Raw genomic sequence first — 142,187 nt, forward strand, 5'->3', positions numbered from 1 at the left:
CTCGACGAGCTGAGCACGTTTTCTGAAATGTGCTCCTCCCGTCACTCTGGTTGGGTGCGCATAGTAAAAAGTGCTCTTGGCAGCTAGAGAGTGCCGCGTTGACCACTGCGCATGAAGAAATTACCACCTGCTACGTTTGGTTTAGGTTTTGGGTGCATTTTTAATTTTATTGCTTAAATCGCATTTTCTCGTCGAGCTGAGCACGTTTTCTGAAATGCGCTCCTCCCGTCTCTCTGGTTGGGTGTGCATCGTAAAAAGTGCTCTTGGCAGCTAGAGAGTGCTGCGTTGACCACTGCGCATGAAGAAATAACCACCTGCAACGTTTGGTTTAGGTTTTGGGTGCATTTTTAATTTTATTGCTTAAATCGCATTTTCTCGTCGAGCTGAGCACGTTTTCTGAAATGCGCTCCTCCCGTCACTCTGGTTGGGTGTGCATAGTAAAAAGTGCTCTTGGCAGCTAGAGAGTGCCGCGTTGACCACTGCGCATGAAGAAATAACCACCTGCAACGTTTGGTTTAGGTTTTGGGTGCATTTTTAATTTTATTGCTTAAATCGCATTTTCTCAACGAGCTGAGCACGTTTTCTGAAATGTGCTCCTCCCGTCACTCTGGTTGGGTGCGCATAGTAAAAAGTGCTCTTGGCAGCTAGAGAGTGCCGCGTTGACCACTGCGCATGAAGAAATGACCATCTGCAACGTTTGGTTTAGGTTTTGGGTGCATTTTTAATTTTATTGCTTAAATCGCATTTTCTCGACGAGCTGAGCACGTTTTCTGGAATGTGCTCCTCCCGTCACTCTGGTTGGGTGCGCATAGTAAAAAGTGCTCTTGGCAGCTAGAGAGTGCCGCGTTGACCACTGCGCATAAAGAAATAACCACCTGCAACGTTTGGTTTAGGTTTTGGGTGCATTTTTAATTTTATTGCTTAAATTGCATTTACTCGACGAGCTGAGCACGTTTTCTGAAATGTGCTCCTCCCGTCACTCTGGTTGGGTGCGCATAGTAAAAAGTGCTCTTGGCAGCTAGAGAGTGCCGCGTTGACTGCTGCGCACGGAGAAATAACCACCTGCAACGTTTGGTTTAGGTTTTAGGTGCATTTTTAATTTTATTGCTTAAATCGCATTTTCTCGACGAGCTGAGCACGTTTTCTGAAATGTGCTCCTCCCGTCACTCTGGTTGGGTGCGCATAGTAAAAAGTGCTCTTGGCAGCTAGAGAGTGCCGCGTTGACCACTGCGCATGAAGAAATAACCACCTGCAACGTTTGGTTTAGGTTTTAGGTGCATTTTTAATTTTATTGCTTAAATCGCATTTTCTCGACGAGCTGAGCACGTTTTCTGAAATGTGCTCCTCCCGTCACTCTGGTTGGGTGTGCATAGTAAAAAATGCTCTTGGCAGCTAGAGAGTGCCGCGTTGACCACTGCGCATGAAGAAATAACCACCTGCAACGTTTGGTTTAATGTTTTGGGTGCATTTTTTATTTTATTGCTTAAATCGCATTTTCTCGACGAGCTGAGCACGTTTTCTGAAATGTGCTCCTCCCGTCACTCTGGTTGGGTGTGCATAGTAAAAAGTGCTCTTGGCAGCTAGAGAGTGCCGCGTTGACCACTGCGCATGAAGAAATGACCATCTGCAACGTTTGGTTTCGGTTTTTGGTGCATTTTTAATTTTATTGCTTAAATCGCATTTTCTCGACGAGTTGAGCACGTTTTTCTGAAATGTGCTCCTCACGTCACTCTGGTTGGGTGCACATAGTAAAAAGTGCTCTTGGCAGCTAGAGAGTGCCGCGTTGACTACTGCGCATGAAGAAATGACCATCTGCAACGTTTCGTTTAGGTTTTAGGTGCATTTTTAATTTTATTGCTTAAATCGCATTTTCTGGACGAGCTGAGCACGTTTTCTGAAATGTGCTCCTCCCGTCACTCTGGTTGGGTGCGCATAGTAAAAAGTGCTCTTGGCAGCCAGAGAGTGCCGCGTTGACCACTGCGCATGAAGAAATGACCATCTGCAACGTTTGGTTTAGGTTTTGGGTGCATTTTTAATTTTATTGCTTAAATCGCATTTTCTCGACGAGCTGAGCACGTTTTCTGGAATGTGCTCCTCCCGTCACTCTGGTTGGGTGCGCATAGTAAAAAGTGCTCTTGGCAGCTAGAGAGTGCCGCGTTGACTGCTGCGCACGAAGAAATAACCACCTGCAACGTTTGGTTTAGGTTTTGGGTGCATTTTTAATTTTATTGCTTAAATCGCATTGTCTGGACGAGCTGAGAACGTTTTCTGAAATGTGCTCCTCCCGTCACTCTGGTTGGGTGCGCATAGTAAAAAGTGCTCTTGGCAGCTAGAGAGTGCCGCGTTGACCACTGCGCATAAAGAAATAACCACCTGCAACGTTTGGTTTAGATTTTGGGTGCATTTTTAATTTTATTGCTTAAATTGCATTTACTCGACGAGCTGAGCACGTTTTCTGAAATGTGCTCCTCCCGTCACTCTGGTTGGGTGCGCATAGTAAAAAGTGCTCTTGGCAGCTAGAGAGTGCCGCGTTGACCACTGCGCATGAAGAAATAACCACCTGCAACGTTTGGTTTAGGTTTTGGGTGCATTTTTAATTTTATTGCTTAAATCGCATTTTCTCGACGAGCTGAGCACGTTTCCTGAAATGCGCTCCTCCCGTCACTCTGGTTGGGTGTGCATAGTAAAAAGTGCTCTTGGCAGCTAGAGAGTGCTGCGTTGACCACTGCACATGAAGAAATGACCATCTGCAACGTTTGCTTTAGGTTTTGGGTGCATTTTTAATTTTATTGCTTAAATCGCATTTTCTCGACGAGCTGAGCACGTTTTCTGGAATGTGCTCCTCCCGTCACTCTGGTTGGGTGTGTATAGTAAAAAGTGCTTTTGGCAGCTAGAGAGTGCCGCGTTGACCACTGCGCATGAAGAAATGACCATCTGCAGCGTTTGGTTTAGGTTTTAGGTGCATTTTTAATTTTATTGCTGAAATCGCATTTTCTCGACGAGCTGAGCACGTTTTCTGAAATGTGCTCCTCCCGTCACTCTGGTTGGGTGCGCATAGTAAAAAGTGCTCTTGGCAGCTAGAGAGTGCCGCGTTGACAACTGCGCATGAAGAAATAACCACCTGCAACGTTTGGTTTAGGTTTTGGGTGCATTTTTAATTTTATTGCTTAAATCGCATTTTCTGGACGAGCTGCGCACGTTTTCTGAAATGTGCTCCTCCCGTCACTCTGGTTGGGTGCGCATAGTAAAAAGTGCTCTTGGCAGCTAGAGAGTGCCGCGTTGACCACTGCGCATGAAGAAATAACCACCTGCAACGTTTGGTTTAGGTTTTGGGTGCATTTTTAATTTTATTGCTTAAATCGCATTTTCTCGACGAGCTGAGCACGTTTTCTTAAATGTGCTCCTCCCGTCACTCTGGGTGGGTGCGCATAGTAAAAAGTGCTCTTGGCAGCTAGAGAGTGCCGCGTTGACCACTGCGCATGAAGAAATAACCACCTGCAACGTTTGGTTTAGGTTTTGGGTGCATTTTTAATTTTATTGCTTAAATCGCATTTTCTGGACGAGCTGCGCACGTTTTCTGAAATGTGCTCCTCCCGTCACTCTGGTTGGGTGCGCATAGTAAAAAGTGCTCTTGGCAGCTAGAGAGTGCCGCGCTGACCACTGCGCATGAAGAAATAACCACCTGCAACGTTTGGTTTAGGTTTTGGGTGCATTTTTAATTTTATTGCTTAAATCGCATTTACTCGACGAGCTGAGCACGTTTTCTGAAATGTGCTCCTCCCGTCACTCTGGTTGGGTGCGCATAGTAAAAAGTGCTCTTGGCAGCTAGAGAGTGCCGCGTTGACTGCTGCGCACGAAGAAATAACCACCTGCAACGTTTGGTTTAGGTTTTAGGTGCATTTTTAATTTTATTGCTTAAATCGCATTTTCTCGACGAGCTGAGCACGTTTTCTGAAATGCGCTCCTCCCGTCACTCTGGTTGGGTGCACATAGTAAAAAGTGCTCTTGGAAGCTAGAGAGTGCCGCGTTGACTGCTGCACATGAAGAAATGACCATCTGCAACGTTTGCTTTAGGTTTTAGGTGCATTTTTAATTTTATTGCTTAAATCGCATTTTCTCGATGAGCTGAGCACGTTTTCTGAAATGTGCTCCTCCCGTCACTCTGGTTGGGTGCGCATAGTAAAAAATGCTCTTGGCAGCGAGAGAGTGCCGCGTTGACCACTGCGCATGAAGAAATAACCACCTGCAACGTTTGGTTTAATGTTTTGGGTGCATTTTTAATTTTATTGCTTAAATCGCATTTTCTCGACGAGCTGAGCACGTTTTCTGAAATGTGCTCCTCACGTCACTCTGGTTGGGTGCGCATAGTAAAAAGTGCTCTTGGCAGCTAGAGAGTGCCGCGTTGACCACTGCGCATGAAGAAATATCCACCTGCAACGTTTGGTTTAGGTTTTAGGTGCATTTTTTATTTTATTGCTTAAATCGCATTTTCTCGACGAGCTGAGCACGTTTTCTGAAATGTGCTCCTCCCGTCACTCTGGTTGGGTGCGCATAGTAAAAAGTGCTCTTGGCAGCTAGAGAGTGCCGCGTTGACTGCTGCATATGAAGAAATAACCACCTGCAACGTTTGGTTTAGGTTTTGGGTGCATTTTTAATTTTATTGCTTAAATCGCATTTTCTCGACGAGCTGAGCACGTTTTCTGAAATGTGCTCCTCCCGTCACTCTGGTTGGGTGCGCATAGTAAAAAGTGCTCTTGGCAGCTAGAGAGTGCCGCGTTGACCACTGCGCATGAAGAAATAACCACCTGCAACGTTTGGTTTAGGTTTTGTGTGCATTTTTAATTTTATTGCTTAAATCGCATTTTCTCGACGAGCTGAGCACGTTTTCTGAAATGTGCTCCTCCCGTCACTCTGGTTGGGTGCGCATAGTAAAAAGTGCTCTTGGCAGCTAGAGAGTGCCGCGTTGACTGCTGCGCATGAAGAAATAACCACCTGCAACGTTTGGTTTAGGTTTTAGGTGCATTTTTAATTTTATTGCTTAAATCGCATTTTCTCAACGAGCTGAGCACGTTTTCTGAAATGTGCTCCTCCCGTCACTCTGGTTGGGTGCGCATAGTAAAAAGTGCTCTTGGCAGCTAGAGAGTGCCGCGTTGACCACTGCGCATGAAGAAATAACCACCTGCAACGTTTGGTTTAGGTTTTGGGTGCATTTTTAATTTTATTGCTTAAATCGCATTTTCTCGTCGAGCTGAGCACGTTTTCTAAAATGCGCTCCTCCCGTCACTCTGGTTGGGTGTGCATAGTAAAAAGTGCTCTTGGCAGCTAGAGAGTGCCGCGTTGACCACTGCGCATGAAGAAATGACCATCTGCAACGTTGGTTTAGGTTTTAGGTGCATTTTTAATTTTATTGCTTAAATCGCATTTTCTGGACGAGCTGAGCACGTTTTCTGAAATGTGCTCCTCCCGTCACTCTGGTTGGGTGCGCATAGTAAAAAGTGCTCTTGGCAGCTAGAGAGAGCCGCGTTGACCACTGCGCATGAAGAAATAACCACCTGCAACGTTTGGTTTAGGTTTTGGGTGCATTTTTAATTTTATTGCTTAAATCGCATTTTCTCGACGAGCTGAGCACGTTTTCTGAAATGTGCTCCTCCCGTCACTCTGGTTGGGTGCGCATAGTAAAAAGTGCTCTTGGCAGCTAGAGAGTGCCGCGTTGACCACTGCGCATGAAGAAATTACCACCTGCTACGTTTGGTTTAGGTTTTGGGTGCATTTTTAATTTTATTGCTTAAATCGCATTTTCTCGACGAGCTGAGCACGTTTTCTGGAATGTGCTCCTCCCGTCACTCTGGTTGGGTGCGCATAGTAAAAAGTGCTCTTGGCAGCTAGAGAGTGCCGCGTTGACTGCTGCGCACGAAGAAATAACCACCTGCAACGTTTGGTTTAGGTTTTAGGTGCATTTTTAATTTTATTGCTTAAATCGCATTTTCTCGACGAGCTGAGCACGTTTTCTGAAATGTGCTCCTCCCGTCACTCTGGTTGGGTGCGCATAGTAAAAAGTACTCTTGGCAGCTAGAGAGTGCCGCGTTGACCACTGCGCATGAAGAAATAACCACCTGCAACGTTTGGTTTAGGTTTTAGGTGCATTTTTAATTTTATTGCTTAAATCGCATTTTCTCGACGAGCTGAGCACGTTTTCTGAAATGTGCTCCTCCCGTCACTCTGGTTGGGTGTGCATAGTAAAAAATGCTCTTGGCAGCTAGAGAGTGCCGCGTTGACCACTGCGCATGAAGAAATAACCACCTGCAACGTTTGGTTTAATGTTTTGGGTGAATTTTTAATTTTATTGCTTAAATCGCATTTTCTCGACGAGCTGAGCACGTTTTCTGAAATGTGCTCCTCCCGTCACTCTGGTTGGGTGTGCATAGTAAAAAGTGCTCTTGGCAGCTAGAGAGTGCCGCGTTGACCACTGCGCATGAAGAAATGACCATCTGCAACGTTTGGTTTCGGTTTTTGGTGCATTTTTAATTTTATTGCTTAAATCGCATTTTCTCGACGAGTTGAGCACGTTTTCTGAAATGTGCTCCTCACGTCACTCTGGTTGGGTGCACATAGTAAAAAGTGCTCTTGGCAGCTAGAGAGTGCCGCGTTGACCACTGCGCATGAAGAAATGACCATCTGCAACGTTTGGTTTAGGTTTTAGGTGCATTTTTAATTTTATTGCTTAAATCGCATTTTTTGGACGAGCTGAGCACGTTTTCTGAAATGTGCTCCTCCCGTCACTCTGGTTGGGTGCGCATAGTAAAAAGTGCTCTTGGCAGCCAGAGAGTGCCGCGTTGACCACTGCGCATGAAGAAATGACCACCTGCAACGTTTGGTTTGGGTTTTAGGTGCATTTTTAATTTTATTGCTTAAATCGCATTTTCTCGACGAGCTGAGCACGTTTTCTGAAATGCGCTCCTCCCGTCACTCTGGTTGGGTGCGCATAGTAAAAAGTGCTCTTGGCAGCTAGAGAGTGCCGCGTTGACCACTGCGCATGAAGAAATAACCACCTGCAACGTTTGGTTTAGGTTTTGGGTGCATTTTTAATTTTATTGCTTAAATCGCATTGTCTGGACGAGCTGAGAACGTTTTCTGAAATGTGCTCCTCCCGTCACTCTGGTTGGGTGCGCATAGTAAAAAGTGCTCTTGGCAGCTAGAGAGTGCCGCGTTGACCACTGCGCATGAAGAAATGACCATCTGCAACGTTTGGTTTAGGTTTTAGGTGCATTTTTAATTTTATTGCTTAAATCGCATTTTCTGGACGAGCTGAGCACGTTTTCTGAAATGTGCTCCTCCCGTCGCTCTGGTTGGATGCGCATAGTAAAAAGTGCTCTTGGCAGCTAGAGAGTGCCGCGTTGACCACTGCGCATGAAGAAATAACCACCTGCAACGTTTGGTTTAGGTTTTAGGTGCATTTTTAATTTTATTGCTTAAATCGCATTTTCTCGACGAGCTGAGCACGTTTTCTGAAATGTGCTCCTCCCGTCACTCTGGTTGGGTGCGCATAGTAAAAAGTGCTCTTGGCAGCTAGAGAGTGCCGCGTTGACTGCTGCGCATGAAGAAATAACCACCTGCAACGTTTGGTTTAGGTTTTAGGTGCATTTTTAATTTTATTGCTTAAATCGCATTTTCTCAACGAGCTGAGCACGTTTTCTGAAATGTGCTCCTCCCGTCACTCTGGTTGGGTGCGCATAGTAAAAAGTGCTCTTGGCAGCTAGAGAGTGCCGCGTTGACCACTGCGCATGAAGAAATAACCACCTGCAACGTTTGGTTTAGGTTTTGGGTGCATTTTTAATTTTATTGCTTAAATCGCATTTTCTCGTCGAGCTGAGCACGTTTTCTAAAATGCGCTCCTCCCGTCACTCTGGTTGGGTGTGCATAGTAAAAAGTGCTCTTGGCAGCTAGAGAGTGCCGCGTTGACCACTGCGCATGAAGAAATGACCATCTGCAACGTTTGGTTTAGGTTTTAGGTTCATTTTTAATTTTATTGCTTAAATCGCATTTTCTGGACGAGCTGAGCACGTTTTCTGAAATGTGCTCCTCCCGTCACTCTGGTTGGGTGCGCATAGTAAAAAGTGCTCTTGGCAGCTAGAGAGTGCCGCGTTGACCACTGCGCATGAAGAAATAACCACCTGCAACGTTTGGTTTAGGTTTTGGGTGCATTTTTAATTTTATTGCTTAAATCGCATTTTCTCGACGAGCTGAGCACGTTTTCTGAAATGTGCTCCTCCCGTCACTCTGGTTGGGTGCGCATAGTAAAAAGTGCTCTTGGCAGCTAGAGAGTGCCGCGTTGACCACTGCGCATGAAGAAATTACCACCTGCTACGTTTGGTTTAGGTTTTGGGTGCATTTTTAATTTTATTGCTTAAATCGCATTTTCTCGACGAGCTGAGCACGTTTTCTGGAATGTGCTCCTCCCGTCACTCTGGTTGGGTGCGCATAGTAAAAAGTGCTCTTGGCAGCTAGAGAGTGCCGCGTTGACTGCTGCGCACGAAGAAATAACCACCTGCAACGTTTGGTTTAGGTTTTAGGTGCATTTTTAATTTTATTGCTTAAATCGCATTTTCTCGACGAGCTGAGCACGTTTTCTGAAATGTGCTCCTCCCGTCACTCTGGTTGGGTGCGCATAGTAAAAAGTGCTCTTGGCAGCTAGAGAGTGCCGCGTTGACCACTGCGCATGAAGAAATAACCACCTGCAACGTTTGGTTTAGGTTTTAGGTGCATTTTTAATTTTATTGCTTAAATCGCATTTTCTCGACGAGCTGAGCACGTTTTCTGAAATGTGCTCCTCCCGTCACTCTGGTTGGGTGTGCATAGTAAAAAATGCTCTTGGCAGCTAGAGAGTGCCGCGTTGACCACTGCGCATGAAGAAATAACCACCTGCAACGTTTGGTTTAATGTTTTGGGTGAATTTTTAATTTTATTGCTTAAATCGCATTTTCTCGACGAGCTGAGCACGTTTTCTGAAATGTGCTCCTCCCGTCACTCTGGTTGGGTGTGCATAGTAAAAAGTGCTCTTGGCAGCTAGAGAGTGCCGCGTTGACCACTGCGCATGAAGAAATGACCATCTGCAACGTTTGGTTTCGGTTTTTGGTGCATTTTTAATTTTATTGCTTAAATCGCATTTTCTCGACGAGTTGAGCACGTTTTCTGAAATGTGCTCCTCACGTCACTCTGGTTGGGTGCACATAGTAAAAAGTGCTCTTGGCAGCTAGAGAGTGCCGCGTTGACCACTGCGCATGAAGAAATGACCATCTGCAACGTTTGGTTTAGGTTTTAGGTGCATTTTTAATTTTATTGCTTAAATCGCATTTTTTGGACGAGCTGAGCACGTTTTCTGAAATGTGCTCCTCCCGTCACTCTGGTTGGGTGCGCATAGTAAAAAGTGCTCTTGGCAGCCAGAGAGTGCCGCGTTGACCACTGCGCATGAAGAAATGACCACCTGCAACGTTTGGTTTGGGTTTTAGGTGCATTTTTAATTGTATTGCTTAAATCGCATTTTCTCGACGAGCTGAGCACGTTTTCTGAAATGCGCTCCACCCGTCACTCTGGTTGGATGCGCATAGTAAAAAGTGCTCTTGGCAGCTAGAGAGTGCCGCGTTAACCACTGCGCATGAAGAAATAACCACCTGCAACGTTTGGTTTAGGTTTTAGGTGCATTTTTAATTTTATTGCTTAAATCGCATTTTCTCGACGAGCTGAGCACGTTTTCTGAAATGTGCTCCTCCCGTCACTCTGGTTGGGTGCGCATAGTAAAAAATGCTCTTGGCAGCTAGAGAGTGCCGCGTTGACCACTGCGCATGAAGAAATAACCACCTGCAACGTTTGGTTTAATGTTTTGGGTGCATTTTTAATTGTATTGCTTAAATCGCATTTTCTCGACGAGCTGAGCACGTTTTCTGAAATGTGCTCCTCCCGTCACTCTGGTTGGGTGTGCATAGTAAAAAGTGCTCTTGGCAGCTAGAGAGTGCCGTGTTGACTGCTGCGCATGAAGAAATAACCACCTGCAACGTTTGGTATAGATTTTAGGTGCATTTTTAATTTAATTGCTTAAATCGCATTTTCTCGACGAGCTGAGCACGTTTTCTTAAATGTGCTCCTCCCGTCACTCTGGGTGGGTGCGCATAGTAAAAAGTGCTCTTGGCAGCTAGAGAGTGCCGCGTTGACCACTGCACATGAAGAAATAACCACCTGCAACGTTTGGTTTAGGTTTTAGGTGCATTTTTAATTGTATTGCTTAAATCGCATTTTCTCGGTGAGCTGAGCACGTTTTCTGAAATGTGCTCCTCCCGTCACTCTGGTTGGGTGCGCATAGTAAAAAGTGCTCTTGGCAGCTAGAGAGTGCTGCGTTGACCACTGCACATGAAGAAATGACCATCTGCAACGTTTGCTTTAGGTTTTGGGTGCATTTTTAATTTTATTGCTTAAATCGCATTTTCTCGACGAGCTGAGCACGTTTTCTGGAATGTGCTCCTCCCGTCACTCTGGTTGGGTGTGTATAGTAAAAAGTGCTTTTGGCATCTAGAGAGTGCCGCGTTGACCACTGCGCATGAAGAAATGACCATCTGCAGCGTTTGGTTTAGGTTTTAGGTGCATTTTTAATTTTATTGCTTAAATCGCATTTTCTCGACGAGCTGAGCACGTTTTCTGAAATGCGCTCCTCCCGTCACTCTGGTTGGGTGCGCATAGTAAAAAGTGCTCTTGGCAGCTAGAGAGTTCCGCGTTGACCACTGCACATGAAGAAATAACCACCTGCAACGTTTGGTTTAGGTTTTAGGTGCATTTTTAATTGTATTGCTTAAATCGCATTTTCTCGGTGAGCTGAGCACGTTTTCTGAAATGTGCTCCTCCCGTCACTCTGGTTGGGTGCGCATAGTAAAAAGTGCTCTTGGCAGCTAGAGAGTGCTGCGTTGACCACTGCACATGAAGAAATGACCATCTGCAACGTTTGCTTTAGGTTTTGGGTGCATTTTTAATTTTATTGCTTAAATCGCATTTTCTCGACGAGCTGAGCACGTTTTCTGGAATGTGCTCCTCCCGTCACTCTGGTTGGGTGTGTATAGTAAAAAGTGCTTTTGGCATCTAGAGAGTGCCGCGTTGACCACTGCGCATGAAGAAATGACCATCTGCAGCGTTTGGTTTAGGTTTTAGGTGCATTTTTAATTTTATTGCTTAAATCGCATTTTCTCGACGAGCTGAGCACGTTTTCTGAAATGTGCTCCTCCCGTCACTCTGGTTGGGTGCGCATAGTAAAAAGTGCTCTTGGCAGCTAGAGAGTTCCGCGTTGACCACTGCGCATGAAGAAATAACCACCTGCAATGTTTGGTTTAGGTTTTGGGTGCATTTTTAATTTTATTGCTTAAATCGCATTTTCTGGACGAGCTGCGCACGTTTTCTGAAATGTGCTCCTCCCGTCACTCTGGTTGGGTGCCCATAGTAAAAAGTGCTCTTGGCAGCTAGAGAGTGCCGCGTTGACCACTGCGCATGAAGAAATAACCACCTGCAACGTTTGGTTTAGGTTTTGGGTGCATTTTTAATTTTATTGCTTAAATCGCATTTACTCGACGAGCACGTTTTCTGAAATGTGCTCCTCCCGTCACTCTGGTTGGGTGTGCATAGTAAAAAATGCTCTTGGCAGCTAGAGAGTGCCGCGTTGACCACTGCGCATGAAGAAATAACCACCTGCAACGTTTGGTTTGGGTTTTAGGTGCATTTTTAATTTTATTGCTTAAATCGCATTTTCTGGACGAGCTGAGCACGTTTTCTGAAATGTGCTCCTCCCGTCACTCTGGTTGGGTGCGCATAGTAAAAAGTGCTCTTGGCAGCTAGAGAGTGCCGCGTTGACCACTGCGCATGAAGAAATAACCACCTGTAACGTTTGGTTTAGGTTTTGGGTGCATTTTTAATTTTATTGCTTAAATCGCATTTTCTCGACGAGCTGAGCACGTTTTCTGAAATGCGCTCCTCCCGTCACTCTGGTTGGGTGCGCATAGTAAAAAGTGCTCTTGGCAGCTAGAGAGTGCCGCGTTGACCACTGCGCATGAAGAAATAACCACCTGCAACGTTTGGTTTGGGTTTTAGGTGCATTTTTAATTTTATTGCTTAAATCGCATTTTCTCGACGAGCTGAGCACGTTTCCTGAAATGTGCTCCTCCCGTCACTCTGGTTGGGTGCGCATAGTAAAAAGTGCTCTTGGCAGCTAGAGAGTGCCGCGTTGACTGCTGCGCATGAAGAAATAACCACCTGCAACGTTTGGTTTAGGTTTTAGGTGCATTTTTAATTTTATTGCTTAAATCGCATTTTCTCGACGAGCTGAGCACGTTTTCTGAAATGTGCTCCTCCCGTCACTCTGGTTGGGTGCGCATAGTAAAAAGTGCTCTTGGCAGCTAGAGAGTGCCGCGTTGACCACTGCGCATGAAGAAATAACCACCTGCAACGTTTGGTTTAGGTTTTGGGTGCATTTTTAATTTTATTGCTTAAATCGCATTTTCTCGTCGAGCTGAGCACGTTTTCTAAAATGCGCTCCTCCCGTCACTCTGGTTGGGTGTGCATAGTAAAAAGTGCTCTTGGCAGCTAGAGAGTGCCGCGTTGACCACTGCGCATGAAGAAATGACCATCTGCAACGTTTGGTTTAGGTTTTAGGTGCATTTTTAATTTTATTGCTTAAATCGCATTTTCTGGACGAGCTGAGCACGTTTTCTGAAATGTGCTCCTCCCGTCGCTCTGGTTGGATGCGCATAGTAAAAAGTGCTCTTGGCAGCTCGAGAGTGCCGCGTTGACCACTGCGCATTAAGAAATAACCACCTGCAACGTTTGGTTTAGGTTTTGGGTGCATTTTTAATTTTATTGCTTAAATCGCATTGTCTGGACGAGCTGAGCACGTTTTCTGAAATGTGCTCCTCCCGTCACTCTGGTTGGGTGTGCATAGTAAAAAGTGCTCTTGGCAACTAGAGAGTGCCGCGTTGACCACTGCGCATGAAGAAATGACCATCTGCAACGTTTGGTTTAGGTTTTAGGTGCATTTTTAATTTTATTGCTTAAATCGCATTTTCTGGACGAGCTGAGCACGTTTTCTGAAATGTGCTCCTCCCGTCACTCTGGTTGGGTGCGCATAGTAAAAAGTGCTCTTGGCAGCTAGAGAGTGCCGTGTTGACTGCTGCGCATGAAGAAATAACCACCTGCAACTTTTGGTTTAGGTTTTAGGTGCATTTTTAATTTTATTGCTTAAATCGCATTTTCTCGACGAGCTGAGCACGTTTTCTGAAATGCGCTCCTCCCGTCACTCTGGTTGGGTGCGCATAGTAAAAAGTGCTCTTGGCAGCTAGAGAGTGCCGCGTTGACCACTGCGCATGAAGAAATAACCACCTGCAACGTTTGGTTTAGGTTTTGGGTGCATTTTTAATTTTATTGCTTAAATCGCATTGTCTGGACGAGCTGAGCACGTTTTCTGAAATGTGCTCCTCCCGTCACTCTGGTTGGGTGCGCATAGTAAAAAGTGCTCTTGGCAGCTAGAGAGTGCCGCGTTGACCACTGCGCATGAAGAAATGACCATCTGCAACGTTTGGTTTAGGTTTTAGGTGCATTTTTAATTTTATTGCTTAAATCGCATTTTCTGGACGAGCTGAGCACGTTTTCTGAAATGTGCTCCTCCCGTCACTCTGGTTGGGTGCGCATAGTAAAAAGTGCTCTTGGCAGCTAGAGAGTGCCGCGTTGACCACTGCGCATGAAGAAATAACCACCTGCAACGTTTGTTTTAGGTTTTGGGTGCATTTTTTATTTTATTGCTTAAATCGCATTTTCTCGACGAGCTGAGCACGTTTTCTGAAATGTGGTCCTCCCGTCACTCTGGTTGGGTGCGCATAGTAAAAAGTGCTCTTGGGAGCTAGAGAGTGCCACGTTGACCACTGCGCATGAAGAAACAACCACCTGCAACGTTTGGTTTAGGTTTTAGGTGCATTTTTAATTGTACGGCTTAAATGGCATTTTCTCGACGAGCTGAGCACATTTTCTGAAATGTGCTCCTCCCGTCACTCTGGTTGGGTGCGCATAGTAAAAAGTGCTCTTGGCAGCTAGAGAGTGCCGCGTTGACCACTGCGCATGAAGAAATAACCACCTGCAACGTTTGGTTTGGGTTTTAGGTGCATTTTTAATTTTATTGCTTAAATCGCATTTTCTCGACGAGCTGAGCACGTTTTCTGAAATGTGCTCCTCCCGTCACTCTGGTTGGGTGCGCATAGTAAAAAGTGCTCTTGGCAGCTAGAGAGTGCCGCGTTGACCACTGCGCATGAAGAAATGACCATCTGCAACGTTTGGTTTAGGTTTTGGGTGCATTTTTAATTTTATTGCTTAAATCGCATTTTCTCGACGAGCTGAGCACGTTTTCTGAAATGTGCTCCTCCCGTCACTCTGGTTGGGTGCGCATAGTAAAAAGTGCTCTTGGCAGCTAGAGAGTGCCGCGTTGACTGCTGCGCATGAAGAAATAACCACCTGCAGCGTTTGGTTTAGGTTTTGGGTGCATTTTTAATTTTATTGCTTAAATCGCATTTTCTCGACGAGCTGAGCACGTTTTCTGAAATGTGCTCCTCCCGTCACTCTGGTTGGGTGTGCATAGTAAAAAGTGCTCTTGGCAGCTAGAGAGTGCCGCGTTGACCACTGCGCATGAAGAAATGACCATCTGCAACGTTTGGTTTAGGTTTTGGGTGCAGTTTTAATTTTATTGCTTAAATCGCATTTTCTCGACGAGCTGAGCACGTTTTCTGAAATGTGGTCCTCCCGTCACTCTGGTTTGGTGCGCATAGTAAAAAGTGCTCTTGGCAGCTAGAGAGTGCCGCATTGACCACTGCGCATGAAGAAATGACCATCTGCAACGTTTGGTTTAGGTTTTATGTGCATTTTTTATTTTATTGCTTAAATAGCCTTTTCTGGACGAGCTGAGCACGTTTTCTGAAATGTGCTCCTCCCGTCACTCTGGTTGGGTGCGCATAGTAAAAAGTGCTCTTGGCAGCTAGAGAGTTCCGCGTTGACCACTGCGCATGAAGAAATAACCACCTGCAACGTTTGGTTTAGGTTTTGGGTGCATTTTTAATTTTATTGCTTAAATCGCATTTTCTCGACGAGCTGAGCACGTTTTCTGAAATGTGCTCCTCCCGTCACTCTGGTTGGGTGCGCAAAGTAAAAAGTGCTCTTGGCAGCTAGAGAGTGCCGCGTTGACCAATGCGCATGAAGAAATAACCACCTGCAACGTTTGGTTTAGGTTTTGGGTGCATTTTTAATTTTATTGCTTAAATCGCATTTTCTCGACGAGCTGAGCACGTTTTCTGAATTGTGCTCCTCCCGTCACTCTGGTTGGGTGCGCAAAGGAAAAAGTGCTCTTGGCAGCTAGAGAGTGCCGTGTTGACCAATGCGCATGAAGAAATAACCACCTGCAACGTTTGGTTTAGGTTTTAGGTGCATTTTAAATTTTATTGCTTGAATCGCATTTTCTCGACGAGCTGAGCACGTTTTCTGAAATGTGCTCCTCCCGTCACTCTGGTTGGGTGCGCATAGTAAAAAGTGCTCTTGGCAGCTAGAGAGTGCCACGTTGACCACTGCGCATGAAGAAACAACCACCTGCAACGTTTGGTTTAGGTTTTAGGTGCATTTTTAATTGTACGGCTTAAATGGCATTTTCTCGACGAGCTGAGCACATTTTCTGAAATGTGCTCCTCCAGTCACTCTGGTTGGGTGCGCATAGTAAAAAGTGCTCTTGGCAGCTAGAGAGTGCCGCGTTGACCACTGCGCATGAAGAAATAACCACCTGCAACGTTTGGTTTGGGTTTTAGGTGCATTTTTAATTTTATTGCTTAAATCGCATTTTCTCGACGAGCTGAGCACGTTTTCTGAAATGTGCTCCTCCCGTCACTCTGGTTGGGTGCGCATAGTAAAAAGTGCTCTTGGCAGCTAGAGAGTGCCGCGTTGACCACTGCGCATGAAGAAATGACCATCTGCAACGTTTGGTTTAGGTTTTGGGTGCATTTTTAATTTTATTGCTTAATTCGCATTTTCTCGACGAGCTGAGCACGTTTTCTGAAAAGTGCTCCTCCCGTCACTCTGGTTGGGTGCGCATAGTAAAAAGTGCTCTTGGCAGCTAGAGAGTGCCGCGTTGACCACTGCGCATGAAGAAATAACCACCTGCAACGTTTGGTTTAGGTTTTGGGTGCATTTTTAATTTCTCTGCTTAAATCGCATTTTCTCGACGAGCTGAGCACGTTTTCTGAAATGTGCTCCTCCCGTCACTCTGGTTGGGTGCGCATAGTAAAAAGTGCTCTTGGCAGCTAGAGAGTGCCGCGTTGACTGCTGCGCATGAAGAAATAACCACCTGCAACGTTTGGTTTAGGTTTTGGGTGCATTTTTAATTTTATTGCTTAAATCGCATTTTCTCGACGAGCTGAGCACGTTTTCTGAAATGTGGTCCTCCCGTCACTCTGGTTGGGTGCGCATAGTAAAAAGTGCTCTTGGCAGCTAGAGAGTGCCGCGTTGACCACTGCGCATGAAGAAATGACCATCTGCAACGTTTGGTTTAGGTTTTGGGTGCAGTTTTAATTTTATTGCTTAAATCGCATTTTCTCGACGAGCTGAGCACGTTTTCTGAAATGTGCTCCTCCCGTCACTCTGGTTTGGTGCGCATAGTAAAAGGTGCTCTTGGCAGCTAGAGAGTGCCGCGTTGACCACTGCGCATGAAGAAATAACCACCTGCAACGTTTGGTTTAGGTTTTAGGTGCATTTTTAATTTTATTGCTTAAATCGCATTTTCTCGACGAGCTGAGCACGTTTTCTGAAATGTGCTCCTCCCGTCACTCTGGTTGGGTGCGCATAGTAAAAAGTGCTCTTGGCAGCTAGAGAGTGCCGCGTTGACCACTGCGCATGAAGAAATAACCACCTGCAACGTTTGGTTTAGGTTTTAGGTGCATTTTTTATTTTATTGCTTAAATCGCATTTTCTCGACGAGCTGAGCACTTTTCTGAAATGTGCTCCTCCCGTCACTCTGGTTGGGTGCGCATAGTAAAAAGTGCTCTTGGCAGCTAGAGAGTGCCGCGTTGACCACTGCGCATGAAGAAATAACCACCTGCAACGTTTGGTTTAGGTTTTAGGTGCATTTTTAATTTTATTGCTTAAATCGCATTTTCTCGACGAGGTGAGCACGTTTTCTGAAATGTGCTCCTCCCGTCACTCTGGGTGGGTGCGAGTAGTAAAAAGTGCTCTTGGCAGCTACAGAGTGCCGCGTTGACCACTGCGCATGAAGAAATAACCACCTGCAACGTTTGGTTTAGGTTTTAGGTGCATTTTTAATTTTATTGCTTAAATCGCATTTTCTCGACGAGCTGAGCACGTTTTCTGAAATGTGCTCCTCCCGTCACTCTGGTTGGGTGCGCATAGTAAAAAGTGCTCTTGGCAGCTAGAGAGTGCCACGTTGACCACTGCGCATGAAGAAACAACCACCTGCAACGTTTGGTTTAGGTTTTAGGTGCATTTTTAATTGTACGGCTTAAATGGCATTTTCTCGACGAGCTGAGCACATTTTCTGAAATGTGCTCCTCCCGTCACTCTGGTTGGGTGCGCATAGTAAAAAGTGCTCTTGGCAGCTAGAGAGTGCCGCGTTGACCACTGCGCATGAAGAAATAACCACCTGCAACGTTTGGTTTGGGTTTTAGGTGCATTTTTAATTTTATTGCTTAAATCGCATTTTCTCGACGAGCTGAGCACGTTTTCTGAAATGTGCTCCTCCCGTCACTCTGGTTGGGTGCGCATAGTAAAAAGTGCTCTTGGCAGCTAGAGAGTGCCGCGTTGACCACTGCGCATGAAGAAATGACCATCTGCAACGTTTGGTTTAGGTTTTGGGTGCATTTTTAATTTTATTGCTTAATTCGCATTTTCTCGACGAGCTGAGCACGTTTTCTGAAAAGTGCTCCTCCCGTCACTCTGGTTGGGTGCGCATAGTAAAAAGTGCTCTTGGCAGCTAGAGAGTGCCGCGTTGACCACTGCGCATGAAGAAATAACCACCTGCAACGTTTGGTTTAGGTTTTGGGTGCATTTTTAATTTCATTGCTTAAATCGCATTTTCTCGACGAGCTGAGCACGTTTTCTGAAATGTGCTCCTCCCGTCACTCTGGTTGGGTGCGCATAGTAAAAAGTGCTCTTGGCAGCTAGAGAGTGCCGCGTTGACTGCTGCGCATGAAGAAATAACCACCTGCAACGTTTGGTTTAGGTTTTGGGTGCATTTTTAATTTTATTGCTTAAATCGCATTTTCTCGACGAGCTGAGCACGTTTTCTGAAATGTGGTCCTCCCGTCACTCTGGTTGGGTGCGCATAGTAAAAAGTGCTCTTGGGAGCTAGAGAGTGCCACGTTGACCACTGCGCATGAAGAAACAACCACCTGCAACGTTTGGTTTAGGTTTTAGGTGCATTTTTAATTGTACGGCTTAAATGGCATTTTCTCGACGAGCTGAGCACATTTTCTGAAATGTGCTCCTCCCGTCACTCTGGTTGGGTGCGCATAGTAAAAAGTGCTCTTGGCAGCTAGAGAGTGCCGCGTTGACCACTGCGCATGAAGAAATAACCACCTGCAACGTTTGTTTTAGGTTTTGGGTGCATTTTTTTATTTTATTGCTTAAATCGCATTTTCTCGACGAGCTGAGCACGTTTTCTGAAATGTGGTCCTCCCGTCACTCTGGTTGGGTGCGCATAGTAAAAAGTGCTCTTGGGAGCTAGAGAGTGCCACGTTGACCACTGCGCATGAAGAAACAACCACCTGCAACGTTTGGTTTAGGTTTTAGGTGCATTTTTAATTGTACGGCTTAAATGGCATTTTCTCGACGAGCTGAGCACATTTTCTGAAATGTGCTCCTCCCGTCACTCTGGTTGGGTGCGCATAGTAAAAAGTGCTCTTGGCAGCTAGAGAGTGCCGCGTTGACCACTGCGCATGAAGAAATAACCACCTGCAACGTTTGGTTTGGGTTTTAGGTGCATTTTTAATTTTATTGCTTAAATCGCATTTTCTCGACGAGCTGAGCACGTTTTCTGAAATGTGCTCCTCCCGTCACTCTGGTTGGGTGCGCATAGTAAAAAGTGCTCTTGGCAGCTAGAGAGTGCCGCGTTGACCACTGCGCATGAAGAAATGACCATCTGCAACGTTTGGTTTAGGTTTTGGGTGCATTTTTAATTTTATTGCTTAATTCGCATTTTCTCGACGAGCTGAGCACGTTTTCTGAAAAGTGCTCCTCCCGTCACTCTGGTTGGGTGCGCATAGTAAAAAGTGCTCTTGGCAGCTAGAGAGTGCCGCGTTGACCACTGCGCATGAAGAAATAACCACCTGCAACGTTTGGTTTAGGTTTTGGGTGCATTTTTAATTTTATTGCTTAAATCGCATTTTCTCGTCGAGCTGAGCACGTTTTCTAAAATGCGCTCCTCCCGTCACTCTGGTTGGGTGTGCATAGTAAAAAGTGCTCTTGGCAGCTAGAGAGTGCCGCGTTGACCACTGCGCATGAAGAAATGACCATCTGCAACGTTTGGTTTAGGTTTTAGGTGCATTTTTAATTTTATTGCTTAAATCGCATTTTCTGGACGAGCTGAGCACGTTTTCTGAAATGTGCTCCTCCCGTCGCTCTGGTTGGATGCGCATAGTAAAAAGTGCTCTTGGCAGCTCGAGAGTGCCGCGTTGACCACTGCGCATTAAGAAATAACCACCTGCAACGTTTGGTTTAGGTTTTGGGTGCATTTTTAATTTTATTGCTTAAATCGCATTGTCTGGACGAGCTGAGCACGTTTTCTGAAATGTGCTCCTCCCGTCACTCTGGTTGGGTGTGCATAGTAAAAAGTGCTCTTGGCAACTAGAGAGTGCCGCGTTGACCACTGCGCATGAAGAAATGACCATCTGCAACGTTTGGTTTAGGTTTTAGGTGCATTTTTAATTTTATTGCTTAAATCGCATTTTCTGGACGAGCTGAGCACGTTTTCTGAAATGTGCTCCTCCCGTCACTCTGGTTGGGTGCGCATAGTAAAAAGTGCTCTTGGCAGCTAGAGAGTGCCGTGTTGACTGCTGCGCATGAAGAAATAACCACCTGCAACTTTTGGTTTAGGTTTTAGGTGCATTTTTAATTTTATTGCTTAAATCGCATTTTCTCGACGAGCTGAGCACGTTTTCTGAAATGCGCTCCTCCCGTCACTCTGGTTGGGTGCGCATAGTAAAAAGTGCTCTTGGCAGCTAGAGAGTGCCGCGTTGACCACTGCGCATGAAGAAATAACCACCTGCAACGTTTGGTTTAGGTTTTGGGTGCATTTTTAATTTTATTGCTTAAATCGCATTGTCTGGACGAGCTGAGCACGTTTTCTGAAATGTGCTCCTCCCGTCACTCTGGTTGGGTGCGCATAGTAAAAAGTGCTCTTGGCAGCTAGAGAGTGCCGCGTTGACCACTGCGCATGAAGAAATGACCATCTGCAACGTTTGGTTTAGGTTTTAGGTGCATTTTTAATTTTATTGCTTAAATCGCATTTTCTGGACGAGCTGAGCACGTTTTCTGAAATGTGCTCCTCCCGTCACTCTGGTTGGGTGCGCATAGTAAAAAGTGCTCTTGGCAGCTAGAGAGTGCCGCGTTGACCACTGCGCATGAAGAAATAACCACCTGCAACGTTTGTTTTAGGTTTTGGGTGCATTTTTTATTTTATTGCTTAAATCGCATTTTCTCGACGAGCTGAGCACGTTTTCTGAAATGTGGTCCTCCCGTCACTCTGGTTGGGTGCGCATAGTAAAAAGTGCTCTTGGGAGCTAGAGAGTGCCACGTTGACCACTGCGCATGAAGAAACAACCACCTGCAACGTTTGGTTTAGGTTTTAGGTGCATTTTTAATTGTACGGCTTAAATGGCATTTTCTCGACGAGCTGAGCACATTTTCTGAAATGTGCTCCTCCCGTCACTCTGGTTGGGTGCGCATAGTAAAAAGTGCTCTTGGCAGCTAGAGAGTGCCGCGTTGACCACTGCGCATGAAGAAATAACCACCTGCAACGTTTGGTTTGGGTTTTAGGTGCATTTTTAATTTTATTGCTTAAATCGCATTTTCTCGACGAGCTGAGCACGTTTTCTGAAATGTGCTCCTCCCGTCACTCTGGTTGGGTGCGCATAGTAAAAAGTGCTCTTGGCAGCTAGAGAGTGCCGCGTTGACCACTGCGCATGAAGAAATGACCATCTGCAACGTTTGGTTTAGGTTTTGGGTGCATTTTTAATTTTATTGCTTAATTCGCATTTTCTCGACGAGCTGAGCACGTTTTCTGAAAAGTGCTCCTCCCGTCACTCTGGTTGGGTGCGCATAGTAAAAAGTGCTCTTGGCAGCTAGAGAGTGCCGCGTTGACCACTGCGCATGAAGAAATAGCCACCTGCAACGTTTGGTTTAGGTTTTGGGTGCATTTTTAATTTCATTGCTTAAATCGCATTTTCTCGACGAGCTGAGCACGTTTTCTGAAATGTGCTCCTCCCGTCACTCTGGTTGGGTGCGCATAGTAAAAAGTGCTCTTGGCAGCTAGAGAGTGCCGCGTTGACTGCTGCGCATGAAGAAATAACCACCTGCAACGTTTCGTTTAGGTTTTGGGTGCATTTTTAATTTTATTGCTTAAATCGCATTTTCTCGACGAGCTGAGCACGTTTTCTGAAATGTGGTCCTCCCGTCACTCTGGTTGGGTGCGCATAGTAAAAAGTGCTCTTGGCAGCTAGAGAGTGCCGCGTTGACCACTGCGCATGAAGAAATGACCATCTGCAACGTTTGGTTTAGGTTTTGGGTGCATTTTTAATTTTATTGCTTAAATCGCATTTTCTCGACGAGCTGAGCACGTTTTCTGAAATGTGCTCCTCCCGTCACTCTGGTTGGGTGCGCATAGTAAAAAGTGCTCTTGGCAGCTAGAGAGTGCCGCGTTGACCACTGCGCATGAAGAAATAACCACCTGCAACGTTTGGTTTGGGTTTTAGGTGCATTTTTAATTTTATTGCTTAAATCGCATTTTCTCGACGAGCTGAGCACGTTTTCTGAAATGTGCTCCTCCCGTCACTCTGGTTGGGTGCGCATAGTAAAAAGTGCTCTTGGCAGCTAGAGAGTGCCGCGTTGACCACTGCGCATGAAGAAATGACCATCTGCAACGTTTGGTTTAGGTTTTGGGTGCATTTTTAATTTTATTGCTTAATTCGCATTTTCTCGACGAGCTGAGCACGTTTTCTGAAAAGTGCTCCTCCCGTCACTCTGGTTGGGTGCGCATAGTAAAAAGTGCTCTTGGCAGCTAGAGAGTGCCGCGTTGACCACTGCGCATGAAGAAATAGCCACCTGCAACGTTTGGTTTAGGTTTTGGGTGCATTTTTAATTTCATTGCTTAAATCGCATTTTCTCGACGAGCTGAGCACGTTTTCTGAAATGTGCTCCTCCCGTCACTCTGGTTGGGTGCGCATAGTAAAAAGTGCTCTTGGCAGCTAGAGAGTGCCGCGTTGACTGCTGCGCATGAAGAAATAACCACCTGCAACGTTTCGTTTAGGTTTTGGGTGCATTTTTAATTTTATTGCTTAAATCGCATTTTCTCGACGAGCTGAGCACGTTTTCTGAAATGTGGTCCTCCCGTCACTCTGGTTGGGTGCGCATAGTAAAAAGTGCTCTTGGCAGCTAGAGAGTGCCGCGTTGACCACTGCGCATGAAGAAATGACCATCTGCAACGTTTGGTTTAGGTTTTGGGTGCATTTTTAATTTTATTGCTTAAATCGCATTTTCTCGACGAGCTGAGCACGTTTTCTGAAATGTGCTCCTCCCGTCACTCTGGTTGGGTGCGCATAGTAAAAAGTGCTCTTGGCAGCTAGAGAGTGCCGCGTTGACTGCTGCGCATGAAGAAATAACCACCTGCAACGTTTGGTTTAGGTTTTGGGTGCATTTTTAATTTTATTGCTTAAATCGCATTTTCTCGACGAGCTGAGCACGTTTTCTGAAATGTGCTCCTCCCGTCACTCTGGTTGGGTGTGCATAGTAAAAAGTGCTCTTGGCAGCTAGAGAGTGCCGCGTTGACCACTGCGCATGAAGAAATGACCATCTGCAACGTTTGGTTTAGGTTTTGGGTGCAGTTTTAATTTTATTGCTTAAATCGCATTTTCTCGACGAGCTGAGCACGTTTTCTGAAATGTGGTCCTCCCGTCACTCTGGTTTGGTGCGCATAGTAAAAAGTGCTCTTGGCAGCTAGAGAGTGCCGCATTGACCACTGCGCATGAAGAAATGACCATCTGCAACGTTTGGTTTAGGTTTTATGTGCATTTTTTATTTTATTGCTTAAATAGCCTTTTCTGGACGAGCTGAGCACGTTTTCTGAAATGTGCTCCTCCCGTCACTCTGGTTGGGTGCGCATAGTAAAAAGTGCTCTTGGCAGCTAGAGAGTTCCGCGTTGACCACTGCGCATGAAGAAATAACCACCTGCAACGTTTGGTTTAGGTTTTGGGTGCATTTTTAATTTTATTGCTTAAATCGCATTTTCTCGACGAGCTGAGCACGTTTTCTGAAATGTGCTCCTCCCGTCACTCTGGTTGGGTGCGCAAAGTAAAAAGTGCTCTTGGCAGCTAGAGAGTGCCGCGTTGACCAATGCGCATGAAGAAATAACCACCTGCAACGTTTGGTTTAGGTTTTGGGTGCATTTTTAATTTTATTGCTTAAATCGCATTTTCTCGACGAGCTGAGCACGTTTTCTGAAATGTGCTCCTCCCGTCACTCTGGGTGGGTGCGAGTAGTAAAAAGTGCTCTTGGCAGCTACAGAGTGCCGCGTTGACCACTGCGCATGAAGAAATAACCACCTGCAACGTTTGGTTTAGGTTTTAGGTGCATTTTTAATTTTATTGCTTAAATCGCATTTTCTCGACGAGCTGAGCACGTTTTCTGAAATGTGCTCCTCCCGTCACTCTGGTTGGGTGCGCATAGTAAAAAGTGCTCTTGGCAGCTAGAGAGTGCCACGTTGACCACTGCGCATGAAGAAACAACCACCTGCAACGTTTGGTTTAGGTTTTAGGTGCATTTTTAATTGTACGGCTTAAATGGCATTTTCTCGACGAGCTGAGCACATTTTCTGAAATGTGCTCCTCCCGTCACTCTGGTTGGGTGCGCATAGTAAAAAGTGCTCTTGGCAGCTAGAGAGTGCCGCGTTGACCACTGCGCATGAAGAAATAACCACCTGCAACGTTTGGTTTGGGTTTTAGGTGCATTTTTAATTTTATTGCTTAAATCGCATTTTCTCGACGAGCTGAGCACGTTTTCTGAAATGTGCTCCTCCCGTCACTCTGGTTGGGTGCGCATAGTAAAAAGTGCTCTTGGCAGCTAGAGAGTGCCGCGTTGACCACTGCGCATGAAGAAATGACCATCTGCAACGTTTGGTTTAGGTTTTGGGTGCATTTTTAATTTTATTGCTTAATTCGCATTTTCTCGACGAGCTGAGCACGTTTTCTGAAAAGTGCTCCTCCCGTCACTCTGGTTGGGTGCGCATAGTAAAAAGTGCTCTTGGCAGCTAGAGAGTGCCGCGTTGACCACTGCGCATGAAGAAATAACCACCTGCAACGTTTGGTTTAGGTTTTGGGTGCATTTTTAATTTCATTGCTTAAATCGCATTTTCTCGACGAGCTGAGCACGTTTTCTGAAATGTGCTCCTCCCGTCACTCTGGTTGGGTGCGCATAGTAAAAAGTGCTCTTGGCAGCTAGAGAGTGCCGCGTTGACTGCTGCGCATGAAGAAATAACCACCTGCAACGTTTGGTTTAGGTTTTGGGTGCATTTTTAATTTTATTGCTTAAATCGCATTTTCTCGACGAGCTGAGCACGTTTTCTGAAATGTGGTCCTCCCGTCACTCTGGTTGGGTGCGCATAGTAAAAAGTGCTCTTGGGAGCTAGAGAGTGCCACGTTGACCACTGCGCATGAAGAAACAACCACCTGCAACGTTTGGTTTAGGTTTTAGGTGCATTTTTAATTGTACGGCTTAAATGGCATTTTCTCGACGAGCTGAGCACATTTTCTGAAATGTGCTCCTCCCGTCACTCTGGTTGGGTGCGCATAGTAAAAAGTGCTCTTGGCAGCTAGAGAGTGCCGCGTTGACCACTGCGCATGAAGAAATAACCACCTGCAACGTTTGGTTTGGGTTTTAGGTGCATTTTTAATTTCATTGCTTAAATCGCATTTTCTCGACGAGCTGAGCACGTTTTCTGAAATGTGCTCCTCCCGTCACTCTGGTTGGGTGCGCATAGTAAAAAGTGCTCTTGGCAGCTAGAGAGTGCCGCGTTGACCACTGCGCATGAAGAAATGACCATCTGCAACGTTTGGTTTAGGTTTTGGGTGCATTTTTAATTTTATTGCTTAATTCGCATTTTCTCGACGAGCTGAGCACGTTTTCTGAAAAGTGCTCCTCCCGTCACTCTGGTTGGGTGCGCATAGTAAAAAGTGCTCTTGGCAGCTAGAGAGTGCCGCGTTGACCACTGCGCATGAAGAAATAACCACCTGCAACGTTTGGTTTAGGTTTTGGGTGCATTTTTAATTTTATTGCTTAAATCGCATTTTCTCGTCGAGCTGAGCACGTTTTCTAAAATGCGCTCCTCCCGTCACTCTGGTTGGGTGTGCATAGTAAAAAGTGCTCTTGGCAGCTAGAGAGTGCCGCGTTGACCACTGCGCATGAAGAAATGACCATCTGCAACGTTTGGTTTAGGTTTTAGGTGCATTTTTAATTTTATTGCTTAAATCGCATTTTCTGGACGAGCTGAGCACGTTTTCTGAAATGTGCTCCTCCCGTCGCTCTGGTTGGATGCGCATAGTAAAAAGTGCTCTTGGCAGCTCGAGAGTGCCGCGTTGACCACTGCGCATTAAGAAATAACCACCTGCAACGTTTGGTTTAGGTTTTGGGTGCATTTTTAATTTTATTGCTTAAATCGCATTGTCTGGACGAGCTGAGCACGTTTTCTGAAATGTGCTCCTCCCGTCACTCTGGTTGGGTGTGCATAGTAAAAAGTGCTCTTGGCAACTAGAGAGTGCCGCGTTGACCACTGCGCATGAAGAAATGACCATCTGCAACGTTTGGTTTAGGTTTTAGGTGCATTTTTAATTTTATTGCTTAAATCGCATTTTCTGGACGAGCTGAGCACGTTTTCTGAAATGTGCTCCTCCCGTCACTCTGGTTGGGTGCGCATAGTAAAAAGTGCTCTTGGCAGCTAGAGAGTGCCGTGTTGACTGCTGCGCATGAAGAAATAACCACCTGCAACTTTTGGTTTAGGTTTTAGGTGCATTTTTAATTTTATTGCTTAAATCGCATTTTCTCGACGAGCTGAGCACGTTTTCTGAAATGCGCTCCTCCCGTCACTCTGGTTGGGTGCGCATAGTAAAAAGTGCTCTTGGCAGCTAGAGAGTGCCGCGTTGACCACTGCGCATGAAGAAATAACCACCTGCAACGTTTGGTTTAGGTTTTGGGTGCATTTTTAATTTTATTGCTTAAATCGCATTGTCTGGACGAGCTGAGCACGTTTTCTGAAATGTGCTCCTCCCGTCACTCTGGTTGGGTGCGCATAGTAAAAAGTGCTCTTGGCAGCTAGAGAGTGCCGCGTTGACCACTGCGCATGAAGAAATGACCATCTGCAACGTTTGGTTTAGGTTTTAGGTGCATTTTTAATTTTATTGCTTAAATCGCATTTTCTGGACGAGCTGAGCACGTTTTCTGAAATGTGCTCCTCCCGTCACTCTGGTTGGGTGCGCATAGTAAAAAGTGCTCTTGGCAGCTAGAGAGTGCCGCGTTGACCACTGCGCATGAAGAAATAACCACCTGCAACGTTTGTTTTAGGTTTTGGGTGCATTTTTTATTTTATTGCTTAAATCGCATTTTCTCGACGAGCTGAGCACGTTTTCTGAAATGTGGTCCTCCCGTCACTCTGGTTGGGTGCGCATAGTAAAAAGTGCTCTTGGGAGCTAGAGAGTGCCACGTTGACCACTGCGCATGAAGAAACAACCACCTGCAACGTTTGGTTTAGGTTTTAGGTGCATTTTTAATTGTACGGCTTAAATGGCATTTTCTCGACGAGCTGAGCACATTTTCTGAAATGTGCTCCTCCCGTCACTCTGGTTGGGTGCGCATAGTAAAAAGTGCTCTTGGCAGCTAGAGAGTGCCGCGTTGACCACTGCGCATGAAGAAATAACCACCTGCAACGTTTGGTTTGGGTTTTAGGTGCATTTTTAATTTTATTGCTTAAATCGCATTTTCTCGACGAGCTGAGCACGTTTTCTGAAATGTGCTCCTCCCGTCACTCTGGTTGGGTGCGCATAGTAAAAAGTGCTCTTGGCAGCTAGAGAGTGCCGCGTTGACCACTGCGCATGAAGAAATGACCATCTGCAACGTTTGGTTTAGGTTTTGGGTGCATTTTTAATTTTATTGCTTAATTCGCATTTTCTCGACGAGCTGAGCACGTTTTCTGAAAAGTGCTCCTCCCGTCACTCTGGTTGGGTGCGCATAGTAAAAAGTGCTCTTGGCAGCTAGAGAGTGCCGCGTTGACCACTGCGCATGAAGAAATAGCCACCTGCAACGTTTGGTTTAGGTTTTGGGTGCATTTTTAATTTCATTGCTTAAATCGCATTTTCTCGACGAGCTGAGCACGTTTTCTGAAATGTGCTCCTCCCGTCACTCTGGTTGGGTGCGCATAGTAAAAAGTGCTCTTGGCAGCTAGAGAGTGCCGCGTTGACTGCTGCGCATGAAGAAATAACCACCTGCAACGTTTCGTTTAGGTTTTGGGTGCATTTTTAATTTTATTGCTTAAATCGCATTTTCTCGACGAGCTGAGCACGTTTTCTGAAATGTGGTCCTCCCGTCACTCTGGTTGGGTGCGCATACTAAAAAGTGCTCTTGGCAGCTAGAGAGTGCCGCGTTGACCACTGCGCATGAAGAAATGACCATCTGCAACGTTTGGTTTAGGTTTTGGGTGCATTTTTAATTTTATTGCTTAAATCGCATTTTCTCGACGAGCTGAGCACGTTTTCTGAAATGTGCTCCTCCCGTCACTCTGGTTGGGTGCGCATAGTAAAAAGTGCTCTTGGCAGCTAGAGAGTGCCGCGTTGACTGCTGCGCATGAAGAAATAACCACCTGCAACGTTTGGTTTAGGTTTTGGGTGCATTTTTAATTTTATTGCTTAAATCGCATTTTCTCGACGAGCTGAGCACGTTTTCTGAAATGTGCTCCTCCCGTCACTCTGGTTGGGTGTGCATAGTAAAAAGTGCTCTTGGCAGCTAGAGAGTGCCGCGTTGACCACTGCGCATGAAGAAATGACCATCTGCAACGTTTGGTTTAGGTTTTGGGTGCAGTTTTAATTTTATTGCTTAAATCGCATTTTCTCGACGAGCTGAGCACGTTTTCTGAAATGTGGTCCTCCCGTCACTCTGGTTTGGTGCGCATAGTAAAAAGTGCTCTTGGCAGCTAGAGAGTGCCGCATTGACCACTGCGCATGAAGAAATGACCATCTGCAACGTTTGGTTTAGGTTTTATGTGCATTTTTTATTTTATTGCTTAAATAGCCTTTTCTGGACGAGCTGAGCACGTTTTCTGAAATGTGCTCCTCCCGTCACTCTGGTTGGGTGCGCATAGTAAAAAGTGCTCTTGGCAGCTAGAGAGTTCCGCGTTGACCACTGCGCATGAAGAAATAACCACCTGCAACGTTTGGTTTAGGTTTTGGGTGCATTTTTAATTTTATTGCTTAAATCGCATTTTCTCGACGAGCTGAGCACGTTTTCTGAAATGTGCTCCTCCCGTCACTCTGGTTGGGTGCGCAAAGTAAAAAGTGCTCTTGGCAGCTAGAGAGTGCCGCGTTGACCAATGCGCATGAAGAAATAACCACCTGCAACGTTTGGTTTAGGTTTTGGGTGCATTTTTAATTTTATTGCTTAAATCGCATTTTCTCGACGAGCTGAGCACGTTTTCTGAAATGTGCTCCTCCCGTCACTCTGGGTGGGTGCGAGTAGTAAAAAGTGCTCTTGGCAGCTACAGAGTGCCGCGTTGACCACTGCGCATGAAGAAATAACCACCTGCAACGTTTGGTTTAGGTTTTAGGTGCATTTTTAATTTTATTGCTTAAATCGCATTTTCTCGACGAGCTGAGCACGTTTTCTGAAATGTGCTCCTCCCGTCACTCTGGTTGGGTGCGCATAGTAAAAAGTGCTCTTGGCAGCTAGAGAGTGCCACGTTGACCACTGCGCATGAAGAAACAACCACCTGCAACGTTTGGTTTAGGTTTTAGGTGCATTTTTAATTGTACGGCTTAAATGGCATTTTCTCGACGAGCTGAGCACATTTTCTGAAATGTGCTCCTCCCGTCACTCTGGTTGGGGGCGCATAGTAAAAAGTGCTCTTGGCAGCTAGAGAGTGCCGCGTTGACCACTGCGCATGAAGAAATAACCACCTGCAACGTTTGGTTTGGGTTTTAGGTGCATTTTTAATTTTATTGCTTAAATCGCATTTTCTCGACGAGCTGAGCACGTTTTCTGAAATGTGCTCCTCCCGTCACTCTGGTTGGGTGCGCATAGTAAAAAGTGCTCTTGGCAGCTAGAGAGTGCCGCGTTGACCACTGCGCATGAAGAAATGACCATCTGCAACGTTTGGTTTAGGTTTTGGGTGCATTTTTAATTTTATTGCTTAATTCGCATTTTCTCGACGAGCTGAGCACGTTTTCTGAAAAGTGCTCCTCCCGTCACTCTGGTTGGGTGCGCATAGTAAAAAGTGCTCTTGGCAGCTAGAGAGTGCCGCGTTGACCACTGCGCATGAAGAAATAACCACCTGCAACGTTTGGTTTGGGTTTTAGGTGCATTTTTAATTTTATTGCTTAAATCGCATTTTCTCGACGAGCTGAGCACGTTTTCTGAAATGTGCTCCTCCCGTCACTCTGGTTGGGTGTGCATAGTAAAAAGTGCTCTTGGCAGCTCGAGAGTGCCGCGTTGACCACTGCGCATTAAGAAATAACCACCTGCAACGTTTGGTTTAGGTTTTGGGTGCATTTTTAATTTTATTGCTTAAATCGCATTGTCTGGACGAGCTGAGCACGTTTTCTGAAATGTGCTCCTCCCGTCACTCTGGTTGGGTGTGCATAGTAAAAAGTGCTCTTGGCAGCTAGAGAGTGCCGCGTTGACCACTGCGCATGAAGAAATGACCATCTGCAACGTTTGGTTTAGGTTTTAGGTGCATTTTTAATTTTATTGCTTAAATCGCATTTTCTGGACGAGCTGAGCACGTTTTCTGAAATGTGCTCCTCCCGTCACTCTGGTTGGGTGCGCATAGTAAAAAGTGCTCTTGGCAGCTAGAGAGTGCCGTGTTGACTGCTGCGCATGAAGAAATAACCACCTGCAACTTTTGGTTTAGGTTTTAGGTGCATTTTTAATTTTATTGCTTAAATCGCATTTTCTCGACGAGCTGAGCACGTTTTCTGAAATGTGCTCCTCCCGTCACTCTTGTTGGGTGTGCATATTAAAAAGTGCTCTTGGCAGCTCGAGAGTGCCGTGTTGACTGCTGCGCATGAAGAAATAACCACCTGCAACTTTTGGTTTAGGTTTTGGGTGCATTTTTAATTTTATTGCTTAAATCGCATTTTCTCGACGAGCTGAGCACGTTTTCTGAAATGCGCTCCTCCCGTCACTCTGGTTGGATGCGCATAGTAAAAAGTGCTCTTGGCAGCTAGAGAGTGCCGCGTTGACCACTGCGCATGAAGAAATAACTACCTGCAACGTTTGGTTTAGGTTTTGGGTGCATTTTTAATTTTATTGCTTAAATCGCATTGTCTGGACGAGCTGAGCACGTTTTCTGAAATGTGCTCCTCCCGTCACTCTGGTTGGGTGCGCATAGTAAAAAGTGCTCTTGGCAGCTAGAGAGTGCCGCGTTGACCACTGCGCATGAAGAAATAACCACCTGCAACGTTTGGTTTAGGTTTTGGGTGCATTTTTAATTTTATTGCTTAAATCGCATTTTCTCGACGAGCTGAGCACGTTTTCTGAAATGTGCTACTCCCGTCACTCTGGTTGGGTGCGCATAGTAAAAAGTGCTCTTGGCAGCTAGAGAGTGCCGCGTTGACCACTGCGCATGAAGAAATTACCACCTGCAACGTTTGGTTTAGGTTTTGGGTGCATTTTTAATTTTATTGCTTAAATCGCATTTTCTCGTCGAGCTGAGCACGTTTTCTGAAATGCGCTCCTCCCGTCTCTCTGGTTGGGTGTGCATCGTAAAAAGTGCTCTTGGCAGCTAGAGAGTGCTGCGTTGACCACTGCGCATGAAGAAATAACCACCTGCAACGTTTGGTTTAGGTTTTGGGTGCATTTTTAATTTTATTGCTTAAATCGCATTTTCTCAACGAGCTGAGCACGTTTTCTGAAATGTGCCCCTCCCGTCACTCTGGTTGGGTGCGCATAGTAAAAAGTGCTCTTGGCAGCTAGAGAGTGCCGCGTTGACCACTGCGCATGAAGAAATAACCACCTGCAACGTTTGGTTTGGGTTTTAGGTGCATTTTTAATTTTATTGCTTAAATCGCATTTTCTCGACGAGCTGAGCACGTTTTCTGAAATGTGCTCCTCCCGTCACTCTGGTTGGGTGTGCATAGTAAAAAGTGCTCTTGGCAGCTCGAGAGTGCCGCGTTGACCACTGCGCATTAAGAAATAACCACCTGCAACGTTTGGTTTAGGTTTTGGGTGCATTTTTAATTTTATTGCTTAAATCGCATTGTCTGGACGAGCTGAGCACGTTTTCTGAAATGTGCTCCTCCCGTCACTCTGGTTGGGTGTGCATAGTAAAAAGTGCTCTTGGCAGCTAGAGAGTGCCGCGTTGACCACTGCGCATGAAGAAATGACCATCTGCAACGTTTGGTTTAGGTTTTAGGTGCATTTTTAATTTTATTGCTTAAATCGCATTTTCTGGACGAGCTGAGCACGTTTTCTGAAATGTGCTCCTCCCGTCACTCTGGTTGGGTGCGCATAGTAAAAAGTGCTCTTGGCAGCTAGAGAGTGCCGTGTTGACTGCTGCGCATGAAGAAATAACCACCTGCAACTTTTGGTTTAGGTTTTAGGTGCATTTTTAATTTTATTGCTTAAATCGCATTTTCTCGACGAGCTGAGCACGTTTTCTGAAATGCGCTCCTCCCGTCACTCTGGTTGGGTGCGCATAGTAAAAAGTGCTCTTGGCAGCTAGAGAGTGCCGCGTTGACCACTGCGCATGAAGAAATAACCACCTGCAACGTTTGGTTTAGGTTTTGGGTGCATTTTTAATTTTATTGCTTAAATCGCATTGTCTGGACGAGCTGAGCACGTTTTCTGAAATGTGCTCCTCCCGTCACTCTGGTTGGGTGCGCATAGTAAAAAGTGCTCTTGGCAGCTAGAGAGTGCCGCGTTGACCACTGCGCATGAAGAAATGACCATCTGCAACGTTTGGTTTAGGTTTTAGGTGCATTTTTAATTTTATTGCTTAAATCGCATTTTCTGGACGAGCTGAGCACGTTTTCTGAAATGTGCTCCTCCCGTCACTCTGGTTGGGTGCGCATAGTAAAAAGTGCTCTTGGCAGCTAGAGAGTGCCGCGTTGACCACTGCGCATGAAGAAATAACCACCTGCAACGTTTGTTTTAGGTTTTGGGTGCATTTTTTATTTTATTGCTTAAATCGCATTTTCTCGACGAGCTGAGCACGTTTTCTGAAATGTGGTCCTCCCGTCACTCTGGTTGGGTGCGCATAGTAAAAAGTGCTCTTGGGAGCTAGAGAGTGCCACGTTGACCACTGCGCATGAAGAAACAACCACCTGCAACGTTTGGTTTAGGTTTTAGGTGCATTTTTAATTGTACGGCTTAAATGGCATTTTCTCGACGAGCTGAGCACATTTTCTGAAATGTGCTCCTCCCGTCACTCTGGTTGGGTGCGCATAGTAAAAAGTGCTCTTGGCAGCTAGAGAGTGCCGCGTTGACCACTGCGCATGAAGAAATAACCACCTGCAACGTTTGGTTTGGGTTTTAGGTGCATTTTTAATTTTATTGCTTAAATCGCATTTTCTCGACGAGCTGAGCACGTTTTCTGAAATGTGCTCCTCCCGTCACTCTGGTTGGGTGCGCATAGTAAAAAGTGCTCTTGGCAGCTAGAGAGTGCCGCGTTGACCACTGCGCATGAAGAAATGACCATCTGCAACGTTTGGTTTAGGTTTTGGGTGCATTTTTAATTTTATTGCTTAATTCGCATTTTCTCGACGAGCTGAGCACGTTTTCTGAAAAGTGCTCCTCCCGTCACTCTGGTTGGGTGCGCATAGTAAAAAGTGCTCTTGGCAGCTAGAGAGTGCCGCGTTGACCACTGCGCATGAAGAAATAACCACCTGCAACGTTTGGTTTAGGTTTTGGGTGCATTTTTAATTTCATTGCTTAAATCGCATTTTCTCGACGAGCTGAGCACGTTTTCTGAAATGTGCTCCTCCCGTCACTCTGGTTGGGTGCGCATAGTAAAAAGTGCTCTTGGCAGCTAGAGAGTGCCGCGTTGACTGCTGCGCATGAAGAAATAACCACCTGCAACGTTTGGTTTAGGTTTTGGGTGCATTTTTAATTTTATTGCTTAAATCGCATTTTCTCGACGAGCTGAGCACGTTTTCTGAAATGTGGTCCTCCCGTCACTCTGGTTGGGTGCGCATAGTAAAAAGTGCTCTTGGCAGCTAGAGAGTGCCGTGTTGACTGCTGCGCATGAAGAAATAACCACCTGCAACTTTTGGTTTAGGTTTTAGGTGCATTTTTAATTTTATTGCTTAAATCGCATTTTCTCGACGAGCTGAGCACGTTTTCTGAAATGCGCTCCTCCCGTCACTCTGGTTGGGTGCGCATAGTAAAAAGTGCTCTTGGCAGCTAGAGAGTGCCGCGTTGACCACTGCGCATGAAGAAATAACCACCTGCAACGTTTGGTTTAGGTTTTGGGTGCATTTTTAATTTTATTGCTTAAATCGCATTGTCTGGACGAGCTGAGCACGTTTTCTGAAATGTGCTCCTCCCGTCACTCTGGTTGGGTGCGCATAGTAAAAAGTGCTCTTGGCAGCTAGAGAGTGCCGCGTTGACCACTGCGCATGAAGAAATGACCATCTGCAACGTTTGGTTTAGGTTTTAGGTGCATTTTTAATTTTATTGCTTAAATCGCATTTTCTGGACGAGCTGAGCACGTTTTCTGAAATGTGCTCCTCCCGTCACTCTGGTTGGGTGCGCATAGTAAAAAGTGCTCTTGGCAGCTAGAGAGTGCCGCGTTGACCACTGCGCATGAAGAAATAACCACCTGCAACGTTTGTTTTAGGTTTTGGGTGCATTTTTTATTTTATTGCTTAAATCGCATTTTCTCGACGAGCTGAGCACGTTTTCTGAAATGTGGTCCTCCCGTCACTCTGGTTGGGTGCGCATAGTAAAAAGTGCTCTTGGGAGCTAGAGAGTGCCACGTTGACCACTGCGCATGAAGAAACAACCACCTGCAACGTTTGGTTTAGGTTTTAGGTGCATTTTTAATTGTACGGCTTAAATGGCATTTTCTCGACGAGCTGAGCACATTTTCTGAAATGTGCTCCTCCCGTCACTCTGGTTGGGTGCGCATAGTAAAAAGTGCTCTTGGCAGCTAGAGAGTGCCGCGTTGACCACTGCGCATGAAGAAATAACCACCTGCAACGTTTGGTTTGGGTTTTAGGTGCATTTTTAATTTTATTGCTTAAATCGCATTTTCTCGACGAGCTGAGCACGTTTTCTGAAATGTGCTCCTCCCGTCACTCTGGTTGGGTGCGCATAGTAAAAAGTGCTCTTGGCAGCTAGAGAGTGCCGCGTTGACCACTGCGCATGAAGAAATGACCATCTGCAACGTTTGGTTTAGGTTTTGGGTGCATTTTTAATTTTATTGCTTAATTCGCATTTTCTCGACGAGCTGAGCACGTTTTCTGAAAAGTGCTCCTCCCGTCACTCTGGTTGGGTGCGCATAGTAAAAAGTGCTCTTGGCAGCTAGAGAGTGCCGCGTTGACCACTGCGCATGAAGAAATAACCACCTGCAACGTTTGGTTTAGGTTTTGGGTGCATTTTTAATTTCATTGCTTAAATCGCATTTTCTCGACGAGCTGAGCACGTTTTCTGAAATGTGCTCCTCCCGTCACTCTGGTTGGGTGCGCATAGTAAAAAGTGCTCTTGGCAGCTAGAGAGTGCCGCGTTGACTGCTGCGCATGAAGAAATAACCACCTGCAACGTTTGGTTTAGGTTTTGGGTGCATTTTTAATTTTATTGCTTAAATCGCATTTTCTCGACGAGCTGAGCACGTTTTCTGAAATGTGGTCCTCCCGTCACTCTGGTTGGGTGCGCATAGTAAAAAGTGCTCTTGGCAGCTAGAGAGTGCCGTGTTGACTGCTGCGCATGAAGAAATAACCACCTGCAACTTTTGGTTTAGGTTTTAGGTGCATTTTTAATTTTATTGCTTAAATCGCATTTTCTGGACGAGCTGAGCACGTTTTCTGAAATGTGCTCCTCCCGTCACTCTGGTTGGGTGCGCATAGTAAAAAGTGCTCTTGGCAGCTAGAGAGTGCCGCGTTGACCACTGCGCATGAAGAAATAACCACCTGCAACGTTTGTTTTAGGTTTTGGGTGCATTTTTTATTTTATTGCTTAAATCGCATTTTCTCGACGAGCTGAGCACGTTTTCTGAAATGTGGTCCTCCCGTCACTCTGGTTGGGTGCGCATAGTAAAAAGTGCTCTTGGGAGCTAGAGAGTGCCACGTTGACCACTGCGCATGAAGAAACAACCACCTGCAACGTTTGGTTTAGGTTTTAGGTGCATTTTTAATTGTACGGCTTAAATGGCATTTTCTCGACGAGCTGAGCACATTTTCTGAAATGTGCTCCTCCCGTCACTCTGGTTGGGTGCGCATAGTAAAAAGTGCTCTTTGTCAGGAATGAGTTGAGCCAGGGCGACCAAATGCAGCTTGAACCAGGATTTATTGCAGGGAAAAGGAGTTGGAAGGGAGGCAGGTGGGGAACGAACGACACAGACGGGAGGAAGACTCACGGCCAGCAAAACAGACAGACTGACCGGCATGAAGTCCCCTTGGACAAGATTAAAAATCTGACCGTGAGCCTTCAGACAGACCGAGGGAAAACCAGATGACACGAACAGGAACACTGGGCACGAACAGGAATGGACACAACAGTAGACACCGACAGGGAGAAACACACGGGCAGGGCTTAAATACACAGGGTAACAATAGGAAGCAGGTGACAGACATTATGGTAACGAAAGGGGTGTGGCTGAGCGAAGTGGCACGGGCGTGACAGTACCCCTCCCACAAGGGACGGCTCCCGACGTCCCAAAAAAGAAAAAGTCCAAGACTGGCCAACAAGAGCCGGGAGGAAATGGGGAGGTGGCCGCACGTCACACACCGCCGAAGGCCGACTGGGTGACGGCCGCTGGATCCACGCCGCCGGAACTGGTGGCGGCCGCAGCATCCGCGCCGTCGGGACTGGATCGGGGGGCGGCCGTGCGTCATGCGTCGTTGAAGCCGACTGGGTGACGGCCGCTGGATCCGCGCCGCCGGAACTGGTGGCGGCCGCAGCATCCGCGCCGTCGGGACTGGGTCGGGGGGCGGCCGTGAGTCTTGCGTCGCTTGAACTCATCTTCTTGGCGACCATGCAGCAGTTGCGGGAGCCGGCAAAGGTTGGTCCAAGCGCTGGTCGCTGTGATGGTCGGTGTCTTCTGTCAGGAATGAGTTGAGCCAGGGCGACCAAATGCAGCTTGAACCAGGATTTATTGCAGGGAAAAGGAGTTGGAAGGGAGGCAGGTGGGGAACGAACGACACAGACGGGAGGAAGACTCACGGCCAGCAAAACAGACAGACTGACCGACATGAAGTCCCCTTGGACAAGATTAAAATTCTGACCGTGAGCCTTCAGACAGACCGCGGGAAAACCAGATGACAAGAACAGGAACACTGGGCACGAACAGGAACAGACACAACAGTAGACACCCACAGGGAGAAACACACGGGCAGGGCTTAAATACACAGGGTAACAATAGGAAGCAGGTGACAGACATTATGGTAACGAAAGGGGTGTGGCTGAGCGAAGTGGCACGGGCGTGACACTCTTGGCAGCTAGAGAGTGCCGCGTTGACCACTGCGCATGAAGAAATAACCACCTGCAACGTTTGGTTTGGGTTTTAGGTGCATTTTTAATTTTATTGCTTAAATCGCATTTTCTCGACGAGCTGAGCACGTTTTCTGAAATGTGCTCCTCCCGTCACTCTGGTTGGGTGCGCATAGTAAAAAGTGCTCTTGGCAGCTAGAGAGTGCCGCGTTGACCACTGTGCATGAAGAAATGACCATCTGCAACGTTTGGTTTAGGTTTTGGGTGCATTTTTAATTTTATTGCTTAATTCGCATTTTCTCGACGAGCTGAGCACGTTTTCTGAAAAGTGCTCCTCCCGTCACTCTGGTTGGGTGCGCATAGTAAAAAGTGCTCTTGGCAGCTAGAGAGTGCCGCGTTGACCACTGCGCATGAAGAAATAACCACCTGCAACGTTTGGTTTAGATTTTGGGTGCATTTTTAATTTCATTGCTTAAATCGCATTTTCTCGACGAGCTGAGCACGTTTTCTGAAATGTGCTCCTCCCGTCACTCTGGTTGGGTGCGCATAGTAAAAAGTGCTCTTGGCAGCTAGAGAGTGCCGCGTTGACTGCTGCGCATGAAGAAATAACCACCTGCAACGTTTGGTTTAGGTTTTGGGTGCATTTTTAATTTTATTGCTTAAATCGCATTTTCTCGACGAGCTGAGCACGTTTTCTGAAATGTGGTCCTCCCGTCACTCTGGTTGGGTGCGCATAGTAAAAAGTGCTCTTGGCAGCTAGAGAGTGCCGCGTTGACCAATGCGCATGAAGAAATAACCACCTGCAACGTTTGGTTTAGGTTTTGGGTGCATTTTTAATTTTATTGCTTAAATCGCATTTTCTCGACGAGCTGAGCACGTTTTCTGAATTGTGCTCCTCCCGTCACTCTGGTTGGGTGCGCAAAGGAAAAAGTGCTCTTGGCAGCTAGAGAGTGCCGTGTTGACCAATGCGCATGAAGAAATAACCACCTGCAACGTTTGGTTTAGGTTTTAGGTGCATTTTAAATTTTATTGCTTGAATCGCATTTTCTCGACGAGCTGAGCACGTTTTCTGAAATGTGCTCCTCCCGTCACTCTGGTTGGGTGCGCATAGTAAAAAGTGCTCTTGGCAGCTAGATAGTGCCACGTTGACCACTGCGCATGAAGAAACAACCACCTGCAACGTTTGGTTTAGGTTTTAGGTGCATTTTTAATTGTACGGCTTAAATGGCATTTTCTCGACGAGCTGAGCACATTTTCTGAAATGTGCTCCTCCCGTCACTCTGGTTGGGTGCGCATAGTAAAAAGTGCTCTTGGCAGCTAGAGAGTGCCGCGTTGACCACTGCGCATGAAGAAATGACCATCTGCAACGTTTGGTTTAGGTTTTGGGTGCAGTTTTAATTTTATTGCTTAAATCGCATTTTCTCGACGAGCTGAGCACGTTTTCTGAAATGTGGTCCTCCCGTAGCTCTGGTTTGGTGCGCATAGTAAAAAGTGCTCTTGGCAGCTAGAGAGTGCCGCATTGACCACTGCGCATGAAGAAATGACCATCTGCAACGTTTGGTTTAGGTTTTATGTGCATTTTTTATTTTATTGCTTAAATAGCCTTTTCTGGACGAGCTGAGCACGTTTTCTGAAATGTGCTCCTCCCGTCACTCTGGTTGGGTGCGCATAGTAAAAAGTGCTCTTGGCAGCTAGAGAGTTCCGCGTTGACCACTGCGCATGAAGAAATAACCACCTGCAACGTTTGGTTTAGGTTTTGGGTGCATTTTTAATTTTATTGCTTAAATCGCATTTTCTCGACGAGCTGAGCACGTTTTCTGAAATGTGCTCCTCCCGTCACTCTGGTTGGGTGCGCAAAGTAAAAAGTGCTCTTGGCAGCTAGAGAGTGCCGCGTTGACCAATGCGCATGAAGAAATAACCACCTGCAACGTTTGGTTTAGGTTTTGGGTGCATTTTTAATTTTATTGCTTAAATCGCATTTTCTCGACGAGCTGAGCACGTTTTCTGAAATGTGCTCCTCCCGTCACTCTGGTTGGGTGCGCAAAGGAAAAAGTGCTCTTGGCAGCTAGAGAGTGCCGCGTTGACCAATGCGCATGAAGAAATAACCACCTGCAACGTTTGGTTTAGGTTTTAGGTGCATTTTAAATTTTATTGCTTGAATCGCATTTTCTCGACGAGCTGAGCACGTTTTCTGAAATGTGCTCCTCCCGTCACTCTGGTTGGGTGCGCATAGTAAAAAGTGCTCTTGGCAGCTAGAGAGTGCCACGTTGACCACTGCGCATGAAGAAACAACCACCTGCAACGTTTGGTTTAGGTTTTAGGTGCATTTTTAATTGTACGGCTTAAATGGCATTTTCTCGACGAGCTGAGCACATTTTCTGAAATGTGCTCCTCCAGTCACTCTGGTTGGGTGCGCATAGTAAAAAGTGCTCTTGGCAGCTAGAGAGTGCCGCGTTGACCACTGCGCATGAAGAAATAACCACCTGCAACGTTTGGTTTGGGTTTTAGGTGCATTTTTAATTTTATTGCTTAAATCGCATTTTCTCGACGAGCTGAGCACGTTTTCTGAAATGTGCTCCTCCCGTCACTCTGGTTGGGTGCGCATAGTAAAAAGTGCTCTTGGCAGCTAGAGAGTGCCGCGTTGACCACTGCGCATGAAGAAATGACCATCTGCAACGTTTGGTTTAGGTTTTAGGTGCATTTTTAATTGTACGGCTTAATTCGCATTTTCTCGACGAGCTGAGCACGTTTTCTGAAAAGTGCTCCTCCCGTCACTCTGGTTGGGTGCGCATAGTAAAAAGTGCTCTTGGCAGCTAGAGAGTGCCGCGTTGACCACTGTGCATTAAGAAATAACCACCTGCAACGTTTGGTTTAGGTTTTGGGCGCATTTTTAATTTCTCTGCTTAAATCGCATTTTCTCGACGAGCTGAGCACGTTTTCTGAAATGTGCTCCTCCCGTCACTCTGGTTGGGTGTGCATAGTAAAAAGTGCTCTTGGCAGCTAGAGAGTGCCGCGTTGACTGCTGCGCATGAAGAAATAACCACCTGCAACGTTTGGTTTAGGTTTTGGGTGCATTTTTAATTTTATTGCTTAAATCGCATTTTCTCGACGAGCTGAGCACGTTTTCTGAAATGTGGTCCTCCCGTCACTCTGGTTGGGTGCGCATAGTAAAACGTGCTCTTGGCAGCTAGAGAGTGCCGCGTTGACCACTGCGCATGAAGAAATGACCATCTGCAACGTTTGGTTTAGGTTTTGGGTGCAGTTTTAATTTTATTGCTTAAATCGCATTTTCTCGACGAGCTGAGCACGTTTTCTGAAATGTGCTCCTCCCGTCACTCTGGTTTGGTGCGCATAGTAAAAAGTGCTCTTGGCAGCTAGAGAGTGCCGCGTTGACCACTGCGCATGAAGAAATAACCACCTGCAACGTTTGGTTTAGGTTTTAGGTGCATTTTTAATTTTATTGCTTAAATCGCATTTTCTCGACGAGCTGAGCACGTTTTCTGAAATGTGCTCCTCCCGTCACTCTGGTTGGGTGCGCATAGTAAAAAGTGCTCTTGGCAGCTAGAGAGTGCCGCGTTGACTGCTGGGCATGAAGAAATAACCACCTGCAACGTTTGGTTTAGGTTTTGGGTGCATTTTTAATTTTATTGCTTAAATCGCATTTTCTCGACGAGCTGAGCACGTTTTCTGAAATGTGGTCCTCCCGTCACTCTGGTTGGGTGCGCATAGTAAAAAGTGCTCTTGGCAGCTAGAGAGTGCCGCGTTGACCACTGCGCATGAAGAAATGACCATCTGCAACGTTTGGTTTAGGTTTTGGGTGCAGTTTTAATTTTATTGCTTAAATCGCATTTTCTCGACGAGCTGAGCACGTTTTCTGAAATGTGCTCCTCCCGTCACTCTGGTTTGGTGCGCATAGTAAAAAGTGCTCTTGGCAGCTAGATAGTGCCGCGTTGACCACTGCGCATGAAGAAATAACCACCTGCAACGTTTGGTTTAGGTTTTAGGTGCATTTTTAATTTTATTGCTTAAATCGCATTTTCTCGACGAGCTGAGCACGTTTTCTGAAATGTGCTCCTCCCGTCACTCTGGTTGGGTGCGCATAGTAAAAAGTGTTCTTGGCAGCTAGAGAGTGCCGCGTTGACTGCTGCGCACGAAGAAATAACCACCTGCAACGTTTGGTTTAGGTTTTGGGTGCATTTTTAATTTTATTGCTTAAATCGCATTTTCTCGACGAGCTGTGCACGTTTTCTGAAATGTGCTCCTCCCGTCACTCTGGTTGGGTGCGCATAGTAAAAAGTGCTCTTGGCAGCTAGAGAGTGCCGCGTTGACCACTGCGCATGAAGAAATAACCACCTGCAACGTTTGGTTTAGGTTTTGGGTGCATTTTTAATTTTATTGCTTAAATCGCATTTTCTGGACGAGCTGAGCACGTTTTCTGAAATGTGCTCCTCCCGTCACTCTGGTTGGGTGTGCATAGTAAAAAGTGCTCTTGGCAGCTAGAGAGTGCCGCGTTGACCACTGCGCATGAAGAAATGACCATCTGCAACGTTTGGTTTAGGTTTTAGGTGCATTTTTAATTTTATTGCTTAAATAGCATTTTCTGGACGAGCTGAGCACGTTTTATGAAATGTGCTCCTCCCGTCACTCTGGTTGGGTGCGCATAGTAAAAAGTCCTCTTGGCAGCTAGAGAGTGCCGCGTTTACCACTGCGCATGAAGAAATAACCACCTGCAACGTTTGGTTTAGGTTTTGGGTGCATTTTTAATTTTATTGCTTAAATCGCATTTTCTCGACGAGCTGAGCACGTTTTCTGAAATGTGCTCCTCCCGTCACTCTGGTTGGGTGCGCATAGTAAAAAGTGCTCTTGGCAGCTAGAGAGTGCCGCCTTGACCACTGCGCATGAAGAAATAACCACCTGCAACGTTTGGTTTAGGTTTTGGGTGCATTTTTAATTTTATTGCTTAAATCGCATGTTCTCGTCGAGCTGAGCACGTTTTCTGAAATGCGCTCCTCCCGTCACTCTTGTTGGGTGTGCATATTACAAAGTGCTCTTGGCAGCTAGAGAGTGCCGCGTTGACTGCTGCGCATGAAGAAATAACCACCTGCAACGTTTGGTTTAGGTTTTGGGTGCATTTTTAATTTTGTTGCTTAAATCGCATTTTCTCGACGAACTGAGCACGTTTTCTGAAATGTGCTCCTCCCGTCAGTCTGGTTGGGTGCGCATAGTAAAAAGTGCTCTTGGCAGCTAGAGAGTGCCGCGTTGACCACTGCACATGAAGAAATGACCATCTGCAGCGTTTGGTTTAGGTTTTAGGTGCATTTTTTATTTTATTGCTTAAATCGCATTTTCTCGACGAGCTGAGCACGTTTTCTGAAATGTGCTCCTCCCGTCACTCTGGTTGGGTCCGCATAGTAAAAAGTGCTCTTGGCAGCTAGAGAGTGCCGCGTTGACTGCTGCGCATGAACAAATAACCACCTGCAACGTTTGGTTTAGGTTTTAGGTGCATTTTTAATTTTATTGCTTAAATCGCATTTTCTCGACGAGCTGAGCACGTTTTCTGAAATGCGCTCCTCCCGTCACTCTGGTTGGGTGCGCATAGTAAAAAGTGCTCTTGGCAGCTAGAGAGTGCCGCGTTGACCACTGCGCATTAAGAAATAACCACCTGCAACGTTTGGTTTAGGTTTTGGGTGCATTTTTAATTTTATTGCTTAAATCGCATGTTCTCGTCGAGCTGAGCACGTTTTCTGAAATGCGCTCCTCCCGTCACTCTTGTTGGGTGTGCATAGTAAAAAGTGCTCTTGGCAGCTAGAGAGTGCCGCGTTGACTGCTGCGCATGAAGAAATAACCACCTGCAACGTTTGGTTTAGGTTTTGGGTGCATTTTTAATTTTGTTGCTTAAATCGCATTTTCTCGACGAACTGAGCACGTTTTCTGAAATGTGCTCCTCCCGTCAGTCTGGTTGGGTGCGCATAGTAAAAAGTTCTCTTGGCAGCTAGAGAGTGCCGCGTTGACCACTGCGCATGAAGAAATAACCACCTGCAACGTTTGGTTTAGGTTTTAGGTGCATTTTTAATTTTATTGCTTAAATCGCATTTTCTCGACGGGCTGAGCACGTTTTCTGAAATGTGCTCCTCCCGTCACTCTGGTTGGGTGCGCATAGTAAAAAATGCCTTTGGCAGCTAGAGAGTGCCGCGTTGACCACTGCACATGTAGAAATAACCACCTGCAACGTTTGCTTTAGGTTTAGGGTGCATTTTTAATTGTATTGCTTAAATCGCATTTTCTCGACGAGCTGAGCACGTTTTCTGAAATGTGCTCCTCCCGTCACTCTGGTTGGGTGTGCATAGTAAAAAGTGCTCTTGGCAGCTAGAGAGTGCCGCGTTGACCACTGCGCATGAAGAAATGACCATCTGCAACGTTTGGTTTAGGTTTTGTGTGCATTTTTAATTTTATTGCTTAAATCGCATTTTCTCGACGAGCTGAGCACGTTTTCTGAAATGTGCTCCTCCCGTCACTCTGGTTGGGTGCGCATAGTAAAAAGTGCTCTTGGCAGCTAGAGAGTGCCGCGTTGACCACTGCGCATGAAGAAATAACCACCTGCAACGTTTGGTTTAGGTTTTGGGTGCAGTTTTAATTTTATTGCTTAAATCGCATTTTCTCGACGAGCTGAGCACGTTTTCTGAAATGTGCTCCTCCCGTCACTCTGGTTGGGTGCGCATAGTAAAAAGTGCTCTTGGCAGCTAGAGAGTGCCGCGTTGACCACTGCGCATGAAGAAATAACCACCTGCAACGTTTGGTTTAGGTTTTGGGTGCATTTTTAATTTTATTGCTTAAATCGCATTGTCTGGACGAGCTGAGCACGTTTTCTGAAATGTGCTCCTCCCGTCACTCTGGTTGGGTGTGCATAGTAAAAAGTGCTCTTGGCAGCTAGAGAGTTCCGCGTTGACCACTGCGCATGAAGAAATGACCATCTGCAACGTTTGGTTTAGGTTTTAGGTGCATTTTTAATTTTATTGCTTAAATCGCATTTTCTGGACGAGCTGAGCACGTTTTCTGAAATGTGCTCCTCCCGTCACTCTGGTTGGGTGCGCATAGTAAAAAGTGCTCTTGGCAGCTAGAGAGTGCCGTGTTGACTGCTGCGCATGAAGAAATAACCACCTGCAACTTTTGGTTTAGGTTTTAGGTGCATTTTTAATTTTATTGCTTAAATCGCATTTTCTCGACGAGCTGAGCACGTTTTCTGAAATGCGCTCCTCCCGTCACTCTGGTTGGGTGCGCATAGTAAAAAGTGCTCTTGGCAGCTAGAGAGTGCCGCGTTGACCACTGCGCATGAAGAAATAACCACCTGCAACGTTTGGTTTAGGTTTTGGGTGCATTTTTAATTGTATTGCTTAAATCGCATTGTCTGGACGAGCTGAGCACGTTTTCTGAAATGTGCTCCTCCCGTCACTCTGGTTGGGTGCGCATAGTAAAAAGTGCTCTTGGCAGCTAGAGAGTGCCGCGTTGACCTCTGCGCATGAAGAAATGACCATCTGCAACGTTTGGTTTAGGTTTTAGGTGCATTTTTAATTTTATTGCTTAAATCGCACTTTCTGGACGAGCTGAGCACGTTTTCTGAAATGTGCTCCTCCCGTCACTCTGGTTGGGTGCGCATAGTAAAAAGTGCTCTTGGCAGCTAGAGAGTGCCGCGTTGACCACTGCGCATGAAGAAATAACCACCTGCAACGTTTGGTTTAGGTTTTGGGTGCATTTTTAATTTTATTGCTTAAATTGCATTTACTCGACGAGCTGAGCACGTTTTCTGAAATGTGCTCCTCCCGTCACTCTGGTTGGGTGCGCATAGTAAAAAGTGCTCTTGGCAGCTAGAGAGTGCCGCGTTGACTGCTGCGCACGAAGAAATAACCACCTGCAACGTTTAGTTTAGGTTTTAGGTGCATTTTTAATTTTATTGCTTAAATCGCATTTTCTCGACGAGCTGAGCACGTTTTCTGAAATGTGCTCCTCCCGTCACTCTGGTTGGGTGCGCGTAGTAAAAAGTGCTCATGGGAGCTAGAGAGTGCCACGTTGACCACTGCGCATGAAGAAACAACCACCTGCAACGTTTGGTTTAGGTTTTAGGTGCATTTTTAATTGTACGGCTTAAATGGCATTTTCTCGACGAGCTGAGCACATTTTCTGAAATGTGCTCCTCCCGTCACTCTGGTTGGGTGCGCATAGTAAAAAGTGCTCTTGGCAGCTAGAGAGTGCCGCGTTGACCACTGCGCATGAAGAAATAACCACCTGCAACGTTTGGTTTGGGTTTTAGGTGCATTTTTAATTTTATTGCTTAAATCGCATTTTCTCGACGAGCTGAGCACGTTTTCTGAAATGTGCTCCTCCCGTCACTCTGGTTGGGTGCGCATAGTAAAAAGTGCTCTTGGCAGCTAGAGAGTGCCGCGTTGACCACTGCGCATGAAGAAATGACCATCTGCAACGTTTGGTTTAGGTTTTGGGTGCATTTTTAATTTTATTGCTTAATTCGCATTTTCTCGACGAGCTGAGCACGTTTTCTGAAAAGTGCTCCTCCCGTCACTCTGGTTGGGTGCGCATAGTAAAAAGTGCTCTTGGCAGCTAGAGAGTGCCGCGTTGACCACTGCGCATGAAGAAATAACCACCTGCAACGTTTGGTTTAGGTTTTGGGTGCATTTTTAATTTCTCTGCTTAAATCGCATTTTCTCGACGAGCTGAGCACGTTTTCTGAAATGTGCTCCTCCCGTCACTCTGGTTGGGTGCGCATAGTAAAAAGTGCTCTTGGCAGCTAGAGAGTGCCGCGTTGACTGCTGCGCATGAAGAAATAACCACCTGCAACGTTTGGTTTAGGTTTTGGGTGCATTTTTAATTTTATTGCTTAAATCGCATTTTCTCGACGAGCTGAGCACGTTTTCTGAAATGTGGTCCTCCCGTCACTCTGGTTGGGTGCGCATAGTAAAAAGTGCTCTTGGCAGCTAGAGAGTGCCGCGTTGACCACTGCGCATGAAGAAATGACCATCTGCAACGTTTGGTTTAGGTTTTGGGTGCAGTTTTAATTTTATTGCTTAAATCGCATTTTCTCGACGAGCTGAGCACGTTTTCTGAAATGTGCTCCTCCCGTCACTCTGGTTTGGTGCGCATAGTAAAAGGTGCTCTTGGCAGCTAGAGAGTGCCGCGTTGACCACTGCGCATGAAGAAATAACCACCTGCAACGTTTGGTTTAGGTTTTAGGTGCATTTTTAATTTTATTGCTTAAATCGCATTTTCTCGACGAGCTGAGCACGTTTTCTGAAATGTGCTCCTCCCGTCACTCTGGTTGGGTGCGCATAGTAAAAAGTGCTCTTGGCAGCTAGAGAGTTCCGCGTTGACCACTGCGCATGAAGAAATAACCACCTGCAACGTTTGGTTTAGGTTTTGGGTGCATTTTTAATTTTATTGCTTAAATCGCATTTTCTCGACGAGCTGAGCACGTTTTCTGAAATGTGCTCCTCCCGTCACTCTGGTTGGGTGCGCAAAGTAAAAAGTGCTCTTGGCAGCTAGAGAGTGCCGCGTTGACCAATGCGCATGAAGAAATAACCACCTGCAACGTTTGGTTTAGGTTTTGGGTGCATTTTTAATTTTATTGCTTAAATCGCATTTTCTCGACGAGCTGAGCACGTTTTCTGAAATGTGCTCCTCCCGTCACTCTGGTTGGGTGCGCAAAGGAAAAAGTGCTCTTGGCAGCTAGAGAGTGCCGCGTTGACCAATGCGCATGAAGAAATAACCACCTGCAACGTTTGGTTTAGGTTTTAGGTGCATTTTAAATTTTATTGCTTGAATCGCATTTTCTCGACGAGCTGAGCACGTTTTCTGAAATGTGCTCCTCCCGTCACTCTGGTTGGGTGCGCATAGTAAAAAGTGCTCTTGGCAGCTAGAGAGTGCCACGTTGACCACTGCGCATGAAGAAACAACCACCTGCAACGTTTGGTTTAGGTTTTAGGTGCATTTTTAATTGTACGGCTTAAATGGCATTTTCTCGACGAGCTGAGCACATTTTCTGAAATGTGCTCCTCCAGTCACTCTGGTTGGGTGCGCATAGTAAAAAGTGCTCTTGGCAGCTAGAGAGTGCCGCGTTGACCACTGCGCATGAAGAAATAACCACCTGCAACGTTTGGTTTGGGTTTTAGGTGCATTTTTAATTTTATTGCTTAAATCGCATTTTCTCGACGAGCTGAGCACGTTTTCTGAAATGTGCTCCTCCCGTCACTCTGGTTGGGTGCGCATAGTAAAAAGTGCTCTTGGCAGCTAGAGAGTGCCGCGTTGACCACTGCGCATGAAGAAATGACCATCTGCAACGTTTGGTTTAGGTTTTAGGTGCATTTTTAATTGTACGGCTTAATTCGCATTTTCTCGACGAGCTGAGCACGTTTTCTGAAAAGTGCTCCTCCCGTCACTCTGGTTGGGTGCGCATAGTAAAAAGTGCTCTTGGCAGCTAGAGAGTGCCGCGTTGACCACTGTGCATTAAGAAATAACCACCTGCTACGTTTGGTTTAGGTTTTGGGCGCATTTTTAATTTCTCTGCTTAAATCGCATTTTCTCGACGAGCTGAGCACGTTTTCTGAAATGTGGTCCTCCCGTAGCTCTGGTTTGGTGCGCATAGTAAAAAGTGCTCTTGGCAGCTAGAGAGTGCCGCATTGACCACTGCGCATGAAGAAATGACCATCTGCAACGTTTGGTTTAGGTTTTATGTGCATTTTTTATTTTATTGCTTAAATAGCCTTTTCTGGACGAGCTGAGCACGTTTTCTGAAATGTGCTCCTCCCGTCACTCTGGTTGGGTGCGCATAGTAAAAAGTGCTCTTGGCAGCTAGAGAGTTCCGCGTTGACCACTGCGCATGAAGAAATAACCACCTGCAACGTTTGGTTTAGGTTTTGGGTGCATTTTTAATTTTATTGCTTAAATCGCATTTTCTCGACGAGCTGAGCACGTTTTCTGAAATGTGCTCCTCCCGTCACTCTGGTTGGGTGCACAAAGTAAAAAGTGCTCTTGGCAGCTAGAGAGTGCCGCGTTGACCAATGCGCATGAAGAAATAACCACCTGCAACGTTTGGTTTAGGTTTTGGGTGCATTTTTAATTTTATTGCTTAAATCGCATTTTCTCGACGAGCTGAGCACGTTTTCTGAAATGTGCTCCTCCCGTCACTCTGGTTGGGTGCGCAAAGGAAAACGTGCTCTTGGCAGCTAGAGAGTGCCGCGTTGACCAATGCCCATGAAGAAATAACCACCTGCAACGTTTGGTTTAGGTTTTAGGTGCATTTTAAATTTTATTGCTTGAATCGCATTTTCTCGACGAGCTGAGCACGTTTTCTGAAATGTGCTCCTCCCGTCACTCTGGTTGGGTGCGCATAGTAAAAAGTGCTCTTGGCAGCTAGAGAGTGCCACGTTGACCACTGCGCATGAAGAAACAACCACCTGCAACGTTTGGTTTAGGTTTTAGGTGCATTTTTAATTGTACGGCTTAAATGGCATTTTCTCGACGAGCTGAGCACATTTTCTGAAATGTGCTCCTCCAGTCACTCTGGTTGGGTGCGCATAGTAAAAAGTGCTCTTGGCAGCTAGAGAGTGCCGCGTTGACCACTGCGCATGAAGAAATAACCACCTGCAACGTTTGGTTTGGGTTTTAGGTGCATTTTTAATTTTATTGCTTAAATCGCATTTTCTCGACGAGCTGAGCACGTTTTCTGAAATGTGCTCCTCCCGTCACTCTGGTTGGGTGCGCATAGTAAAAAGTGCTCTTGGCAGCTAGAGAGTGCCGCGTTGACCACTGCGCATGAAGAAATGACCATCTGCAACGTTTGGTTTAGGTTTTAGGTGCATTTTTAATTGTACGGCTTAATTCGCATTTTCTCGACGAGCTGAGCACGTTTTCTGAAAAGTGCTCCTCCCGTCACTCTGGTTGGGTGCGCATAGTAAAAAGTGCTCTTGGCAGCTAGAGAGTGCCGCGTTGACCACTGTGCATTAAGAAATAACCACCTGCTACGTTTGGTTTAGGTTTTGGGCGCATTTTTAATTTCTCTGCTTAAATCGCATTTTCTCGACGAGCTGAGCACGTTTTCTGAAATGTGCTCCTCCCGTCACTCTGATTGGGTGCGCATAGTAAAAAGTGCTCTTGGCAGCTAGAGAGTGCCGCGTTGACTGCTGCGCATGAAGAAATAACCACCTGCAACGTTTGGTTTAGGTTTTGGGTGCATTTTTAATTTTATTGCTTAAATCGCATTTTCTCGACGAGCTGAGCACGTTTTCTGAAATGTGGTCCTCCCGTCACTCTGGTTGGGTGCGCATAGTAAAACGTGCTCTTGGCAGCTAGAGAGTGCCGCGTTGACCACTGCGCATGAAGAAATGACCATCTGCAACGTTTGGTTTAGGTTTTGGGTGCAGTTTTAATTTTATTGCTTAAATCGCATTTTCTCGACGAGCTGAGCACGTTTTCTGAAATGTGCTCCTCCCGTCACTCTGGTTTGGTGCGCATAGTAAAAAGTGCTCTTGGCAGCTAGAGAGTGCCGCGTTGACCACTGCGCATGAAGAAATAACCACCTGCAACGTTTGGTTTAGGTTTTAGGTGCATTTTTAATTTTATTGCTTAAATCGCATTTTCTCGACGAGCTGAGCACGTTTTCTGAAATGTGCTCCTCCCGTCACTCTGGTTGGGTGCGCATAGTAAAAAGTGCTCTTGGCAGCTAGAGAGTGCCGCGTTGACTGCTGGGCATGAAGAAATAACCACCTGCAACGTTTGGTTTAGGTTTTGGGTGCATTTTTAATTTTATTGCTTAAATCGCATTTTCTCGACGAGCTGAGCACGTTTTCTGAAATGTGGTCCTCCCGTCACTCTGGTTGGGTGCGCATAGTAAAAAGTGCTCTTGGCAGCTAGAGAGTGCCGCGTTGACCACTGCGCATGAAGAAATGACCATCTGCAACGTTTGGTTTAGGTTTTGGGTGCAGTTTTAATTTTATTGCTTAAATCGCATTTTCTCGACGAGCTGAGCACGTTTTCTGAAATGTGCTCCTCCCGTCACTCTGGTTTGGTGCGCATAGTAAAAAGTGCTCTTGGCAGCTAGATAGTGCCGCGTTGACCACTGCGCATGAAGAAATAACCACCTGCAACGTTTGGTTTAGGTTTTAGGTGCATTTTTAATTTTATTGCTTAAATCGCATTTTCTCGACGAGCTGAGCACGTTTTCTGAAATGTGCTCCTCCCGTCACTCTGGTTGGGTGCGCATAGTAAAAAGTGTTCTTGGCAGCTAGAGAGTGCCGCGTTGACTGCTGCGCACGAAGAAATAACCACCTGCAACGTTTGGTTTAGGTTTTGGGTGCATTTTTAATTTTATTGCTTAAATCGCATTTTCTCGACGAGCTGTGCACGTTTTCTGAAATGTGCTCCTCCCGTCACTCTGGTCTGGTGCGCATAGTAAAAAGTGCTCTTGGCAGCTAGAGAGTGCCGCGTTGACCACTGCGCATGAAGAAATAACCACCTGCAACGTTTGGTTTAGGTTTTGGGTGCATTTTTAATTTTATTGCTTAAATCGCATTTTCTGGACGAGCTGAGCACGTTTTCTGAAATGTGCTCCTCCCGTCACTCTGGTTGGGTGTGCATAGTAAAAAGTGCTCTTGGCAGCTAGAGAGTGCCGCGTTGACCACTGCGCATGAAGAAATGACCATCTGCAACGTTTGGTTTAGGTTTTAGGTGCATTTTTAATTTTATTGCTTAAATAGCATTTTCTGGACGAGCTGAGCACGTTTTATGAAATGTGCTCCTCCCGTCACTCTGGTTGGGTGCGCATAGTAAAAAGTCCTCTTGGCAGCTAGAGAGTGCCGCGTTTACCACTGCGCATGAAGAAATAACCACCTGCAACGTTTGGTTTAGGTTTTGGGTGCATTTTTAATTTTATTGCTTAAATCGCATTTTCTCGACGAGCTGAGCACGTTTTCTGAAATGTGCTCCTCCCGTCACTCTGGTTGGGTGCGCATAGTAAAAAGTGCTCTTGGCAGCTAGAGAGTGCCGCCTTGACCACTGCGCATGAAGAAATAACCACCTGCAACGTTTGGTTTAGGTTTTGGGTGCATTTTTAATTTTATTGCTTAAATCGCATGTTCTCGTCGAGCTGAGCACGTTTTCTGAAATGCGCTCCTCCCGTCACTCTTGTTGGGTGTGCATATTAAAAAGTGCTCTTGGCAGCTAGAGAGTGCCGCGTTGACTGCTGCGCATGAAGAAATAACCACCTGCAACGTTTGGTTTAGGTTTTGGGTGCATTTTTAATTTTGTTGCTTAAATCGCATTTTCTCGACGAACTGAGCACGTTTTCTGAAATGTGCTCCTCCCGTCAGTCTGGTTGGGTGCGCATAGTAAAAAGTGCTCTTGGCAGCTAGAGAGTGCCGCGTTGACCACTGCACATGAAGAAATGACCATCTGCAGCGTTTGGTTTAGGTTTTAGGTGCATTTTTTATTTTATTGCTTAAATCGCATTTTCTCGACGAGCTGAGCACGTTTTCTGAAATGTGCTCCTCCCGTCACTCTGGTTGGGTCCGCATAGTAAAAAGTGCTCTTGGCAGCTAGAGAGTGCCGCGTTGACTGCTGCGCATGAACAAATAACCACCTGCAACGTTTGGTTTAGGTTTTAGGTGCATTTTTAATTTTATTGCTTAAATCGCATTTTCTCGACGAGCTGAGCACGTTTTCTGAAATGCGCTCCTCCCGTCACTCTGGTTGGGTGCGCATAGTAAAAAGTGCTCTTGGCAGCTAGAGAGTGCCGCGTTGACCACTGCGCATTAAGAAATAACCACCTGCAACGTTTGGTTTAGGTTTTGGGTGCATTTTTAATTTTATTGCTTAAATCGCATGTTCTCGTCGAGCTGAGCACGTTTTCTGAAATGCGCTCCTCCCGTCACTCTTGTTGGGTGTGCATAGTAAAAAGTGTTCTTGGCAGCTAGAGAGTGCCGCGTTGACTGCTGCGCACGAAGAAATAACCACCTGCAACGTTTGGTTTAGGTTTTGGGTGCATTTTTAATTTTATTGCTTAAATCGCATTTTCTCGACGAGCTGTGCACGTTTTCTGAAATGTGCTCCTCCCGTCACTCTTGTTGGGTGTGCATAGTAAAAAGTGTTCTTGGCAGCTAGAGAGTGCCGCGTTGACTGCTGCGCACGAAGAAATAACCACCTGCAACGTTTGGTTTAGGTTTTGGGTGCATTTTTAATTTTATTGCTTAAATCGCATTTTCTCGACGAGCTGTGCACGTTTTCTGAAATGTGCTCCTCCCGTCACTCTGGTTGGGTGCGCATAGTAAAAAGTGCTCTTGGCAGCTAGAGAGTGCCGCGTTGACCACTGCGCATGAAGAAATAACCACCTGCAACGTTTGGTTTAGGTTTTGGGTGCATTTTTAATTTTATTGCTTAATTCGCATTTTCTGGACGAGCTGAGCACGTTTTCTGAAATGTGCTCCTCCCGTGACTCTGGTTGGGTGTGCATAGTAAAAAGTGCTCTTGGCAGCTAGAGAGTGCCGCGTTGACCACTGCGCATGAAGAAATGACCATCTGCAACGTTTGGTTTAGGTTTTAGGTGCATTTTTAATTTTATTGCTTAAATAGCATTTTCTGGACGAGCTGAGCACGTTTTATGAAATGTGCTCCTCCCGTCACTCTGGTTGGGTGCGCATAGTAAAAAGTCCTCTTCGGAGCTAGAGAGTGCCGCGTTTACCACTGCGCATGAAGAAATAACCACCTGCAACGTTTGGTTTAGGTTTTGGGTGCATTTTTAATTTTATTGCTTAAATCGCATTTTCTCGACGAGCTGAGCACGTTTTCTGAAATGTGCTCCTCCCGTCACTCTGGTTGGGTGCGCATAGTAAAAAGTGCTCTTGGCAGCTAGAGAGTGCCGCCTTGACCACTGCGCATGAAGAAATAACCACCTGCAACGTTTGGTTTAGGTATTGGGTGCATTTTTAATTTTATTGCTTAAATCGCATGTTCTCGTCGAGCTGAGCACGTTTTCTGAAATGCGCTCCTCCCGTCACTCTTGTTGGGTGTGCATATTAAAAAGTGCTCTTGGCAGCTAGAGAGTGCCTCGTTGACTGCTGCGCATGAAGAAATAACCACCTGCAACGTTTGGTTTAGGTTTTGGGTGCATTTTTAATTTTGTTCCTTAAATCGCATTTTCTCGACGAACTGAGCACGTTTTCTGAAATGTGCTCCTCCCGTCAGTCTGGTTGGGTGCGCATAGTAAAAAGTGCTCTTGGCAGCTAGAGAGTGCCGCGTTGACCACTGCACATGAAGAAATGACCATCTGCAGCGTTTGGTTTAGGTTTTAGGTGCATTTTTTATTTTATTGCTTAAATCGCATTTTCTCGACGAGCTGAGCACGTTTTCTGAAATGTGCTCCTCCCGTCACTCTGGTTGGGTCCGCATAGTAAAAAGTGCTCTTGGCAGCTAGAGAGTGCCGCGTTGACTGCTGCGCATGAACAAATAACCACCTGCAACGTTTGGTTTAGGTTTTAGGTGCATTTTTAATTTTATTGCTTAAATCGCATTTTCTCGACGAGCTGAGCACGTTTTCTGAAATGCGCTCCTCCCGTCACTCTGGTTGGGTGCGCATAGTAAAAAGTGCTCTTGGCAGCTAGAGAGTGCCGCGTTGACCACTGCGCATTAAGAAATAACCACCTGCAACGTTTGGTTTAGGTTTTGGGTGCATTTTTAATTTTATTGCTTAAATCGCATTGTCTGGACGAGCTGAGCACGTTTTCTGAAATGTGCTCCTCCCGTCACTCTGGTTGGGTGTGCATAGTAAAAAGTGCTCTTGGCAGCTAGAGAGTGCCGCGTTGACCACTGCGCATGAAGAAATGACCATCTGCAACGTTTGGTTTAGGTTTTAGGTGCATTTTTAATTTTATTGCTTAAATCGCATTTTCTGGACGAGCTGAGCACGTTTTCTGAAATGTGCTCCTCCCGTCACTCTGGTTGGGTGCGCATAGTAAAAAGTGCTCTTGGCAGCTAGAGAGTGCCGCGTTGACCACTGCGCATGAAGAAATAACCACCTGCAACGTTTGGTTTAGGTTTTGGGTGCATTTTTAATTTTATTGCTTAAATCACATTTACTCGACGAGCTGAGCACGTTTTCTGAAATGTGCTCCTCCCGTCACTCTGGTTGGGTGCGCATAGTAAAAAGTGCTCTTGGCAGCTAGAGAGTGCCGCGTTGACTGCTGCGCACGAAGAAATAACCACCTGCAACGTTTGGTTTAGGTTTTAATTGCATTTTTAATTTTATTGCTTAAATTGCATTTTCTCGACGAGCTGAGCACGTTTTCTGAAATGTGCTCCTCCCGTCACTCTGGTTGGGTGCGCATAGTAAAAAGTGCTCTTGGCAGCTAGAGAGTGCCGCGTTGACCACTGCGCATGAAGAAATAACCACCTGCAACGTTTGGTTTAGGTTTTAGGTGCATTTTTAATTTTATTGCTTAAATCGCATTTTCTCGATGAGCTGAGCACGTTTTCTGAAATGTGCTCCTCCCGTCACTCTGGTTGGGTGCGCATAGTAAAAAGTGCTCTTGGCAGCGAGAGAGTGCCGCGTTGACCACTGCGCATGAAGAAATAACCACCTGCAACGTTTGGTTTAGGTTTTAGATGCATTTTTAATGTTATTGCTTAAATTGCATTTTCTCGACGAGCTGAGCACGTTTTCTGAAATGTGCTCCTCACGTCACTCTGGTTGGGTGCGCATAGTAAAAAGTGCTCTTGGCAGCTAGAGAGTGCCGCGTTGACCACTGCGCATTAAGAAATATCCACCTGCAACGTTTGGTTTAGGTTTTAGGTGCATTTTTTATTTTATTGCTTAAATCGCATTTTCTCGACGAGCTGAGCACGTTTTCTGAAATGTGCTCCTCCCGTCACTCTGGTTGGGTGCGCATAGTAAAAAGTGCTCTTGGCAGCTAGAGAGTGCCGCGTTGACTGCTGCATATGAAGAAATAACCACCTGCAACGTTTGGTTTAGGTTTTGGGTGCATTTTTAATTTTATTGCTTAAATCGCATTTTCTCGACGAGCTGAGCACGTTTTCTGAAATGTGCTCCTCCCGTCACTCTGGTTGGGTGCGCATAGTAAAAAGTGCTCTTGGCAGCTAGAGAGTGCCGCGTTGACCACTGCGCATGAAGAAATAACCATCTGCAACGTTTGGTTTAGGTTTTGGGTGCATTTTTAATTTTATTGCTTAAATCGCATTTTCTCGACGAGCTGAGCACGTTTTCTGAAATGCGCTCCTCCCGTCACTCTGGTTGGGTGTGCATAGTAAAAAGTGCTCTTGGCAGCTAGAGAGTGCCGCGTTGACCACTGCACATGAAGAAATGACCATCTGCAACGTTTGGTTTAGGTTTTGGGTGCATTTTTAATTTTATTGCTTAAATCGCATTTTCTCGACGAGCTGAGCACGTTTTCTGGAATGTGCTCCTCCCGTCACTCTGGTTGGGTGTGTATAGTAAAAAGAGCTCTTGGCAGCTAGAGAGTGCCGCGTTGACCACTGCGCATGAAGAAATAACCACCTGCAACGTTTGGTTTAGGTTTTGGGTGCATTTTTAATTTTATTGCTTAAATCGCATTTTCTCGACGAGCTGAGCACGTTTTCTGAAATGCGCTCCTCCCGTCACTCTGGATGGGTGTGCATAGTAAAAAGTGCTCTTGGCAGCTAGAGAGTGCCGCGTTGACCACTGCACATGAAGAAATGACCATCTGCAACGTTTGGTTTAGGTTTTGGGTGCATTTTTAATTTTATTGCTTAAATCGCATTTTCTCCACGAGCTGAGCACGTTTTCTGAAATGTGCTCCTCCCGTCACTGTGGTTGGGTGCGCATAGTAAAAAGTGCTCTTGGCAGCTAGAGAGTGCCGTGTTGACTGCTGCGCATGAAGAAATAACCACCTGCAACTTTTGGTTTAGGTTTTAGGTGCATTTTTAATTTTATTGCTTAAATCGCATTTTCTCGACGAGCTGAGCACGTTTTCTGAAATGCGCTCCTCCCGTCACTCTGGTTGGGTGCGCATAGTAAAAAGTGCTCTTGGCAGCTTGAGAGTGCCGCGTTGACCACTGCACATGTAGAAATAACCACCTGCAACGTTTGCTTTAGGTTTAGGGTGCATTTTTAATTGTATTGCTTAAATCGCATTTTCTCGACGAGCTGAGCACGTTTTCTGAAATGTGCTTCTCCCGTCACTCTAGTTGGGTGTGCATAGTAAAAAGTGCTCTTGGCAGCTAGAGAGTGCCGCGTTGACCACTGCGCATGAAGAAATGACCATCTGCAACGTTTGGTTTAGGTTTTGGGTGCATTTTTAATTTTATTGCTTAAATCGCATTTTCTCGACGAGCTGAGCACGTTTTCTGAAATGTGCTCCTCCCGTCACTCTGGTTGGGTGCGCATAGTAAAAAGTGCTCTTGGCAGCTAGAGAGTACCGCGTTGACCACTGCGCATGAAGAAATAACCACCTGCAACGTTTGGTTTAGGTTTTAGGTGCATTTTTTATTTTATTGCTTAAATCGCATTTTCTCGACGAGCTGAGCACGTTTTCTGAAATGTGCTCCTCCCGTCCCTCTGGTTGGGTGCGCATAGTAAAAAGTGCTCTTGGCAGCTAGAGAGTGCCGCGTTGACTGCTGCGCATGAAGAAATAACCACCTGCAACGTTTGGTTTAGGTTTTGGGTGCATTTTTAATTGTATTGCTTAAATCGCATTTTCTCGACGAGCTGAGCACGTTTTCTGGAATGTGCTCCTCCCGTCACTCTAGTTGGGTGTGTATAGTAAAAAGTGCTCTTGGCAGCTAGAGAGTGCCGCGTTGACCACTGCGCATGAAAAAATAACCACCTGCAACGTTTGGTTTAGGTTTTGGGTGCATTTTTAATTTTATTGCTTAAATCGCATTTTCTCGTCGAGCTGAGCACGTTTTCTGAAATGCGCTCCTCCCGTCACTCTGGTTGGGTGTGCATAGTAAAAAGTGCTCTTGGCAGCTAGAGAGTGCCGCGTTGACCACTGCGCATGAAGAAATAACCACCTGCAACGTTTGGTTTGGGTTTTAGGTGCATTTTTAATTTTATTGCTTAAATCGCATTTTCTCGACGAGCTGAGCACGTTTTCTGAAATGTGCTCCTCCCGTCACTCTGGTTGGGTGCGCATAGTAAAAAGTGCTCTTGGCAGCTAGAGAGTGCCGCGTTGACCACTGCGCGTGAAGAAATAACCACCTGCAACGTTTGGTTTAGGTTTTGGGTGCATTTTTAATTTTATTGCTTAAATCGCATTTTCTCGACGAGCTGAGCACGTTTTCTGAAATGTGCTCCTCCCGTCACTCTGGTTGGGTGCGCATAGTAAAAAGTGCTCTTGGCAGCTAGAGAGTGCCGCGTTGACCGCTGCGCATGAAGAAATAACCACCTGCAACGTTTGGTTTAGGTTTTAGGTGCATTTTTAATTTTATTGCTTAAATCGCATTTTCTCGACGAGCTGAGCACGTTTTCTGAAATGTGCTCCTCCCGTCACTCTGGTTGGGTGCGCATAGTAAAAAGTGCTCTTGGCAGCTAGAGAGTGCCGCGTTGACCACTGCGCATGAAGAAATTACCACCTGCTACGTTTGGTTTAGGTTTTGGGTGCATTTTTAATTTTATTGCTTAAATCGCATTTTCTCGTCGAGCTGAGCACGTTTTCTGAAATGCGCTCCTCCCGTCACTCTGGTTGGGTGTGCATAGTAAAAAGTGCTCTTGGCAGCTAGAGAGTGCCGCGTTGACCACTGCGCATGAAGAAATAACCACCTGCAACGTTTGGTTTAGGTTTTGGGTGCATTTTTAATTTTATTGCTTAAATCGCATTTTCTCAACGAGCTGAGCACGTTTTCTGAAATGTGCTCCTCCCGTCACTCTGGTTGGGTGCGCATAGTAAAAAGTGCTCTTGGCAGCTAGAGAGTGCCGCGTTGACCACTGCGCATGAAGAAATGACCATCTGCAACGTTTGGTTTAGGTTTTGGGTGCATTTTTAATTTTATTGCTTAAATCGCATTTTCTCGACGAGCTGAGCACGTTTTCTGGAATGTGCTCCTCCCGTCACTCTGGTTGGGTGCGCATAGTAAAAAGTGCTCTTGGCAGCTAGAGAGTGCCGCGTTGACCACTGCGCATAAAGAAATAACCACCTGCAACGTTTGGTTTAGGTTTTGGGTGCATTTTTAATTTTATTGCTTAAATTGCATTTACTCGACGAGCTGAGCACGTTTTCTGAAATGTGCTCCTCCCGTCACTCTGGTTGGGTGCGCATAGTAAAAAGTGCTCTTGGCAGCTAGAGAGTGCCGCGTTGACTGCTGCGCACGGAGAAATAACCACCTGCAACGTTTGGTTTAGGTTTTAGGTTTATTTTTAATTTTATTGCTTAAATCGCATTTTCTCGACGAGCTGAGCACGTTTTCTGAAATGTGCTCCTCCCGTCACTCTGGTTGGGTGCGCATAGTAAAAAGTGCTCTTGGCAGCTAGAGAGTGCCGCGTTGACCACTGCGCATGAAGAAATAACCACCTGCAACGTTTGGTTTGGGTTTTAGGTGCATTTTTAATTTTATTGCTTAAATCGCATTTTCTCGACGAGCTGAGCACGTTTTCTGAAATGTGCTCCTCCCGTCACTCTGGTTGGGTGTGCATAGTAAAAAGTGCTCTTGGCAGCTCGAGAGTGCCGCGTTGACCACTGCACATGAAGAAATGACCATCTGCAACGTTTGGTTTAGGTTTTGGGTGCATTTTTAATTTTATTGCTTAAATCGCATTTTCTCGACGAGCTGAGCACGTTTTCTGAAATGTGCTCCTCCCGTCACTCTTGTTGGGTGTGCATATTAAAAAGTGCTCTTGGCAGCTCGAGAGTGCCGTGTTGACTGCTGCGCATGAAGAAATAACCACCTGCAACTTTTGGTTTAGGTTTTAGGTGCATTTTTAATTTTATTGCTTAAATCGCATTTTCTCGACGAGCTGAGCACGTTTTCTGAAATGCGCTCCTCCCGTCACTCTGGTTGGGTGCGCATAGTAAAAAGTGCTCTTGGCAGCTAGAGAGTGCCGCGTTGACCACTGCGCATGAAGAAATAACCACCTGCAACGTTTGGTTTAGGTTTTGGGTGCATTTTTAATTTTATTGCTTAAATCGCATTGTCTGGACGAGCTGAGCACGTTTTCTGAAATGTGCTCCTCCCGTCACTCTGGTTGGGTGTGCATAGTAAAAAGTGCTCTTGGCAGCTAGAGAGTGCCGCGTTGACCACTGCGCATGAAGAAATGACCATCTGCAACGTTTGGTTTAGGTTTTAGGTGCATTTTTAATTTTATTGCTTAAATCGCATTTTCTGGACGAGCTGAGCACGTTTTCTGAAATGTGCTCCTCCCGTCACTCTGGTTGGGTGCGCATAGTAAAAAGTGCTCTTGGCAGCTAGAGAGTGCCGTGTTGACTGCTGCGCATGAAGAAATAACCACCTGCAACTTTTGGTTTAGGTTTTAGGTGCATTTTTAATTTTATTGCTTAAATCGCATTTTCTCGACGAGCTGAGCACGTTTTCTGAAATGCGCTCCTCCCGTCACTCTGGTTGGGTGCGCATAGTAAAAAGTGCTCTTGGCAGCTAGAGAGTGCCGCGTTGACCACTGCGCATGAAGAAATAACCACCTGCAACGTTTGGTTTAGGTTTTGGGTGCATTTTTAATTTTATTGCTTAAATCGCATTGTCTGGACGAGCTGAGCACGTTTTCTGAAATGTGCTCCTCCCGTCACTCTGGTTGGGTGCGCATAGTAAAAAGTGCTCTTGGCAGCTAGAGAGTGCCGCGTTGACCTCTGCGCATGAAGAAATGACCATCTGCAACGTTTGGTTTAGGTTTTAGGTGCATTTTTAATTTTATTGCTTAAATCGCACTTTCTGGACGAGCTGAGCACGTTTTCTGAAATGTGCTCCTCCCGTCACTCTGGTTGGGTGCGCATAGTAAAAAGTGCTCTTGGCAGCTAGAGAGTGCCGCGTTGACCACTGCGCATGAAGAAATAACCACCTGCAACGTTTGGTTTAGGTTTTGGGTGCATTTTTAATTTTATTGCTTAAATTGCATTTACTCGACGAGCTGAGCACGTTTTCTGAAATGTGCTCCTCCCGTCACTCTGGTTGGGTGCGCATAGTAAAAAGTGCTCTTGGCAGCTAGAGAGTGCCGCGTTGACTGCTGCGCACGAAGAAATAACCACCTGCAACGTTTAGTTTAGGTTTTAGGTGCATTTTTAATTTTATTGCTTAAATCGCATTTTCTCGACGAGCTGAGCACGTTTTCTGAAATGTGCTCCTCCCGTCACTCTGGTTGGGTGCGCATAGTAAAAAGTGCTCATGGGAGCTAGAGAGTGCCACGTTGACCACTGCGCATGAAGAAACAACCACCTGCAACGTTTGGTTTAGGTTTTAGGTGCATTTTTAATTGTACGGCTTAAATGGCATTTTCTCGACGAGCTGAGCACATTTTCTGAAATGTGCTCCTCCCGTCACTCTGGTTGGGTGCGCATAGTAAAAAGTGCTCTTGGCAGCTAGAGAGTGCCGCGTTGACCACTGCGCATGAAGAAATAACCACCTGCAACGTTTGGTTTGGGTTTTATGTGCATTTTTAATTTTATTGCTTAAATCGCATTTTCTCGACGAGCTGTGCATAGTAAAAAGTGCTCTTGGCAGCTAGAGAGTGCCGCGTTGACCACTGCACATGAAGAAATGACCATCTGCAACGTTTGGTTTAGGTTTTGGGTGCAGTTTTAATTTTATTGCTTAAATCGCATTTTCTCGACGAGCTGAGCACGTTTTCTGAAATGTGCTCCTCCCGTCACTCTGGTTTGGTGCGCATAGTAAAAAGTGCTCTTGGCAGCTAGAGAGTGCCGCGTTGACCACTGCGCATGAAGAAATAACCACCTGCAACGTTTGGTTTAGGTTTTAGGTGCATTTTTAATTTTATTGCTTAAATCGCATTTTCTCGACGAGCTGAGCACGTTTTCTGAAATGTGCTCCTCCCGTCACTCTGGTTGGGTGCGCATAGTAAAAAGTGTTCTTGGCAGCTAGAGAGTGCCGCGTTGACTGCTGCGCACGAAGAAATAACCACCTGCAACGTTTGGTTTAGGTTTTGGGTGCATTTTTAATTTTATTGCTTAAATCGCATTTTCTCGACGAGCTGTGCACGTTTTCTGAAATGTGCTCCTCCCGTCACTCTGGTTGGGTGCGCATAGTAAAAAGTGCTCTTGGCAGCTAGAGAGTGCCGCGTTGACCACTGCGCATGAAGAAATGACCATCTGCAACGTTTGGTTTAGGTTTTAGGTGCATTTTTAATTTTATTGCTTAAATAGCATTTTCTGGACGAGCTGAGTACGTTTTATGAAATGTGCTCCTCCCGTCACTCTGGTTGGGTGCGCATAGTAAAAAGTGCTCTTGGCAGCTAGAGAGTGCCGCGTTTACCACTGCGCATGAAGAAATAACCACCTGCAACGTTTGGTTTAGGTTTTGGGTGCATTTTTAATTTTATTGCTTAAATCGCATTTTCTCGACGAGCTGAGCACGTTTTCTGAAATGTGCTCCTCCCGTCACTCTGGTTGGGTGCGCATAGTAAAAAGTGCCAACGTTTGGTTTAGGTTTTAGGTGCATTTTTAATTTTATTGCTTAAATCGCATTTTCTGGACGAGCTGCGCACGTTTTCTGAAATGTGCTCCTCCCGTCACTCTGGTTGGGTGCGCATAGTAAAAAGTTCTCTTGGCAGCTAGAGAGTGCCGCGTTGACCACTGCGCATGAAGAAATAACCACCTGCAACGTTTGGTTTAGGTTTTGGGTGCATTTTTAATTTTATTGCTTAAATCGCATTTACTCGACGAGCTGAGCACGTTTTCTGAAATGTGCTCCTCCCGTCACTCTGGTTGGGTGCGCATAGTAAAAAGTGCTCTTGGCAGCTAGAGAGTGCCGCGTTGACCACTGCGCATGAAGAAATAACCACCTGCAACGTTTGGTTTAGGTTTTAGGTGCATTTTTAATTTTATTGCTTAAATCGCATTTTCTCGATGAGCTGAGCACGTTTTCTGAAATGTGCTCCTCCCGTCACTCTGGTTGGGTGCGCATAGTAAAAAGTGCTCTTGGCAGCGAGAGAGTGCCGCGTTGACCACTGCGCATGAAGAAATAACCACCTGCAACGTTTGGTTTAGGTTTTAGGTGCATTTTTAATGTTATTGCTTAAATCGTATTTTCTCGACGAGCTGAGCACGTTTTCTGAAATGTGCTCCTCACGTCACTCTGGTTGGGTGCGCATAGTAAAAAGTGCTCTTGGCAGCTAGAGAGTGCCGCGTTGACCACTGCGCATGAAGAAATATCCACCTGCAACGTTTGGTTTAGGTTTTAGGTGCATTTTTTATTTTATTGCTTAAATCGCATTTTCTCGACGAGCTGAGCACGTTTTCTGAAATGTGCTCCTCCCGTCACTCTGGTTTGGTGCGCATAGTAAAAAGTGCTCTTGGCAGCTAGAGAGTGCCGCGTTGACTGCTGCATATGAAGAAATAACCACCTGCAACGTTTGGTTTAGGTTTTGGGTGCATTTTTAATTTTATTGCTTAAATCGCATTTTCTCGACGAGCTGAGCACGTTTTCTGAAATGTGCTCCTCCCGTCACTCTGGTTGGGTGCGCATAGTAAAAAGTGCTCTTGGCAGCTAGAGAGTGCCGCGTTGACCACTGCGCATGAAGAAATAACCACCTGCAGCGTTTGGTTTAGGTTTTGGGTGCATTTTTAATTTTATTGCTTAAATCGCATTTTCTCGACGAGCTGTGCATAGTAAAAAGTGCTCTTGGCAGCTAGAGAGTGCCGCGTTGACCACTGCACATGAAGAAATGACCATCTGCAACGTTTGGTTTAGGTTTTGGGTGCAGTTTTAATTTTATTGCTTAAATCGCATTTTCTCGACGAGCTGAGCACGTTTTCTGAAATGTGCTCCTCCCGTCACTCTGGTTTGGTGCGCATAGTAAAAAGTGCTCTTGGCAGCTAGAGAGTGCCGCGTTGACCACTGCGCATGAAGAAATAACCACCTGCAACGTTTGGTTTAGGTTTTAGGTGCATTTTTAATTTTATTGCTTAAATCGCATTTTCTCGACGAGCTGAGCACGTTTTCTGAAATGTGCTCCTCCCGTCACTCTGGTTGGGTGCGCATAGTAAAAAGTGTTCTTGGCAGCTAGAGATTGCCGCGTTGACTGCTGCGCACGAAGAAATAACCACCTGCAACGTTTGGTTTAGGTTTTGGGTGCATTTTTAATTTTATTGCTTAAATCGCATTTTCTCGACGAGCTGTGCACGTTTTCTGAAATGTGCTCCTCCCGTCACTCTGGTTGGGTGCGCATAGTAAAAAGTGCTCTTGGCAGCTAGAGAGTGCCGCGTTGACCACTGCGCATGAAGAAATAACCACCTGCAACGTTTGGTTTAGGTTTTGGGTGCATTTTTAATTTTATTGCTTAAATCGCATTTTCTGGACGAGCTGAGCACGTTTTCTGAAATGTGCTCCTCCCGTCACTCTGGTTGGGTGTGCATAGTAAAAAGTGCTCTTGGCAGCTAGAGAGTGCCGCGTTGACCACTGCGCATGAAGAAATGACCATCTGGAACGTTTGGTTTAGGTTTTAGGTGCATTTTTAATTTTATTGCTTAAATAGCATTTTCTGGACGAGCTGAGCACGTTTTATGAAATGTGCTCCTCCCGTCACTCTGGTTGGGTGCGCATAGTAAAAAGTGCTCTTGGCAGCTAGAGAGTGCCGCGTTTACCACTGCGCATGAAGAAATAGCCACCTGCAACGTTTGGTTTAGGTTTTGGGTGCATTTTTAATTTTATTGCTTAAATCGCATTTTCTCGACGAGCTGAGCACGTTTTCTGAAATGTGCTCCTCCCGTCACTCTGGTTGGGTGCGCATAGTAAAAAGTGCCAACGTTTGGTTTAGGTTTTAGGTGCATTTTTAATTTTATTGCTTAAATCGCATTTTCTGGACGAGCTGCGCACGTTTTCTGAAATGTGCTCCTCCCGTCACTCTGGTTGGGTGCGCATAGTAAAAAGTTCTCTTGGCAGCTAGAGAGTGCCGCGTTGACCACTGCGCATGAAGAAATAACCACCTGCAACGTTTGGTTTAGGTTTTGGGTGCATTTTTAATTTTATTGCTTAAATCGCATTTACTCGACGAGCTGAGCACGTTTTCTGAAATGTGCTCCTCCCGTCACTCTGGTTGGGTGCGCATAGTAAAAAGTGCTCTTGGCAGCTAGAGAGTGCCGCGTTGACCACTGCGCATGAAGAAATAACCACCTGCAACGTTTGGTTTAGGTTTTAGGTGCATTTTTAATTTTATTGCTTAAATCGCATTTTCTCGATGAGCTGAGCACGTTTTCTGAAATGTGCTCCTCCCGTCACTCTGGTTGGGTGTGCATAGTAAAAAGTGCTCTTGGCAGCGAGAGAGTGCCGCGTTGACCACTGCGCATGAAGAAATAACCACCTGCAACGTTTGGTTTAGGTTTTAGGTGCATTTTTAATGTTATTGCTTAAATCGTATTTTCTCGACGAGCTGAGCACGTTTTCTGAAATGTGCTCCTCACGTCACTCTGGTTGGGTGCGCATAGTAAAAAGTGCTCTTGGCAGCTAGAGAGTGCCGCGTTGACCACTGCGCATGAAGAAATAACCACCTGCAACGTTTGGTTTAGGTTTTGGGTGCATTTTTAATTTTATTGCTTAAATCGCATTTTCTCGTCGAGCTGAGCACGTTTTCTAAAATGTGCTCCTCCCGTCACTCTGGTTGGGTGCGCATAGTAAAAAGTGCTCTTGGCAGCTAGAGAGTGCCGCGTTGACCACTGCGCATGAAGAAATAACCACCTGCAGCGTTTGGTTTAGGTTTTGGGTGCATTTTTAATTTTATTGCTTAAATCGCATTTTCTCGACGAGCTGTGCATAGTAAAAAGTGCTCTTGGCAGCTAGAGAGTGCCGCGTTGACCACTGCACATGAAGAAATGACCATCTGCAACGTTTGGTTTAGGTTTTGGGTGCAGTTTTAATTTTATTGCTTAAATCGCATTTTCTCGAAGAGCTGAGCACGTTTTCTGAAATGTGCTCCTCCCGTCACTCTGGTTTGGTGCGCATAGTAAAAAGTGCTCTTGGCAGCTAGAGAGTGCCGCGTTGACCACTGCGCATGAAGAAATAACCACCTGCAACGTTTGGTTTAGGTTTTAGGTGCATTTTTAATTTTATTGCTTAAATCGCATTTTCTCGACGAGCTGAGCACGTTTTCTGAAATGTGCTCCTCCCGTCACTCTGGTTGGGTGCGCATAGTAAAAAGTGTTCTTGGCAGCTAGAGAGTGCCGCGTTGACTGCTGCGCACGAAGAAATAACCACCTGCAACGTTTGGTTTAGGTTTTGGGTGCATTTTTAATTTTATTGCTTAAATCGCATTTTCTCGACGAGATGTGCACGTTTTCTGAAATGTGCTCCTCCCGTCACTCTGGTTGGGTGCGCATAGTAAAAAGTGCTCTTGGCAGCTAGAGAGTGCCGCGTTGACCACTGCGCATGAAGAAATAACCACCTGCAACGTTTGGTTTAGGTTTTGGGTGCATTTTTAATTTTATTGCTTAAATCGCATTTTCTGGACGAGCTGAGCACGTTTTCTGAAATGTGCTCCTCCCGTCACTCTGGTTGGGTGTGCATAGTAAAAAGTGCTCTTGGCAGCTAGAGAGTGCCGCGTTGACCACTGCGCATGAAGAAATGACCATCTGCAACGTTTGGTTTAGGTTTTAGGTGCATTTTTAATTTTATTGCTTAAATAGCATTTTCTGGACGAGCTGAGCACGTTTTATGAAATGTGCTCCTCCCGTCACTCTGGTTGGGTGCGCATAGTAAAAAGTGCTCTTGGCAGCTAGAGAGTGCCGCCTTGACCACTGCGCATGAAGAAATAACCACCTGCAACGTTTGGTTTAGGTTTTGGGTGCATTTTTAATTTTATTGCTTAAATCGCATGTTCTCGTCGAGCTGAGCACGTTTTCTGAAATGCGCTCCTCCCGTCACTCTTGTTGGGTGTGCATATTAAAAAGTGCTCTTGGCAGCTAGAGAGTGCCGCGTTGACTGCTGCGCATGAAGAAATAACCACCTGCAACGTTTGGTTTAGGTTTTGGGTGCATTTTTAATTTTGTTCCTTAAATTGCATTTTCTCGACGAACTGAGCACGTTTTCTGAAATGTGCTCCTCCCGTCAGTCTGGTTGGGTGCGCATAGTAAAAAGTGCTCTTGGCAGCTAGAGAGTGCCGCGTTGACCACTGCACATGAAGAAATGACCATCTGCAACGTTTGGTTTAGGTTTTGGGTGCAGTTTTAATTTTATTGCTTAAATCGCATTTTCTCGACGAGCTGAGCACGTTTTCTGAAATGTGCTCCTCCCGTCACTCTGGTTGGGTGCGCATAGTAAAAAGTGCTCTTGGCAGCTAGAGAGTGCCGCGTTGACCACTGCGCATGAAGAAATGACCATCTGCAACGTTTGGTTTAGGTTTTGGGTGCAGTTTTAATTTTATTGCTTAAATCGCATTTTCTCGACGAGCTGAGCACGTTTTCTGAAATGTGCTCCTCCCGTCACTCTGGTTTGGTGCGCATAGTAAAAAGTGCTCTTGGCAGCTAGAGAGTGCCGCGTTGACCACTGTGCATGAAGAAATAACCACCTGCAACGTTTGGTTTAGGTTTTAGGTGCATTTTTAATTTTATTGCTTAAATCGCATTTTCTCAAAGAGCTGAGCACGTTTTCTGAAATGTGCTCCTCCCGTCACTCTGGTTGGGTGCGCATAGTAAAAAGTGTTCTTGGCAGCTAGAGAGTGCCGCGTTGACTGCTGCGCACGAAGAAATAACCACCTGCAACGTTTGGTTTAGGTTTTGGGTGCATTTTTAATTTTATTGCTTAAATCGCATTTTCTCGACGAGCTGTGCACGTTTTCTGAAATGTGCTCCTCCCGTCACTCTGGTTGGGTGCGCATAGTAAAAAGTGCTCTTGGCAGCTAGAGAGTGCCGCGTTGACCACTGCGCATGAAGAAATAACCACCTGCAACGTTTGGTTTAGGTTTTGGGTGCATTTTTAATTTTATTGCTTAAATCGCATTTTCTGGACGAGCTGAGCACGTTTTCTGAAATGTGCTCCTCCCGTCACTCTGGTTGGGTGTGCATAGTAAAAAGTGCTCTTGGCAGCTAGAGAGTGCCGCGTTGACCACTTCGCATGAAGAAATGACCATCTGCAACGTTTGGTTTAGGTTTTAGGTGCATTTTTAATTTTATTGCTTAAATAGCATTTTCTGGACGAGCTGAGCACGTTTTATGAAATGTGCTCCTCCCGTCACTCTGGTTGGGTGCGCATAGTAAAAAGTCCTCTTGGCAGCTAGAGAGTGCCGCGTTTACCACTGCGCATGAAGAAATAACCACCTGCAACGTTTGGTTTAGGTTTTGGGTGCATTTTTAATTTTATTGCTTAAATCGCATTTTCTCGACGAGCTGAGCACGTTTTCTGAAATGTGCTCCTCCCGTCACTCTGGTTGGGTGCGCATAGTAAAAAGTGCTCTTGGCAGCTAGAGAGTGCCGCCTTGACCACTGCGCATGAAGAAATAACCACCTGCAACGTTTGGTTTAGGTTTTGGGTGCATTTTTAATTTTATTGCTTAAATCGCATGTTCTCGTCGAGCTGAGCACGTTTTCTGAAATGCGCTCCTCCCGTCACTCTTGTTGGGTGTGCATATTAAAAAGTGCTCTTGGCAGCTAGAGAGTGCCGCGTTGACTGCTGCGCATGAAGAAATAACCACCTGCAACGTTTGGTTTAGGTTTTGGGTGCATTTTTAATTTTGTTGCTTAAATCGCATTTTCTCGACGAACTGAGCACGTTTTCTGAAATGTGCTCCTCCCGTCAGTCTGGTTGGGTGCGCATAGTAAAAAGTGCTCTTGGCAGCTAGAGAGTGCCGCGTTGACCACTGCACATGAAGAAATGACCATCTGCAGCGTTTGGTTTAGGTTTTAGGTGCATTTTTTATTTTATTGCTTAAATCGCATTTTCTCGACGAGCTGAGCACGTTTTCTGAAATGTGCTCCTCCAGTCACTCTGGTTGGGTCCGCATAGTAAAAAGTGCTCTTGGCAGCTAGAGAGTGCCGCGTTGACTGCTGCGCATGAAGAAATAACCACCTGCAACGTTTGGTTTAGGGTTTAGGTGCATTTTTAATTTTATTGCTTAAATCGCATTTTCTCGACGAGCTGAGCACGTTTTCTGAAATGCGCTCCTCCCGTCACTCTGGTTGGGTGCGCATAGTAAAAAGTGCTCTTGGCAGCTAGAGAGTGCCGCGTTGACCACTGCGCATGAAGAAATGACCATCTGCAACGTTTGGTTTAGGTTTTAGGTGCATTTTTAATTTTATTGCTTAAATCGCATTTTCTGGACGAGCTGAGCACGTTTTCTGAAATGTGCTCCTCCCGTCACTCTGGTTGGGTGCGCATAGTAAAAAGTGCTCTTGGCAGCTAGAGAGTGCCGCGTTGACCACTGCGCATGAAGAAATAACCACCTGCAACGTTTGGTTTAGGTTTTGGGTGCATTTTTAATTTTATTGCTTAAATCACATTTACTCGACGAGCTGAGCACGTTTTCTGAAATGTGCTCCTCCCGTCACTCTGGTTGGGTGCGCATAGTAAAAAGTGCTCTTGGCAGCTAGAGAGTGCCGCGTTGACTGCTGCGCACGAAGAAATAACCACCTGCAACGTTTGGTTTAGGTTTTAGGTGCATTTTTAATTTTATTGCTTAAATCGCATTTTCTCGACGAGCTGAGCACGTTTTCTGAAATGTGCTCCTCCCGTCACTCTGGTTGGGTGCGCATAGTAAAAAGTGCTCTTGGCAGCTAGAGAGTGACGCGTTGACCACTGCGCATGAAGAAATAACCACCTGCAACGTTTGGTTTAGGTTTTAGGTGCATTTTTAATTTTATTGCTTAAATCGCATTTTCTCGATGAGCTGAGCACGTTTTCTGAAATGTGCTCCTCCCGTCACTCTGGTTGGGTGCGCATAGTAAAAAGTGCTCTTGGCAGCGAGAGAGTGCCGCGTTGACCACTGCGCATGAAGAAATAACCACCTGCAACGTTTGGTTTAGGTTTTAGGTGCATTTTTAATTTTATTGCTTAAATCGCATTTTCTCGACGAGCTGAGCACGTTTTCTGAAATGTGCTCCTTCCGTCACTCTGGTTGGGTGCGCATAGTAAAAAGTGCTCTTGGCAGCTAGAGAGTGCCGCGTTGACCACTGCGCATGAAGAAATAACCACCTGCAACGTTTGGTTTAGGTTTTAGGTGCATTTTTTATTTTATTGCTTAAATCGCATTTTCTCGACGAGCTGAGCACTTTTCTGAAATGTGCTCCTCCCGTCACTCTGGTTGGGTGCGCATAGTAAAAAGTGCTCTTGGCAGCTAGAGAGTGCCGCGTTGACCACTGCGCATGAAGAAATAACCACCTGCAACGTTTGGTTTAGGTTTTAGGTGCATTTTTAATTTTATTGCTTAAATCGCATTTTCTCGACGAGGTGAGCACGTTTTCTGAAATGTGCTCCTCCCGTCACTCTGGGTGGGTGCGCATAGTAAAAAGTGCTCTTGGCAGCTACAGAGTGCCGCGTTGACCACTGCGCATGAAGAAATAACCACCTGCAACGTTTGGTTTAGGTTTTAGGTGCATTTTTAATTTCATTGCTTAAATCGCATTTTCTCGACGAGCTGAGCACGTTTTCTGAAATGTGCTCCTCCCGTCACTCTGGTTGGGTGCGCATAGTAAAAAGTGCTCTTGGCAGCTAGAGAGTGCCACGTTGACCACTGCGCATGAAGAAACAACCACCTGCAACGTTTGGTTTAGGTTTTAGGTGCATTTTTAATTGTACGGCTTAAATGGCATTTTCTCGACGAGCTGAGCACATTTTCTGAAATGTGCTCCTCCCGTCACTCTGGTTGGGTGCGCATAGTAAAAAGTGCTCTTGGCAGCTAGAGAGTGCCGCGTTGACCACTGCGCATGAAGAAATAACCACCTGCAACGTTTGGTTTGGGTTTTAGGTGCATTTTTAATTTTATTGCTTAAATCGCATTTTCTCGACGAGCTGAGCACGTTTTCTGAAATGTGCTCCTCCCGTCACTCTGGTTGGGTGCGCATAGTAAAAAGTGCTCTTGGCAGCTAGAGAGTGCCGCGTTGACCACTGCGCATGAAGAAATAACCACCTGCAACGTTTGGTTTAGGTTTTGGGTGCATTTTTAATTTTATTGCTTAATTCGCATTTTCTCGACGAGCTGAGCACGTTTTCTGAAAAGTGCTCCTCCCGTCACTCTGGTTGGGTGCGCATAGTAAAAAGTGCTCTTGGCAGCTAGAGAGTGCCGCGTTGACCGCTGCGCATGAAGAAATAACGACCTGCAACGTTTGGTTTAGGTTTTGGGTGCATTTTTAATTTCATTGCTTAAATCGCATTTTCTCGACGAGCTGAGCACGTTTTCTGAAATGTGCTCCTCCCGTCACTCTGGTTGGGTGCGCATAGTAAAAAGTGCTCTTGGCAGCTAGAGAGTGCCGCGTTGACTGCTGCGCATGAAGAAATAACCACCTGCAACGTTTGGTTTAGGTTTTGGGTGCATTTTTTATTTTATTGCTTAAATCGCATTTTCTCGACGAGCTGAGCACGTTTTCTGAAATGTGCTCCTCCCGTCACTCTGGTTGGGTGCGCATAGTAAAAAGTGCTCTTGGCAGCTAGAGAGTGCCGCGTTGACTGCTGCGCATGAAGAAATAACCACCTGCAACGTTTGGTTTAGGTTTTGGGTGCATTTTTAATTTTATTGCTTAAATCGCATTTTCTCGACGAGCTGAGCACGTTTTCTGAAATGTGCTCCTCCCGTCACTCTGGTTGGGTGTGCATAGTAAAAAGTGCTCTTGGCAGCTAGAGAGTGCCGCGTTGACCACTGCGCATGAAGAAATGACCATCTGCAACGTTTGGTTTAGGTTTTGGGTGCAGTTTTAATTTTATTGCTTAAATCGCATTTTCTCGACGAGCTGAGCACGTTTTCTGAAATGTGGTCCTCCCGTCACTCTGGTTTGGTGCGCATAGTAAAAAGTGCTCTTGGCAGCTAGAGAGTGCCGCATTGACCACTGCGCATGAAGAAATGACCATCTGCAACGTTTGGTTTAGGTTTTATGTGCATTTTTTATTTTATTGCTTAAATAGCCTTTTCTGGACGAGCTGAGCACGTTTTCTGAAATGTGCTCCTCCCGTCACTCTGGTTGGGTGCGCATAGTAAAAAATGCTCTTGGCAGCTAGAGAGTTCCGCGTTGACCACTGCGCATGAAGAAATAACAACTTGCAACGTTTGGTTTAGGTTTTGGGTGCATTTTTAATTTTATTGCTTAAATCGCATTTTCTCGACGAGCTGAGCACGTTTTCTGAAATGTGCTCCTCCCGTCACTCTGGTTGGGTGCGCAAAGTAAAAAGTGCTCTTGGCAGCTAGAGAGTGCCGCGTTGACCAATGCGCATGAAGAAATAACCACCTGCAACGTTTGGTTTAGGTTTTGGGTGCATTTTTAATTTTATTGCTTAAATCGCATTTTCTCGACGAGCTGAGCACGTTTTCTGAAATGTGCTCCTCCCGTCACTCTGGTTGGGTGCGCAAAGGAAAAAGTGCTCTTGGCAGCTAGAGAGTGCCGCGTTGACCAATGCGCATGAAGAAATAACCACCTGCAACGTTTGGTTTAGGTTTTAGGTGCATTTTAAATTTTATTGCTTGAATCGCATTTTCTCGACGAGCTGAGCACGTTTTCTGAAATGTGCTCCTCCCGTCACTCTGGTTGGGTGCGCATAGTAAAAAGTGCTCTTGGCAGCTAGAGAGTGCCACGTTGACCACTGCGCATGAAGAAACAACCACCTGCAACGTTTGGTTTAGGTTTTAGGTGCATTTTTAATTGTACGGCTTAAATGGCATTTTCTCGACGAGCTGAGCACATTTTCTGAAATGTGCTCCTCCAGTCACTCTGGTTGGGTGCGCATAGTAAAAAGTGCTCTTGGCAGCTAGAGAGTGCCGCGTTGACCACTGCGCATGAAGAAATAACCACCTGCAACGTTTGGTTTGGGTTTTAGGTGCATTTTTAATTTTATTGCTTAAATCGCATTTTCTCGACGAGCTGAGCACGTTTTCTGAAATGTGCTCCTCCCGTCACTCTGGTTGGGTGCGCATAGTAAAAAGTGCTCTTGGCAGCTAGAGAGTGCCGCGTTGACCACTGCGCATGAAGAAATGACCATCTGCAACGTTTGGTTTAGGTTTTGGGTGCATTTTTAATTTTATTGCTTAATTCGCATTTTCTCGACGAGCTGAGCACGTTTTCTGACAAGTGCTCCTCCCGTCACTCTGGTTGGGTGCGCATAGTAAAAAGAGCTCTTGGCAGCTAGAGAGTGCCGCGTTGACCACTGCGCATGAAGAAATAACCACCTGCAACGTTTGGTTTAGGTTTTAGGTGCATTTTTAATTTTATTGCTTAAATCGCATTTTCTCGACGAGCTGAGCACGTTTTCTGAAATGTGCTCCTCCCGTCACTCTGGTTGGGTGCGCATAGTAAAAAGTGTTCTTGGCAGCTAGAGAGTGCCGCGTTGACTGCTGCGCACGAAGAAATAACCACCTGCAACGTTTGGTTTAGGTTTTGGGTGCATTTTTAATTTTATTGCTTAAATCGCATTTTCTCGACGAGCTGTGCACGTTTTCTGAAATGTGCTCCTCCCGTCACTCTGGTTGGGTGCGCATAGTAAAAAGTGCTCTTGGCAGCTAGAGAGTGCCGCGTTGACCACTGCGCATGAAGAAATAACCACCTGCAACGTTTGGTTTAGGTTTTGGGTGCATTTTTAATTTTATTGCTTAAATCGCATTTTCTGGACGAGCTGAGCACGTTTTCTGAAATGTGCTCCTCCCGTCACTCTGGTTGGGTGTGCATAGTAAAAAGTGCTCTTGGCAGCTAGAGAGTGCCGCGTTGACCACTGCGCATGAAGAAATGACCATCTGCAACGTTTGGTTTAGGTTTTAGGTGCATTTTTAATTTTATTGCTTAAATAGCATTTTCTGGACGAGCTGAGCACGTTTTATGAAATGTGCTCCTCCCGTCACTCTGGTTGGGTGCGCATAGTAAAAAGTCCTCTTGGCAGCTAGAGAGTGCCGCGTTTACCACTGCGCATGAAGAAATAACCACCTGCAACGTTTGGTTTAGGTTTTGGGTGCATTTTTAATTTTATTGCTTAAATCGCATTTTCTCGACGAGCTGAGCACGTTTTCTGAAATGCGCTCCTCCCGTCACTCTGGTTGGGTGCGCATAGTAAAAAGTGCTCTTGGCAGCTAGAGAGTGCCGCGTTGACCACTGCACATGAAGAAATGACCATCTGCAACGTTTGGTTTAGGTTTTGGGTGCATTTTTAATTTTATTGCTTAAATCGCATTTTCTCGACGAGCTGAGCACGTTTTCTGGAATGTGCTCCTCCCGTCACTCTGGTTGGGTGTGTATAGTAAAAAGAGCTCTTGGCAGCTAGAGAGTGCCGCGTTGACCACTGCGCATGAAGAAATAACCACCTGCAACGTTTGGTTTAGGTTTTGGGTGCATTTTTAATTTTATTGCTTAAATCGCATTTTCTCGACGAGCTGAGCACGTTTTCTGAAATGCGCTCCTCCCGTCACTCTGGATGGGTGTGCATAGTAAAAAGTGCTCTTGGCAGCTAGAGAGTGCCGCGTTGACCACTGCACATGAAGAAATGACCATCTGCAACGTTTGGTTTAGGTTTTGGGTGCATTTTTAATTTTATTGCTTAAATCGCATTTTCTCCACGAGCTGAGCACGTTTTCTGAAATGTGCTCCTCCCGTCACTCTGGTTGGGTGCGCATAGTAAAAAGTGCTCTTGGCAGCTAGAGAGTGCCGTGTTGACTGCTGCGCATGAAGAAATAACCAACTGCAACTTTTGGTTTAGGTTTTAGGTGCATTTTTAATTTTATTGCTTAAATCGCATTTTCTCGACGAGCTGAGCACGTTTTCTGAAATGCGCTCCTCCCGTCACTCTGGTTGGGTGCGCATAGTAAAAAGTGCTCTTGGCAGCTAGAGAGTTCCGCGTTGACCACTGCGCATGAAGAAATAACCACCTGCAACGTTTGGTTTAGGTTTTGGGTGCATTTTTAATTTTATTGCTTAAATCGCATTGTCTGGACGAGCTGAGCACGTTTTCTGAAATGTGCTCCTCCCGTCACTCTGGTTGGGTGCGCATAGTAAAAAGTGCTCTTGGCAGCTAGAGAGTGCCGCGTTGACCACTGCGCATGAAGAAATGACCATCTGCAACGTTCGGTTTAGGTTTTAGGTGCATTTTTAATTTTATTGCTTAAATCGCATTTTCTCGACGAGCTGAGCACGTTTTCTGAAATGTGCTCCTCCCGTCACTCTGGTTGGGTGCGCATAGTAAAAAGTGCTCTTGGCAGCTAGAGAGTGCCGCGTTGACCACTGCGCATGAAGAAATAACCACCTGCAACGTTTGGTTTAGGTTTTAGGTTCATTTTTAATTTTATTGCTTAAATCGCATTTTCTCGACGGGCTGAGCACGTTTTCTGAAATGTGCTCCTCCCGTCACTCTGGTTGGGTGCGCATAGTAAAAAATGCCTTTGGCAGCTAGAGAGTGCCGCGTTGACCACTGCACATGTAGAAATAACCACCTGCAACGTTTGCTTTAGGTTTAGGGTGCATTTTTAATTGTATTGCTTAAATCGCATTTTCTCGACGAGCTGAGCACGTTTTCTGAAATGTGCTCCTCCCGTCACTCTGGTTGGGTGTGCATAGTAAAAAGTGCTCTTGGCAGCTAGAGAGTGCCGCGTTGACCACTGCGCATGAAGAAATGACCATCTGCAACGTTTGGTTTAGGTTTTGGGTGCATTTTTAATTTTATTGCTTAAATCGCATTTTCTCGACGAGCTGAGCACGTTTTCTGAAATGTGCTCCTCCCGTCACTCTGGTTGGGTGCGCATAGTAAAAAGTGCTCTTGGCAGCTAGAGAGTGCCGCGTTGACCACTGCGCATGAAGAAATAACCACCTGCAACGTTTGGTTTAGGTTTTAGGTGCATTTTTTATTTTATTGCTTAAATCGCATTTTCTCGACGAGCTGAGCACGTTTTCTGGAATGTGCTCCTCCCGTCACTCTGGTTGGGTGTGCATAGTAAAAAGTGCTCTTGGCAGCTAGAGAGTGCCGCGTTGACCGCTGCGCATGAAGAAATGACCATCTGCAGCGTTTGGTTTAGGTTTTAGGTGCATTTTTAATTTTATTGCTTAAATCGCATTTTCTCGACGAGCTGAGCACGTTTTCTGACATGTGCTCCTCCCGTCACTCTGGTTGGGTGCGCATAGTAAAAAGTGCTCTTGGCAGCTAGAGAGTGCCGCGTTGACCACTGCGCATGAAGAAATAACCACCTGCAACGTTTGGTTTAGGTTTTGGGTGCATTTTTAATTTTATTGCTTAAATCGCATTTTCTCGACGAGCTGAGCACGTTTTCTGAAATGTGCTCCTCCCGTCCCTCTGGTTGGGTGCGCATAGTAAAAAGTGCTCTTGGCAGCTAGAGAGTGCCGCGTTGACTGCTGCGCATGAAGAAATAACCACCTGCAACGTTTGGTTTAGGTTTTGGGTTCATTTTTAATTTTATTGCTAAATCGCATTTTCTCGACGAGCTGAGCACGTTTTCTGGAATGTGCTCCTCCCGTCACTCTAGTTGGGTGTGTATAGTAAAAAGTGCTCTTGGCAGCTAGAGAGTGCCGCGTTCACCACTGCGCATGAAAAAATAACCACCTGCAACGTTTGGTTTAGGTTTTGGGTGCATTTTTAATTTTATTGCTTAAATCGCATTTTGTCGTCGAGCTGAGCACGTTTTCTGAAATGCGCTCCTCCCGTCACTCTGGTTGGGTGTGCATAGTAAAAAGTGCTCTTGGCAGCTAGAGAGTGCCGCGTTGACCACTGCGCATGAAGAAATGACCATCTGCAACGTTTGGTTTAGGTTTTGGGTGCATTTTTAATTTTATTGCTTAAATCGCATTTTCTCGACGAGCTGAGCACGTTTTCTGAAATGTGCTCCTCCCGTCACTCTGGTTGGGTGCGCATAGTAAAAAGTGCTCTTGGCAGCTAGAGAGTGCCGCGTTGACCACTGCGCATGAAGAAATAACCACCTGCAACGTTTGGTTTAGGTTTTGGGTGCATTTTTAATTTTATTCCTTAAATCGCATTGTCTGGACGAGCTGAGCACGTTTTCTGAAATGTGCTCCCCCCGTCACTCTGGTTGGGTGTGCATAGTAAAAAGTGCTCTTGGCAGCTAGAGAGTGCCGCGTTGACCACTGCGCATGAAGAAATGGCCATCTGCAATGTTTGGTTTAGGTTTTAGGTGCATTTTTAATTTTATTAATTAAATCGCATTTACTCGACGAGCTGAGCACGTTTTCTGAAATGTGCTCCTCCCGTCACTCTGGTTGGGTGCGCATAGTAAAAAGTGCTCTTGGCAGCTAGAGAGTGCCGCGTTGACTGCTGCGCACGAAGAAATAACCACCTGCAACGTTTGGTTTAGGTTTTAGTTGCATTTTTAATTTTATTGCTTAAATCGCATTTTCTCGACGAGCTGAGCACGTTTTCTGAAATGTGCTCCTCCCGTCACTCTGGTTGGGTGCGCATAGTAAAAAGTGCTCTTGGCAGCTAGAGAGTGCCGCGTTGACCACTGCGCATGAAGAAATAACCACCTGCAACGTTTGGTTTAGGTTTTAGGTGCATTTTTAATTTTATTGCTTAAATCGCATTTTCTCGACGAGCTGAGCACGTTTTCTGAAATGTGCTCCTCCCGTCACTCTGGTTGGGTGCGCATAGTAAAAAGTGCTCTTGGCAGCTAGAGAGTGCCGCGTTGACCACTGCGCATGAAGAAACGACCATCTGCAACGTTTGGTTTAGGTTTTGGGTGCATTTTTAATTTTATTGCTTAAATCGCATTTACTCGACGAGCTGAGCACGTTTTCTGAAATGTGCTCCTCCCGTCACTCTGGTTGGGTGCGCATAGTAAAAAGTGCTCTTGGCAGCTAGAGAGTGCCGCGTTGACTGCTGCGCACGAAGAATTAACCACCTGCAACGTTTGGTTTAGGTTTTAGGTGCATTTTTAATTTTATTGCTTAAATCGCATTTTCTCGACGAGCTGAGCACGTTTTCTGAAATGTGCTCCTCCCGTCACTCTGGTTGTGTGTGCATAGTAAAAAGTGCTCTTGGCAGCTAGAGAGTGCCGCGTTGAACACTGCGCACGAAGAAATGACCATCTGCAACGTTTGGTTTCGGTTTTGGGTGCATTTTTAATTTTATTGCTTAAATCGCATTGTCTCGACGAGCTGAGCACGTTTTCTGGAATGTGCTCCTCCCGTCACTCTGGTTGGGTGTGCATAGTAAAAAGTGCTCTTGGCAGCTAGAGAGTGCCGCGTTGACCGCTGCGCATGAAGAAATGACCATCTGCAGCGTTTGGTTTAGGTTTTAGGTGCATTTTTAATTTTATTGCTTAAATCGCATTTTCTCGACGAGCTGAGCACGTTTTCTGAAATGTGCTCCTCCCGTCACTCTGGTTGGGTGCGCATAGTAAAAAGTGCTCTTGGCAGCTAGAGAGTGCCGCGTTGACTGCTGCGCACGAAGAATTAACCACCTGCAACGTTTGGTTTAGGTTTTAGGTGCATTTTTAATTTTATTGCTTAAATCGCATTTTCTCGACGAGCTGAGCACGTTTTCTGAAATGTGCTCCTCCCGTCACTCTGGTTGGGTGCGCATAGTAAAAAGTGCTCTTGGCAGCTAGAGAGTGCCGCGTTGACCACTGCGCATGAAGAAATAACCACCTGCAACGTTTGGTTCAGGTTTTAGGTGCATTTTTAATTTTATTGCTTAAATCGCATTTTCTCGACGAGCTGAGCACGTTTTCTGAAATGTGCTCCTCCCGTCACTCTGGTTGGGTGCGCATAGTAAAAAATGCTCTTGGCAGCTAGAGCGTGCCGCGTTGACCACTGCGCGTGAAGAAATAACCACCTGCAACGTTTGGTTTAGGTTTTGGGTGCATTTTTAATTTTATTGCTTAAATCGCATTTTCTCGACGAGCTGAGCACGTTTTCTGAAATGTGCTCCTCCCGTCACTCTGGTTGTGTGTGCATAGTAAAAAGTGCTCTTGGCAGCTAGAGAGTGCCGCGTTGAACACTGCGCATGAAGAAATGACCATCTGCAACGTTTGGTTTCGGTTTTGGGTGCATTTTTAATTTTATTGCTTAAATCGCATTGTCTCGACGAGCTGAGCACGTTTTCTGGAATGTGCTCCTGCCGTCACTCTGGTTGGGTGTGCATAGTAAAAAGTGCTCTTGGCAGCTAGAGAGTGCCGCGTTGACCGCTGCTCATGAAGAAATGACCATCTGCAGCGTTTGGTTTAGGTTTTAGGTGCATTTTTAATTTTATTGCTTAAATCGCATTTTCTCGACGAGCTGAGCACGTTTTCTGACATGTGCTCCTCCCGTCACTCTGGTTGGGTGCGCATAGTAAAAAGTGCTCTTGGCAGCTAGACAGTGCCGCGTTGACCACTGCGCATGAAGAAATAACCACCTGCAACGTTTGGTTTAGGTTTTAGGTGCATTTTTAATTTTATTGCTTAAATCGCATTTTCTCGACGAGCTGAGCACGTTTTCTGGAATGTGCTCCTCCCGTCACTCTAGTTGGGTGTGTATAGTAAAAAGTGCTCTTGGCAGCTAGAGAGTGCCGCGTTGACCACTGCGCATGAAAAAATAACCACCTGCAACGTTTGGTTTAGGTTTTGGGTGCATTTTTAATTTTACTGCTTAAATCGCATTTTCTCGTCGAGCTGAGCACGTTTTCTGAAATGCGCTCCTCCCGTCACTCTGGTTGGGTGTGCATAGTAAAAAGTGCTCTTGGCAGCTAGAGAGTGCCGCGTTGACCACTGCGCATGAAGAAATGACCATCTGCAACGTTTGGTTTAGGTTTTGGGTGCATTTTTAATTTTATTGCTTAAATCGCATTTTCTCGACGAGCTGAGCACGTTTTCTGAAATGTGCTCCTCCCGTCACTCTGGTTGGGTGCGCATAGTAAAAAGTGCTCTTGGCAGCTAGAGAGTGCCGCGTTGACCACTGCGCATGAAGAAATAACCACCTGCAACGTTTGGTTTAGGTTTTGGGTGCATTTTTAATTTTATTGCTTAAATCGCATTTTCTCGACGAGCTGAGCACGTTTTCTGAAATGTGCTCCTCCCGTCACTCTGGTTGGGTGCGCATAGTAAAAAGTGCTCTTGGCAGCTAGAGAGTGCCGCGTTGACCACTGCGCATGAAGAAATAACCACCTGCAACGTTTGGTTTAGGTTTTAGGTGCATTTTTAATTTTATTGCTTAAATCGCATTTTCTCGACGAGCTGAGCACGTTTTCTGAAATGTGCTCCTCCCGTCACTCTGGTTGGGTGCGCATAGTAAAAAGTGTTCTTGGCAGCTAGAGAGTGCCGCGTTGACTGCTGCGCACGAAGAAATAACCACCTGCAACGTTTGGTTTAGGTTTTGGGTGCAATTTTAATTTTATTGCTTAAATCGCATTTTCTCGACGAGCTGAGCACGTTTTCTGAAATGTGCTCCTCCCGTCACTCTGGTTGGGTGCGCATAGTAAAAGGTGCTCTTGGCAGCTAGAGAGTTCCGCGTTGACCACTGCACATGAAGAAATGACCATCTGCAGCGTTTGGTTTAGGTTGTAGGTGCATTTTTTATTTTATTGCTTAAATCGCATTTTCTCGACGAGCTGAGCACGTTTTCTGAAATGTGCTCCTCCCGTCACTCTGGTTGGGTCCGCATAGTAAAAAGTGCTCTTGGCAGCTAGAGAGTGCCGCGTTGACTGCTGCGCATGAAGAAATAACCACCTGCAACGTTTGGTTTAGGTTTTAGGTGCATTTTTAATTTTATTGCTTAAATCGCATTTTCTCGACGAGCTGAGCACGTTTTCTGAAATGCGCTCCTCCCGTCACTGTGGTTGGGTGCGCATAGTAAAAAGTGCTCTTGGCAGCTAGAGAGTGCCGCGTTGACCACTGCGCATTAAGAAATAACCACCTGCAACGTTTGGTTTAGGTTTTGGGTGCATTTTTAATTTTATTGCTTAAATTGCATTTACTCGACGAGCTGAGCACGTTTTCTGAAATGTGCTCCTCCCGTCACTCTGGTTGGGTGCGCATAGTAAAAAGTGCTCTTGGCAGCTAGAGAGTGCCGCGTTGACCACTGCGCATGAAGAAATAACCACCTGCAACGTTTGGTTTAGGTTTTAGGTGCATTTTTAATTTTATTGCTTAAATCGCATTTTCTCGACGAGCTGAGCACGTTTTCTGAAATGTGCTCCTCCCGTCACTCTGGTTGGGTGCGCATAGTAAAAAGTGCTCTTGGCAGCTAGAGAGTGCCGCGTTGACCACTGCGCATTAAGAAATAACCACCTGCAACGTTTGGTTTAGGTTTTGGGTGCATTTTTAATTTTATTGCTTAAATCGCATTTTCTCGACGAGCTGAGCACGTTTTCTGAAATGTGCTCCTCCCGTCACTCTGGTTGGGTGCGCATAGTAAAAAGTGCTCTTGGCAGCTAGAGACTGCCGCGTTGACCACTGCGCATGAAGAAATAACCACCTGCAACGTTTGGTTTAGGTTTTGGGTGCATTTTTAATTTTATTGCTTAAATCGCATTTACTCGACGAGCTGAGCACGTTTTCTGAAATGTGCTCCTCCCGTCACTCTGGTTGGGTGCGCATAGTAAAAAGTGCTCTTGGCAGCTAGAGAGTGCCGCGTTGACTGCTGCGCACGAAGAAATAACCACCTGCAACGTTTGGTTTAGGTTTTAGGTGCATTTTTAATTTTATTGCTTAAATCGCATTTTCTCGACGAGCTGAGCACGTTTTCTGAAATGTGCTCCTCCCGTCACTCTGGTTGGGTGCGCATAGTAAAAAGTGCTCTATGCAGCGAGAGAGTGCCGCGTTGACCACTGCGCATGAAGAAATAACCACCTGCAACGTTTGGTTTAGGTTTTAGGTGCATTTTTAATGTTATTGCTTAAATTGCATTTTCTCGACGAGCTGAGCACGTTTTCTGAAATGTGCTCCTCCCGTCACTCTTGTTGGGTGCGCATAGTAAAAAGTGCTCTTGGCAGCTAGAGAGTGCCGCGTTGACCACTGCGCATGAAGAAATAACCATCTGCAACGTTTGGTTTAGGTTTTAGGTGCATTTTTTATTTTATTGCTTAAATCGCATTTACTCGACGAGCTGAGCACGTTTTCTGAAATGTGCTCCTCCCGTCACTCTGGTTGGGTGCGCATAGTAAAAAGTGCTCTTGGCAGCTAGAGAGTGCCGCGTTGACTGCTGCGCACGAAGAATTAACCACCTGCAACGTTTGGTTTAGGTTTTAGGTGCATTTTTAATTTTATTGCTTAAATCGCATTTTCTCGACGAGCTGAGCACGTTTTCTGAAATGTGCTCCTCCCGTCACTCTGGTTGGGTGCGCATAGTAAAAAGTGCTCTTGGCAGCTAGAGAGTGCCGCGTTGACCACTGCGCATGAAGAAATAACCACCTGCAACGTTTGGTTCAGGTTTTAGGTGCATTTTTAATTTTATTGCTTAAATCGCATTTTCTCGACGAGCTGAGCACGTTTTCTGAAATGTGCTCCTCCCGTCACTCTGGTTGGGTGCGCATAGTAAAAAGTGCTCTTGGCAGCTAGAGAGTGCCGCGTTGACCACTGCGCATGAAGAAATAACCACCTGCAACGTTTGGTTCAGGTTTTAGGTGCATTTTTAATTTTATTGCTTAAATCGCATTTTCTCGACGAGCTGAGCACGTTTTCTGAAATGTGCTCCTCCCGTCACTCTGGTTGGGTGCGCATAGTAAAAAATGCTCTTGGCAGCTAGAGCGTGCCGCGTTGACCACTGCGCGTGAAGAAATAACCACCTGCAACGTTTGGTTTAGGTTTTGGGTGCATTTTTAATTTTATTGCTTAAATCGCATTTTCTCGACGAGCTGAGCACGTTTTCTGAAATGTGCTCCTCCCGTCACTCTGGTTGTGTGTGCATAGTAAAAAGTGCTCTTGGCAGCTAGAGAGTGCCGCGTTGAACACTGCGCATGAAGAAATGACCATCTGCAACGTTTGGTTTCGGTTTTGGGTGCATTTTTAATTTTATTGCTTAAATCGCATTGTCTCGACGAGCTGAGCACGTTTTCTGGAATGTGCTCCTCCCGTCACTCTGGTTGGGTGTGCATAGTAAAAAGTGCTCTTGGCAGCTAGAGAGTGCCGCGTTGACCGCTGCGCATGAAGAAATGACCATCTGCAGCGTTTGGTTTAGGTTTTAGGTGCATTTTTAATTTTATTGCTTAAATCGCATTTTCTCGACGAGCTGAGCACGTTTTCTGACATGTGCTCCTCCCGTCACTCTGGTTGGGTGCGCATAGTAAAAAGTGCTCTTGGCAGCTAGACAGTGCCGCGTTGACCACTGCGCATGAAGAAATAACCACCTGCAACATTTGGTTTAGGTTTTAGGTGCATTTTTAATTTTATTGCTTAAATCGCATTTTCTCGACGAGCTGAGCACGTTTTCTGAAATGTGCTCCTCCCGTCACTCTGGTTGGGTGCGCATAGTAAAAAGTGCTCTTGGCAGCTAGAGAGTGCCGCGTTGACCACTGCGCATGAAGAAATAACCACCTGCAACGTTTGGTTTGGGTTTTAGGTGCATTTTTAATTTTATTGCTTAAATCGCATTTTCTCGACGAGCTGAGCACGTTTTCTGAAATGTGCTCCTCCCGTCCCTCTGGTTGGGTGCGCATAGTAAAAAGTGCTCTTGGCAGCTAGAGAGTGCCGCGTTGACCACTGCGCATGAAGAAATGACCATCTGCAACGTTTGGTTTAGGTTTTGGGTGCATTTTTAATTTTATTGCTTAATTCGCATTTTCTCGACGAGCTGAGCACGTTTTCTGAAAAGTGCTCCTCCCGTCACTCTGGTTGGGTGCGCATAGTAAAAAGTCCTCTTGGCAGCTAGAGAGTGCCGCGTTGACCACTGCGCATGAAGAAACAACCACCTGCAACGTTTGGTTTAGGTTTTGGGTGCATTTTTAATTTTATTGCTTAAATCGCATTTTCTCGACGAGCTGAGCACGTTTTCTGAAATGTGCTCCTCCCGTCCCTCTGGTTGGGTGCGCATAGTAAAAAGTGCTCTTGGCAGCTAGAGAGTGCCGCGTTGACTGCTGCGCATGAAGAAATAACCACCTGCAACGTTTGGTTTAGGTTTTGGGTGCATTTTTAATTTTATTGCTTAAATCGCATTTTCTCGACGAGCTGAGCACGTTTTCTGGAATGTGCTCCTCCCGTCACTCTAGTTGGGTGTGTATAGTAAAAAGTGCTCTTGGCAGCTAGAGAGTGCCGCGTTGACCACTGCGCATGAAAAAATAACCACCTGCAACGTTTGGTTTAGGTTTTGGGTGCATTTTTAATTTTATTGCTTAAATCGCATTTTCTCGTCGAGCTGAGCACGTTTTCTGAAATGCGCTCCTCCCGTCACTCTGGTTGGGTGTGCATAGTAAAAAGTGCTCTTGGCAGCTAGAGAGTGCCGCGTTGACCACTGCGCATGAAGAAATGACCATCTGCAACGTTTGGTTTAGGTTTTGGGTGCATTTTTAATTTTATTGCTTAAATCGCATTTTCTCGACGAGCTGAGCACGTTTTCTGAAATGTGCTCCTCCCGTCACTCTGGTTGGGTGCGCATAGTAAAAAGTGCTCTTGGCAGCTAGAGAGTGCCGCGTTGACCACTGCGCATGAAGAAATAACCACCTGCAACGTTTGGTTTAGGTTTTGGGTGCATTTTTAATTTTATTGCTTAAATCGCATTTTCTCGACGAGCTGAGCACGTTTTCTGAAATGTGCTCCTCCCGTCACTCTGGTTGGGTGCGCATAGTAAAAAGTGCTCTTGGCAGCTAGAGAGTGCCGCGTTGACCACTGCGCATGAAGAAATAACCACCTGCAACGTTTGGTTTAGGTTTTAGGTGCATTTTTAATTTTATTGCTTAAATCGCATTTTCTCGACGAGCTGAGCACGTTTTCTGAAATGTGCTCCTCCCGTCACTCTGGTTGGGTGCGCATAGTAAAAAGTGTTCTTGGCAGCTAGAGAGTGCCGCGTTGACTGCTGCGCACGAAGAAATAACCACCTGCAACGTTTGGTTTAGGTTTTGGGTGCATTTTTAATTTTATTGCTTAAATCGCATGTTCTCGTCGAGCTGAGCACGTTTTCTGAAATGCGCTCCTCCCGTCACTCTTGTTGGGTGTGCATATTAAAAAGTGCTCTTGGCAGCTAGAGAGTGCCGCGTTGACTGCTGCGCACTAAGAAATAACCACCTGCAACGTTTGGTTTAGGTTTTGGCTGCATTCTTAATTTTATTGCTTAAATCGCATTTTCTCGACGAGCTGAGCACGTTTTCTGAAATGTGCTCCTCCCGTCACTCTGGTTGGGTGCGCATAGTAAAAGGTGCTCTTGGCAGCTAGAGAGTTCCGCGTTGACCACTGCACATGAAGAAATGACCATCTGCAGCGTTTGGTTTAGGTTGTAGGTGCATTTTTTATTTTATTGCTTAAATCGCATTTTCTCGACGAGCTGAGCACGTTTTCTGAAATGTGCTCCTCCCGTCACTCTGGTTGGGTCCGCATAGTAAAAAGTGCTCTTGGCAGCTAGAGAGTGCCGCGTTGACTGCTGCGCATGAAGAAATAACCACCTGCAACGTTTGGTTTAGGTTTTAGGTGCATTTTTAATTTTATTGCTTAAATCGCATTTTCTCGACGAGCTGAGCACGTTTTCTGAAATGCGCTCCTCCCGTCACTGTGGTTGGGTGCGCATAGTAAAAAGTGCTCTTGGCAGCTAGAGAGTGCCGCGTTGACCACTGCGCATTAAGAAATAACCACCTGCAACGTTTGGTTTAGGTTTTGGGCGCATTTTTAATTTTATTGCTTCAATCGCATTGTCTGGACGAGCTGAGCACGTTTTCTGAAATGTGCTCCTCCCGTCACTCTGGTTGGGTGTGCATAGTAAAAAGTGCTCTTGGCAGCTAGAGAGTGCCGCGTTGACCACTGCGCATGAAGAAATGACCATCTGCAACGTTTGGTTTAGGTTTTAGGTGCATTTTTAATTTTATTGCTTAAATCGCATTTTCTGGACGAGCTGAGCACGTTTTCTGAAATGTGCTCCTCCCGTCACTCTGGTTGGGTGCGCATAGTAAAAAGTGCTCTTGGCAGCTAGAGACTGCCGCGTTGACCACTGCGCATGAAGAAATAACCACCTGCAACGTTTGGTTTAGGTTTTGGGTGCATTTTTAATTTTATTGCTTAAATCGCATTGTCTCGACGAGCTGAGCACGTTTTCTGGAATGTGCTCCTCCCGTCACTCTGGTTGGGTGCGCATAGTAAAAAGTGCTCTTGGCAGCTAGACAGTGCCGCGTTGACCACTGCGCATGAAGAAATAACCACCTGCAACGTTTGGTTCAGGTTTTAGGTGCATTTTTAATTTTATTGCTTAAATCGCATTTTCTCGACGAGCTGAGCACGTTTTCTGAAATGTGCTCCTCCCGTCACTCTGGTTGGGTGCGCATAGTAAAAAATGCTCTTGGCAGCTAGAGCGTGCCGCGTTGAAGACTGCGCGTGAAGAAATAACCACCTGCAACGTTTGGTTTAGGTTTTGGGTGCATTTTTAATTTTATTGCTTAAATCGCATTTTCTCGACGAGCTGAGCACGTTTTCTGAAATGTGCTCCTCCCGTCACTCTGGTTGTGTGTGCATAGTAAAAAGTGCTCTTGGCAGCTAGAGAGTGCCGCGTTGAACACTGCGCATGAAGAAATGACCATCTGCAACGTTTGGTTTCGGTTTTGGGTGCATTTTTAATTTTATTGCTTAAATCGCATTGTCTCGACGAGCTGAGCACGTTTTCTGGAATGTGCTCCTCCCGTCACTCTGGTTGGGTGTGCATAGTAAAAAGTGCTCTTGGCAGCTAGAGAGTGCCGCGTTGACCGCTGCGCATGAAGAAATGACCATCTGCAGCGTTTGGTTTAGGTTTTAGGTGCATTTTTAATTTTATTGCTTAAATCGCATTTTCTCGACGAGCTGAGCACGTTTTCTGACATGTGCTCCTCCCGTCACTCTGGTTGGGTGCGCATAGTAAAAAGTGCTCTTGGCAGCTAGACAGTGCCGCGTTGACCACTGCGCATGAAGAAATAACCACCTGCAACGTTTGGTTTAGGTTTTAGGTGCATTTTTAATTTTATTGCTTAAATCGCATTTTCTCGACGAGCTGAGCACGTTTTCTGAAATGTGCTCCTCCCGTCACTCTGGTTGGGTGCGCATAGTAAAAAGTGCTCTTGGCAGCTAGAGAGTGCCGCGTTGACCACTGCGCATGAAGAAATAACCACCTGCAACGTTTGGTTTGGGTTTTAGGTGCATTTTTAATTTTATTGCTTAAATCGCATTTTCTCGACGAGCTGAGCACGTTTTCTGAAATGTGCTCCTCCCGTCCCTCTGGTTGGGTGCGCATAGTAAAAAGTGCTCTTGGCAGCTAGAGAGTGCCGCGTTGACCACTGCGCATGAAGAAATGACCATCTGCAACGTTTGGTTTAGGTTTTGGGTGCATTTTTAATTTTATTGCTTAATTCGCATTTTCTCGACGAGCTGAGCACGTTTTCTGAAAAGTGCTCCTCCCGTCACTCTGGTTGGGTGCGCATAGTAAAAAGTCCTCTTGGCAGCTAGAGAGTGCCGCGTTGACCACTGCGCATGAAGAAATAACCACCTGCAACGTTTGGTTTAGGTTTTGGGTGCATTTTTAATTTTATTGCTTAAATCGCATTTTCGCGACGAGCTGAGCACGTTTTCTGAAATGTGCTCCTCCCGTCCCTCTGGTTGGGTGCGCATAGTAAAAAGTGCTCTTGGCAGCTAGAGAGTGCCGCGTTGACTGCTGCGCATGAAGAAATAACCACCTGCAACGTTTGGTTTAGGTTTTGGGTGCATTTTTAATTTTATTGCTTAAATCGCATTTTCTCGACGAGCTGAGCACGTTTTCTGGAATGTGCTCCTCCCGTCACTCTAGTTGGGTGTGTATAGTAAAAAGTGCTCTTGGCAGCTAGAGAGTGCCGCGTTGACCACTGCGCATGAAAAAATAACCACCTGCAACGTTTGGTTTAGGTTTTGGGTGCATTTTTAATTTTATTGCTTAAATCGCATTTTCTCGTCGAGCTGAGCACGTTTTCTGAAATGCGCTCCTCCCGTCACTCTGGTTGGGTGTGCATAGTAAAAAGTGCTCTTGGCAGCTAGAGAGTGCCGCGTTGACCACTGCGCATGAAGAAATGACCATCTGCAACGTTTGGTTTAGGTTTTGGGTGCATTTTTAATTTTATTGCTTAAATCGCATTTTCTCGACGAGCTGAGCACGTTTTCTGAAATGTGCTCCTCCCGTCACTCTGGTTGGGTGCGCATAGTAAAAAGTGCTCTTGGCAGCTAGAGAGTGCCGCGTTGACCACTGCGCATGAAGAAATGACCACCTGCAACGTTTGGTTTAGGTTTTGGGTGCATTTTTAATTTTATTGCTTAAATCGCATTTTCTCGACGAGCTGAGCACGTTTTCTGAAATGTGCTCCTCCCGTCACTCTGGTTGGTTGCGCATAGTAAAAAGTGCTCTTGGCAGCTAGAGAGTGCCGCGTTGACCACTGCGCATGAAGAAATAACCACGTGCAACGTTTGGTTTAGGTTTTAGGTGCATTTTTAATTTTATTGCTTAAATCGCATTTTCTCGACGAGCTGAGCACGTTTTCTGAAATGTGCTCCTCCCGTCACTCTGGTTGGGTGCGCATAGTAAAAAGTGTTCTTGGCAGCTAGAGAGTGCCGCGTTGACTGCTGCGCACGAAGAAATAACCACCTGCAACGTTTGGTTTAGGTTTTGGGTGCATTTTTAATTTTATTGCTTAAATCGCATTTTCTCGACGAGCTGAGCACGTTTTCTGAAATGTGCTCCTCCCGTCACTCTGGTTGGGTGCGCATAGTAAAAAGTGCTCTTGGCAGCTAGAGAGTGCCGCGTTGACCACTGCGCATGAAGAAATAACCACCTGCAACGTTTGGTTTAGGTTTTGGGTGCATTTTTAATTTTATTGCTTAAATCGCATTTTCTGGACGAGCTGAGCACGTTTTCTGAAATGTGCTCCTCCCGTCAGTCTGGTTGGGTGTGCATAGTAAAAAGTGCTCTTGGCAGCTAGAGAGTGCCGCGTTGACCACTGCGCATGAAGAAATGACCATCTGCAACGTTTGGTTTAGGTTTTAGGTGCATTTTTAATTTTATTGCTTAAATAGCATTTTCTGGACGAGCTGAGCACGTTTTATGAAATGTGCTCCTCCCGTCACTCTGGTTGGGTGCGCATAGTAAAAAGTGCTCTTGGCAGCTCGAGAGTGCCGCGTTTACCACTGCGCATGAAGAAATAACCACCTGCAACGTTTGGTTTAGGTTTTGGGTGCATTTTTAATTGTATTGCTTAAATCGCATTTTCTCGACGAGCTGAGCACGTTTTCTGAAATGTGCTCCTCCCGTCACTCTGGTTGGGTGCGCATAGTAAAAAGTGCTCTTGGCAGCTAGAGAGTGCCGCGTTGACCACTGCGCATGAAGAAATAACCACCTGCAACGTTTGGTTTAGGTTTTGGGTGCATTTTTAATTTTATTGCTTAAATCGCATGTTCTCGTCGAGCTGAGCACGTTTTCTGAAATGCGCTCCTCCCGTCACTCTTGTTGGGTGTGCATATTAAAAAGTGCTCTTGGCAGCTAGAGAGTGCCGCGTTGACTGCTGCGCATGAAGAAATAACCACCTGCAACGTTTGGTTTAGGTTTTGGGTGCATTTTTAATTTTATTGCTTAAATCACATTTTCTCGACGAGCTGAGCACGTTTTCTAAAATGTGCTCCTCCCGTCACTCTGGTTGGGTGCGCATAGTAAAAAGTGCTCTTGGCAGCTAGAGAGTGCCGCGTTGACCACTGCACATGAAGAAATGACCATCTGCAGCGTTTGGTTTAGGTTGTAGGTGCATTTTTTATTTTATTGCTTAAATCGCATTTTCTCGACGATCTGAGCACGTTTTCTGAAATGTGCTCCTCCCGTCACTCTGGTTGGGTCCGCATAGTAAAAAGTGCTCTTGGCAGCTAGAGAGTGCCGCGTTGACTGCTGCGCATGAAGAAATAACCACCTGCAACGTTTGGTTTAGGTTTTAGGTGCATTTTTAATTTTATTGCTTAAATCGCATTTTCTCGACGAGCTGAGCACGTTTTCTGAAATGTGCTCCTCCCGTCACTCTGGTTGGGTGCGCATAGTAAAAAGTGCTCTTGGCAGCTAGAGAGTGCCGCGTTGACCACTGCGCATTAAGAAATAACCACCTGCAACGTTTGGTTTAGGTTTTGGGTGCATTTTTAATTTTATTGCTTAAATCGCATTGTCTGGACGAGCTGAGCACGTTTTCTGAAATGTGCTCCTCCCGTCACTCTGGTTGGGTGTGCATAGTAAAAAGTGCTCTTGGCAGCTAGAGAGTGCCGCGTTGACCACTGCGCATGAAGAAATGACCATCTGCAACGTTTGGTTTAGGTTTTAGGTGCATTTTTAATTTTATTGCTTAAATCGCATTTTCTCGACGAGCTAAGCACGTTTTCTGAAATGTGCTCCTCCCGTCACTCTGGTTGGGTGCGCATAGTACGTAAAAAGTGCTCTTGGCAGCGAGAGAGTGCCGCGTTGACCACTGCGCATGAAGAAATAACCACCTGCAACGTTTGGTTTAGGTTTTAGGTGCATTTTTAATTTTATTGCTTAAATCGCATTTTCTCGACGAGCTGAGCACGTTTTCTGGAATGTGCTCCTCCCGTCACTCTGGTTGGGTGCGCATAGTAAAAAGTGCTCTTGGCAGCTAGAGAGTGCCACGTTGACCACTGCGCATGAAGAAACAACCACCTGCAACGTTTGGCTTAGGTTTTAGGTGCATTTTTAATTGTACGGCTTAAATAAAATTTCTCGACTAGCTGAGCACATTTTCTGAAATGTGCTCCTCCCGTCACTCTGGTTGGGTGCGCATAGTAAAAAGTGCTCTTGGCAGCTAGAGAGTGCCGCGTTGACCACTGCGCATGAAGAAATAACCACCTGCAACGTTTGGTTTAGGTTTTAGGTGCATTTTTAATTTTATTGCTTAAATCGCATTTTCTCGACGAGCTGAGCACGTTTTCTGAAATGTGCTCCTCCCGTCACTCTGGTTGGGTGCGCATAGTAAAAAAGTGCTCTTGGCAGCTAGAGAGTGCTCTTGGCAGCTAGAGAGTGCCGCGTTGACCACTGCGCATGAAGAAATAACCACCTGCAACGTTTGGTTTAGGTTTTGGGTGCATTTTTAATTTTATTGCTTAAATCGCATTTTCTCGACGAGCTGAGCACGTTTTCTGAAATGCGCTCCTCCCGTCACTCTGGTTGGGTGTGCATTGTAAAAAGTGCTCTTGGCAGCTAGAGAGTGCCGCGTTGACCACTGCACATGAAGAAATGACCATCTGCAACGTTTGGTTTAGGTTTTGGGTGCATTTTTAATTTTATTGCTTAAATCGCATTTTCTCGTCGAGCTGAGCACGTTTTCTAAAATGCGCTCCTCCCGTCACTCTGGTTGGGTGTGCATAGTAAAAAGTGCTCTTGGCAGCTAGAGAGTGCCGTGTTGACTGCTGCGCATGAAGAAATAACCACCTGCAACTTTTGGTTTAGGTTTTAGGTGCATTTTTAATTTTATTGCTTAAATCGCATTTTCTCGACGAGCTGAGCACGTTTTCTGAAATGCGCTCCTCCCGTCACTCTGGTTGGGTGCGCATAGTAAAAAGTGCTCTTGGCAGCTAGAGAGTGCCGCGTTGACCACTGCGCATGAAGAAATAACCACCTGCAACGTTTGGTTTAGGTTTTGGGTGCATTTTTAATTTTATTGCTTAAATTGCATTTACTCGACGAGCTGAGCACGTTTTCTGAAATGTGCTCCTCCCGTCACTCTGGTTGGGTGCGCATAGTAAAAAGTGCTCTTGGCAGCTAGAGAGTGCCGCGTTGACCACTGCGCATGAAGAAATAACCACCTGAAACGTTTGGTTTAGGTTTTAGGTGCATTTTTAATTTTATTGCTTAAATCGCATTTTCTCGACGAGCTGAGCACGTTTTCTGAAATGTGCTCCTCCCGTCACTCTGGTTGGGTGCGCATAGTAAAAAGTGCTCTTGGCAGCTAGAGAGTGCCGCGTTGACCACTGCGCATGAAGAAATAACCACCTGCAACGTTTGGTTCAGGTTTTGGGTGCATGTTTAATTTTATTGCTTAAATCGCATTTTCTCGACGAGCTGAGCACGTTTTCTGAAATGTGCTCCTCCCGTCACTCTGGTTGGGTGCGCATAGTAAAAAATGCTCTTGGCAGCTAGAGCGTGCCGCGTTGACCACTGCGCGTGAAGAAATAACCACCTGCAACGTTTGGTTTAGGTTTTGGGTGCATTTTTAATTTTATTGCTTAAATCGCATTTTCTCGACGAGCTGAGCACGTTTTCTGAAATGTGCTCCTCCCGTCACTCTGGTTGTGTGTGCATAGTAAAAAGTGCTCTTGGCAGCTAGAGAGTGCCGCGTTGAACACTGCGCATGAAGAAATGACCATCTGCAACGTTTGGTTTCGGTTTTGGGTGCATTTTTAATTTTATTGCTTAAATCGCATTGTCTCGACGAGCTGAGCACGTTTTCTGGAATGTGCTCCTCCCGTCACTCTGGTTGGGTGTGCATAGTAAAAAGTGCTCTTGGCAGCTAGAGAGTGCCGCGTTGACCGCTGCGAATGAAGAAATGACCATCTGCAGCGTTTGGTTTAGGTTTTAGGTGCATTTTTAATTTTATTGCTTAAATCGCATTTTCTCGACGAGCTGAGCACGTTTTCTGACATGTGCTCCTCCCGTCACTCTGGTTGGGTGCGCATAGTAAAAAGTGCTCTTGGCAGCTAGACAGTGCCGCGTTGACCACTGCGCATGAAGAAATAACCACCTGCAACGTTTGGTTTAGGTTTTAGGTGCATTTTTAATTTTATTGCTTAAATCGCATTTTCTCGACGAGCTGAGCACGTTTTCTGAAATGTGCTCCTCCCGTCACTCTGGTTGGGTGCGCATAGTAAAAAGTGCTCTTGGCAGCTAGAGAGTGCCGCGTTGACCACTGCGCATGAAGAAATAACCACCTGCAACGTTTGGTTTGGGTTTTAGGTGCATTTTTAATTTTATTGCTTAAATCGCATTTTCTCGACGAGCTGAGCACGTTTTCTGAAATGTGCTCCTCCCGTCCCTCTGGTTGGGTGCGCATAGTAAAAAGTGCTCTTGGCAGCTAGAGAGTGCCGCGTTGACCACTGCGCATGAAGAAATGACCATCTGCAACGTTTGGTTTAGGTTTTGGGTGCATTTTTAATTTTATTGCTTAATTCGCATTTTCTCGACGAGCTGAGCACGTTTTCTGAAAAGTGCTCCTCCCGTCACTCTGGTTGGGTGCGCATAGTAAAAATTCCTCTTGGCAGCTAGAGAGTGCCGCGTTGACCACTGCGCATGAAGAAACAACCACCTGCAACGTTTGGTTTAGGTTTTGGGTGCATTTTTAATTTTATTGCTTAAATCGCATTTTCTCGACGAGCTGAGCACGTTTTCTGAAATGTGCTCCTCCCGTCCCTCTGGTTGGGTGCGCATAGTAAAAAGTGCTCTTGGCAGCTAGAGAGTGCCGCGTTGACTGCTGCGCATGAAGAAATAACCACCTGCAACGTTTGGTTTAGGTTTTGGGTGCATTTTTAATTTTATTGCTTAAATCGCATTTTCTCGACGAGCTGAGCACGTTTTCTGGAATGTGCTCCTCCCGTCACTCTAGTTGGGTGTGTATAGTAAAAAGTGCTCTTGGCAGCTAGAGAGTGCCGCGTTGACCACTGCGCATGAAAAAATAACCACCTGCAACGTTTGGTTTAGGTTTTGGGTGCATTTTTAATTTTATTGCTTAAATCGCATTTTCTCGTCGAGCTGAGCACGTTTTCTGAAATGCGCTCCTCCCGTCACTCTGGTTGGGTGTGCATAGTAAAAAGTGCTCTTGGCAGCTAGAGAGTGCCGCGTTGACCACTGCGCATGAAGAAATGACCATCTGCAACGTTTGGTTTAGGTTTTGGGTGCATTTTTAATTTTATTGCTTAAATCGCATTTTCTCGACGAGCTGAGCACGTTTTCTGAAATGTGCTCCTCCCGTCACTCTGGTTGGGTGCGCATAGTAAAAAGTGCTCTTGGCAGCTAGAGAGTGCCGCGTTGACCACTGCGCATGAAGAAATAACCACCTGCAGCGTTTGGTTTAGGTTGTAGGTGCATTTTTTATTTTATTGCTTAAATCGCATTTTCTCGACGAGCTGAGCACGTTTTCTGAAATGTGCTCCTCCCGTCACTCTGGTTGGGTGCGCATAGTAAAAAGTGCTCTTGGCAGCTAGAGACTGCCGCGTTGACCACTGCGCATGAAGAAATAACCACCTGCAACGTTTGGTTTAGGTTTTGGGTGCATTTTTAATTTTATTGCTTAAATCGCATTTACTCGACGAGCTGAGCACGTTTTCTGAAATATGCTCCTCCCGTCACTCTGGTTGGGTGCGCATAGTAAAAAGTGCTCTTGGCAGCTAGACAATGCCGCGTTGACCACTGCGCATGAAGAAATAACCACCTGCAACGTTTGGTTCAGGTTTTAGGTGCATTTTTAATTTTATTGCTTAAATCGCATTTTCTCGACGAGCTGAGCACGTTTTCTGAAATGTGCTCCTCCCGTCACTCTGGTTGGGTGCGCATAGTAAAAAATGCTCTTGGCAGCTAGAGCGTGCCGCGTTGACCACTGCGCGTGAAGAAATAACCACCTGCAACGTTTGGTTTAGGTTTTGGGTGCATTTTTAATTTTATTGCTTAAATCGCATTTTCTCGACGAGCTGAGCACGTTTTCTGAAATGTGCTCCTCCCGTCACTCTGGTTGTGTGTGCATAGTAAAAAGTGCTCTTGGCAGCTAGAGAGTGCCGCGTTGAACACTGCACATGAAGAAATGACCATCTGCAACGTTTGGTTTCGGTTTTGGGTGCATTTTTAATTTTATTGCTTAAATCGCATTGTCTCGACGAGCTGAGCACGTTTTCTGGAATGTGCTCCTCCCGTCACTCTGGTTGGGTGTGCATAGTAAAAAGTGCTCTTGGCAGCTAGAGAGTGCCGCGTTGACCGCTGCGCATGAAGAAATGACCATCTGCAGCGTTTGGTTTAGGTTTTAGGTGCATTTTTAATTTTATTGCTTAAATCGCATTTTCTCGACGAGCTGAGCACGTTTTCTGACATGTGCTCCTCCCGTCACTCTGGTTGGGTGCGCATAGTAAAAAGTGCTCTTGGCAGCTAGAGAGTGCCGCGTTGACCACTGCGCATGAAGAAATAACCACCTGCAACGTTTGGTTTGGGTTTTAGGTGCATTTTTAATTTTATTGCTTAAATCGCATTTTCTCGACGAGCTGAGCACGTTTTCTGAAATGTGCTCCTCCCGTCCCTCTGGTTGGGTGCGCATAGTAAAAAGTGCTCTTGGCAGCTAGAGAGTGCCGCGTTGACCACTGCGCATGAAGAAATGACCATCTGCAACGTTTGGTTTAGGTTTTGGGTGCATTTTTAATTTTATTGCTTAATTCGCATTTTCTCGACGAGCTGAGCACGTTTTCTGAAAAGTGCTCCTCCCGTCACTCTGGTTGGGTGCGCATAGTAAAAAGTCGTCTTGGCAGCTAGAGAGTGCCGCGTTGACCACTGCGCATGAAGAAATAACCACCTGCAACGTTTGGTTTAGGTTTTGGGTGCATTTTTAATTTTATTGCTTAAATCGCATTTTCTCGACGAGCTGAGCACGTTTTCTGAAATGTGCTCCTCCCGTCCCTCTGGTTGGGTGCGCATAGTAAAAACTGCTCTTGGCAGCTAGAGAGTGCCGCGTTGACCACTGCGCATGAAAAAATAACCACCTGCAACGTTTGGTTTAGGTTTTGGGTGCATTTTTAATTTTATTGCTTAAATCGCATTTTCTCGTCGAGCTGAGCACGTTTTCTGAAATGCGCTCCTCCCGTCACTCTGGTTGGGTGTGCATAGTAAAAAGTGCTCTTGGCAGCTAGAGAGTGCCGCGTTGACCACTGCGCATGAAGAAATGACCATCTGCAACGTTTGGTTTAGGTTTTGGGTGCATTTTTAATTTTATTGCTTAAATCGCATTTTCTCGACGAGCTGAGCACGTTTTCTGAAATGTGCTCCTCCCGTCACTCTGGTTGGGTGCGCATAGTAAAAAGTGCTCTTGGCAGCTAGAGAGTGCCGCGTTGACCACTGCGCATGAAGAAATAACCACCTGCAACGTTTGGTTTAGGTTTTGGGTGCATTTTTAATTTTATTGCTTAAATCGCATTTTCTCGACGAGCTGAGCACGTTTTCTGAAATGTGCTCCTCCCGTCACTCTGGTTGGGTGCGCATAGTAAAAAGTGTTCTTGGCAGCTAGAGAGTGCCGCGTTGACTGCTGCGCACGAAGAAATAACCACCTGCAACGTTTGGTTTAGGTTTTGGGTGCATTTTTAATTTTATTGCTTAAATCGCATGTTCTCGTCGAGCTGAGCACGTTTTCTGAAATGCGCTCCTCCCGTCACTCTTGTTGGGTGTGCATATTAAAAAGTGCTCTTGGCAGCTAGATAGTGCCGCGTTGACTGCTGCGCACTAAGAAATAACCACCTGCAACGTTTGGTTTAGGTTTTGGGTGCATTTTTAATTTTATTGCTTAAATCGCATTTTCTCGACGAGCTGAGCACGTTTTCTGAAATGTGCTCCTCCCGTCACTCTGGTTGGGTGCGCATAGTAAAAGGTGCTCTTGGCAGCTAGAGAGTTCCGCGTTGACCACTGCACATGAAGAAATGACCATCTGCAGCGTTTGGTTTAGGTTGTAGGTGCATTTTTTATTTTATTGCTTAAATCGCATTTTCTCGACGAGCTGAGCACGTTTTCTGAAATGTGCTCCTCCCGTCACTCTGGTTGGGTCCGCATAGTAAAAAGTGCTCTTGGCAGCTAGAGAGTGCCGCGTTGACTGCTGCGCATGAAGAAATAACCACCTGCAACGTTTGGTTTAGGTTTTAGGTGCATTTTTAATTTTATTGCTTAAATCGCATTTTCTCGACGAGCTGAGCACGTTTTCTGAAATGCGCTCCTCCCGTCACTCTGGTTGGTTGCGCATAGTAAAAAGTGCTCTTGGCAGCTAGAGAGTGCCGCGTTGACCACTGCGCATTAAGAAATAACCACCTGCAACGTTTGGTTTAGGTTTTGGGTGCATTTTTAATTTTATTGCTTCAATCGCATTGTCTGGACGAGCTGAGCACGTTTTCTGAAATGTGCTCCTCCCGTCACTCTGGTTGGGTGTGCATAGTAAAAAGTGCTCTTGGCAGCTAGAGAGTGCCGCGTTGACCACTGCGCATGAAGAAATGACCATCTGCAACGTTTGGTTTAGGTTTTAGGTGCATTTTTAATTTTATTGCTTAAATCGCATTTTCTGGACGAGCTGAGCACGTTTTCTGAAATGTGCTCCTCCCGTCACTCTGGTTGGTTGCGCATAGTAAAAAGTGCTCTTGGCAGCTAGAGACTGCCGCGTTGACCACTGCGCATGAAGAAATAACCACCTGCAACGTTTGGTTTAGGTTTTGGGTGCATTTTTAATTTTATTGCTTAAATCGCATTTACTCGACGAGCTGAGCACGTTTTCTGAAATATGCTCCTCCCGTCACTCTGGTTGGGTGCGCATAGTAAAAAGTGCTCTTGGCAGCTAGACAATGCCGCGTTGACCACTGCGCATGAAGAAATAACCACCTGCAACGTTTGGTTCAGGTTTTAGGTGCATTTTTAATTTTATTGCTTAAATCGCATTTTCTCGACGAGCTGAGCACGTTTTCTGAAATGTGCTCCTCCCGTCACTCTGGTTGGGTGCGCATAGTAAAAAATGCTCTTGGCAGCTAGAGCGTGCCGCGTTGACCACTGCGCGTGAAGAAATAACCACCTGCAACGTTTGGTTTAGGTTTTGGGTGCATTTTTAATTTTATTGCTTAAATCGCATTTTCTCGACGAGCTGAGCACGTTTTCTGAAATGTGCTCCTCCCGTCACTCTGGTTGTGTGTGCATAGTAAAAAGTGCTCTTGGCAGCTAGAGAGTGCCGCGTTGAACACTGCACATGAAGAAATGACCATCTGCAACGTTTGGTTTCGGTTTTGGGTGCATTTTTAATTTTATTGCTTAAATCGCATTGTCTCGACGAGCTGAGCACGTTTTCTGGAATGTGCTCCTCCCGTCACTCTGGTTGGGTGTGCATAGTAAAAAGTGCTCTTGGCAGCTAGAGAGTGCCGCGTTGACCACTGCGCATGAAGAAATAACCACCTGCAACGTTTGGTTTGGGTTTTAGGTGCATTTTTAATTTTATTGCTTAAATCGCATTTTCTCGACGAGCTGAGCACGTTTTCTGAAATGTGCTCCTCCCGTCCCTCTGGTTGGGTGCGCATAGTAAAAAGTGCTCTTGGCAGCTAGAGAGTGCCGCGTTGACCACTGCGCATGAAGAAATGACCATCTGCAACGTTTGGTTTAGGTTTTGGGTGCATTTTTAATTTTATTGCTTAATTCGCATTTTCTCGACGAGCTGAGCACGTTTTCTGAAAAGTGCTCCTCCCGTCACTCTGGTTGGGTGCGCATAGTAAAAAGTCCTCTTGGCAGCTAGAGAGTGCCGCGTTGACCACTGCGCATGAAGAAATAACCACCTGCAACGTTTGGTTTAGGTTTTGGGTGCATTTTTAATTTTATTGCTTAAATCGCATTTTCTCGACGAGCTGAGCACGTTTTCTGAAATGTGCTCCTCCCGTCCCTCTGGTTGGGTGCGCATAGTAAAAAGTGCTCTTGGCAGCTAGAGAGTGCCGCGTTGACCACTGCGCATGAAAAAATAACCACCTGCAACGTTTGGTTTAGGTTTTGGGTGCATTTTTAATTTTATTGCTTAAATCGCATTTTCTCGTCGAGCTGAGCACGTTTTCTGAAATGCGCTCCTCCCGTCACTCTGGTTGGGTGTGCATAGTAAAAAGTGCCGGGCATAGCCCGAAATGGAAACGTGGGTCCCCCTTCCCACGGGCTCACCACCTGTGGGAGGGGCCGAAGGGGTCGGGTGCAATGTGAGCTGGGCGGCAGCCAAAGGCGGGGACCTTGGCGGTCTGATCCCCGGCTGCAGAAGCTGGCTCTTGGGACATGGAATGTCACCTCTCTGGCTGGAAAGGAGCCCGAGCTGGTGTGCGAGGCAGAAAGATTCCGACTAGATATAGTCGGACTAGCCTCCACACACAGTTTGGGTTCCGGTACAAGCCCTCTCGAGAGGGGCTGGACTCTCTTCCACTCTGGAGTTGCCCACGGTGAGAGGCGTCGAGCAGGTGTGGGTATACTTATTGCCCCCCGGCTGGGCGCCTGCACATTGGGGTTCACCCCGGTGAACGAGAGGGTAGCCTCCCTCCGCCTTCGGGTGGGGGGACGGGTCCTGACTGTTGTTTGTGTCTATGCACCAAACAGCAGCTCAGAGTACCCACCCTTCTTGGGGTCCCTGGAGGAAGTGCTGGAGAGCGCTCCTTCTGGGGACTCTATCGTTCTACTGGGTGACTTCAATGCTCACGTGGGCAATGACAGTGAGACCTGGAAGGGCGTGATTGGGAGGAACGGCCCCCCTGATCTGAACCCGAGCGGTGTTCTATTGTTGGACTTCTGTGCTCGACACGGATTTTCAATAATGAACACCATGTTCAAACATAAGGGTGTCCATGTGTGCACTTGGCACCAGGACACCCTAGGCCGCAGTTCGATGATCGACTTTGTAGTCGTGTCATCAAATTTGCGGCCGCATGTTTTGGACACTCGGGTGAAGAGAGGGGCGGAGCTGTCAACTGATCACCACCTGGTGGTGGGTTGGCTCCGATGGTGGGGGAAGATGCCGGTCCGACCTGGCAGACCCAAACGCTCTGTGAGGGTCTGCTGGGAACGTCTGGCAGAATCTCCTGTCAGGAAGAGCTTCAACTCCCACCTCCGGCAGAGCTTTTCCCACGTCCCGGGGGAGGCGGGGGACATTGAGTCTGAGTGGACCATGTTCCGCGCCTCCATTGTTGAGGCGGCCGATCGGAGCTGTGGCCGTAAGGTCGTTGGTGCCTGTCGTGGCGGCAACCCCCGAACCCGCTGGTGGACACCGGCGGTAAGGGATGCCGTCAAGCTGAAGAAGGAGTCCTATCGGGCCGTTTTGGCCTGCGGGACTCCGGAGGCAGCTGACAGGTACCGGATGGCCAAGCGGAACGCGGCTTCGGCGGTTGCTGAGGCAAAAACCCGGGCGTGGGAGGAGTTCGGTGAGGCCATGGAGAATGACTTTCGGACGGCTTCGAGGAAATTCTGGTCCACCATCCGGCGTCTCAGGAGGGGGAAGCAGTGCAACGTCAACACTGTTTACAGTGGGGATGGCGTGCTGCTGACCTCGACTCGGGACGTCGTGAGTCGGTGGGGAGAATACTTCGAAGACCTCCTCAATTCCACCTACACGCCTTCCATTGAGGAAGCAGGGCCTAGAGACTCTGAGGCGGATTCTCCAATCTCTGGGGTCGAAGTCACTGAGGTAGTTAAAAAACTCCTCGGTGGCAAGGCCCCGGGGGTGGATGAGATCCGCCCGGAGTTCTTAAAGGCTCTGGATGTTGTGGGGCTGTCATGGCTGACACGCCTCTACAACGTTGCGTGGACATCGGGGACAGTGCCTCTGGATTGGCAGACTGGGGTGGTGGTTCCCCTCTTTAAGAAGGGGGACCGGAGGGTGTGTTCCAATTACAGGGGAATCACACTCCTCAGCCTCCCTGGTAAGGTCTATTCAGGGGTGCTGGAGAGGAGGGTCCGTCGGGAGGTCGAACCTCGGATTCAGGAGGAGCAGTGTGGCTTTCGTCCTGGCCGTGGAACAGTGGACCAGCTCTACACCCTCGGCAGGATCCTCGAGGGTGCATGGGAGTTTGCCCAACCAGTCCACATGTGTTTTGTGGACTTGGAGAAGGCGTTCGACCGTGTCCCTCGGGAGGTTCTGTGGAGGGTGCTTCGGGAGTACGGGGTGCCGAGCCAACTGATAAGGGCGGTTCGGTCCCTGTATCACCGATGCCAGAGTCTGGTCCGCATTTCCGGCAGTAAGTCGGATTCGTTCCCAGTGAGGGTTGGACTCCGCCAAGGCTGCCCTTTGTCACCGATTCTGTTCATAATTTTTATGGACAGAATTTCTAGGCGCAGCCGAGGCGTTGAGGGGGTCCGGTTTGGGGACCTCAGCATCGCGTCTCTGCTTTTTGCAGATGACGTGGTGCAGTTGGCTTCTTCAGGCCGTGATCTCCAGCTCTCGCTGGAACGGTTCGCAGCCGAGTGTGAAGCGGTCGGGATGAGGGTCAGCACCTCCAAATCCGAGTCCATGGTCCTCGATCGGAAAAGGGTGGAATGCCCTCTCCGGATCGGGGATGAGATCCTGCCCCAAGTGGAGGAGTTCAAGTATCTTGGAGTCTTGTTCACGAGTGAGGGGAGGATGGAGCGTGAGATCGACAGGCGGATCGGTGCAGCGTCGGCAGTAATGCGGACCCTGTACCGGTCCGTTGTGGTGAAGAGAGAGCTGAGCCAAAAGGCAAAGCTCTCAATTTACCGGTCGATTTACGCTCCTACCCTCACCTATGGTCACGAGCTATGGGTCGTGACCGAAAGAACGAGATCTCGGATACAAGCGGCCGAAATGAGTTTTCTCCGCAGGATGTCCGGGCTCTCCCTTAGAGATAGGGTGAGAAGCTCGGTCATCCGGGAGAGACTCGGAGTAGAGTCGCTACTCCTCCACGTTGAGAGGAGCCAGATGAGGTGGCTCGGGCATCTTATCAGGATGCCTCCTGGACGCCTCCCTGGGGAGGTGTTCCGGGCATGTCCCACCGGTAGGAGACCCCGGGGACGACCCAGGACGCGCTGGAGAGACTATGTCTCTCAGCTGGCCTGGGAACGCCTTGGGATCCCCCGGGATGAGCTGGATGAAGTGGCTGGGGAGAGGGAAGTCTGGGAGTCCCTCCTGAAGCTGTTGCCCCCGCGACCCGACCCCGGATAAGCGGAAGAAGATGGATGGATGGATGGATGGATAAATCGCATTTTCTCGTCGAGCTGAGCACGTTTTCTGAAATGCGCTCCTCCCGTCACTCTGGTTGGGTGTGCATAGTAAAAAGTGCTCTTGGCAGCTAGAGAGTGCCGCGTTGACCACTGCGCATGAAGAAATGACCATCTGCAACGTTTGGTTTAGGTTTTGGGTGCATTTTTAATTTTATTGCTTAAATCTAATTTTCTCGACGAGCTGAGCACGTTTTCTGAAATGTGCTCCTCCCGTCACTCTGGTTGGGTGCGCATAGTAAAAAGTGCTCTTGGCAGCTAGAGAGTGCCGCGTTGACCACTGCGCATGAAGAAATAACCACCTGCAACGTTTGGTTTAGGTTTTGGGTGCATTTTTAATTTTATTGCTTAAATCGCATTTTCTCGACGAGCTGAGCACGTTTTCTGAAATGTGCTCCTCCCGTCACTCTGGTTGGTTGCGCATAGTAAAAAGTGCTCTTGGCAGCTAGAGAGTGCCGCGTTGACCACTGCGCATGAAGAAATAACCACGTGCAACGTTTGGTTTAGGTTTTAGGTGCATTTTTAATTTTATTGCTTAAATCGCATTTTCTCGACGAGCTGAGCACGTTTTCTGAAATGTGCTCCTCCCGTCACTCTGGTTGGGTGCGCATAGTAAAAAGTGTTCTTGGCAGCTAGAGAGTGCCGCGTTGACTGCTGCGCACGAAGAAATAACCACCTGCAACGTTTGGTTTAGGTTTTGGGTGCATTTTTAATTTTATTGCTTAAATCGCATTTTCTCGACGAGCTGAGCACGTTTTCTGAAATGTGCTCCTCCCGTCACTCTGGTTGGGTGCGCATAGTAAAAAGTGCTCTTGGCAGCTAGAGAGTGCCGCGTTGACCACTGCGCATGAAGAAATAACCACCTGCAACGTTTGGTTTAGGTTTTGGGTGCATTTTTAATTTTATTGCTTAAATCGCATTTTCTCGACGAGCTGAGCACGTTTTCTGAAATGTGCTCCTCCCGTCAGTCTGGTTGGGTGTGATTAGTAAAAAGTGCTCTTGGCAGCTAGAGAGTGCCGCGTTGACCACTGCGCATGAAGAAATGACCATCTGCAACGTTTGGTTTAGGTTTTAGGTGCATTTTTAATTTTATTGCTTAAATAGCATTTTCTGGACGAGCTGAGCACGTTTTATGAAATGTGCTCCTCCCGTCACTCTGGTTGGGTGCGCATAGTAAAAAGTGCTCTTGGCAGCTCGAGAGTGCCGCGTTTACCACTGCGCATGAAGAAATAACCACCTGCAACGTTTGGTTTAGGTTTTGGGTGCATTTTTAATTTTATTGCTTAAATTGCATTTTCTCGACGAGCTGAGCACGTTTTCTGAAATGTGCTCCTCCCGTCACTCTGGTTGGGTGCGCATAGTAAAAAGTGCTCTTGGCAGCTAGAGAGTGCCGCGTTGACCACTGCGCATGAAGAAATAACCACCTGCAACGTTTGGTTTAGGTTTTGGGTGCATTTTTAATTTTATTGCTTAAATCGCATTGTCTGGACGAGCTGAGCACGTTTTCTGAAATGTGCTCCTCCCGTCACTCTGGTTGGGTGTGCATAGTAAAAAGTGCTCTTGGCAGCTAGAGAGTGCCGCGTTGACCACTGCGCATGAAGAAATGACCATCTGCAACGTTTGGTTTAGGTTTTAGGTGCATTTTTAATTTTATTGCTTAAATCGCATTTTCTGGACGAGCTGAGCACGTTTTCTGAAATGTGCTCCTCCCGTCACTCTGGTTGGGTGCGCATAGTAAAAAGTGCTCTTGGCAGCTAGAGACTGCCGCGTTGACTGCTGCGCATGAAGAAATAACCACCTGCAACGTTTGGTTTAGGTTTTAGGTGCATTTTTAATTTTATTGCTTAAATCGCATTTTCTCGACGAGCTGAGCACGTTTTCTGAAATGTGCTCCTCCCGTCACTCTGGTTGGGTGCGCATAGTAAAAAGTGCTCTTGGCAGCGAGAGAGTGCCGCGTTGACCACTGCGCATGAAGAAATAACCACCTGCAACGTTTGGTTTAGGTTTTAGGTGCATTTTTAATGTTATTGCTTAAATTGCATTTTCTCGACGAGCTGAGCACGTTTTCTGAAATGTGCTCCTCACGTCACTCTGGTTGGGTGCGCATAGTAAAAAGTGCTCTTGGCAGCTAGAGAGTGCCGCGTTGACCACTGCGCATGAAGAAATATCCACCTGCAACGTTTGGTTTAGGTTTTAGGTGCATTTTTTTTTTTATTACTTAAATTGCATTTTCTCGACGAGCTGAGCACGTTTTCTGAAATGCGCTCCTCCCGTCACTCTGGTTGGGTGTGCATAGTAAAAAGTGCTCTTGGCAGGTAGAGAGTGCCGCGTTGACCAATGCACATGAAGAAATGACCATCTGCAACGTTTGGTTTAGGTTTTGGGTGCATTTTTAATTTTATTGCTTCAATCGCATTTTCTCGACGAGCTGAGCACGTTTTCTGGAATGTGCTCCTCCCGTCACTCTGGTTGGGTGCGCATAGTAAAAAGTGCTCTTGGCAGCTAGAGAGTGCCACGTTGACCACTGCGCATGAAGAAACAACCACCTGCAACGTTTGGTTTAGGTTTTAGGTGCATTTTTAATTGTACGGCTTAAATGGCATTTTCTCGACAAGCTGAGCACGTTTTCTGAAATGTGCTCCTCCCGTCACTCTGGTTGGGTGCGCATAGTAAAAAGTGCTCTTGGCAGCTAGAGAGTGCTCTTGGCAGCTAGAGAGTGCCGCGTTGACCACTGCGCATGAAGAAATAACCACCTGCAACGTTTGGTTTAGGTTTTGGGTGCATTTTTAATTTTATTGCTTAAATCGCATTTTCTCGACGAGCTGAGCACGTTTTCTGAAATGCGCTCCTCCCGTCACTCTGGTTGGGTGTGCATTGTAAAAAGTGCTCTTGGCAGCTAGAGAGTGCCGCGTTGACCACTGCACATGAAGAAATGACCATCTGCAACGTTTGGTTTAGGTTTTGGGTGCATTTTTAATTTTATTGCTTAAATCGCATTTTCTCGTCGAGCTGAGCACGTTTTCTAAAATGCGCTCCTCCCGTCACTCTGGTTGGGTGTGCATAGTAAAAAGTGCTCTTGGCAGCTAGAGAGTGCCGTGTTGACTGCTGCGCATGAAGAAATAACCACCTGCAACTTTTGGTTTAGGTTTTAGGTGCATTTTTAATTTTATTGCTTAAATCGCATTTTCTCGACGAGCTGAGCACGTTTTCTGAAATGCGCTCCTCCCGTCACTCTGGTTGGGTGCGCATAGTAAAAAGTGCTCTTGGCAGCTAGAGAGTGCCGCGTTGACCACTGCGCATGAAGAAATAACCACCTGCAACGTTTGGTTTAGGTTTTGGGTGCATTTTTAATTTTATTGCTTAAATTGCATTTACTCGACGAGCTGAGCACGTTTTCTGAAATGTGCTCCTCCCGTCACTCTGGTTGGGTGCGCATAGTAAAAAGTGCTCTTGGCAGCTAGAGAGTGCCGCGTTGACCACTGCGCATGAAGAAATAACCACCTGCAACGTTTGGTTTAGGTTTTAGGTGCATTTTTAATTTTATTGCTTAAATCGCATTTTCTCGACGAGCTGAGCACGTTTTCTGAAATGTGCTCCTCCCGTCACTCTGGTTGGGTGCGCATAGTAAAAAGTGCTCTTGGCAGCTAGAGAGTGCCGCGTTGACCACTGCGCATTAAGAAATAACCACCTGCAACGTTTGGTTTAGGTTTTGGGTGCATTTTTAATTTTATTGCTTAAATCGCATTTTCTCGACGAGCTGAGCACGTTTTCTGAAATGTGCTCCTCCCGTCACTCTGGTTGGGTGCGCATAGTAAAAAGTGCTCTTGGCAGCTAGAGACTGCCGCGTTGACCACTGCGCATGAAGAAATAACCACCTGCAACGTTTGGTTTAGGTTTTGGGTGCATTTTTAATTTTATTGCTTAAATCGCATTTACTCGACGAGCTGAGCACGTTTTCTGAAATGTGCTCCTCCCGTCACTCTGGTTGGGTGCGCATAGTAAAAAGTGCTCTTGGCAGCTAGAGAGTGCCGCGTTGACTGCTGCGCACGAAGAAATAACCACCTGCAACGTTTGGTTTAGGTTTTAGGTGCATTTTTAATTTTATTGCTTAAATCGCATTTTCTCGACGAGCTGAGCACGTTTTCTGAAATGTGCTCCTCCCGTCACTCTGGTTGGGTGCGCATAGTAAAAAGTGCTCTATGCAGCGAGAGAGTGCCGCGTTGACCACTGCGCATGAAGAAATAACCACCTGCAACGTTTGGTTTAGGTTTTAGGTGCATTTTTAATGTTATTGCTTAAATTGCATTTTCTCGACGAGCTGAGCACGTTTTCTGAAATGTGCTCCTCACGTCACTCTGGTTGGGTGCGCATAGTAAAAAGTGCTCTTGGCAGCTAGAGAGTGCCGCGTTGACCACTGCGCATGAAGAAATATCCACCTGCAACGTTTGGTTTAGGTTTTAGGTGCATTTTTTATTTTATTGCTTAAATCGCATTTTCTCGACGAGCTGAGCACGTTTTCTGAAATGTGCTCCTCCCGTCACTCTGGTTGGGTGCGCATAGTAAAAAGTGCTCTTGGCAGCTAGAGAGTGCCGCGTTGACTGCTGCATATGAAGAAATAACCACCTGCAACGTTTGGTTTAGGTTTTGGGTGCATTTTTAATTTTATTGCTTAAATCGCATTTTCTCGACGAGCTGAGCACGTTTTCTGAAATGTGCTCCTCCTGTCACTCTGGTTGGGTGCGCATAGTAAAAAGTGCTCTTGGCAGCTAGAGAGTGCCGCGTTGACCACTGCGCATGAAGAAATAACCACCTGCAACGTTTGGTTTAGGTTTTGGGTGCATTTTTAATTTTATTGCTTAAATCGCATTTTCTCGTCGAGCTGAGCACGTTTTCTAAAATGCGCTCCTCCCGTCACTCTGGTTGGGTGTGCATAGTAAAAAGTGCTCTTGGCAGCTAGAGAGTGCCGCGTTGACCACTGCGCATGAAGAAATGACCATCTGCAACGTTTGGTTTAGGTTTTATGTGCATTTTTAATTTTATTGCTTAAATCGCATTTTCTGGACGAGCTGAGCACGTTTTCTGAAATGTGCTCCTCCCGTCACTCTGGTTGGGTGCGCATAGTAAAAAGTGCTCTTGGCAGCTAGAGAGTGCCGCGTTGACCACTGCGCATGAAGAAATAACCACCTGCAACGTTTGGTTTAGGTTTTGGGTGCATTTTTAATTTTATTGCTTAAATCGCATTTTCTCGACGAGCTGAGCACGTTTTCTGAAATGTGCTCCTCCCGTCACTCTGGTTGGGTGCGAATAGTAAAAAGTGCTCTTGGCAGCTAGAGAGTGCCGCCTTTGACCACTGCGCATTAAGAAATAACCACCTGCAACGTTTGGTTTAGGTTTTGGGTGCATTTTTAATTTTATTGCTTAAATCGCATTTTCTCGTCGAGCTGAGCACGTTTTCTGAAATGCGCTCCTCCCGTCTCTCTGGTTGGGTGCGCATAGTAAAAAGTGCTCTTGGCAGCTAGAGAGTGCCGCGTTGACCACTGCGCATGAAGAAATAACCACCTGCAACGTTTGGTTTAGGTTTTGGGTGCATTTTTAATTTTATTGCTTAAATCGCATTTTCTCGTCGAGCTGAGCACGTTTTCTAAAATGCGCTCCTCCCGTCACTCTGGTTGGGTGTGCATAGTAAAAAGTGCTCTTGGCAGCTAGAGAGTGCCGCGTTGACCACTGCGCATGAAGAAATGACCATCTGCAACGTTTGGTTTAGGTTTTGGGTGCATTTTTAATTTTATTGCTTAAATCGCATTTTCTCGACGAGCTGAGCACGTTTTCTGAAATGTGCTCCTCCCGTCACTCTGGTTGGGTGCGCATAGTAAAAAGTGCTCTTGGCAGCTAGAGAGTGCCGCGTTGACTGCTGCATATGAAGAAATAACCACCTGCAACGTTTGGTTTAGGTTTTAGGTGCATTTTTAATTTTATTGCTTAAATCGCATTTTCTCGACGAGCTGAGCACGTTTTCTGAAATGTGCTCCTCCCGTCACTCTTGTTGGGTGCGCATAGTAAAAAGTGCTCTTGGCAGCTAGAGAGTGCCGCGTTGACCACTGCGCATGAAGAAATAACCACCTGCAACGTTTGGTTTAGGTTTTGGGTGCATTTTTAATTTTATTGCTTAAATCGCATTTTCTCGTCGAGCTGAGCACGTTTTCTAAAATGCGCTCCTCCCGTCACTCTGGTTGGGTGTGCATAGTAAAAAGTGCTCTTGGCAGCTAGAGAGTGCCGCGTTGACCACTGCGCATGAAGAAATAACCACCTGCAACGTTTGGTTTAGGTTTTGGGTGCATTTTTAATTTTATTGCTTAAATCGCATTTTCTGGACGAGCTGAGCACGTTTTCTGAAATGTGCTCCTCCCGTCACTCTGGTTGGGTGCGCATAGTAAAAAGTGCTCTTGGCAGCTAGAGAGTGCCGCGTTGACCACTGCGCATGAAGAAATAACCACCTGCAACGTTTGGTTTAGGTTTTGGGTGCATTTTTAATTTTATTGCTTAAATCGCATTTACTCGACGAGCTGAGCACGTTTTCTGAAATGTGCTCCTCCCGTCACTCTGGTTGGGTGCGCATAGTAAAAAGTGCTCTTGGCAGCTAGAGAGTGCCGCGTTGACTGCTGCGCACGAAGAAATAACCACCTGCAACGTTTGGTTTAGGTTTTAGGTGCATTTTTAATTTTATTGCTTAAATCGCATTTTCTCGACGAGCTGAGCACGTTTTCTGAAATGTGCTCCTCCCGTCACTCTGGTTGGGTGCGCATAGTAAAAAGTGCTCTTGGCAGCTAGAGAGTGCCGCGTTGACCACTGCGCATGAAGAAATAACCTCCTGCAACGTTTGGTTTAGGTTTTGGGTGCATTTTTAATTTTATTGCTTAAATCGCATTTTCTCGTCGAGCTGAGCACGTTTTCTAAAATGCGCTCCTCCCGTCACTCTGGTTGGGTGTGCATAGTAAAAAGTGCTCTTGGCAGCTAGAGAGTGCCGCGTTGACCACTGCGCATGAAGAAATGACCATCTGCAACGTTTGGTTTAGGTTTTAGGTGCATTTTTAATTTTATTGCTTAAATCGCATTTTCTGGACGAGCTGAGCACGTTTTCTGAAATGTGCTCCTCCCGTCACTCTGGTTGGGTGCGCATAGTAAAAAGTGCTCTTGGCAGCTAGAGAGTGCCGCGTTGACCACTGCGCATGAAGAAATAACCACCTGCAACGTTTGGTTTAGGTTTTGGGTGCATTTTTAATTTCATTGCTTAAATCGCATTTTCTCAACGAGCTGAGCACGTTTTCTGAAATGAGCTCCTCCCGTCACTCTGGTTGGGTGCGCATCGTAAAAAGTGCTCTTGGCAGCTAGAGAGTGCCGCGTTGACCACTGCGCATGAAGAAATGACCATCTGCAACGTTTGGTTTAGGTTTTGGGGGCATTTTTAATTTTATTGCTTAAATCCCATTTTCTCGACGAGCTGAGCACGTTTTCTGGAATGTGCTCCTCCCGTCACTCTGGTTGGGTGCGCATAGTAAAAAGTGCTCTTGGCAGCTAGAGAGTGCCGCGTTGACCACTGCGCATGAAGAAATAACCACCTGCAACGTTTGGTTTAGGTTTTGGGTGCATTTTTAATTTTATTGCTTAAATCGCAATTTCTCGACGAGCTGAGCACGTTTTCTGAAATGCGCTCCTCCCGTCACTCTGGTTGGGTGTGCATAGTAAAAAGTGCTCTTGGCAGCTAGAGAGTGCCGCGTTGACCACTGCACATGAAGAAATGACCATCTGCAACGTTTGGTTTAGGTTTTGGGTCCATTTTTAATTTTATTGCTTAAATCGCATTTTCTCGACGAGCTGAGCACGTTTTCTGAAATGTGCTCCTCCCGTCACTCTGGTTGGGTGCGCATAGTAAAAAGTGCTCTTGGCAGCTAGAGAGTGCTGTGTTGACTGCTGTGCATGAAGAAATAACCACCTGCAACTTTTGGTTTAGGTTTTAGGTGCATTTTTAATTTTATTGCTTAAATCGCATTTTCTCGACGAGCTGAGCACGTTTTCTGAAATGTGCTCCTCCCGTCACTCTGGGTGGGTGCGCATAGTAAAAAGTGCTCTTGGCAGCTAGAGAGTGCCGCGTTGACCACTGCGCATGAAGAAATAACCACCTGCAACGTTTGGTTTAGGTTTTGGGTGCATTTTTAATTTTATTGCTTAAATCGCATTGTCTGGACGAGCTGAGCACGTTTTCTGAAATGTGCTCCTCCCGTCACTCTGGTTGGGTGTGCATAGTAAAAAGTGCTCTTGGCAGCTAGAGATTGCCGCGTTGACCACTGCGCATGAAGAAATGACCATCTGCAACGTTTGGTTTAGGTTTTAGGTGCATTTTTAATTTTATTGCTTAAATCGCATTTTCTGGACGAGCTGAGCACGTTTTCTGAAATGTGCTCCTCCCGTCACTCTGGTTGGGTGCGCATAGTAAAAAGTGCTCTTGGCAGCTAGAGAGTGCCGCGTTGACCACTGCGCATGAAGCAATAACCACCTGCAACGTTTGGTTTAGGTTTTGGGTGCATTTTTAATTTTATTGCTTAAATCGCATTTTCTCGACGAGGTGAGCACGTTTTCTGAAATGTGCTCCTCCCGTCACTCTGGTTGGGTGCGCATAGTAAAAAGTGCTCTTGGCAGCTAGAGAGTGCCGCGTTGACCACTGCGCATGAAGAAATAACCACCTGCAACGTTTGGTTTAGGTTTTGGGTGCATTTTTAATTTTATTGCTTAAATCGCATTTTCTCGTCGAGCTGAGCACGTTTTCTAAAATGCGCTCCTCCCGTCACTCTGGTTGGGTGTGCATAGTAAAAAGTGCTCTTGGCAGCTAGAGAGTGGCGCGTTGACCACTGCGCATAAAGAAATGACCATCTGCAACGTTTGGTTTAGGTTTTGGGTGCATTTTTAATTTTATTGCTTAAATCGCATTTTCTCGACGAGCTGAGCACGTTTCCTGAAATGCGCTCCTCCCGTCACTCTGGTTGGGTGTGCATAGTAAAAAGTGCTCTTGGCAGCTAGAGAGTGCCGCGTTGACCACTGCGCATGAAGAAATAACCACCTGCAACGTTTGGTTTAGGTTTTGGGTGCATTTTTAATTTTATTGCTGGAATCGCATTTTCTCGACGAGCTGAGCACGTTTTCTGAAAAGTGCTCCTCCCGTCACTCTGGTTGGGTGCGCATAGTAAAAAGTGCTCTTGGCAGCTAGAGAGTGCCGCGTTGACCACTGCGCATGAAGAAATAACCACCTGCAACGTTTGGTTTAGGTTTTGGGTGCATTTTTAATTTTATTGCTTAAATCGCATTTTCTCGTCGAGCTGAGCACGTTTTCTAAAATGCGCTCCTCCCGTCACTCTGGTTGGGTGTGCATAGTAAAAAGTGCTCTTGGCAGCTAGAGAGTGCCGCGTTGACCACTGCGCATGAAGAAATGACCATCTGCAACGTTTGGTTTAGGTTTTGGGTGCATTTTTAATTTTATTGCTTAAATCGCATTTTCTCGACGAGCTGAGCACGTTTTCTGAAATGTGCTCCTCCCGTCACTCTGGTTGGGTGCGCATAGTAAAAAGTGCTCTTGGCAGCTAGAGAATGCCGCGTTGACCACTGCGCATGAAGAAATAACCACCAGCAACGTTTGGTTTAGGTTTTGGGTGCATTTTTAATTTTATTGCTTAAATCACAATTTCTCGACGAGCTGAGCACGTTTTCTGAAATGTGCTCCTCCCGTCACTCTGGTTGGGTGGGCATAGTAAAAAGTGCTCTTGGCAGCTAGAGAGTGCCGCGTTGACCACTGCGCATGAAGAAATGACCATCTGCAACGTTTGGTTTAGGTTTTGGGTGCATTTTTAATTTTATTGCTTAAATCGCATTTTCTCGACGAGCTGAGCACGTTTTCTGGAATGTGCTCCTCGCGTCACTCTGGTTGGGTGCACATAGTAAAAAGTGCTCTTGGCAGCTAGAGAGTGCCGCGTTGACCACTGCATATGAAGAAATAACCACCTGCAACGTTTGGTATAGATTTTAGGTGCATTTTTAATTTTATTGCTTAAATCGCATTTTCTCGACGAGCTGAGCACGTTTTCTGAAATGTGCTCCTCCCGTCACTCTGGGTGGGTGCGCATAGTAAAAAGTGCTCTTGGCAGCTAGAGAGTGCCGCGTTGACCACTGCACATGAAGAAATAACCACCTGCAACGTTTGGTTTAGGTTTTAGGTGCATTTTTAATTGTATTGCTTAAATCGCATTTTCTCGGCGAGCTGAGCACGTTTTCTGAAATGTGCTCCTCCCGTCACTCTGGTTGGGTGCGCATAGTAAAAAGTGCTCTTGGCAGCTAGAGAGTGCCGCGTTGACCACTGTGCATGAAGAAATAACCACCTGCAACATTTGGTTTAGGTTTTAGGTGCATTTTTTATTTTATTGCTTAAATTGCATTTTTTCGACGAGCTGAGCACGTTTTCTGAAATGTGCTCCTCCCGTCACTCTGGATGGGTGCGCATAGTAAAAAATGCTCTTGGCAGCTAGAGAGTGCCGCGTTGACTGCTGCATATGAAGAAATAACCACCTGCAACGTTTGGTTTAGGTTTTGGGTGCATTTTTAATTTTATTGCTTAAATCGCATTTTCTCGACGAGCTGAGCACGTTTTCTGAAATGTGCTCCTCCCGTCACTCTGGTTGGGTGCGCATAGTAAAAAGTGCTCTTGGCAGCTAGAGAGTGCCGCGTTGACCACTGCGCATGAAGAAATAACCACCTGCAACGTTTGGTTTAGGTTTTGGGTGCATTTTTAATTTTATTGCTTAAATCGCATTTTCTCGACGAGCTGAGCACGTTTTCTGAAATGCGCTCCTCCCGTCACTCTGGTTGGGTGCGCATAGTAAAAAGTGCTCTTGGCAGCTAGAGAGTGCCGCGTTGACCACTGCACATGAAGAAATGACCATCTGCAACGTTTGGTTTAGGTTTTGGGTGCATTTTTAATTTTATTGCTTAAATCGCATTTTCTCGACGAGCTGAGCACGTTTTCTGGAATGTGCTCCTCCCGTCACTCTGGTTGGGTGTGTATAGTAAAAAGTGCTCTTGGCAGCTAGAGAGTGCCGCGTTGACCACTGCGCATGAAGAAATGACCATCTGCAGCGTTTGGTTTAGGTTTTAGGTGCATTTTTAATTTTATTGCTTAAATCGCATTTTCTCGACGAGCTGAGCACGTTTTCTGAAATGTGCTCCTCCGGTCACTCTGGTTGGGTGCGCATAGTAAAAAGTGCTCTTGGCAGCTAGAGAGTGCCGCATTGACCACTGCGCATGAAGAAATAACCACCTGCAACGTTTGGTTTAGGTTTTGGGTGGATTTTTAATTTTATTGCTTAAATCGCATTTTCTCGACGAGCTGAGCACGTTTTCTGAAATGCGCTCCTCCCGTCACTCTGGTTGGGTGTGCATAGTAAAAAGTGCTCTTGGCAGCTAGAGAGTGCCGCGTTGACCACTGCACATGAAGAAATGACCATCTGCAACGTTTGGTTTAGGTTTTGGGTGCATTTTTAATTTTATTGCTTAAATCGCATTTTCTCGACGAGCTGAACACGTTTTCTGAAATGTGCTCCTCCCGTCACTCTGGTTGGGTGCGCATAGTAAAAAGTGCTCTTGGCAGCTAGAGAGTGCCGTGTTGACTGCTGCGTATGAAGAAATAACCACCTGCAACTTTTGGTTTAGGTTTTAGGTGCATTTTTAATTTTATTGCTTAAATCGCATTTTCTCGACGAGCTGAGCACGTTTTCTGAAATGCGCTCCTCCCGTCACTCTGGTTGGGTGCGCATAGTAAAAAGTGCTCTTGGCAGCTAGAGAGTGCCGCGTTGACCACTGCGCATGAAGAAATAACCACCTGCAACGTTTGGTTTAGGTTTTGGGTGCATTTTTAATTTTATTGCTTAAATCGCATTGTCTGGACGAGCTGAGCACGTTTTCTGAAATGTGCTCCTCCCGTCACTCTGGTTGGGTGTGCATAGTAAAAAGTGCTCTTGGCAGCTAGAGAGTGCCGCGTTGACCACTGCGCATGAAGAAATGACCATCTGCAACGTTTGGTTTAGGTTTTAGGTGCATTTTTAATTTTATTGCTTAAATCGCATTTTCTGGACGAGCTGAGCACGTTTTCTGAAATGTGCTCCTCCCGTCACTCTGGTTGGGTGCGCATAGTAAAAAGTGCTCTTGGCAGCTAGAGAGTGCCGCGTTGACCACTGCGCATGAAGAAATAACCACCTGCAACGTTTGGTTTAGGTTTTGGGTGCATTTTTAATTTTATTGCTTAAATTGCATTTACTCGACGAGCTGAGCACGTTTTCTGGAATGTGCTCCTCGCGTCACTCTGGTTGGGTGCGCATAGTAAAGAGTGCTCTTGGCAGCTAGAGAGTGCCGCGTTGACCACTGCATATGAAGAAATAACCACCTGCAACGTTTGGTATAGATTTTAGGTGCATTTTTAATTTTATTGCTTAAATCGCATTTTCTCGACGAGCTGAGCACGTTTTCTGAAATGTGCTCCTCCCGTCACTCTGGGTGGGTGCGCATAGTAAAAAGTGCTCTTGGCGGCTAGAGTGCCGCGTTGACCACTGCACATGAAGAAATAACCACCTGCAACGTTTGGTTTAGGTTTTAGGTGCATTTTTAATTGTATTGCTTAAATCGCATTTTCTCGGCGAGCTGAGCACGTTTTCTGAAATGTGCTCCTCCCGTCACTCTGGTTGGGTGCGCATAGTAAAAAGTGCTCTTGGCAGCTAGAGAGTGCCGCGTTGACCACTGTGCATGAAGAAATAACCACCTGCAACGTTTGGTTTAGGTTTTAGGTGCATTTTTTATTTTATTGCTTAAATTGCATTTTTTCGACGAGCTGAGCACGTTTTCTGAAATGTGCTCCTCCCGTCACTCTGGATGGGTGCGCATAGTAAAAAATGCTCTTGGCAGCTAGAGAGTGCCGCGTTGACTGCTGCATATGAAGAAATAACCACCTGCAACGTTTGGTTTAGGTTTTGGGTGCATTTTTAATTTTATTGCTTAAATCGCATTTTCTCGACGAGCTGAGCACGTTTTCTGAAATGTGCTCCTCCCGTCACTCTGGTTGGGTGCGCATAGTAAAAAGTGCTCTTGGCAGCTAGAGAGTGCCGCGTTGACCACTGCGCATGAAGAAATAACCACCTGCAACGTTTGGTTTAGGTTTTGGGTGCATTTTTAATTTTATTGCTTAAATCGCATTTTCTCGACGAGCTGAGCACGTTTTCTGAAATGCGCTCCTCCCGTCACTCTGGTTGGGTGCGCATAGTAAAAAGTGCTCTTGGCAGCTAGAGAGTGCCGCGTTGACCACTGCACATGAAGAAATGACCATCTGCAACGTTTGGTTTAGGTTTTGGGTGCATTTTTAATTTTATTGCTTAAATCGCATTTTCTCGACGAGCTGAGCACGTTTTCTGGAATGTGCTCCTCCCGTCACTCTGGTTGGGTGTGTATAGTAAAAAGTGCTCTTGGCAGCTAGAGAGTGCCGCGTTGACCACTGCGCATGAAGAAATGACCATCTGCAGTGTTTGGTTTAGGTTTTAGGTGCATTTTTAATTTTATTGCTTAAATCGCATTTTCTCGACGAGCTGAGCACGTTTTCTGAAATGTGCTCCTCCCGTCACTCTGGTTGGGTGCGCATAGTAAAAAGTGCTCTTGGCAGCTAGAGAGTGCCGCATTGACCACTGCGCATGAAGAAATAACCACCTGCAACGTTTGGTTTAGGTTTTGGGTGCATTTTTAATTTTATTGCTTAAATCGCATTTTCTCGACGAGCTGAGCACGTTTTCTGAAATGCGCTCCTCCCGTCACTCTGGTTGGGTGTGCATAGTAAAAAGTGCTCTTGGCAGCTAGAGAGTGCCGCGTTGACCACTGCACATGAAGAAATGACCATCTGCAACGTTTGGTTTAGGTCTTGGGTGCATTTTTAATTTTATTGCTTAAATCGCATTTTCTCGACGAGCTGAACACGTTTTCTGAAATGTGCTCCTCCCGTCACTCTGGTTGGGTGCGCATAGTAAAAAGTGCTCTTGGCAGCTAGAGAGTGCCGTGTTGACTGCTGCGTATGAAGAAATAACCACCTGCAACTTTTGGTTTAGGTTTTAGGTGCATTTTTAATTTTATTGCTTAAATCGCATTTTCTCGACGAGCTGAGCACGTTTTCTGAAATGCGCTCCTCCCGTCACTCTGGTTGGGTGCGCATAGTAAAAAGTGCTCTTGGCAGCTAGAGAGTGCCGCGTTGACCACTGCGCATGAAGAAATAACCACCTGCAACGTTTGGTTTAGGTTTTGGGTGCATTTTTAATTTTATTGCTTAAATCGCATTGTCTGGACGAGCTGAGCACGTTTTCTGAAATGTGCTCCTCCCGTCACTCTGGTTGGGTGTGCATAGTAAAAAGTGCTCTTGGCAGCTAGAGAGTGCCGCGTTGACCACTGCGCATGAAGAAATGACCATCTGCAACGTTTGGTTTAGGTTTTAGGTGCATTTTTAATTTTATTGCTTAAATCGCATTTTCTGGACGAGCTGAGCACGTTTTCTGAAATGTGCTCCTCCCGTCACTCTGGTTGGGTGCGCATAGTAAAAAGTGCTCTTGGCAGCTAGAGAGTGCCGCGTTGACCACTGCGCATGAAGAAATAACCACCTGCAACGTTTGGTTTAGGTTTTGGGTGCATTTTTAATTTTATTGCTTAAATTGCATTTACTCGACGAGCTGAGCACGTTTTCTGAAATGTGCTCCTCCCGTCACTCTGGTTGGGTGCGCATAGTAAAAAGTGCTCTTGGCAGCTAGAGAGTGCCGCGTTGACCACTGCGCATGAAGAAATAACCTCCTGCAACGTTTGGTTTAGGTTTTGGGTGCATTTTTAATTTTATTGCTTAAATCGCATTTTCTCGTCGAGCTGAGCACGTTTTCTAAAATGCGCTCCTCCCGTCACTCTGGTTGGGTGTGCATAGTAAAAAGTGCTCTTGGCAGCTAGAGAGTGCCGCGTTGACCACTGCGCATGAAGAAATGACCATCTGCAACGTTTGGTTTAGGTTTTAGGTGCATTTTTAATTTTATTGCTTAAATCGCATTTTCTGGACGAGCTGAGCACGTTTTCTGAAATGTGCTCCTCCCGTCACTCTGGTTGGGTGCGCATAGTAAAAAGTGCTCTTGGCAGCTAGAGAGTGCCGCGTTGACCACTGCGCATGAAGAAATAACCACCTGCAACGTTTGGTTTAGGTTTTGGGTGCATTTTTAATTTTATTGCTTAAATCGCATTTTCTGGACGAGCTGAGCACGTTTTCTGAAATGTGCTCCTCCCGTCACTCTGGTTGGGTGCGCATAGTAAAAAGTGCTCTTGGCAGCTAGAGAGTGCCGCGTTGACCACTGCGCATGAAGAAATAACCACCTGCAACGTTTTGTTTAGGTTTTGGGTGCATTTTTAATTTCATTGCTTAAATCGCATTTTCTCAACGAGCTGAGCACGTTTTCTGAAATGAGCTCCTCCCGTCACTCTGGTTGGGTGCGCATCGTAAAAAGTGCTCTTGGCAGCTAGAGAGTGCCGCGTTGACCACTGCGCATGAAGAAATGACCATCTGCAACGTTTGGTTTAGGTTTTGGGTGCATTTTTAATTTTATTGCTTAAATCCCATTTTCTCGACGAGCTGAGCACGTTTTTTGGAATGTGCTCCTCCCGTCACTCTGGTTGGGTGCGCATAGTAAAAAGTGCTCTTGGCAGCTCGAGAGTGCCGCGTTGACCACTGCGCATGAAGAAATGACCATCTGCAACGTTTGGTTTAGGTTTTGGGTGCATTTTTAATTTTATTGCTTAAATCGCATTTTCTCGACGAGCTGAGCACGTTTTCTGAAATGTGCTCCTCCCGTCACTCTGGTTGGGTGCGCATAGTAAAAAGTGCTCTTGGCAGCTAGAGAGTGCCGCGTTGACTGCTGCGCATGAAGAAATGACCATCTGCAACGTTTGGTTTAGGTTTTAGGTGCATTTTTAATTTTATTGCTTAAATCGCATTTTCTGGACGAGCTGAGCACGTTTTCTGAAATGTGCTCCTCCCGTCACTCTGGTTGGGTGCGCATAGTAAAAAGTGCTCTTGGCAGCTAGAGAGTGCCGCGTTGACCACTGCGCATGAAGAAATAACCACCTGCAACGTTTGGTTTAGGTTTTGGGTGCATTTTTAATTTTATTGCTTAAATCGCATTTTCTCGACGAGCTGAGCACGTTTTCTGAAATGTGCTCCTCCCGTCACTCTGGTTGGGTGCGCATAGTAAAAAGTGCTCTAGGCAGCTAGAGAGTGCCGCGTTGACCACTGCGCATGAAGAAATAACCACCTGCAACGTTTGGTTTAGGTTTTGGGTGCATTTTTAATTTTATTGCTTAAATCGCATTTTCTCGTCGAGCTGAGCACGTTTTCTAAAATGCGCTCCTCCCGTCACTCTGGTTGGGTGTGCATAGTAAAAAGTGCTCTTGGCAGCTAGAGAGTGCCGCGTTGACCACTGCGCATGAAGAAATGACCATCTGCAACGTTTGGTTTAGGTTTTGGGTGCATTTTTAATTTTATTGCTTAAATCGCATTTTCTCGACGAGCTGAGCACGTTTCCTGAAATGCGCTCCTCCCGTCACTCTGGTTGGGTGTGCATAGTAAAAAGTGCTCTTGGCAGCTAGAGAGTGCCGCGTTGACCACTGCGCATGAAGAAATAACCACCTGCAACGTTTGGTTTAGGTTTTGGGTGCATTTTTAATTTTATTGCTTAAATCGCATTTTCTCGACGAGCTGAGCACGTTTTCTGAAATGTGCTCCTCCCGTCACTCTGGTTGGGTGCGCATAGTAAAAAGTGCTCTTGGCAGCTAGAGAGTGCCGCGTTGACCACTGCGCATGAAGAAATAACCACCTGCAACGTTTGGTTTAGGTTTTGGGTGCATTTTTAATTTTATTGCTTAAATCGCATTTTCTCGTCGAGCTGAGCACGTTTTCTAAAATGCGCTCCTCCCGTCACTCTGGTTGGGTGTGCATAGTAAAAAGTGCTCTTGGCAGCTAGAGAGTGCCGCGTTGACCACTGCGCATGAAGAAATGACCATCTGCAACGTTTGGTTTAGGTTTTGGGTGCATTTTTAATTTTATTGCTTAAATCGCATTTTCTCGACGAGCTGAGCACGTTTTCTGAAATGTGCTCCTCCCGTCACTCTGGTTGGGTGCGCATAGTAAAAAGTGCTCTTGGCAGCTAGAGAATGCCGCGTTGACCACTGCGCATGAAGAAATAACCACCAGCAACGTTTGGTTTAGGTTTTGGGTGCATTTTTAATTTTATTGCTTAAATCGCAATTTCTCGACGAGCTGAGCACGTTTTCTGAAATGTGCTCCTCCCGTCACTCTGGTTGGGTGCGCATAGTAAAAAGTGCTCTTGGCAGCTAGAGAGTGCCGCGTTGACCACTGCGCATGAAGAAATGACCATCTGCAACGTTTGGTTTAGGTTTTGGGTGCATTTTTAATTTTATTGCTTAAATCGCAATTTCTCGACGAGCTGAGCACGTTTTCTGGAATGTGCTCCTCCCGTCACTCTGGTTGGGTGCGCATAGTAAAAAGTGCTCTTGGCAGCTAGAGAGTGCCGCGTTGACCACTGCATATGAAGAAATAACCACCTGCAACGTTTGGTATAGATTTTAGGTGCATTTTTAATTTTATTGCTTAAATCGCATTTTCTCGACGAGCTGAGCACGTTTTCTGAAATGTGCTCCTCCCGTCACTCTGGGTGGGTGCGCATAGTAAAAAGTGCTCTTGGCAGCTAGAGAGTGCCGCGTTGACCACTGCACATGAAGAAATAACCACCTGCAACGTTTGGTTTAGGTTTTAGGTGCATTTTTAATTGTATTGCTTAAATCGCATTTTCTCGGCGAGCTGAGCACGTTTTCTGAAATGTGCTCCTCCCGTCACTCTGGTTGGGTGCGCATAGTAAAAAGTGCTCTTGGCAGCTAGAGAGTGCCGCGTTGACCACTGTGCATGAAGAAATAACCACCTGCAACGTTTGGTTTAGGTTTTAGGTGCATTTTTTATTTTATTGCTTAAATCGCATTTTTTCGACGAGCTGAGCACGTTTTCTGAAATGTGCTCCTCCCGTCACTCTGGATGGGTGCGCATAGTAAAAAATGCTCTTGGCAGCTAGAGAGTGCCGCGTTGACTGCTGCATATGAAGAAATAACCAACTGCAACGTTTGGTTTAGGTTTTGGGTGCATTTTTAATTTTATTGCTTAAATCGCATTTTCTCGACGAGCTGAGCACGTTTTCTGAAATGTGCTCCTCCCGTCACTCTGGTTGGGTGCGCATATTAAAAAGTGCTCTTGGCAGCTAGAGAGTGCCGCGTTGACCACTGCGCATGAAGAAATAACCACCTGCAACGTTTGGTTTAGGTTTTGGGTGCATTTTTAATTTTATTGCTTAAATCGCATTTTCTCGACGAGCTGAGCACGTTTTCTGAAATGCGCTCCTCCCGTCACTCTGGTTGGGTGCGCATAGTAAAAAGTGCTCTTGGCAGCTAGAGAGTGCCGCGTTGACCACTGCACATGAAGAAATGACCATCTGCAACGTTTGGTTTAGGTTCTGGGTGCATTTTTAATTTTATTGCTTAAATCGCATTTTCTCGACGAGCTGAGCACGTTTTCTGAAATGTGCTCCTCCCGTCACTCTGGTTGGGTGCGCATAGTAAAAAGTGCTCTTGGCAGCTAGAGAGTGCCGCGTTGACCACTGCACATGAAGAAATGACCATCTGCAGCGTTTGGTTTAGGTTGTAGGTGCATTTTTTATTTTATTGCTTAAATCGCATTTTCTCGACGATCTGAGCACGTTTTCTGAAATGTGCTCCTCCCGTCACTCTGGTTGGGTGTGCATAGAAAAAAGTGCTCTTGGCAGCTAGAGAGTGCCGCGTTGACCACTGCACATGAAGAAATGACCATCTGCAACGTTTGGTTTAGGTTTTGGGTGCATTTTTAATTTTATTGCTTAAATCGCATTTTCTCGACGAGCTGAGCACGTTTTCTGGAATGTGCTCCTCCCGTCACTCTGGTTGGGTGTGTATAGTAAAAAGTGCTCTTGGCAGCTAGAGAGTGCCGCGTTGACCACTGCGCATGAAGAAATGACCATCTGCAGCGTTTGGTTTAGGTTTTAGGTGCATTTTTAATTTTATTGCTTAAATCGCATTTTCTCGACGAGCTGAGCACGTTTTCTGAAAAGTGCTCCTCCCGTCACTCTGGTTGGGTGCGCATAGTAAAAAGTGCTCTTGGCAGCTAGAGAGTGCCGCATTGACCACTGCGCATGAAGAAATAACCACCTGCAACGTTTGGTTTAGGTTTTGGGTGCATTTTTAATTTTATTGCTTAAATCGCATTTTCTCGACGAGCTGAGCACGTTTTCTGAAATGCGCTCCTCCCGTCACTCTGGTTGGGTGTGCATAGTAAAAAGTGCTCTTGGCAGCTAGAGAGTGCCGCGTTGACCACTGCACATGAAGAAATGACCATCTGCAACGTTTGGTTTAGGTTTTGGGTGCATTTTTAATTTTATTGCTTAAATCGCATTTTCTCGACGAGCTGAACACGTATTCTGAAATGTGCTCCTCCCGTCACTCTGGTTGGGTGCGCATAGTAAAAAGTGCTCTTGGCAGCTAGAGAGTGCCGTGTTGACTGCTGCGTATGAAGAAATAACCACCTGCAACTTTTGGTTTAGGTTTTAGGTGCATTTTTAATTTTATTGCTTAAATCGCATTTTCTCGACGAGCTGAGCACGTTTTCTGAAATGCGCTCCTCCCGTCACTCTGGTTGGGTGCGCATAGTAAAAAGTGCTCTTGGCAGCTAGAGAGTGCCGCGTTGACCACTGCGCATGAAGAAATAACCACCTGCAACGTTTGGTTTAGGTTTTGGGTGCATTTTAAATTTTATTGCTTAAATCGCATTGTCTGGACGAGCTGAGCACGTTTTCTGAAATGTGCTCCTCCCGTCACTCTGGTTGGGTGTGCATAGTAAAAAGTGCTCTTGGCAGCTAGAGAGTGCCGCGTTGACCACTGCGCATGAAGAAATGACCATCTGCAACGTTTGGTTTAGGTTTTAGGTGCATTTTTAATTTTATTGCTTAAATCGCATTTTCTGGACGAGCTGAGCACGTTTTCTGAAATGTGCTCCTCCCGTCACTCTGGTTGGGTGCGCATAGTAAAAAGTGCTCTTGGCAGCTAGAGAGTGCCGCGTTGACCACTGCGCATGAAGAAATAACCACCTGCAACGTTTGGTTTAGGTTTTGGGTGCATTTTTAATTTTATTGCTTAAATTGCATTTACTCGACGAGCTGAGCACGTTTTCTGAAATGTGCTCCTCCCGTCACTCTGGTTGGGTGCGCATAGTAAAAAGTGCTCTTGGCAGCTAGAGAGTGCCGCGTTGACTGCTGCGCACGAAGAAATAACCACCTGCAACGTTTGGTTTAGGTTTTAGGTGCATTTTTATTTTTATTGCTTAAATCGCATTTTCTCGACGAGCTGAGCACGTTTTCTGAAATGTGCTCCTCCCGTCACTCTGGTTAGGTGCGCATAGTAAAAAGTGCTCTTGGCAGCTAGAGAGTGCCGCGTTGACCACTGCGCATGAAGAAATAACCACCTGCAACGTTTGGTTTAGGTTTTGGGTGCATTTTTAATTTTATTGCTTAAATCGCATTTTCTCGTCGAGCTGAGCACGTTTTCTAAAATGCGGTCCTCCCGTCACTCTGGTTGGGTGTGCATAGTAAAAAGTGATCTTGGCAGCTAGAGAGTGCCGCGTTGACCACTGCGCATGAAGAAATGACCATCTGAAGCGTTTGGTTTAGGTTTTAGGTGCATTTTTAATTTTATTGCTTAAATCGCATTTTCTGGACGAGCTGAGCACGTTTTCTGAAATGTGCTCCTCCCGTCACTCTGGTTGGGTGCACATAGTAAAAAGTGCTCTTGGCAGCTAGAGAGTGCCGCGTTGACCACTGCGCATGAAGAAATAACCACCTGCAACGTTTGGTTTAGGTTTTGGGTGCATTTTTAATTTTATTGCTTAAATTGCATTTACTCGACGAGCTGAGCACGTTTTCTGAAATGTGCTCCTCCCGTCACTCTGGTTAGGTGCGCATAGTAAAAAGTGCTCTTGGCAGCTAGAGAGTGCCGCGTTGACTGCTGCGCACGAAGAAATAACCACCTGCAACGTTTGGTTTAGGTTTTAGGTGCATTTTTAATTTTATTGCTTAAATCGCATTTTCTCGACGAGCTGAGCACGTTTTCTGAAATGTGCTCCTCCCGTCACTCTGGTTGGGTGCGCATAGTAAAAAGTGCTCTTGGCAGCTAGAGAGTGCCGCGTTGACCACTGCGCATGAAGAAATAACCACCTGCAACGTTTGGTTTAGGTTTTAGGTGCATTTTTAATTTTATTCCTTAAATCGCATTTTCTCGACGAGCTGAGCACGTTTTCTGAAATGTGCTCCTCCCGTCACTCTGGTTGGGTGCGCATAGTAAAAAATGCTCTTGGCAGCTAGAGAGTGCCGCGTTGATCACTGCGCATGAAGAAATAACCACCTGCAACGTTTGGTTTAATGTTTTGCGTGCATTTTTACTTTTATTGCTTAAATCGCATTTTCTCGACGAGCTGAGCACGTTTTCTGAAATGTGCTCCTCCCGTCACTCTGGTTGGGTGCACATAGTAATAAGTGGTCTTGGCAGCTAGAGAGTGCCGCGTTGACCAATGCGCATGAAGAAATAACCACCTGCAACGTTTGGTTTAGGTTTTTAGGTGCATTTTTAATTTTATTGCTTAAATCGCATTTTCTCGACGAGCTGAGCACGTTTTCTGAAATGTGCTCCTCCCGTCACTCTGGTTGGGTGCGCATAGTAAAAAGTGCTCTTGGCAGCTAGAGAGTGCTGCGTTGACCACTGCGCATGAAGAAATAACCACCTGCAACGTTTGGTTTAGGTTTTGGGTGCATTTTTAATTTTATTGCTTAAATCGCATTTTCTCAACGAGCTGAGCACGTTTTCTGAAATATGCTCCTCCTGTCACTCTGGTTGGGTGCGCATAGTAAAAAGTGCTCTTGGCAGCTAGAGAGTGCCGCGTTCACCACTGCACATGAAGAAATGACCATCTGCAACGTTTGGTTTAGGTTTTGGGTGCATTTTTAATTTTATTGCTTAAATCGCATTTTCTCGACGAGCTGAGCACGTTTTCTGGAATGTGCTCCTCCCGTCACTCTGGTTGGGTGCGCATAGTAAAAAGTGCTCTTGGCAGCTAGAGAGTGCCGCGTTGACCACTGCGCATGAAGAAATAACCACCTGCAACGTTTGGTTTAGGTTTTGGGTGCATTTTTAATTTTATTGCTTAAATTGCATTTTCTCGACGAGCTGAGCACGTTTTCTGAAATGTGCTCCTCCCGTCACTCTGGTTGGGTGTGTATAGTAAAAAGTGCTCTTGGCAGCTAGAGAGTGCCGCGTTGACCACTGCGCATGAAGAAATGACCATCTGAAGCGTTTGGTTTAGGTTTTAATTGCATATTTAATTTTATTGCTTAAATCGCATTTTCTCGACGAGCTGAGCACGTTTTCTTAAATGTGCTCCTCCCGTCACTCTGGTTGGGTGCGCATAGTAAAAAGTGCTCTTGGCAGCTAGAGAGTGCCGCGTTGACTGCTGCGCATGAAGAAATAACCACCTGCAACTTTTGGTTTAGGTTTTAGGTGCATTTTTAATTTTATTGCTTAAATCGCATTTTCTCGACGAGCTGAGCACGTTTTCTGAAATGCGCTCCTCCCGTCACTCTGGTTGGGTGCGCATAGTAAAAAGTGCTCTTGGCAGCTAGAGAGTGCCGCGTTGACTGCTGCGCACGAAGAAATAACCACCTGCAACGTTTGGTTTAGGTTTTAGGTGCATTTTTAATTTTATTGCTTAAATCGCATTTTCTCGACTAGCTGAGCAAGTTTTCTGAAATGTGCTCCTCCCGTCACTCTGGTTGGGTGCGCATAGTAAAATGTGCTCTTGGCAGCTAGAGAGTGCAGCGTTGACCACTGCGCATGAAGAAATAACCACCTGCAACGTTTGGTTTAGGTTTTAGGTGCATTTTTAATTTTATTGCTTAAATCGCATTTTCTCGACGAGCTGAGCACGTTGTCTGAAATGTCTTCCTCCGGTCACTCTGGTTGGGTGCGCATAGTAAAAAGTGCTCTTGGCAGCTAGAGAGTGCCGCGTTGACCACTGCGCATGAAGAAATAACCACCTGCAACGTTTGGTTTGGGTTTTAGGTGCATTTTTAATTTTATTGCTTAAATCGCATTTTCCGACGAGCTGAGCACGTTTTCTGAAATGTGCTCCTATGTCACTCTGGTTGGGTGCGCATAGTAAAAAGTGCTCTTGGCAGCTAGAGAGTGCCGCGTTGACCACTGCGCATGAAGAAATGACCATCTGCAACGTTTGGTTTAGGTTTTGGGTGCATTTTTAATTTTATTGCTTAAATTGCATTTTCTCGACGAGCTGAGCACGTTTTCTGAAATGTGCTCCTCCCGTCACTCTGGTTGGGTGCGCATAGTAAATAGTGCTCTTGGCAGCTAGAGAGTGCCGTGTTGACTGCTGTGCATGAAGAAATAACCACCTGCAACTTTTGGTTTAGGTTTTAGGTGCATTTTTAATTTTATTGCTTAAATTGCATTTTCTCGACGAGCTGAGCACGTTTTCTGAAATGCGCTCCTCCCGTCACTCTGGTTGGGTGCGCATAGTAAAAAGTGCTCTTGGCAGCTAGAGAGTGCCGCGTTGACCACTGCACATGAAGAAATAACCACCTGCAACGTTTGGTTTAGGTTTTAGGGGCATTTTTAATTGTATTGCTTAAATCGCATTTTCTCGGCGAGCTGAGCACGTTTTCTGAAATGTGCTCGTCCCGTCACTCTGGTTGGGTGCGCATAGTAAAAAGTGCTCTTGGCAGCTAGAGAGTGTCGCGTTGACTGCTGCGCATGAAGAAATAACCACCTGCAACGTTTGGTTTAGGTTTTGGGTGCATTTTTAATTTTATTGCTTAAATCGCATTTTCTCGACGAGCTGAGCACGTTTCCTGAAATGCGCTCCTCCCGTCACTCTGGTTGGGTGTGCATAGTAAAAAGTGCTCTTGGCAGCTAGAGAGTGCCGCGTTGACCACTGCGCATGAAGAAATGACCATCCGCAACGTTTGGTTTAGGTTTTATGTGCATTTTTAATTTTATTGCTTAAATCGCATTTTCTGGACGAGCTGAGCACGTTTTCTGAAATGTGCTCCTCCCGTCACTCTGGTTGGGTGCGCATAGTAAAAAGTGCTCTTGGCAGCTAGAGAGTGCCGCGTTGACCACTGCGCATGAAGAAATAACCACATGCAACGTTTGGTTTAGGTTTTGGGTGCATTTTTAATTTTATTGCTTAAATCGCATTTTCTCGACGAGCTGAGCACGTTTTCTGAAATGTGCTCCTCCCGTCACTCTGGTTGGGTGCGAATAGTAAAAAGTGCTCTTGGCAGCTAGAGAGTGCCGCGTTGACCACTGCGCATTAAGAAATAACCACCTGCAACGTTTGGTTTAGGTTTTGGGTGCATTTTTAATTTTATTGCTTAAATCGCATTTTCTCGTCGAGCTGAGCACGTTTTCTGAAATGCGCTCCTCCCGTCTCTCTGGTTGGGTGTGCATCGTAAAAAGTGCTCTTGGCAGCTAGAGAGTGCCGCGTTGACCACTGCGCATAAAGAAATAACCACCTGCAACGTTTGGTTTAGGTTTTAGATGCATTTTTAATTTTATTGCTTAAATCGCATTTTCTCGTCGAGCTGAGCACGTTTTCTGAAATGCGCTCCTCCCGTCACTCTGGTTGGGTGTGCATAGTAAAAAGTGCTCTTGGCAGCTAGAGAGTGCCGCGTTGACCACTGCGCATGAAGAAATAACCACCTGCAATGTTTGATTTAGGTTTTGGGTGCATTTTTAATTTTATAGCTTAAATCGCATTTTCTCAACGAGCTGAGCACGTTTTCTGAAATGTGCTCCTCCCGTCACTCTGGTTGGGTGCGCATAGTAAAAAGTGCTCTTGGCAGCTAGAGAGTGCCGCGTTGACCACTGCGCATGAAGAAATGACCATCTGCAACGTTTGGTTTAGGTTTTGGGTGCATTTTTAATTTTATTGCTTAAATCGCATTTTCTCGACGAGCTGAGCACGTTTTCTGGAATGCGCTCCTCCCGTCACTCTGGTTGGGTGCGCATAGTAAAAAGTGCTCTTGGCAGCTAGAGAGTGCCGCGTTGACCACTGCGCATGAAGAAATAACCACCTGCAACGTTTGGTTTAGGTTTTGGGTGTATTTTTAATTTTATTGCTTAAATCGCATTTTCTCGACGAGCTGAGCACGTTTTCTGAAATGCGCTCCTCCCGTCACTCTGGTTGGGTGTGCATAGTAAAAAGTGCTCTTGGCAGCTAGAGAGTGCCGCGTTGACCACTGCACATGAAGAAATGACCATCTGCAACGTTTGGTTTAGGTTTTGGGTGCATTTTTAATTTTATTGCTTAAATCGCATTTTCTCGACGAGCTGAGCACGTTTTCTGAAATGTGCTCCTCCCGTCACTCTGGTTGGGTGCACATAGTAAAAAGTGCTCTTGGCAGCTAGAGAGTGCCTTGTTGACTGCTGCGCATGAAGAAATAACCACCTGCAACGTTTGGTTTAGGTTTTAGGTGCATTTTTAAATTTATTGCTTAAATCGCATTTTCTCGACGAGCTGAGCACGTTTTCTGAAATGTGCTCCTCCCGTCACTCTGGTTGGGTGTGCATAGTAAAAAGTGCTCTTGGCAGCTAGAGAGTGCCGCGTTGACCACTGCGCATGAAGAAATGACCATCTGCAACGTTTGGTTTAGGTTTTGGGTGCATTTTTAATTTTATTGCTTAAATCGCATTTTCTCAACGAGCTGAGCACGTTTTCTGAAATGTGCTCCTCCCGTCACTCTGGTTGGGTGCGCATAGTAAAACGTGCTCTTGGCAGCTAGAGAGTGCCGCGTTGACCACTGCGCATGAAGAAATGACCATCTGCAACGTTTGGTTTAGGTTTTGGGTGCATTTTTAATTTTATTGCTTAAATCGCATTTTCTCGACGAGCTGAGCACGTTTTCTGGAATGCGCTCCTCCCGTCACTCTGGTTGGGTGCGCATAGTAAAAAGTGCTCTTGGCAGCTAGAGAGTGCCGCGTTGACCACTGCGCATGAAGAAATAACCACCTGCAACGTTTGGTTTAGGTTTTAGGTGCATTTTTAATTTTATTGCTTAAATCGCATTTTCTCGACGAGCTGAGCACGTTTTCTGAAATGCGCTCCTCCCGTAACTCTGGTTGGGTGCGCATAGTAAAAAGTGCTCTTGGCAGCTAGAGAGTGCCACGTTGACCACTGCGCATGAAGAAATAACCACCTGCAACGTTTGGTTTAGGTTTTAGGTGCATTTTTAATATTATTGCTTAAATCGCATTTTCTCGACGAGCTGAGCACGTTTTCTGAAATGTGCTCCTCCCGTCACTCTGGTTGGGTGCGCATAGTAAAAAGTGCTCTTGGCAGCTAGAGAGTGCCGCGTTGACCACTGCGCATGAAGAAATGACCATCTGCAACGTTTGGTTTAGGTTTTAGGTGCATTTTTAATTTTATTGCTTAAATCGCATTTTCTCGACGAGCTGAGCACGTTTACTGAAATGTGCTCCTCCCGTCACTCTGGTTGGGTGCGCATAGTAAAAAGTGCTCTTGGCAGCTAGAGAGTGCCGCGTTGACCATTGCGCATGAAGAAATAACCACCTGCAACGTTTGGTTTAGGTTTTATGTGCATTTTTAATTTTATTGCTTAAATCGCATTTTCTCGACGAGCTGAGCACGTTTTCTGAAATGTGCTCCTCCCGTCACTCTGGTTGGGTGCGCATAGTAAAAAGTGCTCTTGGCAGCTAGAGAGTGCCGCGTTGACCACTGCGCATGAAGAAATAACCACCTGCAACGTTTGGTTTAGGTTTTGGGTGCATTTTTAATTTTATTGCTTAAATCGCATTTTCTCGTCGAGCTGAGCACGTTTTCTGAAATGTGCTCCTCCCGTCACTCTGGTTGGGTGCACATAGTAAAAAGTGCTCTTGGCAGCTAGAGAGTGCCGCGTTGACCACTGCGCATGAAGAAATGACCATCTGCAACGTTTGGTTTAGGTTTTGGGTGCATTTTTAATTTTATTGCTTAAATCGCATTTTCTCGACGAGCTGAGCACGTTTTCTGAAATGTGCTCCTCCCGTCACTCTGGTTGGGTGCGCATAGTAAAAAGTGCTTTTGGCAGCTAGAGAGTGCCGCGTTGACCACTGCGCATGAAGAAATAACCACGTGCAACGTTTGTTTTAGGTTTTAGGTGCATTTTTAATTTGATTGCTTAAATCGCATTTTCTCGACGAGCTGAGCACGTTTTCTGAAATGTGCTCCTCCCGTCACTCTGGTTGGGTGCGCATAGTAAAAAGTGCTCTTGGCAGCTAGAGAGTGCCGCGTTGACTGCTGCACATGAAGAAATAACCACCTGCAACGTTTGGTTTAGGTTTTAGGTGCATTTTTAATTTTATTGCTTAAATCGCATTTTCTCGTCGAGCTGAGCACGTTTTCTGAAATGTGCTCCTCCCGTCACTCTGGTTGGGTGCGCATAGTAAAAAGTGCTCATGGCAGCTAGAGAGTGCCGCGTTGACCACTGCGCATGAAGAAATGACCATCTGCAACGTTTGGTTTAGGTTTTGGGTGCATTTTTAATTTTATTGCTTAAATTGCATTTTCTCGACGAGCTGAGCACGTCTTCTGAAATGTGCTCCTCCCGTCACTCTGGTTGGGTGCGCATAGTAAAAAGTGCTCTTGGCAGCTAGAGAGTGCCGCGTTGACCACTGCGCATGAAGAAATAACCACCTGCAACGTTTAGTTTAGGTTTTAGGTGCATTTTTAATTTTATTGCTTAAATCGCATTTTCTCGACGAGCTGAGCACGTTTTCTGAAATGTGCTCCTCCCGTCACTCTGGTTGGGTGCGCATAGTAAAATGTGCTCTTGGCAGCTAGAGAGTGCCGCGTTGACCACTGCGCATGAAGAAATAACCACCTGCAACGTTTGGTTTAGGTCTTAAGTGCATCTTTAATTTTATTGCTTAAATCGCATTTTCTCGACGAGCTGAGCACGTTTTCTGAAATGTGCTCCTCCCGTCACTCTGGTTGGGTGCGCATAGTAAAAAGTGCTCTTGGCAGCTAGAGAGTGCCACGTTGACCACTGTGCATGAAGAAATGACCATCTGCAACGTTTGGTTTAGGTTTTAGGTGCATTTTTAATTTTATTGCTTAAATCGCATTTTCTCGACGAGCTGAGCACGTTTTCTGAAATGTGCTCCTCCCGTCACTCTGGCTGGGTGCGCATAGTAAAAAGTGCTCTTGGCAGCTAGAGAGTGCCGCGTTGACCATTGCGCATAAAGAAATAACCACCTGCAACGTTTGGTTTAGGTTTTAGGTGCATTTTTAATTGTATTGCTTAAATCGCATTTTCTCGACGAGCAGAGCACGTTTTCTGAAATGTGCTCCTCCCGTCACTCTGTTTGGGTGCGCATAGTAAAAAGTGCTCTTGGCAGCTAGAGAGTGCCGCGTTGACCACTGCACATGAAGAAATAACCACCTGCAACGTTTGGTTTAGGTTTTAGGTGCATTTTTAATTTTATTGCTTAAATCGCATTTTCTCGACGAGCTGAGCACGTTTTCTGAAATGTGCTCCTCCCGTCACTCTGGTTGGGTGCGCATAGTAAAAAGTGCTCTTGGCAGCTAGAGAGTGCCGCGTTGACCACTGTGCATGAAGAAATCACGACCTGCAACGTTTGGTTTAGGTTTTAGGTGCATTTTTAATTTTATTTCTTAAATCGCATTTTCTCGACGAGCTGAGCATGGTTTCTGAAATGTGCTCCTCCCGTCACTTTGATTGGGTGCGCATAGTAAAAAGTGCTCTTGGCAGCTAGAGAGTGCCGCGTTGACCACTGCGCATGAAGAAATAACCACCTGCAACGTTTGGTTTAGGTTTTAGGTGCATTTTTAATTTTATTGCTTAAATCGCATTTTCTCGACGAGCTGAGCACGTTTTCTGAAATGTGCTCCTCCCGTCACTCTGGTTGGGTGCGCATAGTAAAAAGTGCTCCTGGCAGCTAGAGAGTGCCGCGTTGACCACTGCGCATGAAGAAATGACCATCTGCAACGTTTGGTTTAGGTTTTGGGTGCATTTTTAATTTTATTGCTTAAATCGCATTTTCTCGACGAGCTGAGCACGTTTTCTGAAATGTGCTCCTCCCGTCACTCTGGTTGGGTGCGCATAGTAAAAAGTGCTCTTGGCAGCTAGAGATTGCCGCGTTGACCACTGCGCATGAAGAAATGACCATCTGCAACGTTTGGTTTAGGTTTTAGGTGCATTTTTAATTGTATTGCTTAAATCGCATTTTCTCGACGAGCTGAGCACGTTTTCTGAAATGTGCTCCTCCCGTCACTCTGGTTGGGTGCGCATAGTAAAAAGTGCTCCTGGCAGCTAGAGAGTGCCGCGTTGACCACTGCGCATGAAGAAATAACCACCTGCAACGTTTGGTTTAGGTTTTGGGTGCATTTTTAATTTTATTGTTTAAATCGCATTTTCTGGACGAGCTGAGCACGTTTTCTGAAATGTGCTCCTCCCGTCACTCTGGTTGGGTGCGCATAGTAAAAAGTGCTCTTGGCAGCTAGAGATTGCCGCGTTGACCACTGCGCATGAAAAAATGACCATCTGCAGCGTTTGGTTTAGGTTTTAGGTGCATTTTTAATTTTATTGCTTAAATCGCATTGTCTCGACGAGCTGAGCACGTTTTCTGAAATATGCTCCTCCCGTCACTCTGGTTGGGTGCGCATAGTAAAAAGTGCTCTTGGCAGCTAGAGAGTGCCGCGTTGACCACTGCGCATGAAGAAATGACCATCTGCAACGTTTGGTTTAGGTTTTGGGTGCATTTTTAATTTTATTGCTTAAATCGCATTTTCTCGACGAGCTGAGCACGTTTTCTGAAATGTGCTCCTCCCGTCACTCTGGTTGGGTGCGCATAGTAAAAAGTGCTTTTGGCAGCTAGAGAGTGCCGCGTTGACCACTGCGCATGAAGAAATAACCACGTGCAACGTTTGTTTTAGGTTTTAGGTGAATTTTTAATTTGATTGCTTAAATCGCATTTTCTCGACGAGCTGAGCACGTTTTCTGAAATGTGCTCCTCCCGTCACTCTGGTTGGTGCGCATAGTAAAAAGTGCTCTTGGCAGCTAGAGAGTGCCGCGTTGACTGCTGCGCATGAAGAAATAACCACCTGCAACGTTTGGTTTAGGTTTTAGGTGCATTTTTAATTTTATTGCTTAAATCGCATTTTCTCGACGAGCTGAGCACGTTTTCTGAAATGTGCTCCTCCCGTCACTCTGGTTGGGTGCGCATAGTAAAAAGTGCTCTTGGTAGCTAGATAGTGCCGCGTTGACCACTGCGCATGAAGAAATAACCGCCTGCAACGTTTGGTTTAGGTTTTGGGTGCATTTTTAATTTTATTGCTTAAATCGCATTTTCTCGTCGAGCTGAGCACGTTTTCTGAAATGTGCTCCTCCCGTCACTCTGGTTGGGTGCGCATAGTAAAAAGTGCTCTTGGCAGCTAGAGAGTGCCGCGTTGACCACTGCGCATGAAGAAATAACCACCTGCAACGTTTGGTTTAGGTCTTAGGTGCATCTTTAATTTTACTGCTTAAATCGCATTTTCTCGACGAGCTGAGCACGTTTTCTGAAATGTGCTCCTCCCGTCACTCTGGTTGGGTGCGCATAGTAAAAAGTGCTCTTGGCAGCTAGAGAGTGCCGCGTTGACCACTGCGCATGAAGAAATAACCACCTGCAACGTTTGGTTTAGGTTTTGGGTGCATTTTTAATTTTATTGCTTAAATCGCATTTTCTCGACGAGCTGAGCACGTTTTCTGAAATGTGCTCCTCCCGTCACTCTGGTTGGGTGCGCATAGTAAAAAGTGCTCTTGGCAGCTAGAGAGTGCCGCGTTGACCACTGAGCATGAAGAAATAACCACCTGCAACGTTTGGTTTAGGTTTTGGGTGCATTTTTAATTTTATTGCTTAAATCGTATTTTCTCGTCGAGCTGAGCACGTTTTCTGAAATGTGCTCCTCCCGTCACTCTGGTCGGGTGCGCATAGTAAAAAGTATTTTTGGCAGCTAGAGAGTGCCGTGTTGACCATTGCGCATGAAGAAATAACCACCTGCAACGTTTGGTTTAGGTTTTAGGTGCATTTTTAATTTTATTGCTTAAATCGCATTTCCTCGTCGACCTGAGCACGTTTTCTGAAATGTGCTCCTCCCGTCACTCTGGTTGGGTGCGCATAGTAAAAAGTGCTCTTGGCAGCTAGAGAGTGCCGCGTTGACCACTGCGCATGAAGAAATAACCACCTGCAACGTTTGGTTTAGGTTTTGGGTGCATTTTTAATTTTATTGCTTAAATCGCATTTTCTGGACAAGCTGAGCACGTTTTCTGAAATGTGCTCCTCCCGTCACTCTGGTTGGGTGCGCATAGTAAAAAGTGCTCTTGGCAGCTAGAGAGTGCCGCGTTGACCACTGAGCATGAAGAAATGACCATCTGCAACGTTTGGTTTAGGTTTTAGGTGCATTTTTAATTTTATTGCTTAAATCGCATTTTCTCGACGAGCTGAGCACGTTTTCTGAAATATGCCCCTCCCGTCACTCTGGTTGGGTGCGCATAGTAAAATATGCTCTTGGCAGCTAGAGAGTGCCGCGTTGACCACTGCGCATGAAGAAATAACCACCTGCAACGTTTGGTTTAGGTTTTAGGTGCATTTTTAATTTTATTGCTTAAATCGCATTTTCTCGACGAGCTGAGCACGTTTTCTGAAATATGCTCCTCCCGTCACTCTGGTTAGGTGCGCATAATAAAAAGTGCTCTTGGCAGCTAGAGAGTGCCGCGTTGACTGCTGCGCATGAAGAAATAACCACCTGCAACGTTTGGTTTAGGTTTTAGGTGCATTTTTAATTTTATTGCTTAAATCGCATTTTCTCGACGAGCTGAGCACGTTTTCTGAAATGTGCTCCTCCCGTCACTCTGGTTGGGTGCGCATAATAAAAAGTGCTCTTGGCAGCTAGAGAGTGCCGCGTTGACCACAGCGCATGAAGAAATAACCACCTGCAACGTTTGGTTTAGGTTTTGGGTGCATTTTTAATTTTATTGCTTAAATCGCATTTTCTCGACGAGCTGAGCACGTTTTCTGAAATGTGCTTCTCCCGTCACTCTGGTTGGGTGCGCATAGTAAAAAGTGCTCTTGGAGGCTAGAGAGTGCCGCGTTGACCATTGCGAATGATGAAATAACCACCTGCAACGTTTGGTTTAGGTTTTAGGTGCATTTTTAATTTTATTGCTTAAATTGCATTTTCTCGACGAGCTGAGCACGTTTTCTGAAATGTGCTCCTCCCGTCACTCTGGTTGGGTGCGCATAGTAAAAAGTGCTCTTGGCAGCTAGAGAGTGCCACGTTGACCACTGCGCATGAAGAAATAACCACGTGCAACGTTTGTTTTAGGTTTTAGGTGCATTTTTATTTTTATTGCTTAAATCGCATTTTCTCGACGAGCTGAGCACGTTTTCTGAAACGTGCTCCTCCCGTCACTCTGGTTGGGTGCGCATAGTAAAAAGTGCTCTTGGCAGCTAGAGAGTGCCGCGTTGACTGCTGCGCATGAAGAAATAACCACCTGCAACGTTTGGTTTAGGTTTTAGGTGCATTTTTAATTTTATTGCTTAAATCGCATTTTCTCGACGAGCTGAGCACGTTTTCTGAAATGTGCTCCTCCCGTCACTCTGGTTGGGTGCGCATAGTAAAAAGTCCTCTTGGCAGCTAGAGAGTGCCGCGTTGACTGCTGCGCATGAAGAAATAACCACCTGCAACGTTTGGTTTAGGTTTTAGGTGCATTTTTAATTTTATTGCTTAAATCGCATTTTCTCGACGAGCTGAGCACCTTTTCTGAAATGTGCTCCTCCCGTCACTCTGGTTGGATGCGCATAGTAAAAAGTGCTCTTGGCAGCTAGAGAGTTCCGCGTTGACCACTGCGCATGAAGAAATAACCACCTGCAACGTTTGGTTTAGGTTTTGGGTGCATTTTTAATTTTATTGCTTAAATCGCATTTTCTGGACGAGCTGAGCACGTTTTCTGAAATGTGCTCCTCCCGTCACTCTGGTTGGGTGCGCATAGTAAAAAGTGCTCTTGGCAGCTAGAGAGTGCCGCGTTGACCACTGCGCATGAAGAAATAACCATCTGCAACGTTTGGTTTAGGTTTTAGGTGCATTTTTAATTTTATTGCTTAAATCGCATTTTCTCGACGAGCTGAGCACGTTTTCTGAAATGTGCTCCTCCCGTCACTCTGGTTGGGTGCGAATAGTAAAAAGTGCTCTTGGCAACTAGAGAGTGCCGCGTTGACCACTGCGCATGAAGAAAAGACCATTTGCAACGTTTGGTTTAGGTTTTAGGTGCATTTTTATTTTTATTGCTTAAATTGCATTTTCTCGACGAGCTGAGCACGTTTTCTGAAATGTGCTCATCCCGTCACTCTGGTTGTGTGCGCATAGTAAAAAGTGCTCTCGGCAGCTAGAGAGTGCCGCGTTGACTGCTGCGCATGAAGAAATAACCACCTGCAACGTTTGGTTTAGGTTTTGGGTGCATTTTTAATTTTTTTGCTTAAATCGCACTTTCTCGTCGAGCTGAGCACGTTTTCTGAAATGTGCTCCTCCCGTCACTCTGGTTGGGTGCGCATAGTAAAAAGTGCTCTTGGCAATTAGAGAGTGCCGCGTTGACCACTGCGCATGAAGAAATGACCATTTGCAACGTTTGGTTTAGGTTTTAGGTGCATTTTTAATTTTATTGCTTAAATCGCATTTTCTCGACGAGCTGAGCACGTTTTCTGAAATGTGCTCCTCCCGTCACTCTGGTTGGGTGCGCATAGTAAAAAGTGCTCTTGGTAGCTAGAGAGTGCCGCGTTGACCACTGCGCATGAAGAAATAACCACCTTCAACGTTTGGTTTAGGTTTTGGGTGCATTTTTAATTTTATTGCTTAAATCGCATTTTCTCGACGAGCTGAGCACGTTTTCTGAAATGTGCTCCTCCCGTCACTCTGGTTGGCTGCGCATAGTAAAAAGTGCTCTTGGCAGCTAGAGAGTGCCGCGTTGACTGCTGCACATGAAGAAATAACCACCTGCAACGCTTGGTTTAGGTTTTACGTGCATTTTTAATTTTATTGCTTAAATCGCATTTTCTCGACGAGCTGAGCACGTTTTCTGAAATGTGCTCCTCCAGTCACTCTGGTTGGGTGCGCATAGTAAAAAGTGCTCTTGGCAGCTAGAGAGTGCCGCGTTGACCACTGCGCATGAACAAATAACCACCTGCAACGTTTGGTTTAGGTTTTGGGTGCATTTTTAATTTTATTGCTTAAATCGCATTTTCTCGTCGAGCTGAGCACGTTTTCTGAAATGTGCTCCTCCCGTCACTCTGGTTGGGTGCGCATAGTAAAAAGTGCTCTTGGCAGCTAGAGAGTGCCGCGTTGACCACTGCGCATGAAGAAATAACCACCTGCAACGTTTGTTTTAGGTTTTGGGTGCATTTTTAATTGTATTGCTTAAATCGCATTTTCTCGTCGAGCTGAGCACGTTTTCAGAAATGTGCTCCTCCCGTCACCCTGGTTGGGTGTGTATAGTAAAAAGTGCTCTTGGCAGCTAGAGAGTGCCGCGTTGACCACTGCGCATGAAGAAATTGACCATCTGCAACGTTTGGTTTAGGTTTTGGGTGCATTTTTAATTTTATTGCTTAAATCGCATTTTCTCGACGAGCTGAGCACGTTTTCTGAAATGTGCTCCTCCCTTCACTCTGGTTGGGTGCGCATAGTAAAAAGTGCTCTTGGCAGCTAGAGAGTGCCGCGTTGAACACTGCGCATGAAGAAATTGACCATCTGCAACGTTTGGTTTAGGTTTTGGGTGCATTTTTAATTTTATTGCTTAAATCGCATTTTCTCGACGAGCTGAGCACGTTTTCTGAAATGTGCTCCTCCCGTCACTCTGGTTGGGTGCGCATAGTAAAAAGTGCTCTTGGCAGCTAGAGAGTGCCGCGTTGACCACTGCGCATGAAGAAATGACCATCTGCAACGTTTGGTTTAGGTTTTAGGTGCAGTTTTAATTTTATTGCTTAAATTGCATTTACTCGACGAGCTGAGCACGTTTTCTGAAATGTGCCCCTCCCGTCACTCTGGTTGGGTGCGCATAGTAAAAAGTGCTCTTGGCAGCTAGAGAGTGCCGCGTTGACCACTGCGCATGAAGAAATAACCACCTGCAACGTTTGGTTTAGGTTTTGGGTGCATTTTTAATTTTATTGCTTAAATCGCATTTTCTCGACGAGCTGAGCACGTTTTCTGAAATGCGCTCCTCCCGTCACTCTGGTTGGGTGTGCATAGTAAAAAGTGCTCTTGGCAGCTAGAGAGTGCCGCGTTGACTGCTGCATATGAAGAAATAACCACCTGCAACGTTTGGTTTAGGTTTTGGGTGCATTTTTAATTTTATTTCTTAAATCGCATTTTCTCGACGAGCTGAGCACGTTTTCTGAAATGTGCTCCTCCCGTTACTCTGGTTGGGTGCGCATAGTAAAAAGTGCTCTTGGCAGCTAGAGAGTGCCGCGTTGACCACTGCGCATGAAGAAATAACCACCTGCAACGTTTGGTTTAGGTTTTGGGTGCATTTTTAATTTTATTGCTTAAATCGCATTTTCTCGACGAGCTGAGCACGTTTTCTGAAATGCGCTCCTCCCGTCACTCTGGTTGGGTGTGCATAGTAAAAAGTGCTCTTGGCAGCTAGAGAGTGCCGCGTTGACCACTGCACATGAAGAAATGACCATCTGCAACGTTTGGTTTAGGTTTTGGGTGCATTTTTAATTTTATTGCTTAAATCGCATTTTCTCGACGAGCTGAGCACGTTTTCTGGAATGTGCTCCTCCCGTCACTCTGGTTGGGTGCGCATAGTAAAAAGTGCTCTTGGCAGCTAGAGAGTGCCACGTTGACCACTGCGCATGAATAAACAACGACCTGCAACGTTTGGTTTAGGTTTTAGGTGCATTTTTAATTGTACGGCTTAAATGGCATTTTCTCGACGAGCTGAGCACGTTTTCTGAAATGTGCTCCTCCCGTCACTCTGGTTGGGTGCGCATAGTAAAAAGTGCTCTTGGCAGCTAGAGAGTGCCGCGTTGACCACTGCGCATGAAGAAATAACCACCTGCAACGTTTGGTTTAGGTGTTGGGTGCATTTTTAATTTTATTGCTTAAATCGCATTGTCTGGACGAGCTGAGCACGTTTTATGAAATGTGCTCCTCCCGTCACTCTGGTTGGGTGTGCATAGTAAAAAGTGCTCTTGGCAGCTAGAGAGTGCCGCGTTGACCACTGCGCATGAAGAAATGACCATCTGCAACGTTTGGTTTAGGTTTTAGGTGCATTTTTAATTTTATTGCTTAAATCGCATTTTCTGGACGAGCTGAGCACGTTTTCTGAAATGTGCTCCTCCCGTCACTCTGGTTGGGTGCGCATAGTAAAAAGTGCTCTTGGCAGCTAGAGAGTGCCGCGTTGATCACTGCGCATGAAGAAATAACCACCTGCAACGTTTGGTTTAGGTTTTGGGTGCAGTTTTAATTTTATTGCTTAAATTGCATTTACTCGACGAGCTGAGCACGTTTTCTGAAATGTGCTCCTCCCGTCACTCTGGTTGGGTGCGCATAGTAAAAAGTGCTCTTGGCAGCTAGAGAGTGCCGCGTTTACTGCTGCGCACGAAGAAATAACCACCTGCAACGTTTAGTTTAGGTTTTAGGTGCATTTTTAATTTTATTGCTTAAATCGCATTTTCTCGACGAGCTGAGCACGTTTTCTGAAATGTGCTGCTCCCGTCGCTCTGGTTGGGTGCGCATAGTAAAAAGTGCTCTTGGCAGCTAGAGAGTGCCGCGTTGACCACTGCGCATGAAGAAATAACCACCTGCAACGTTTGGTTTAGGTTTTAGGTGCATTTTTAATTTTATTGCTTAAATCGCATTTTCTCGACGAGCTGAGCACGTTTTCTGAAATGTGCTCCTCCCGTCACTCTGGTTGGGTGCGCAAAGTAAAAAATGCTCTTGGCAGCTAGAGAGTGCCGCGTTGACCACTGCGCATGAAGAAATAACCACCTGCAACGTTTGGTTTAATGTTTTGGGTGCATTTTTAATTTTATTGCTTAAATCGCATTTTCCCGACGAGCTGAGCACGTTTTCTGAAATGTGCTCCTCCCGTCACTCTGGTTGGGTGTGCATAGTAAAAAGTGCTCTTGGCAGCTAGAGAGTGCCGTGTTGACTGCTGCGCATGAAGAAATAACCACCTGCAACGTTTGGTATAGATTTTAGGTGCATTTTTAATTTTATTGCTTAAATCGCATTTTCTCGACGAGCTGAGCACGTTTTCTTAAATGTGCTCCTCCCGTCACTCTGGGTGGGTGCGCATAGTAAAAAGTGCTCTTGGCAGCTAGAGAGTGCCGCGTTGACCACTGCGCATGAAGAAATAACCACCTGCAACGTTTGGTTTAGGTTTTGGGTGCATTTTTAATTTTATTGCTTAAATCGCATTTTCTCGACGAGCTGAGCACGTTTCCTGAAATGCGCTCCTCCCGTCACTCTGGTTGGGTGTGCATAGTAAAAAGTGCTCTTGGCAGCTAGAGAGTGCCGCGTTGACCACTGCACATGAAGAAATGACCATCTGCAACGTTTGCTTTAGGTTTTGGGTGCATTTTTAATTTTATTGCTTAAATCGCATTTTCTCGACGAGCTGAGCACGTTTTCTGGAATGTGCTCCTCCCGTCACTCTGGTTGGGTGCGCATAGTAAAAAATGCTCTTGGCAGCTAGAGAGTGCCGCGTTGACCACTGCGCATGAAGAAATAACCACCTGCAACGTTTGGTTTAATGTTTTGGGTGCATTTTTAATTTTATTGCTTAAATCGCATTTTCTCGACGAGCTGAGCACGTTTTCTGAAATGTGCTCCTCCCGTCACTCTGGTTGGGTGTGCATAGTAAAAAGTGCTCTTGGCAGCTAGAGAGTGCCGCGTTGACCACTGCGCATGAAGAAATAACCACCTGCAACGTTTGGTTTAGGTTTTGGGTGCATTTTTAATTTTATTGCTTAAATCGCATTTTCTCGACGAGCTAAGCACGTTTTCTGAAATGTGCTCCTCCCGTCACTCTGGTTGGGTGCGCATAGTAAAAAGTGCTCTTGGCAGCTAGAGAGTGCCGCGTTGACCACTGCGCATGAAGAAATTACCACCTGCAACGTTTGGTTTAGGTTTTGGGTGCATTTTTAATTTTATTGCTTAAATCGCATTTTCTCGTCGAGCTGAGCACGTTTTCTGAAATGCGCTCCTCCCGTCTCTCTGGTTGGGTGTGCATCGTAAAAAGTGCTCTTGGCAGCTAGAGAGTGCCGCGTTGACCACTGCGCATGAAGAAATAACCACCTGCAACGTTTGGTTTAGGTTTTGGGTGCATTTTTAATTTTATTGCTTAAATCGCATTTTCTCGTCGAGCTGAGCACGTTTTCTGAAATGCGCTCCTCCCGTCACTCTGGTTGGGTGTGCATAGTAAAAAGTGCTCTTGGCAGCTAGAGAGTGCCGCGTTGACCACTGCGCATGAAGAAATAACCACCTGCAACGTTTGGTTTAGGTTTTGGGTGCATTTTTAATTTTATTGCTTAAATCGCATTTTCTCAACGAGCTGAGCACGTTTTCTGAAATATGCTCCTCCCGTCACTCTGGTTGGGTGCGCATAGTAAAAAGTGCTCTTGGCAGCTAGAGAGTGCCGGGTTGACCACTGCGCATGAAGAAATGACCATCTGCAACGTTTGGTTTAGGTTTTGGGTGCATTTTTAATTTTATTGCTTAAATCGCATTTTCTCGACGAGCTGAGCACGTTTTCTGAAATGTGCTCCTCCCGTCACTCTGGTTGGGTGCGCATAGTAAAAAGTGCTCTTGGCAGCTAGAGAGTGCCGCGTTGACCACTGCGCATGAAGAAATAACCACCTGCAACGTTTGGTTTAGGTTTTAGGTGCATTTTTAATTTTATTGCTTAAATCGCATTTTCTCGACGAGCTGAGCACGTTTTCTGAAATGTGCTCCTCCCGTCACTCTGGTTGGGTGCGCATAGTAAAAAGTGTTCTGGGCAGCTAGAGAGTGGCGCGTTGACTGCTGCGCACGAAGAAATAACCACCTGCAACGTTTGGTTTAGGTTTTGGGTGCATTTTTAATTGTATTGCTTAAATTGCATTTTCTCGACGAGCTGAGCACGTTTTCTGAAATGTGCTCCTCCCTTCACTCTGGTTGGGTGCGCATAGTAAAAAGTGCTCTTGGCAGCTAGAGAGTGCCGCGTTGACCACTGCGCACGAAGAAATAACCACCTGCAACGTTTGCTTTAGGTTTTGGGTGCATTTTTAATTTTATTGCTTAAATCGCATTTTCTGGACGAGCTGAGCACGTTTTCTGAAATGTGCTCCTCCCGTCACTCTGGTTGGGTGTGCATAGTAAAAAGTGCTCTTGGCAGCTAGAGAGTGCCGCGTTGACCACTGCGCATGAAGAAATGACCATCTGCAACGTTTGGTTTAGGTTTTAGGTGCATTTTTAATTTTATTGCTTAAATAGCATTTTCTGGACGAGCTGAGCACGTTTTATGAAATGTGCTCCTCCCGTCACTCTGGTTGGGTGCGCATAGTAAAAAGTGCTCTTGGCAGCTAGAGAGTGCCGCGTTTACCACTGAGCATGAAGAAATAACCACCTGCAACGTTTGGTTTAGGTTTTGGGTGCATTTTTAATTTTATTGCTTAAATCGCATTTTCTCGACGAGCTGAGCACGTTTTCTGAAATGTGCTCCTCCCGTCACTCTGGTTGGGTGCGCGTAGTAAAAAGTGCTCTTGGCAGCTAGAGAGTGCCGCGTTGACCACTGCGCATGAAGAAATAACCACCTGCAACGTTTGGTTTAGGTTTTAGGTGAATTTTTAATTTTATTGCTTAAATCGCATTTTCTCGACGAGCTGAGCACGTTTTCTTAAATGTGCTCCTCCCGTCACTCTGGTTGGGTGCGCATAGTAAAAAGTGCTCTCGTCAGCGAGAGAGTGCCGCGTTGACCACTGCGCATGAAGAAATAACCACCTGCAACGTTTGGTTTAGGTTTTAGGTGCATTTTTAATTTTATTGCTTAAATCGCATTTTCTCGACGAGCTGAACACGTTTTCTGAAATGTGCTCCTCCCGTCACTCTGGTTGGGTGCGCATAGTAAAAAATGCTCTTGGCAGCTAGAGAGTGCCGCGTTGACCACTGCGCATGAAGAAATAACCACCTGCTACGTTTGGTTTAATGTTTTGGGTGCATTTTTAATTTTATTGCTTAAATCGCATTTTCTCGACGAGCTGAGCACGTTTTCT

This window comes from Syngnathus scovelli, chromosome 20 (assembly GCF_024217435.2).
Source record: "Syngnathus scovelli strain Florida chromosome 20, RoL_Ssco_1.2, whole genome shotgun sequence".
Taxonomy (NCBI): Eukaryota; Metazoa; Chordata; class Actinopteri; order Syngnathiformes; family Syngnathidae; genus Syngnathus; species Syngnathus scovelli.